Raw genomic sequence first — 144179 nt, 5'->3', positions numbered from 1 at the left:
CCCCCACACACACACAAACAAACAAACAAAGAAGCGCACACCATTACAACTATATGTCCCGGAATATCGGCTCAGAGATTATTAACTCCAACCTGTCTTATCAACGTACAAGCATGGAGCTACTAGCTCCATGGTACAAGGATCTTCACGGACATGAGGTCACTATCTTCAAATAAACATTCCTATATGGCAAGTATCACACTTACATCAAAATAATGCTCAGTTTTCCTCATTAAACAGTCAGCTTATGTAAACGTTTGACCTCTACCATAAAGGCTCATCAAGTAGACTCATTTAGCTCGTAGACTCATAAAGAATATACCCTCCACGTATCATGAAAGGATTCTAAAAATTGGGTTCAATTCACACTTCTTAAGAAGATATAAGTTTGGGTCAACACACAGCACATTTTAATGTCTCCATAGCGCCATAACTGCGTGTTTTGTACTGTGCACCACTGCGAATTTCCCCACTCGGTGAGTGGTGACTGAATTATCCATATGTTTTGTCGTATTGTATAATGTTTGTTCCTGAGGTAATTATCCTCGTCAAGCATCTGCTGATAATAATGGTCTTCTGCATTTCTATTTCAGATTTGCTGAATTTGATTCTTGAACCGCAAGTACGTAAATTCTTAAAGTTTTGATACGCATAAAAATGACACCTGCTTCAGTTTGTATTATCAAGAAAAGCAATGCTGTACATTTTAATCAATTATTTTCCGGTTTCAAAGCTTTTCTACTGTTACCTGATTTTTTTTTTTCGATCGACTTATATTATTGTGAAAAGGCAATGCAGAAATGAAATTAAATCAAATGAATAACAAACAACTCATATCCTGATTTAATCTATTATTTAGGCAACATGTCAGGAGGATCTGGAAAATAGAACCATGACATCATTCAATGTTGATCAACACGATTGAGAATTCATTGAGTTACAACAGGGTCTCAATTTCAGCCCATAATGTTTACAAAATGTTAATTTCTACCATCACCTGCTACTTTAAGTGTAAATTGATACTTTTGTTTGAATGACTATAACTCAGAAAATCCCCTGAATTTTCCTAGTATGTCTCAAAATGTCACCACCGTATAATTCTAGCCGGATACATTCACTTATGAAAACTAGAAGATATCATGCCATCACAAAGTAATTACAAAGTTATCGTCGTTTTATGAATTTAGCATAATTTATTAATTTAGCATAATTGTGATTGACAAATGGAAATACGGATAAGTTAGCTTAGAGATAACTCAAAGAAGAGAAGCTGTTCGGGTTGTGTCGTGCTGAGGTGATCGCTCATTTCGAGTCTGTGTACACAGGTATCAGCGTAGCCGACAATATCGGCACCTATAAACCGTCCCGAGTTTTTACGATTGATCTTAACGGTCGAAAGTTACGATCACAGCAACTCGTAAAAACGCGGCTTTAGTGCCGCCCACTGATAAACACAGCGAGACATAAACGTTCAAGGATCGATGCGTTTCGCCTTTTCCCGTTGATTAAGATGATTCCTACACCGTTTTGATGAGACTAGGGGTGGAAACACCCGCATTAACTCATTCAGTGCTTTAAACCCGGATTGGTCATTATATTTGTGAATAGCTTGGGGGGAAAAAAAGCTAAGGGTGGGAATGGGGCGGATTGAAGCAAAATATCATTCTCTCTCTCTCGCGTCCCCTCCCCCCCTCTCTCTCTCCCTTTCTCTCACCACAGTGTGAAATCATAGCCGACTACATGAACACATTTTGAACACACTGTGGGACACAGTGTTCATAAATTAATGTAGTGACTTCGACAAAGGTCTCCTCTACCCACATACTTGATACCATGAAACATAATTCATATGTACGTACTTAATCATTATTATACACGTAATCGTCTATTCTTTTAGGATTCTTATTTATATTTTCATGTGAAAATCGTTAGTTTTGTTAACATTTATTTTTTTTTTTACCAGTGGAGAAATAAAGCAAACTGAAAGTGAAACATCTACAGAGGGTACTTAAATGGAAGATTACTTTTCTTTTTAACTCCTTCTTCTTTGACAATAAATGAACAATGAGTAGGAAAATTCTGTAATAGAAACATACATCACCAAACCATAGAATCGTGAATTCTGGGGCCTGAGGGGTTAAGGTAAGCGAAGCATCAAGAAGACGTGGCCGATACGGGAAAATATTATTGATTTCGTTTCCTTCTCGCTCTTTGCTGCTAATGCATTTTTGTTACACCGAGGCGGGATATGAACTAAAGAGAGAAAGTCGCGAGAGAAATAGAGGGAGGGAGAACAAAATGCTTTCAACTGAGTTTGGCATCAAGGTAGATCTGTCATATTTTGAAGGAAAAAAAAGGAGGCTAAAGACAAGAACACCGATACGATTGCGCTCCTGAGAGAGAGCTTCCAAAAGGATAAAAATTGTCATGCTAGTAAAAGAGTGACCTGTAAAGCCTGTGTGTGCTATTTCTTATTTTAATCATGGAGCTACAGTGTCAAACAGGAACACACTCACACACAAATACACGCACACACAAACATTTTACACAGATACACACAAATTTCCCTGAATGGCCCATTCCTTGGTGAAAACCGCTTCCATGCATATCTTCAGATTGGTGATTTGTTGGCCCCACAGTGACCAACACAATCCTGGTTGTGTTCTAGTTACATTCAGACACTCCCTTTCATTGACTTACTGTACAGTATGTTCCAACAAAATTACAATCAGATTTTCGCATTGATAACTATCAATATGTTAAAACTGTCTAAATGCTATTTGAGGGTCTTAAAAAATGACATCTTAGCTTTATTTTGCAGAAAACCCCATTCATTTTGGTGAAGTGGTTACATAGAAATGAGGATTGTTGTAAAGCATGTCATTGGTCTGATTCTTCCAAGTTTAGCACTTGGATGCTGTTGGAACTGCATTATGTGTGAAGACAATGGACAGAACTTTGAGGGAAGGGATTCCTGACATGTTTTACAACATTCCTCATTTCTCTTTGACTACTGAAGCAAATCGGATGGTGTTTTCTGTAAGATGTGGGTAATAATTTATAGTATCATACCTGAAATTGCATTTGGATTGATTTTCTATTTTTTTAAAGTTATCATTGCAAAGGTTCCCGCTGTATTTTTTTGGTTACAGCTCGTTATTCCGAAGGTTCGTTATTCCGAAGGCTCTTTATTCCTAAGATTCGTTATTCCGAAGGTTCATTGTTTCGAATTTCATTTTCGGATTAACCGATATTCGGAATAACGAACCTTCGGAATAACGCCACAAATTTTCGGATTAACGAACCCTTTTTCATTTTCGGATTAACGAACCTCTAGGTATAGGGAATTTGCGTGTTTCGGATTAACTAACGACCCTTCGGAACAACGAACCTTCGGAATAGCGAACCTTCGGAATAACGAACAGCACCCATTTTTTTTTTTTTTTTTTTTTGGGGGGGGGGGGATGGGGGACGTACGGTAGTGCCTGTACCACCTTTATCGACACCTTGACAAGTGGCGTTTTCTTTCTAACCTTAATCTTAGCTGTAGTTCGTCACTGCCGTGACATGTTTTTTGGGGTTCTATTTTCTCGCCTCTGAATTCAGGTCTCGAGGAAAGAATGATAATAATATCAGATCAGGTCAGTTCTTGTGCACTAACCTTCGTTTGGTTTTTGAGAATTCCATTTTTTTGTCGTTCTTGCTGTTGCCCGACAAAAAGTCTAAAGCGGACAAAGTAGTGGACGGACGCTTTGAAGCGGAACATCACTCTATTTCTATCTCTTTCTTTCTCTATATCAGTCCGGCTGTCTCTCCCTCTCTCTCTCTCTCTCTCTCTCTCTCCCTCCCTCTATCACTTCTTTACGTCAGATCATTGTTCAATTCTGCACATTTGGGCTAACAACTTTTTTCCCTTCATGCTTTATTTGAATTCCTGGACAAACGCGATTTTACGATCCACGTCGAATGGAAAGAGCAAAAACTGAAGCTCTCACCTTGCCACTGAGTGTGTATGGCGTGTTCTTCTATAACTTACTCCTGAAGCTTTGGTTCGTCGATGTAGTACATCCTTCGATTTCTTTGATTGTTTGTTATATATGGCCTCCTGAGTTCAAGCCTCAAGTGAAGTGATCTATTAGATCAGATCTTTCGTATGAATCTTGATCCAGTTTTTGATTCTCCATCTTTCACCTTTCATCCTTTTTTCTCCTTCAATGTTTCCAATACAACCTTGTCTCTGCTTACGGGGCTACACTACTTTTTTTTTTTCTCTCATTCTTTTTTATTATTTTCATGACGATTTTTGCAAACCAAGGTGAGCACTTTAAGCTTTTATCATAAGGCTATGAGTTTTTACAATTGTACAGCAAAATTAGAATCCCGATATCAAAGCCTTTTTTTTTTAGAAATATGGCACTCCATTCCGATCTACTATATCTATGTCACACGTCAGGGATGTGTCCTAATTTCTTTCACCCGTGGAAGATCTTAATAATGTAAAAGGAGAAAACAACTTTGATGACAAATCACTTTGACTCTAACTCTAACTCTAACTCCAGAAAGACGTCTAATGTTAAACCCTGATCTCTTGAATATACGAGGCATCCATTTCTGGTCAGAGTTCTGGGCATAAATACTCAAGTTCGGAGGAAAATCGTCATCCTTGCTGAATGTGTTGTTAAGAGTTAGATATAGCATTAATCTCTTTAGAACCTTGCTTGGTCGTGTTGGTTGGAGCTGCAATTAGATCATAACTGTACCATCACGTCGGCTGATCCTATAGAAGTGAAGTGTAAAAGGTAAGACAAACAGTACCAGTGTTCACGTTTGATAAGACGTTTTTGGTGGTAATCAGAGGTGATCATCACTACAATGATTAAAACGTGATGATGTCTTTTTAGCATGATGATAACAGTGAAATTAGTAATGTAAATTGTATTTGCGGTAAATGACGGTAAAACGATGATGATGATGTGAAGAAGAAATGCCTGATGATAACTTTATATTATGATGACGATAGTAGTGGTGATGATGGTGGTGGTTATGACGGTTTCTCATCAGTGAATTATTGCCAACGATGATGTTCATCATGATGATGATGGTGATGGTGATGATGATGGTAATGATGGTGACGATGATGATGATGATGGTGGTGATGATGGTGAAAAAGATGATTTTGCATCAGTGAAATATAGGCAACGATGATATGGTGTTGACAATGATGATGGTGATGATGATGGTGGTGACAATGGTGATGGTTGGTGATGGTGATGATGATGATGATGATGATGATGATGATGGTGATGATGATGATGATGATGATGATAGTGATGATGATAATGATGGTGATGAAGATGATGATGGTGATGATGATGATGATGGTGATGAAAACAATGAAGACGAAGGCGGTGATGGTAGTATTTCTTTCAGTTCATGCATAATCATCACTTTGCTTTAGATCATCATATATTTATTTCCATTTTTACTTTTGTAAGTTAATATTGAAAGATACTCCTTTTTCTATCTAGATTATGGATTATTTGCTGTCATTCAATTATGGTATATCATGATTTTATCAGTGTAAGAGCAATTCAAGTGATAGTGATTATGACACAGTCGACTTTAGCCTAATCATTGTTATAATGTTGTGGATTCGCGATATCATATTCACGACATTAACAAGGCATCAGAATGTAAGAAAAGTTTTGATCCGCAAATGCCATAAATGAAAAAAAAAATCAATAGAAGTGGTTGTGTTTTTCACGTGTAAATTGCAATTAAGGAAGCAAACTGTTCTCTACATCCTTTGAATTGTGTTATATAACGACCTCTTTTGCGCTCATTATCTCTGTCTATCTCATTCCGGGTTTTTTTCAGTTTGCCTGGAATCATGACAGGTAATCTTATCAGCGCAGTCCTGGCCATTTCCATTTTCCCGATCACCATTTTGAGCACTGAAAATGTATCGACGGCGGCTGCAACCAATGAGATCGATCTTGGCATTGTGACGTACTTTCCACAGTTTACCTGCGAGAATGACGTCGACATGAGTGAAGTTACAGAACGTGCATGGGAGCTGACGACGACTTTCGACAGCGACATCGAATTCACGTCGGCGAGTAGATGGCGTTGGTCGACCCTGAGTTGGCCCTGGTGGACGCTGCTACGGTTGATGTCTGCTATCCTGGGAATCGTTGGCAATCTGTTGGTTGCCGTCGTCACCCTCAATCGTCGCAGGACGAGTCGATCAACCGATATCCTCGTAGGAAGTCTCGCCATTGCCGACCTCCTCACGTCCGTGTTCCTCATTCCAAGACCGGAGGCGACAAGGGTGCCGAACACACCCCTCGGACAGCTCTACTGCAAGCTGATATGGTCAGCGTTCTTCCGATGGACCGCCGTCAGCGCTTCGATCTACACACTTATGTTGATATCTTTTGACCGCTTTTTCGCCGTTTTCAGGCCTCTTCAGTACAACCGCGTCGTCAACCGCAGTCTCGTCTCGACCGTCTTGGTCGGCATCTGGTCCGCTGCCGTTCTCATACCGATCTCTGGGTTTTTCATGTTTCGTGTCGACCCGGGTTTGGAAAGGTGCGTTCTCGAGTTCCCGAGCCGGACGGGCCAGCTCGTCTTCGGTTACTTCGTGTTCGCCACCCGTCTCGTCATCCCAGCCGGCGTCATGTTGGTTACTCAGGTAGCCATCGCGTGGACACTTCATCGACAGTCCCTGCGCTTCAAGACGATGGCTCACAATAGTGACACTTCGTTTCACGTCGTGGCTCGCAATCGCGTTTTGAAGCTCATGGCCGTGGTCATCATTATCTACCTCGTGTGCTGGGGGCCGAACCAGATTTTCTTCTTCGGCCTCAACCTCGGCATCGTCTCCCCGACCTATTTCCTGAGTCCGCTCTACCGCGTTCTCACCGTGCTCGCCTTCTACAATTCGTGCGCGAATCCCGTCATCTACGCCGCCCGATTTCCTCAGTTCCGTGCGGCCATTGCGGAACTTTTCACCCGTGGCCCGCCGACGACATCTTCCATCTTCGAACAAGGCACGAGCGACGACTCGGTCAAGAAAAAGCGACCCAATGCCACTTCGTTCTCAAAGATGGACGAAAAGATTTTGACCGAAAAAGTCTGAATATTTGTTCATTGATTCACCATTTATCATGTGTGTGTATGTGCATGTGTGTGTGGCAAAACTTAATCCTTTGTGTGCTTTAATTGTGGTTCGGTACAAAAGACCCCATAGCATTGTAAACACTGTCCATGGCCATGGCACAGAACATGCAGAAAGGCTTAAATCATTGCAAATCATCCATGTGAAACAAGTGATATCAAAGGGTATGGTACTCAGTAGTTAGCTCTCTTATTATCACGGAAAGATAAAAAAGCACGTTGATAACTTTAATATGTTGAAATATTTAACCAAAACACACACAGATGAAGCCAGTTAGAGCGGAGTATGGAGCATTAGCGAAAAGAAACATACCAATACGTATAAAGATTTACACAAAAGGCGAAAAAAAAGAGAAATAGTCTAGTCTAGTCTTCATGGATACCGTCTTTTTGTAGATATATCATGACGTCATCAGAAGTAAGAAATTCATACAATATAACGCCTGGAAGTTAATCTGAATCATATCAGATGCGGTTCAGAAACGAGAGGAGCAAGACTAAAATAATTTGAAAATATGAATCTATCATCCTCGAGCATAATAATCCAAAACTTATATCGTCTTTGTTGTTCTTTTTTATGAATAATAATAATAATGATAATAATACTAAACCATTTTTATAAAGCGCAAATTGCATTTAAGTCTCTGAATTAGGGAAATTGTGCTCTTATGTATGTTCCCGTGAAAACTATACTGGAGAGCCTTATATGCAGTCTCTATTTGATTAGTCTTATGAGACCCTTGATTAGACCATTAGCTTTGACCGAGCTTCTCTTCCTTAAACTAGGTGACGTCACAATATCTGAGTTGTCCATGCGCAGTTCGTAATCACGCATCGAGGAGAAAACTTTCTCACTTTTTGTATCGGAAAGAATTTACTTGATTGGCATGTTTTGAGATCGCGACTTCAAGAACAAAACAACGTTGTAAATTCTAGGAAAACGTCGGCATTTTTACCCTTAGTCTCCGGTTAAATCTAATTAATTGATTAATTAATCAATAACTCAGTATAATTGGTAATGATTTTATGATCACTATAAACGTAGCAATTAATGAATGTCTAACAGAACATGTGCACGTAACAAAGTATTAGTATACACTGTATGGTTAGATTTATCTTTTACAGTTTAAAATCAGCCAGTCTACTTGTGTAGGATGATGATATTATCTTTGTACCAAGAGTTAGCAAGAAATGAGAAAGCATTATCTCTTGTGTTTTTGTATCACTAGACATTACAAATCTACAACAGAATGGTATTGTAACACCAAAGCTGAACAAATGAAATAGACTTACAGAATTGTGACCTTAGTAGATTGGTATAATTAAAGTCCTGGATGTATAAGATTAATGTGGACTCGTTTGAGTCCAAGAGGGGTATGTGTATCCGATGACTCCAAATTTAACGAGTGCGTCCAATTCTACCGAGTCATAAAGTGTGTCTTATGAGAAATAAGGGTAAACTGGCAACGTTATACTTACTTGCAATTCAATTTGATTTAATTCAATTCAATTCAATACAATTCAGTTCAATTCAATTCAATTCAATTCAATTCAATTCAATTCAATTCAATTCAATTCAATTCAATTTAATTCAATTCATTTCAATTCGATTCAATTCAATTCATTTATTTTCATTCTCATTTTTCTTCCAACAAAACATAACACAGAATAAATCAGGAATTATATCATAATCATATTACCCGTCATGGATCGGGTAACCTTAAGTTATTCACCACGTGCAAGAACAAAAAGAGATAGAAATAGAAAGAAATGAAACTGTATAAAAACAACAGAATGAAATGAAATAGAAATAGAAATAACTGAAGAAATCGCATACATTTACCGGAAATGTTTGTTTGTTGTTGGGTGTTTATTTTTTCAAAAGAATTTTGGTGCCAGGTAGTGTGTGTGTACACCCAAGAAAATTAAAGTTTTCTACTATTGTAGCAGAACAGACAGGACAAAGAAAGACTAAGCGTTGCTATGGAATGGACGAGGCTACGAGGTAAAATACACCTGACGCATGTTTCACATGTAGTTCACGCAGTTACAGAACAAGAGGTATAACGGACAAAAGAAACCGAAAACCGAAAAATGATGCAACTGACTGTGTTGTTGATGGTAGGGATATTGTGGAAAAATGAATCAGAACTCAGAAAAAAAAGACGAAGAATAGAGAGAGAGAGATTATACATAAAAATAGAAAAAGATAGAAAGACAGAAAGAGAGAAAAAGAGAAAAGTACACAAACACAAAACATGTGATTGTCGGTTCAGTCGTTTCAAATGATCGCGACAATAAGAAGTTATTGACTGACATGAAGATAGCCCTGAAGGGCAGAGAACGAGAAAGGGAGAGAAAGATCATGTAGAGGAATATTTGACTCTCATTATTTGACGTAGTACTAATACGGCGCCTCTTTCCGGAATGCAATCCTGGCGATATATTGTCATCAGAAAATAGCAAGAAGGGAGAGAGTGAGAGAGGGTAAGAGGTGCAGAAAATATTTCACTGTCGGATGAGCGTTTTCAAATTTGACGTGATGATAAGGTGCCGACTTACAGGAACGTAGATGTCATTTTAAGGGATACTGTGGCGATTACAGACGCCCTGATCGATGTCACCGGTAGTCCTGGCGATATATCGTAATCAGAAAGAGTTTAAGAAGATGGAATGAGGAGGATAGATAGATAGACAGAGGAAGAAAGATAGAGAGGGAGAGAAAAAAGGAAGGTGTCTGCAGAAAAATATCTGACTGTCGGATGAGTGATTTCAAATTCAACGTGAGAGCATGTCAGCGCCAGAAGCACAGCGAATGGTGTTCTCACTAGATCTAATACTATACGACGATGTGTGATTCACAATTTTAAAAGACCACAATCATGAATTCTTGATATAACCGTGATATAACTAAAGTTAGTGCGCGATCAACGAAATAAGTAAACCAAACAAAATCAATCAAGCAATACCTCAATCAAATAGAAATTATGACAAATATGACTATGAATATTAATATAAATGGATAACTAATAATCAAGTATGTCATTCCAAAAACATGATAACCATTACATAATAATTATATATATATATATATATATATATATATATATATATATATATATATATAGTTTTAATATGTATAACATATACATATATATATATATAAGCCTAATTATATTAATATATATAACAGAATATGTGAAATTGGGCATGGATTTTATAGAATGATACACAGGAAGCGGTATATCCACCGCAAACAGGTACAAACAGTCAAACTTCAAAACAAATAACTTTTTTTTTCCGGCATAATAAGATTATGCATGAAACCCCCTCAAAATATGAGTTATAGAAATCAGAAATGCTCATATGTTTATATACCATGATTTCCAGTATATATCTCTTCGCCGCCTGAACACATTTCACCGGCGAGTTCCACCACACACTCCGGTAATCCACGGAGAGCGATGGCCGACGACATACGAACCAATCAGCGGTAATGTTATCGTAAACACCTTTCGCTAATTGAAGATCCGGCAGCTTCACCGTCGATCAGTCATGATCACTCCAAATATACAGACAAAAGCTGCTGAAGTCCCTCTCGCCAGGGCGGAGTTACATTCCGGCGTCTCTATGCGTGTGTCTTCAGGATAACTTTTCCTCCACTTTTTTTTAAACAGGTAAACTGGAAGGCGAAAGAGAGAGAAAAAAAACTACCATGCACACACACACACACACACACACACACACACACACACACACACACACACACACTGGGACAGATAGACAGAAAAAGAGAGAGAAAGAGAAAGAAGAGAAACATATGGATAAAATCCAATGAAACAAGAAGAGAGCAAAGAAAGAAAAAGAGATGTGAGTATGTATATATTAGAAAAAAGGGACATTCCAGATGATTTATATATTTTCACATCATGTAGCACATAAATTAGATTTAGAATTAGATAAAAATAGATTTGTGAAATTTATTGTGCTCTTTGAACAGGTAAACAAATACTCTCAAAAACACAAAATATATTGGTACTTCACTGAACAAGGATGATAACATAGGAGGCTAACATATTAGGCCTACTTCATCGTAACATTGTAATTCCATTACAATACCACTTGCTTAACCATTTTTATCTGTGCAGAATTTATGCATGCTTTCTTGTTTTGTTCTGCTTCCTTGAGAACCTAATCCTGTATTCTTACATTAATTAAGCTGCTATGTCATCAACCTTGTTCACTTTGATTTGCTATGAATTTTGGAAACATTCTTATTCCTCACCCCAGTCACTATCTATTCTGAAACTCTCTACCCAGTACAACCAATTCATAGTTGTTCAAATGCAAAAGTCTGAAAATCATCCCGAAGTTTCCTTTGAATTTGTGCATGCGCGCGCGCGCCCGTGTGTGTGTATGTGTGTGTATGTATGTATGTATGTGTATGTATGTCTGTGTCTGTGTCTGTGTCTGTGTGTATGTTAGAGAGAGAGAGAGGGGGGGGGGGGAGGAGAGAAACAGACCCCAGCGACGAAAATAATGATAATGCTCCAGTTCAGAGACATTCGCAGTCGACAGCTGCAAGCATAGATAATTCAGAGACGTATAGATTGGTGATGTCGATACCAGCTGATGAATAAACATTGAGAAACAAGTAGACGCTTTCCCCCGAAAAAGATCAATTATTTAGTTAGTTATACAGAAAGACAACTGGATTACAATGTATATTCATGGACATCTTAATCTACTCATCCGTTAAGCATGTATAAAGGGATGATGAAAGCTGAAGAAAAATACGTTGGGGAAGCTTACTATAATCTGGGTCAATACAAAACGGAGGATGATGGAAAAACACATCACCACTGAATTCGTTTTGTCAAAAGAGACATTGCGATCATTGCACTTTAAGCTATCTATATAATCATAGTAACCAGAGCTGATTGAGTGTTATCCGACGGACAATATCCTAAAACTGCAAGCATTGCCGGTTATTATTCAGTCAGGGCCCGGAAGTCAGAATGGCAGGCTCAAAATACTTTTCGGCAGGATGTCAGAAAGGATGATGAGGCTGCTTAAGCAGATAGACGCATAGTGTGGTCTTACAGTAAGTATATTACTAATTACAAAAGAATGATAATAATAATAATAATAATAATAATGATAATAATAATAATAATAATGATAATAATAATAATAATAGTAAAAATGATAATAATAATAATGATAATAATGATAACAATAATAATAATAATTATTATTATTATTATTGTTATTATTATCATTATTATGATTATTGGTTTCATAATCATAATCAAGATAATGGCAACAATGATAATGATAGTAATAATAATGGTAGTGATATGATAATGATAATGATTTGTGTCACTGCTGTCTTTATTCTTATGATTTCATTATCATTATTATCATTATCATACAGAAAATAATTAAGCAAACACCCATTTCGTTACAATACTATATAATCATCAGGCTATCATAAAGGGGCAATAAAAAAAAACGTTCAGTTCAAACAAGAAGAAAAGAAAATTCGATTGCTATTTCTTTCGGGCTGTCTCGTCGTGGATGAAGACAAAAGAGTTTCGTCATCAGATATGAAACGTATACAGTTTATGAAGTCATTTTGATCAATCAGATAATCATGTCGCGTCAGTATTATGGACAAAATATCCCCACGGAAGGGGCCGGTAAGGGACGGGGCTATTGTTTCTTTTAATGCGTCATTTGTCGTTAAGATGGCGCTAGACACACGATATCATCTTTGCTAGACGAAATTAGAATCCGATTTGATAAGAATGAACCGAATCATGCACTCTGCTCCAGATACACCACGTCGTTAATATAAGCTATTCAGGGAATACAGTACAGACAGTGTCGATATGCAATCAATGGAAGGAAAAATAAAGAAAGGAAAAATCAACATAGGGATATCACATGGATTCTTATCCACATAGTTAATCAGCGCAACATAATCTTACGTAATCCACCAGAGACATGCCACTATAAATGTGTTTGGATTAAGATTCATGACGTTACGTTCCCTTGAAGAACAAGATTTAACTGTGCCGCCGCTATTATCAACATTCGTGGCGATAAAAAAGAGACCTTTTGAAGATTAAGAAGTCCTTTTTGTTGACACGAGGCTCTTTATGTTGTCAGCGCGCTAAGAGAAGCAGTTGTGGCAACCAGATTTTTCAGACTGCATCCCTCCATTTCATATCATTATTATTGGAAATATTATCCATATCCTAGGGATGTAAAAATGAATGACTTCCTAGGGTAACTATGTCTTTACAGTAATCAGTCTATGGCTAATTAATGTATATGTCAGTACGAAATCGATTTCGATTTGAAAAAAAAAATATATGATCAATTGAATTAAAGATTTTCCTCTGAGCATATGACTTCGCAGATCATTACGTTATGACCAATATTAGTATTTTCGGCAAGCCGGCTAAACTGATAGGAGAGAAAGAGAATACAGAAAACGCCCTCTTTTGGCATGCTGAAGTCCATCTTATTACAGCCCCACTCGCTCAGATATCCCACCGAAGAGGCCTCCCTTTAATGATATTTTCACTGTCATATAATTCTATAATTATTATTACTATATTTAGTCCTTTTTGCCATCATTGTTATAATCACTGTATTCATTATCATCATGATTCCATCGTTATCATTTCCATTACTTTTTAAATTATTTCTTATCATCATAAGATTATCATTAAATCATTATCATTCTTCATCGGTATCATTTCATCGCATTGCATTTCATTGCATTCGCGGGCTCTGCGGTACTTTTTAGAATCCCCTCGAACAGACATGCGGTGATATAACCTGCCAACATCATGTCAACACATTATTCATACTTGCCACACACATACCCTTTCCTGAAAACATGCGGAGCCTTATGTCTTCCTAATGTTTTTATTATCCGATTTTGATTTTTTTTAAAGATTTCATTTTCCTTATTTTACTGTAGTCATTCCAGTAACCTCTCCCTTGTCAAAAACGTTTTGGATATTACAAGCCAGCAGTTGGTTCAGCATTTCAAAAGAATGTCACCAACGATAAGGAGTGTTACATTTTTTTTCCCACTGTCAAACCACAAGTCTATGGTTATTCATCAGAAACTTTTGTATCTTTACTTTGACATTTCTCTTGGTTTTGTAGCTAATTACTGTTCATTAGAAACCATCACTGATTGCTGTCTAGCGGGGAATTCAATGCAAATTTTAGTCAAATCCTATTTTTATGGACAACTTTCTACTTACTTGGAACAAAGGTTGAACATGAACTGTTGTTTTATTTACACCGTGAATTTTCGTCAGAGATTACTGCCTTGGATTCGTAGGACATGACAGTCATCCACAAAACTCCAATTCAATTTCAGCATAATGATTATCTTCATCATCATCTTTGCGACGCATGATACTGCCCCATGCCCGATGTTTTAGTGGAATCTTGAAGATCCTAAAAGACAATAATCTTCCAAGTCATACCGTGTCACATGGCGACACGTAATATCACATTACATTTCCGCATCTGATATTGAGGATGTTGATTACTTCGCGACACGCCTCTTTAACCCGTTAATCAAGATTTGCGAAAGTGTCACCGCTGGAAAAAAAAAAATTATAAAAACTTTCGGACGTGCAGTTTATATCGTCTGGATTGATAGATTGTCTGTCACGAATGGAGATGTATTTTATGGCTCTTGCAGGCGCATCCAAGGGAAATATTTATTCAAACCGGAGAACCAGAGAGACTCAACAATACAGAAATGGAGCATAAAAACAGGAAAAAAAAACTTGGAAAGAGAAAGATAGGTTGAGGGACAAGAAGCTGAGCACCTGTATAAACCGAACGTTTTAACGGGTGAGTTTTATGCGCGCGAGATAAGGTTTACGGTGATATACGAGGCCGTTGGAAAGGCGCGAAAAATAACAAATCGTAACACGTGTGATCAGGCGATCCGATGAGGATTTATCGATTTGATACGAGACAGGCTCGACTTACACGAAGGCTGATGATCAGATGTGAACTTTAGATGACGTCACTATCTTACTCCCCAATTATGTAAGAGTCACTCATGGGTATCTTGAATTATAATATTTGTGCTTATTAATGTATGCGTTTCTCATATATCAATTTTCGGTTTTGGCTTGTTTTATTTCTCCACTTGTGCAAATGAAATCACAGCAACAAATAAACAACAACGTTCACATCAAAATATAAAAAAGAATACAATGTACTTACAGAATACCTAAAGAATTTCATGTTTATACAAAAACATATATCGGATTCTAGGGCACAAGTGGGAGAAACCAGGGAGGTGAGACACCTCCCTGGAGAGACCGTCATAACTATGCAGTTTGCATGACTGGTATTCTTTGTATTTTTCATTGTTTTTCGTTTATTTTTCTGTCTATATAATAATTGATATCCGTAAATATGTTCCTTTCGTTTGTCTTTTGTCTATCATTTGAAAATCTACCCAGTACACGGATATTTGGTCTAAACGTATTTACCTTTTTCAAATTTTAGTCAACTTGGATGTTAAAAGTATTGATATTGATAGTAAATAATGATAATAATGATAACAATAGCGTTAATAATAATAATAATAATGATAATAACAATAATAGCGCTAAAAGAGATAACGATGATAAGAATACTCATAATAATGACATAGATAATGATGACAAAATGATAATGATAACATGAATGATGAGATAGGTATTATCATCCGTGTACCAAAAAGTGTGCTTTGAGTGCAAAAAAAAAAAAAGATAAGCTTCGAAATCACGCAAAAGTGTTATCATGTCATCTTCTTCGCTATCCTCTTCCTCCTCTTAATATGTACTCGTAATCGTTCTCCTCCTCCACCACCTCCTCCTCCTCCTCCTCCTCCCCTCCTCCCTCTCTTCATCCTCCCCTTTTATCTTCCTTCCTCTCCTGTGTGGCACACATGAGTCAAGCCATGTATCTCTCAAAGACAAGTTGTGATGTATCTTCTCACCAAGTTTGTATTTTTGATCTGCCGCAAGTCGGAAGACAGATTTACATACCTCTTGTTTTGGTCACTCCCCATTTGGCTCGAGGTTGACAGATTTTCGTCGGGCCAAAGAAGGAGTGCTTTGCCTTAAAAGGCAAACACTATATCCCATGTTACAGTTGACGTCATCTATAAAAAAAATAACAAAATCAATCAAAACACACACACACACACACACACACACACACACACACACACACATACACACGCACGATTCTCTTAGTACACAATGCCTATGTAATAACCGTCTCCCACTAACTTGCCACACGTTTGATTTTTTTTTTGTCTGTACTTACACATTGTATACTTTTGACTTTTTTCTTCTTTTTTTGGCGTTCGTTTATAATGATTATTTCGTGTTTTTTCATTTGCATTCTCTTCATTGTATGATTTCTATGTTTTGTTATCACTTCACGGCCTTGCTGAAAAACAGCTTATAGCTGAAAGCAAGCTTTTTACCGTGGTTAAAAAAATAAACTCAACTCAACTCAAAGTGTTAATGCACTAGTATTCTTGACCCATTGATGTAGGTCACAGCGGCGTAATTTATGTAAATCAGATGAGATACGACTTAATTTAATGACCCCACAACTCTCGCAATGGTTTGGACATAAAATTTGAGAGTCAGTAATAGAAAACAGTGCTAAATCATTACAACTCCGGAATAATGCGGTAATTTGAGGCGAAGGATGTATCTTTATTACCTCTGGGTTTATCAAGAAAGACTTAGGATATCAATTCATGTGAACCATTGTTCCATTTGCTTATGTTAGTTACGTAAGCTTGCGCTGAAATGTTTATTTCTTTGCATAAAAACAACAATAACAGACCAAGATGATTATCATGACTTACTCTTAAATCGAAATATTATAAATTGACATGATACGAAGCAGATAAAATGTTTGCTAATTTTTAGGGAAACTATCGCATTGTTTAAATCAGACAAAAAAAAAGAAAACAAGAAAATCGAATATGCCTTCCATAAAACAAAACACGTCTTCTATAAAGGAAACAGAGAAAAAAATCGGAGGAAAAAGGTTATAGACAATGCCCTGGCGCTGGAAAACCGTCTTTGGCCGCAAAGTGTTAGATTACTGATCACTATAATGGCCGCGTTTTCCATCCAAAATCGAGTTTTCATTGATTTTAGCCTCCTGCAAAATTCACGCCTAAAACGACGGGACACCGGAGCCGAGGAGAAACGAGGTCGTTCCATTTATGGACGACGTTGGCTTTGGGCCAGCGCCCATCGACACCTCCGAACGGTCATCTCACACTGTAACCTCGCTTCCCAAGAGTGTTCCGTTGTCCTCGTCCGTAAATTTTTGCAGCCAAATAGGATCGCGGCGCGTCGGGTTTATCAGGCTGGCATCTTTCCCACCAAAAGCAGAAATGCGAACATTCTTGGTTCTTTTATGCAAGTACTCATAATTATGTATATCACAAAGTTACACATTATTTCTAAATGGTCGTAAAAAAGGCGTCGCATTACCCATACTGTGGGTAAAGATACGTTATGATTTAGAGCTAAATCATCATTCTGAAGGTCAAATTTGGAAATAAATTTACAACTGAATATAAAGATGATGAAATATGAGGAAACATAATATCATGATCAGTGCCATAAAAAAGATGATTGATATTTCATATCACTTGTTAAGAAGACATTTTACAGTTGACCTTTGTAGTTTGACCGGTTTATAAGAGCCCACGTTGTGTGAGAAATTGCATGTATACTGCACTGTATATGAATCGCAGAAGACTTGAGTACACGATTACAATTTCGTTTCTGCTTTTAACAAGACAGAAAACACAGCAAAAACAGCGACACATTTTTGCCATATTGCTAAAATAACTTGAGCACTTACAATTGCTTTTCTGAATTTCACACTTATTTTGATTGTCTGTTTACTAGCATTTTCGCAATCAAAGATTATATCTGAGTGTGTGGGAAGTTTATCTGTCTTGATTAACTATGATCGCTACATATAGGTTTCATTGTGACGCTGCTCATCTAGGGTCAGAACAATATAACATTCAATTCAATTCACTACTGCATGAGATATTATTAGATTCTGTCATTTCACAGCAGCGTTGGCTGGGCAGAGGACAAACAAACCCCTCAGGTGACGACGACTGTCTATAGCGGGCGCTCTGCAGACAATGTGTCTGGGGTGTCACTTAGGCGCGTCAGTTGCTGTAAGTCAGTTTTTGTTTTTATGTTTCCGCCCACCCTCCAGCGGTACTAGCGCCAAAGGAAGTAATTTCCCGACATCTCTCGCTTTCCCTGCGCTTATCAAGACGCCCTATTAATGTAGTCTTTCCTGACTATTTTTGCCTCTCCACTCTGTAATTACTTCCTGTCACTTATTGTACTTGTCCGATGGACTAGCCATCGTCAAAAGTGCCCTCTGTAATGACTGCAAGAGAAGCTAGCAAAAGGCCGTCACGGAAGACAGAGTGAAGACATTTCCAGCCAGGAGCAAGCCACGGTTGGAGGCTGAGGCTCAGATTTGCTATTTAACATTTGCTTGTTGAGAGCGGCTATCAGTGTCATGGACCTAATCTCTTCCCGACGTGGAGCATTATAATGATAATAATGATAATAATAATAATAGTAGTAGTAGTAATAATAATAATAATAATAATAATGATAATGATAATGATAAAAACAATGACAATAATGATAATGATAACAATAATAATGACAATAATTGTAATTATTATTATTATCATTATTATTATTATTATTATTATTATTATTATTATTATTATTATCATTATTATTATTATATAATGGGGGTGGGGTGAAGGGGAGGGGGAGGCAGGGACAAAGTGTGCATGATGGTCGAAATATTGTCAATATCTCGCCTAGTTTGCTCCCCAGCCCAACCTCCTTCAAAGTCTGTGAGAACATTGACTTCTGTAGTAGGTCCATGCATGGTGAGACGTAGTGCTAGTACTTCCTTCTCTTCCCACCTCCCTGGTGAGACCAAGAATTTTGAAAGTCCCTCCCTTGTAGGACGCCCCCTCTTGATCCTCCAATCTCCCTGCAATCCCACTCTTTCCCCATCCCACCTCATCCCCGCCCCTCTTTTTCCCAACCCCCTCCCCACCATTCCCGTCGTGTTTCCAAAGACTTGCATTGCAGGAAAACAAGATGAGCACCTGGAGAATCGAAATGTAGCAGCTCTCTTTCCGATCTTTATTCCAACTATAGAAAATGAACCAGATATATGGCAATCGCCGTCACGATGGAATGTGTGGGGATTGGACTGTGGTAGGAAGGTGGTTAACAGCTCTGATACCACAGCTGGGATATTTTCTCTCTTATCCCTTTGTGTGCTTTGATTGCAGTGTGACACAGGAAACCCTGCAGCGTTGTACACACTGTTCAATGTCTCTGACACAGAAAGGGTTAACCTCCATGACGATATGGAATATCTATCTCGGAAGGATACAACAATAAGCCACTTAGATAATGATAATATCATATCCTATGAGATTTGGGCCCCGTTTAACAAAAGATATAAACAATTTTGAATTTCCATACCACACAGGCTGCCATAGACTTACCATAGAAATCAACTTTATAATCAATTTTAACTCTTCATAAAACAGGGCCCTGGATATTGTTTACCTTAAAAAAAACCTAGCTGGGAGTCATTGAGTTCACCTGTTGAAATGAGTAAACTTACATCCACGCTTAGAATCCAGGTTGCATGCGAAACTTGTTGCCATGTCGGGCAACCTTTTCGCAGGTTGCCTTGTTTTCAGGAACAACTTTTTGTACTTCGAGATAAACATGTACTTTGAAGAGGTTCATATCCATGGGCAAATCTCGGTCTTACTGCGAGTGTCGAGCGTGAATGCAGAAAATAGTGTTGCTTCATCCTGAACAGTCCATGTCGTTTGGGAACACAGATGCTGTGATGCTACATAATCTATAGGGCGTATTTTGTCTTGACTTTCTATACGTGCACAGGTTATGACAGGAATCTACTGAATCAGTATCTTCGCACATGCCTCACATCACGACATGTTGGAACTTATAAATATTCTCATATTCATTTCAAATCTGTACAAGCGCGTAATTTCTACAGATTGCAATGAACTGTACGGCCGACGCCTTCGCACCGATACTGGTTGGCCTGAAACCCTCATTATTACGAAATGTAAACAAAAATGAGGAAAGAAAACGTGATCAGATGATTGCCCTAAAGTCGGCACTTGACAAGGCTTCAGCCCATTTTACCGAACTCTCATCAGATGCTCAGGAGAAACTAAAGGTAACTAACTTAGTAACGTAGGAATCAGAAAGACGACATGATTACTAACCAATGCTAACAGCAAAGTCTGTCAAACTCGATTTAGATATAAAAACGTGTGTGCCGATAATGAAACGGCTGAAATAATGTCAGTAGGGCCTCTCTGTTAACCGTTTTCTTTTCACGTGGAAAACAAAAAAAAAAGTTTTATCTGCCCTTCAAGGTGTCACAAGAGTTTCTATAGAGGTGCCTGTGATCATTATTACCCCTAGAAAAATCATTGATGTATAATCTAGGTGCAAAAGCCGGGGTGAAGACAGACATAATGATTCCGAATATTATAGGACACGCACACCAGACAAGATTCTCACAGTCTTTTGTTTTGTTGTTTAACAGTTTAGATATTAACCCACGAGGCCTACAAGTTCTATCAAAAGGTTCATTTAATCTTATTGCTTAACGTTGCCCTTTCATTTTTCTTTTTGCACAGCACGTGAAATAAATCGTACTTCAGTGCTCCAGCTTACACTGAGTTCGGTGAAATCAATTAATCAAATTTATATTACAGGACGCTACTATATTCCGTTCTGAAAACTCACGCTGTCTTTGACTTAGAACGACAGATGCGAAAGTTTGTGAAGTACAATCTGTTATCGTCAAATTGTCAATATTATTTTGCAACAGCGCACGTGTGTGTCCACAGCAACGGTTGGCAACATGCCCATCTATTTTAACCATGTCTTAGCACAGATCATGCAACTTGTAATTGTTGTTAGTAGTGAACACTTACTTGCATTAAATATACTGTTTACCATTGGGAGCAGTGATACAAGAAATGTTTGAGTAATGTGCATTAAAATGTGTGGGTCAGTTGTATCATGAAACATCCTACTTTTCAAAATTTCACAATAAAGCCTATACACCGAGATATCACTATCATTGCCGGCGGAACAGGGGGCCGGGGGCTCGGACCCACCCCCCCCCCCCCCCACTTGTTTTGGACCATACAAAGGAATACATAACGTGTCACCACTTGGTCCCCCCCCCCCCCCCCCCACCACTTTTTTTTTTTTTTTACCCCGGAAGTGCGTAAGTTGCACTAGAAAGAAACAAGCGCGGTAAGGCTTTGTTTTTACGGTGAAGACCTTTTTTTTGAGGGGGGGGGGGGTGGAGACGGTTTATTCTGAAAACAATTTCATTATAACTATTGTTCACATTTTGTTTATCTAGAAATGCTAAACATTTATTATACTGCTTAACATTTTTACTTTTTTCTATCCCTTCTCAAATTTTAGAATTATCTTGTAGTATTCAAACTGGGTTTTTATTTCATCTGAAAGTGTATAATCCCTTTAAGTAGATACACAGTACGAGATTAAATAGATACGCAGTACGAGAGTTTCGTACTTTCGTAAAAATACAAACAAACAAAAAATAAAGAAACAAACAAAAACAATGACGACGAAAACAACAACTACTACTACTTGGGATTGTTGGGTGGTACCCCTTTGCATCTTATTTTGTTCTGCATGGTGAATATCATAGGCCTACCGGTAATCATTGCACAGAACAAGTGACATATTATTTTGGCCAAGTAGCATTGCTATGAAGATTGAACCCAAAGTAACTGGACGAACTTTGACCCTTGTTATTAATCTCCTTGCGCAATCATCCAATGTGCAGGGATCTTGTCCGCACGTCTAAATTGAAAGGTCAATATTTGGCGTCAGTCAACCTGAACTTGACGTGAAGAGCTTACGCTTAACGGTAGAGGGCGCCCGACCAACTACTAGTAATACATCGGCAGAGTAGGACGTTCTGGTCAGCAGGTTGATGTCTGCAGCAGCAGACCCAAGTTTTAATGTTTCGCGGCATTCATGTCTACCTGCAACGAATGTCACTGCTTCTCTATAGGGGCGACACTAGGCAAAAAAAAAATAAGGGGAAAAAAAGCCCATGGGTCCGACACAAAGGACCGACACTGCGTTCTAAGCTCTGAATGACTTCGTGGGCTGTGTGACTCGTGGATGTGGGACTCGTGAGGTGCACAAATTTCATCATGGCTCTGTGATAGAAAGGGTAAAATGCCTAGACCTTATTTGCCTAGTGTAGAGTTCGTAGGGCTGTATGACTTGTGGGCTGTATGACTTGTGGGCTGTATGACTCGTGGACTGTATGACTCGTGGGCTGTATGACTCGTGGGTGTCGGACTCGTGACGTGCACCCATTTCATCATGGCTCTGTGATGGAAAGGATAAAGATACATGCCTGAGAGCAATCAGCAACAATAACAACAAACTAATTAACGAAGGATTTAGACCTACTTTTAATATGCTGGTCATGAGGAGAAAATCTGATCACAATGTGCCATCAGTACCTACATTTATTTCGTCAACATCCTAGCAGTTTAGGATGATTTGTCTGGCGTCTTTTATTGTCATGACCACTTGGGGGGATACATCAACGGTTATAGTGCACATTACCTCTCTGAACTGACACTACGTGTGTCATCAATTCACTATACTTATTATGTGATACAGAAAAAAAAACACGAAGACGCCAATCTTTGTACGTCAGTAATTTCTGCCTCCATTGTATACTATGCCTGATGGCCATTGTGCACAAACACGTACCCACAGATAAACAGACAGACACACATACATACAGACAAGACAGACAGGCAGACAGACAGACACACACACACACACACACGTAGATATGAAATGCACAATATACAGGTTTTTGCTCAACCCTTGACTGTAATTTTCCTTTATCTTTAACTGAGAAGCATCCCATCACATCTGGCATACTGGCATTCAATATTGATCGCACGAGCGTAACTAGCCTATAAAGGTAAGCAATTTGCCTGCCAAACACCGCTATACCTACACAGCATTTGTATTGTTTCAAACGTTATTTAATCTGAAACAATCAATACATCTTTGTATTTCCCTACTACTGAAATTCCCCCATTCCTCTTGTATAGAAATCAATATTTTTTTCTGATAAATCTAATTTCTGTATCTTCAAAAGTACATATTTAATCATCTCATGGACACAGGTGTAAAATAATCAAAATTGAATTTATGATGCGTGGAAAAATATATGTATAAAAGTATCACGATAAGTGGCTACTGCTATTAATCGCCTTTATTGAAATTACAAACGTAAACGTTTACTTTTTGATTTCCGGGCGACTTTTAATTAGTTTGCTAGTCAATATTATGAGAAGGAAACCCAAAAACTATAAATTGCGCGTCGAAGACCGCACAAAGCTTATTGCAAAGTTTTGTTTTGACGTCGCTCATTGTGGGTTTGAAGTTTCTTGAGGTGCGCTGATAAGTAAGTACTTCTTGACATGTTTATATGATTAAGTTTTGTATGTGACATAACGTGATTAGTGAGAGTAAAAATGTGAAACACTGAAATCGCTGTTCTTGAATTAGCAATTTAAATGTGAGACTGGTAAGACGATTGTTGAACGTTAACAACAATATTTAACACCTTTTGGTATTCTTTCCTTCCACGACTGTCGAGTTTCTATGGTGAGTGCAATATGTTGCACCTGTGGAGCATGGTTTATCGAGACGTTTGAAGTGATTGTACACAGGAATTGTTACAGTGAAACAGCGATGAATCTTTTTAAAGAGGAATTCCAGTGCTGTTGAAAGTTAGTCTACAAAAGAAGGAGTAAGACTTTCTTGCACAACAATTAAAATTTGATCAAAATCGGATAAACAAGTTATGAAATTGTCAAGTTTTGCTAATTTTTCATGAAATAATTCAGTGAGCAGTCAATATGAATATGCAAACAGTGAAATGATGATGTCATCCCCTAATTTGTCATATAGTTTGTACGCACAAATTCGAAATTTCCAGTTTTTCATTCAAACGCAATTACAACCCCAATCTAAAATCCTGATATATATATATATATATATATATATATATATATATGTATATATATATATATATATATATATATATATATATATATATAACACAGGCTTATTATAGCGCATATCACTACCATGGTGTCTCTATGCGCTTTAAAGGAGAGGGATGAAAGTAGAAAGAAGAAATGCAGTGTACAATATGTGTACCATAAATGCAGAACCAAACTCATTCATAATGAATGGAGTAAGAGAATCAAGCGTCTCACAGCTGCTTGATTACCTCTCTCCAACTCTTTGCTATTCCTTGCTGATATATCTAACAGATCATCATTCTGAAGTTATTTAACGAGGAATAAAATCATGTTTTACACTTTGATAACCATGTTTTACATTTTGATAACAGAAACATTTAATTTTCGTAATTTTAGTCAACGGAAAATAGTGAGGTGATGACATTATCACTCATTATCGCTTACTCATTTGCATATTCATATAAACTCTTCGAGAACTGTTCTGCAGAAATAAGCGAAACTTCACAATTTCATTTTTCCTAATTTTTTAATCCAATCTTGATCAAATTTTCACTGTTGTACTCGTAAGATTTTACTAATCCTTATTTGACTACACTATATACCTGAATTCCTCTTTAAACGCAATCACAATTGGTTGGTTTGAGCTTAAATCTGTCGTAGTACCTGCAGTTACGGTGACATGCAATTTTTGTGAAGTGCTTCTTCAAACTGGATACTGTAGTAAGTTTTCAGTGTGACTTTTGAAGTATAATAAATATAAATATCTTCATATTAGAATCAGACTTTCTATATACTTGATAAAAGTTGCAAAACACGGGGATTTCAAACAAAGATGTTTACCTTAAGGGCCTGTATGCGTGATGATCAACAACAAAGCTCAACGCTCTACTCATCATGATCATGTAATTTGTGACAGTAAACGAGGTAGTTTTGTTTTAAAACCTCAGTTGAATTGATTTGCTGAAAAGTGACATACATCAAACGAGAGGTTGAAATGTGAGCAAAATTAATATTAGCTGCAATCGGTGAATAAGCCAGTTCGAAATAAGCTCATGTACACATTGCTACAAAACCAATGCCCTTCTTTTTTTCTCAGTTGGTGAGACACTTCACTCGTTCCAGAGTGACATAATGCATAAGTTTGCCTTACGTAACAATTTATGGAATTTGTGTTCAATCAAAGAATGCGACTTGGTGTGATCAGAATACCCCGTCAGTTTTTATTGTCAAATACAAAGCTTGCTGTCAGGTGGATGTGCTAGCCAGCGTCATTTAAATAAGGATCACATGAATAATCATCACATCACAAATGCTTGTCTCAGTGAATTAAAAAAAAACCCAAAATGCCTGTTGGTATACAAATGACCCTTTTCTGCTCATGGAATTACGAACTGGTCTATTTGAAGTCGATTTTATGCCTTCCGCTGATGTCTCAAATTTGATGCACGCTACCTTGTGGTTACATTTCGTTAGGTACCAGGTTATTGACAAAGCGTCTCCTTTGTACAGTGTGTGCATAGGTATCTACAGATACAATAGATAAAATTGCGCGGTATCGGTAAAGAAAAAGTATATGAACCACGCAGGAATAAAACAGTTATAAAGTGATATGTTCGGGTGCATCCTTTCCAGCAAGCCTTCCTACTTTTTATCCCCATAAAATGTCGAAATTTCTGGCCTTTCTATACATGTGTTATATCACATTTCGTTTGCATGTAACAGGGACTCCTACGAACATGAGGACAAGTACATTGCTCTTGATTGCCCTAGTAGGGGCAGTGTGTCTGATATCCGTTGACCAGTCTTATGGCTACCGAACCTCCGTCAGTAGGTTGAAAACACTCGAGGGCAACCAAGATGCTCTGCGGATGAGGAGATCAGATGAGTCTGATGAAGATGACGCTACTGAAGCGCCAGATGAAGATGATGACAGCGATGATAGTGATAGACGAAAGAGATCAGATGAAGACGATGAAGATGATGATGATGACGATGATGATAGACGAAAGAGATCAGACGAATCTGAATCGGATGAATCTGATGACGATGATGCTACTGAAGCGCCAGATGAAGATGATGACAGCGACGATGACAGCGATGATAGTGATAGACGAAAGAGATCAGATGAAGACGATGAAGATGACAGTGATGACGATGATGATAGACGGAAGAGATCAGATGAATCTGAATCTGATGAAGATGACGATGATGCTACAGAAGCGCCAGATGAAGATGATGACAGCGACGATGACAGTGATGATAGTGATAGACGAAAGAGATCAGACGAAGACGATGAAGATGACAGTGATGACGATGATGATAGACGAAAGAGATCAGATGAATCTGAATCAGATGAATCTGATGACGATGATGCTACAGAAGCGCCAGATGAAGATGATGACAGCGACGATGACAGTAATGATAGTGATAGACGAAAGAGATCAGACGAAGACGATGAAGATGACAGTGATGACGATGATGATAGACGAAAGAGATCAGACGAATCTGAATCAGATGAATCTGATGAAGATGATGCTACTGAAGCGCCAGATGAAGATGACAGCGACGACAGCGATGATAGTGATAGACGAAAGAGATCAGACGAAGACGATGAAGATGACAGTGATGACGATGATGATAGACGAAAGAGATCAGACGAATCTGAATCAGATGAATCTGATGAAGATGATGCTACTGAAGCGCCGGATGAAGATGACAGCGACGACAGCGATGATAGTGATAGACGAAAGAGATCAGACGAATCTGAATCAGATGAATCTGATGACGATGATGCTACTGAAGCGCCAGATGAAGATGACAGCGACGACAGCGATGATAGTGATAGACGAAAGAGATCAGACGAAGACGATGAAGATGACAGTGATGACGATGATGATAGACGAAAGAGATCAGACGAATCTGAATCAGATGAATCTGATGAAGATGATGCTACTGAAGCGCCGGATGAAGATGACAGCGACGACAGCGATGATAGTGATAGACGAAAGAGATCAGACGAATCTGAATCAGATGAATCTGATGACGATGATGCTACTGAAGCGCCAGATGAAGATGACAGCGACGACAGCGATGATAGTGATAGACGAAAGAGATCAGACGAAGACGATGAAGATGACAGTGATGACGATGATGATAGACGAAAGAGATCAGACGAATCTGAATCAGATGAATCTGATGAAGATGATGCTACTGAAGCGCCGGATGAAGATGACAGCGACGACAGCGATGATAGTGACAGACGAAAGAGATCAGACGAAGACGATGAAGATGACAGTGATGACGATGATGATAGACGAAAGAGATCAGACGAATCTGAATCAGATGAATCTGATGACGATGATGCTACTGAAGCGCCAGATGAAGATGACAGCGACGACAGCGATGATAGTGATAGACGAAAGAGATCAGACGAAGACGAGGAAGATGACAGTGATGACGATGATGATAGACGAAAGAGATCAGATGAATCTGAATCTGATGAAGATGATGATGATGCTACTGAAGCGCCAGATGAAGATGACAGCGACGATGACAGCGATGATAGTGACAGACGAAAGAGATCAGATGAAGACGATGAAGACGAAGACGATGAAGACGATGAAGATTAATTTATTGTCAGGTTCATCATCACATAATGATGAAAGGATTAAAAAAGGATCTAAATCAAAATATGTTCACTTCCAGAAAAGTAATAATGAAGAGCTATAAGCGTATAATATGCTGTTCTCTAAATCTATATACAATAGATATTGTAGTTAGTGTAAATAGGCCTATCGTAGACAATATTTACACATGTGTTGTAATAAAATCAATGTTCATATGCTTTGACAATGCGATAAATGCTCAAAGGAAACATACTTTACTCTGTAAGATAGAAAGAGTGAGTCGGCAAGAGAAAGAGAAATACAGATAAGTCCGAGGAGTGAAAATTGGCGGTGACCTTCTTGGCGAAACCATCACGCATCTCTACAAATTCCCTAAAATTATAATGAATAAAAAATGATCATTTAACATTTGTTTCACATACTAAGAAATTACATTATTACACAATCCAACCTCATACCGCATGGACTGTGTGCGTGTCCTCTCCATCATTACTGTATGAGATATACGGTGTTGTTGTAAGATAACAATTATATTGCTGGTGCGTCTCATGACAATATGTGTGCGTGTATACTGAACTGAATGCTTTGCTCACAACATGCATATACACTGCGTAGTTCTCTGTACTGTAATAATATTCAGTTGTACCAAATGTACTTTCCAGGGGCGGATCCAGGAATTCCGTAAAGATGGGGCGCGTTTACAAAATTAAAGGGGGGGGGGGGGCGCACGCACCCCTCCCCCATTTTTTTCTTTTTATTTCTTTTGTTTCAACAAAAAATAAAGGGGGCGTGCGCCGGTTGCGGTCCTCCCTGGATCCGCCCCTGCTTTCTCCAGGGAAACCATTTTTTTTTTTTTTTTTTTTTTTTTTTTTTTTTAGCAGTTTAATTATTTTATCTATGTGATTTCTTTGTCGTTTAATTTGTCTCTTAATCAATATTGGGAAATAGACAGGGTTTCTGAGACACCGGTCGGAATCAGTACTCTTTAGTACATGTAGTGACATACAGCCCTGCGTGCATCATACATTTTGTACTAATTACACGTCACATTCAAATTGTCACTCACATGCACTGTTTCGTCAAAGATTTCACGCCGACTATCACTGAGTTTACATGTATTGGCTGCATTGTGTAAAACTACATTACTACATGTACCTTAATTAAAAAGAAATACAAAAAACGTTTTTCTCACTGAAATGAATTTAGACACCCTAGGTGCCTACTCGTTTCATGTTGAAGTCGCATTGATGAGATGGATTGTCCGTCTTGTTTGTTGGGCGTCATAGGAGTATACTGTACAAGCTTTTGTGTGAAGTGTTTGAGTTATGTATAATGTGTATATATGAATGCGTGTGTGTGTGTGGGGGGGGGGGTACTTCTTTTACCCCTTTTGAGCGTTTTTTTCCTTTTCTTTCTTTTGCACACGCAAGTCACACGCAGGCTTACGTATTCCTCTGACGCGAAACACCACGCATATATAGTACATGTTCTTTGTAAATTCATACGCATGTACGTGTACAGGTATTGATGTACATTATATACAGTATTACTGTATTATGTAAACAGAATTTGCGCAGAATTTTGCTCCCTGTGTTAAAATCAACCCATAACGAAATTCTCTCGATTGATTTTATATGTACATTGTACCGTTTACTACTGTCCTCACACACTCACACGCACACACACACAGCACACACACACATACATACCATGTGTACATGACATGTTTGTGCAAAAATGTTTTTCACAATGTACGTGTATAATCTGAGTGGTGTTTGGGAATTTGAGTGTTTAGATTGTTTCTCAAGTTACTTTTTTAATTTGAATAATTTTAACTGTACATGTATACAGTGTACACTGTATATTGTAAATGCTGAAAGAAATAAAGGAGAGTTTTATGCTCTCATTCAATCAATCACTTCCACACTTATTTTTTTTTCACAAGATATAAATATAACTGTATATTCTTCTTGCCGACGTGTAAAATATTTACTGCACCCTCATGCACCACATAATGTACAATGTTCTTATTAAACAAATGAAAAAAAAAGAAAGAAAGACAAGTACAGTAATTCAAATATTGTACACGTGAAGATTCTGAGCAAAAGCATTACTTTTTTCAGTTGTTTTATTGAACAGTGAAAAGTAGTCAACAACATAATTCCTTTCATGAATTCATCTTTCATTTACAGTTTGTTGTTACAGTTGCAGGGCTGAAAACATGATTATGTTACAGTTTGTGATAAAGAAAGCCGTTCTTTGTCCACAGGGAGAACAGAGGAAACATTTGTACATGTACTCTATGCTGGTCGCTTGGTTGGCTACCTGTAAGACAAGCATGGAATCTTGAGAACAAAATTGATACAGAACAGCAACAAATAAAATGGTAACATACAAGCAATGTCTTTGGCTTAATGAAAACTTGTATGAACAAACGTACATGCGTGTGGCATCGTCATCATGTACGGAATATTAGATTTGTTCTTACAAAATGAATTGCAAGTTGTGATACACTCCCCCCCCCCCCCCCCCCCCCCAATGACAAAGACAGGTTAATAGTGAGTTGGCCCGAGCAGAAAAAATGTCAGGCCGCTCAATTGCCCGATAAAGCATCAAACAACAAACCAATAAGTGTGTGATAGATACAGTCAACCTTGCCTAAGTTGAATCTACATGTATTTGGACTGAAAAAGATAGCTTTGAAGTACAGAAAATTCAACTTACAAGGTATTAAATCAAAAGAATATAAAGAGAAGAGGACTTGAAAAGACCTTTGACTTGGGCGATTATTAACTTAAACAAGGTTGACTGTATGTTGAAACATCTTGTGAAAGTCTTTTTATTTGTTCCAGACATTATTGCTTGATTCTGCTAATGAAGAAAGACAGTAACTCTAACATCAATAACATGGTCATATGCTTGTATAAAAACTTTTTTTTTGTTTTTTTTTTTGTTGGGGGGGGGGGGGCAGATCCCATGTAAAATGTAGGTGCATCTCTTAGCTGGAATTACATGCACATACATGTACAGTACATTCTCAGACATGATTAGAATTTCATCTGGCTTAAATGTGGAGGAAAAACAGTTTCAGTCAAAAAGGCACAAGAAACAAGAAAAAAAAATTTGATCACTGATGTTTGTGCTTCTAAAGATTTCTTATTCTTAATTCTTTATCTTGGTGATGGGCATCCACTCTGTAGAGCTCACTGATGAAGAAACCAGCTGGCATTCCCATCTTCACGTTGCTGTGAACTGAAAATGAAAATAAGCACATCAAATAATATAAGTGTGTACAATACATGAGAGAAAAGGGAAAAGGAAGTACATGTACATATCTGCACTTTAATATGCATTTGTAGCAAGCCTCCTTCTCAAATGATATTACATGTACAGCCATGTAGTGCCGTGTGGCATTATCAATTAATTGCTAAAAAAATTGATCATATTCACTGGTGGATGTCTACATAGAATATAAAAGCAAATGAAAGATATGTGATGTTTATTTTCTGTACACAATAAGATTATGTTTAGCACAGTCACTGTACAGGAATGACTAATGTTTGAGGTTGAGCATTTAAACGTAACAAAGTGCTCCGAAGTAGATACATTGTATCTGAAAGTACAGTACTCGGTACTGGTAACAACAACAGCTCAAACTCCAATGTCACTTTAGTGTATTGCGAAACAAGACATGTCAAACTAAGAGGGCTGTTTTCATAGTGTTTGCAGGTTATGGCAAATTCCTGTGAGCACTGCATCTTTTCATATCACCCACATAACATACATTGTACATGCAGTCACTGTCTCGGCCATTTACCTCATTGTTAACAAGAGGACATTGTCCACCGGTGACCCTGAGTGGTGCTCAGGCAGCCGCGGCTGGTGATGTTGAGAGAATCCTGAAAAGGAAATGCACTCAAAATGTCATTCACAGAGACAAAGAAAACCCTCTGACAAAACCATCAAAGACTGTTTGGTGTAGTCCATTGATACACTAGCGTATTTCCAGTTCAATCTGTCAGCTCACTATCGTACAACAAAAATTCGCAAGTATCCATGAGAATTGTATGTAATGATTGTTCAATGTTCATGAAAGGGATTTTATGTATAATCATATAATGCATTCTGGGTATTTACACAAATTTCAATTGAGCAGAGGCACAACACATGAATGTTTATACACAATATGCAAAACAAGGTCTTCATAGTAGATCATGATGATTATCAATGTTTTAAGTTTCTTTTTTTAAGTTTTTTTTCCCGATGTTTCACATGCTTTTTTGGTCAGCAGCTTGGCTGTTAGGCAAAACATGTACATTGTATAATGTAACACTTACAATAGATGGTTTCAACACTGCTAAGCCAAAATATACAGTACATAACATTTGTCCGTTACTTTGTGATGCATATTTATAGACACATGTACATAAACCAGAATATTTCCCCCTCTAAATGATTCTCTTGTTCTGTTTAATTTTTTTTTCAAACAACTTCCTTGTACAGTATATTGTGCATACTACGCTACGTAGGGTTCTGTGGGTGAAATCCTCTCATTGCAGTACCCTGCATCTTCATACATGTACAAGCAAATTTCTCCTGATACATGTATTAAAGATAAATTCCCACAATCTGGCATTCACACTGTCAGTTTACATTAGCAAATGACATGTCTTCAAACAAATATTATTATTAATATATCTGTGCACAATACAACTTTTATTTTTGTGGATTAGTGCATGCATGATACATGTAGCTCTTTGTCAGGACACATTTGAATCAGAACTTGCACAGACACACACCTTGACAAAAGTTGTTGGCAGGCAGGCAAGAAACTCATTAGATCTGCTGAGTCAAACTCTTCACTGTCGAATGCAGTCACACTGCTCTTCTTCACTTCTTCACACAAACAACAGTGGCGAACACACACTTTCCTATAGATGCACGCTATCACCATCAGAACGCTCGGCTTTGCTCTTTGACAACTGCCCGTTCTCCTCCCTTAGGTGTCTGTTTTCCTCAAGCAATTCCTCCATCTCCTGTTTCAACTCCTCCATCCTTCTGGTCTCCTCCAATTCTTTCACCCGGTCCATCAGCATGGTGCATCGCTCTTCCAGTTCTCGACGAGGAAGTCCAGTCAACTCGCTGCGAAGGACCTGCTCCTGCGCTGAGTAATCTGCCTCAAAGTTTTTCTGAGCAAAAGTCTCGTCAAAAAGTCCATGACTACTACAAGTGCTATCGCCAAAGTGATCGCCGGCTTCAGAGCCGATCTGCTGTTCATCGTGGAGGTAACTGCAACTAAAGACACCACCACCGCCCACAGGGGAGTTGACACTCCCGCCAGTACCGTAATCTGAAGTGTCCCCTTCACTCGCGCCACTCACCGAGATGTCGCAAGCTCTACGTGGCATTTCGCAACAACGTTCGGGCGACGTCGAAATACGCCCACTAAATTCACGCATTTCAGGGCCCTGTCCCATGTACGGTGAGTCAGAGGGTACGTATGTCACAGTACTACTTGCAGTGAAATTCAGGCAACCATCGGCGTTGTGAATGTTCTCGCTCGCTGGTCCGTATGCCAGAAATCTCTGGCTCAAAAGGTATGCATTGTCGTTCAGCGGCGCGCCAATTCTCACGTATCCCCCACGACGTGACCTTCCTGGCCTGACACGGCGGCGATGTTCTTTCCTTCGTACACGCTTGCGTTTCCCTCGACTCCTCAATCGTTTCCTCTTTGGTTCCATGTTGGCCGCCTCTTCGGGTCCTGAGTCAGAATTTGATGATACTGGAGGTTCCGTACCAAAAACGGGCTTCTCAACACCAAACGACATGATGTCGATGATCATTGAACCCATCGGCTATGCACACGCCCTGTATAAAGTCACGAACACTGTCGTTCGGGTTACCGAATATGGACCGCTAACCAGTGTTAGTGCTGCTGTGCTGAGTCACGTCAAGAGTTTGCCGGATTATCACAGCTCAGTATGGAGACGATTAGTACACACGTATAAATGGGACGACGAAATATTGGGGATGATAACGATTAAAAAACCGCCAAACAATTGTACAAAATGCGATGTTCACGACGTCGGAAATGCCTACCGGTTCAGTTTTCGCTTACACTGTTCACTGACAGATCAAGAAATACCAGTTGCTGAGGCGCGCGCGTTATTTATACCCGATAGCTAATACACGCAGTAATTGCTTGGTGGGCGCGGCGTTCTCACTTTACCCGTGTAGCTAGCCCACGTACGTGCGGTGTATGTGTATGCGCGTGTATGTCCAACACACGATTTTGCAACGATGCGACCGCACAAAACAAATGTAAACAAGACACAAAATCAGCTGACAAATGACGTCACATTAGAGACGTATTTAGCTGCTTTCACGTACGCGTGGACACTAAATAGTGATGACACATTCCTTGGATCAGCGAATTGTCTCCGGTCATCGTTGTTAGTCTGTGGTCAAGACGGAGAACGAACTTCAAGTCCAATCTTGTAATTTCTTGTCTTTCCTCTAAGGCTCGTGGCGTGGCGATGAGAATCCACATTATTGATTCGTACAGCGAGTATAATATGAGGTATAATATCCCTGGCCAGCTAGCCAGCGTCATTGCTGGACTCTCAACCACATTCTTCCGAGACTGGCAATCAAGACTAGGGAATGGGTCCCAATCAAAGAGCAGTTTAGAAGATAATTAGTTGTCTAAATTTAGCCATCTCGAGAATATACCCCCATACGAGAACGGACGAACTTGCAACGATGTGTATACTCGTAGTGAAGATACTCATCCAGTACCCGTGTATGCGGAATACTCAATTAGATCAACATGTATAATGTCGTCTGCATACCCGGCACGTGGGGATTTCTATTTATCCGTCATGAAATACGGGGCATACTAGTATTCTTTTTTCTTCGTGATGGTATTTCTAGACCATTGAGACCAATCAAACCATATTTCCGACTCTTTATTGATAGGACTATTACATAATTAATAGGGACTGATATCATAAACATGGCCTGTTAGTAGATTTTCTAATGTCCGGAAGATTGTTGCATCACTACGCTTTATTTTCAACTCATCTCAATTCAATTCAAATTCTATTTTCAATGCCACAAACAATCTCCTATTAAAAACAGTCATTACAAGAAGAGAATGTTGATACCAAATACTAGTATATGAATATACGTTTTGAAGGCGGAAAAGATAAACAAGTTAGTGAATAACCTACATTATTTTACCTGGACCCCTATGGATTGGCCAATAGATAAAACATTCATGTCGTGTTGGAGTCGCTGCATATAGGACCCCTCATCAGACGGGTTTTGTGTGTGTGTGTGTGTTTGTGTGTGTGCGTAGGGATTGTTCTTCGTTTATACGGAAATAGTGTCATGTTGGGTATTCGCGCTTGGGCGTCATGCACTTGACATTGCGAAATATAGACTTCTTGATTGATCAGGCATGCAAACGATTAACACTCAAATGAACAAAATGTTTAATCAGTACAATGACAGATGTGTGCTGTTCATTGAAGACAAGAGTGTGTCTTTTCGGGGGGGGGGGGGGAGGGGGGCAAGGGGGAGGGGTGTGAGCCTGCAGTTTTAAGACATTCCTTGCGTAACATTACTCTCTTAAAAAAAAATCGAGTGAAAATATTCACTCTTAAAAGAGTGAATTTAGAGTGAAATTGGAGTGAATTATGAGTGAAAATGTTCATTTTCACTCATTTTGGAGTGACCTCGAGGATCACTCGAAGATTTTGGAGTGATCCCTGAGGTCACTCCAAAACGAGTGAATATTTTCACTCGATTTTTTTTAGAGAGTTATAGAGAGAAGGATTTGATGTCAAGTTACAAGTCTTTACTGCACCATTGAACCAATGATACACCATCAGCTTTCAGACTGAGCAAGAAGGTGTTGGACTGAGTCTACATTATTTGTTAAAGGACAAGTTCACCTTCATAAACATAAGGATTGAGAGAATGTAGCAATATTAGTAGAACACATCATTGAAAGTTTGAGGAAAATCAGACAATCCGTTCAAAAGTTATGAATTTTTGAAGTTTTTGTGCAGTACCCGCTGGATGAGAAGACTACTGCAGTGTATGAATAACTTAGATGTCACATGCGTACAACAATATAAGGAAAATATAAAGAGAATTTCACAAAATTCCATCTTTTGAAAAAAAGTACAAATTCCCCTGACTCGTTACCGATAAATGTTATGGGTAATATTATTCCCCCTGCCTTTAGAAAGAGGCAAGTCAATTGCTCTTTTATTATGCGAAAAAAGTGAGAATATGTTGAATTTTCTTTTATATTTTCTTTATACTGTTGTACGCATATATGACTCACAAGCTGTAGTAGTCTCCTCATCCAGCGGTTCCAACACAAAAATTTAAAAAATTCATAACTTTTGCATCGATTGTCCAATTTTCCTCAAACTTTCACTAATGTGTTCTACTAATATTGTGGCATTTTCTCAATCCTTATGTTTATGAAAGTGAACTTGTCCTTTAAAGACTGAAATCAAACGAACGGACGGGTATTGATATCAATACAATATACGATAGGCCTATGATACAATTCAACACACTTAATGCAACATAATAACCCGGCAGCAACATGACAACAAAACACAACAGTGTAAGTGTACATGTATTACTCTGTGGGAGAATGGTATGAGGTAACGACATCATTATACGTCACCGTGATCCATCAATATTCGTGGTTTCGAATATGCTGTTTCGCAGAATCGTATAAAACCTTAACATTCTGAAAATAAATATGATATATGCGATTTTGATGATCCTTCTTCCATTTTGTTTCTTTGAGTATACGATATGTATGATTATTTTTCTGAAGTCAATCACGATACGTTTTGAGTTTTTAAAGCCGGATCTTGATTTAGATATTTTTTTCAGCTTTCCACCTTTTTTTTTTCTTTGTGAGATAATGAGAAACCTCTTATTAAGTATAACACACATAATTCCAAGAGGAGTTCAAATTCATTTGATGAAAAATTAGTGGCTGAGATATCCCCCCCCCCCCCCAAAAGAGGTCCTATAATGGGACCCATCATCTTTTGTCCGGACCACTTTGTTTCACTTTGTTTTTGGATATCACAGCCATTTCAAAACCAATTTTCATGAAATAAACTTGGAATTCCTCTTTGAATAATATACGCTTTTTAATATTTCGTTTCTAATTATCTAATCTCGCAAAAGTTAAAATCTGAATCCCAATCTCCGAGTCAACCAATACCATCCCTTTAAGTAATATGATCGTTAGATATAATTCTTTACAGATAAACTGCATTCATTATAACAGAACAAGTAATATCTCTGTAAAATATTATCAAAACTATCACATTTCAGTATAATAAATGGTTTGATCATTTCCTTTGTTTTTCAGCGGATTCAATCTCAAATATCTCAAGTTGATAAGAATGTATATTATACATGGTTTTGCATTTAAACTCTTACCACGTATAGAGTTACTGTAAACTGAATAACATCAGATCCCGGCCATCCCTTGAGGGCCAATTTAAACTACCGCATCGAACTCTTACAATAGAGCCATCCATCCGTCTGAATGATTTGTATAGCGCATCAGGGTACATGGGCATGCAGGGGATAATACATGCATGCTCAAAGTGATTTCCTCATTCTTTGCTCTTTGTTCTCTGTCTGTCTGTCTGTCTGTCAGTGTCTGTCTATCCCTCTCTATATCTCTCTATCTGTCTGTCTCTCTGTCTGTTTTCCCGGAGGAAGAGTGGTGCTATGCAGGGAGCCTCGAAGATTTCATTACAGCTTTCACGACTATGATGAACGGTTAAAGGTATATATTTACCTGGGAGCATATAATTTCAAAAAATGTTCGAGATATCATATGCATTTGATGCATAGTGTAATTCAGCTGTATCACAAAACATCTAACCATGTAAAAATTTTGCAGTAAAGCCTGAAATATAAGGAGATATCACTCTTTTTCACAATAAACCATAACTGTAGACGGTTTAATTCAGAAACATTTTATTATCATAACTATATTGTTGACATTATATATTTAGCAATAAATTATTTGACATTACTTATACTGATTCAAACATTGGTTGTTTCTATCCCTAATTCACAACTGATTTAGAATTATATTTCGAAGCCCTAATGCTGGGTTTTTGTTTCATCTGCAAATGGTAAATAATTGTTAGCTCCTTCCTCATGATTCTCATTATTGTTATAATTCTAAATGGAGAAGGCGATATGTGCACCATTACTGTGCCGTTTATAAATTTAATGTGTCAAGAGGGGTAGTGATAATACACTTAAAACACATGGGCGATTGCGATCAGGTATTTATAAATCAATATCATGATGGATATAGATTTTTACACAGCGGCATGCATGATGAATGGCGTGGGTTTGACAAGCCTTCCTTGGTGTATCGTGATGGGATATAACGTATGTTACAATCTATTTTAATCCCATGTGTGAGAGTAAAGACAAAGAGTCCCATAAGGCCTATACCGCTAATCTTCTTGACGTAGTTAGCAAATCCCCTAATCTCATTAATCTCCCCGTAGAGCTTTAAAAAATGCTATATGGGCGAGGGCACCACTAAGATTACACTGTAAAAACATCGGTGTTAGATTTAACACCATGGGTGTTAAATCTAACACCGATCAAACTTCAATAGAGGACCACACCCACAGGTGTTAAAAATGCACTGTGATGGTGTTGAAAAGTGTTCACCTGACACTTCGTGGTGTTAATTTGACACTGTACCTGGTGTTATTTTGACACTGTACTGGTGTTAATTCAAAAAATGACACCACATGGTGTTGATTTGATATTTGTTGGTGTTAATATCAATGGTTTAACACCCGTCCAGCTTCAATAAGAGACCACACCAGCTGGTGTTACTTTGGTGTAAATTTATTTTCACATTTTTTCAAAAATCTAGTATTTTAATGTAAAATTCTTGATCGTCTTGTTTAAATAAAAAATCAACAAGAAGTGCAGTTACTAAGAAACTCTTCCAAAAACAGTTTAAAATTTGGAAATGACACCCGGAGGTGTTAATTTAACACCATAAATGAGCACCAAAAATTTAACACCAGCTCGGTGTTCACTATTTAACACCAGCTCGGTGTTTACTATTTAACACCGGACTTTTTGCAGTGTAACCCCAAATACGACTGCCTTGATATCCTATAGTAACTATAAAGCTGTGTTAATAGTACATTAAGGTATATCATGAACATAATACAAGATTAGTGTATGAATATGGTTATGTATAATCATGATTGCCTGTAGGCCCCCTATAATTGCATCAATGTATATGTATACAAGTGTAATTTATTCATTTTGAAATTGTGTACACTATGTGTCACTTAGTTTACTTACATGATAACTGTATTATGGTTTTATATTTTAATTGAAGTATATGCTTGATCGTTATTATATATGACTATTAATGTTTTGTTATTACAAAATGGAAATGAAGAAAATTCTGCAATTCAGCCATCTGGCTGCCAATGAATTTTCAGTAAACCATAACTACTACTACTACTCCAACAATCTCAAACAAAGAAAGTACCATTCATTTTTAAGACGCAAATTGTTGAAGAAACGGTACTTCATCGATATCATGATGATTATGTAATCAAAACAATGTTCGATGTCACAAACCACAATATGTATAAATAGAAACGTTATTTGTTTGAATACCCATATTTTCAATCTGTTTTTATCAAACACCATAAGATATTATTAAAAGCATGTACATAATGTCAGGACTGGACAAGTACAATGCTGTAAAAGAGAAATATCGTCCTCAAAAACAATAACGCGTATATTGATGTTTAAGAGAAATTATAAGAAAATGTTGATGTTAATTTTATTTTCTGCAAACTCAAGTTCACGGAAATTCGTGTGAATTACGGTGCAAGTGTGCATTTAAAGCATTCTGATTCCGCTTGTCATGTTCACTGCATTTTTTTTTTCACTGCAGTATTTATATGGTTTTGTGGTTCGGTTTACTGGGGAGGTGGTACCACCAGGGAGGTGGTCCACCTCTCTGGTACCACGGAGGTTCTGTCAGGGAGGTGGTAGAGCCCTGCAACCCATTACTAGTAAGTCGTAAAGGGCAGGTGATAGATTTCTGTCCAGTCGTTTGTAGTGAATAGACGTACATGACGGTTCGTGTGGAGGTACAATAAGTATGAATGCTATAACAAACGACTGAGATAGGTCCATTCTGACAATTTACATCGGCCCATGATTTCGCTACGTAGCACACTCGCATAGAAAGAGTCTTTTATGGTGAGCTGAAGTGGATTGTCCAGTGGTACTGATGGTCCTATGTGTATTCCGTCGGCTTCACCGTAAAGGAAACTGAGATTTGCATTATATTTCCAACATCGTGAGATTTTCGCTATGGCAGCGGCAGGAGGGAAGCCTGGCGTTGCTACTGCTGTCAATGCAGGCTACGGCTCACAAATTGAAGGGAAAAAGACATCTTACTGGAAGAAGAATTCGAGTAAAGTTCCCGGAAGGTAAGCAAACTGTAGTGTAGACGTAGTGTAGGCAGAAGGCGCAGGTTCCCATTCATTGCATTTCACGGGATTGCAGTCGTGCAGTGAATGTTATTGGTTGGCTATCACGGCTATGAATGTTGATATTCGATAAGCTGGTCACTGACTTGTTCACTGTCACTGCTCACTAGTGTCAGCCTACTAAAAATCGTTTGGCTGTTAACGCATGTCTATTACCGATAGACATGTCCTGATATCAAGATATCTACATTTATCGACAAAAATGCACTGGGACAAAGCTAATTACACGCAGCCGCTGTCGCGAAGTGACAGCGGCTGCACGTCTACCCTCTTGTAGACGTCATTTTCAGCGGTGGGTGTACGTTTCCTTCATGAATATCTCTATTTATTGTAGAAAACTAAAATATAAGGAATCCCCATAGTCTATGATATTCATTCAATAATCGGTAGATCTCTACGCGATTTTTAAAAAAATTATGTCAAAAACCCACCGAAATCCGTGATTAAAATCAGGTCTGTAAGTGTAAGCTTCCGTATTGCTGCACTCCTCATCTTCTGCGTGTTATTTGAATGGCAATCACTCTCGTATACTACAACGTAGCGAGTCGGAAAAGTTCATATGACCTAGTCGGGGCAGAAGTGATGACCTTGTCGGAGCGAAGTGACGCAGCAAAGGTCAGATCATGAGAGCAGCACACGTGGAAAAACATGTACGTAGCACTCTAGCAGACGACAAGCTTTACGTAACACACAAAACGCACGGGCGTACTTAAAATGTTACCACGGTGCTTCCGGTTGAGTGTTCGTGGTAGTTCGTTGATTTTGTGAATCATCGCACTATCTACTCCGAAAAATTAAACAATAAGGTCTGGATACCAACAAAACACCAAATTCAACTCAACCATCAGCAAAATACGATGTAGGTGAGTGGTAAAAATCATCTTACTGTTAAAATCAAACAAAATAAAAGACATTTTATGTGATTTTGCCGTCAAAAGCGACAATCGTTTACAACGTTTAAACACTAGTATATGTCAGACTGCTGTGCGAAGCACAGCGGTCTGGTCAGGCTAGGACAAAGCCTAACATTAACGCAGTAATTTAACGGTGTTAACAATCATTAAACAGCTAACAACAGTTTCGTCTATAATTTAAATTCATTAAAATGTGCAATTGCTATTGTATTATTCCAACACATTACTGTAGGTAGACGTCTACAAGCACTGAATATGGAATTGGAAATAATCATCTAATAAAAAAGTTTAATGGAATGTAGACTGGACAGCTGTATCGCGTCGTATGGATCTCACAACACGTTTTCAGTCCCTCTGGCTGGACCTCCGCTCTGGCTGTAGTGTAGACATTCTACAGCTTGACTAAATTATAAGATCAGTCTGTATCTTGTCGTCGGGGATATGTTCCGCGGAGACTATGTCTGACCTAACGGAATCCCCTCCCGAGAGCCGTAAATGTCAAAAAATGATAAATATTAAAAGGCTCCTCCAGACAGACAGACATTTCTGTCTAGCGTACAGTGTATAGCCTATAGGCATGACAAATGTACCACTCAGAGTTTATTGCTAGACATTCACCACTAAATTTTGCTTTATCACAGATATTTGTCTGTAACAGGCCTCGAATTAACCGACGGCCACCGACGGCCATGGCCGTCGGTGCCCCTCTCGTTGGCCGCAATGCCTTTTGTTTTTTGATCAAAGTTACGGCCAAAAGAAATGTGCCCTTTTTCTTGGGGCCGTGGTGCCCTTTTAGAATGAAAGTTATTATCTATGACGTATGATATGCCCTTTCTCAAAGTCTCTTTAATAAGCTTGAACAACTTTCCTGATCTCAAATATCATACCTTCACTGTTCACTCGCGTCCCGATATATCTGATTCAAACTCAAAGTATCTTTCCGAGATACGAGACGATGTGTACGTACATGTACGCCCGACCGGCTTTTACCGTCCCGACTGCCTCCACTTCCGCAGCGCAGCGGCCGCGAGTATATGTACTAGCTAGGCAGCGCATATTCAGATAGAGTAGTAAAGAGTGAACTCCAAGTTCACCAAGAAAAAAGAAAAATCCCACGATGCCAAGGTGTGCCAGACTGGGGAATGGGGAGGGGTGGAGAGAGAGAGAGAGACCAATCAACAGAAGAAACCGCGCGTACTGGCGCATTCTTGGAGGTCATGAACTGTCTGTCACAGACTAATCATAGCAATCTACACGCGCACGCAAATTCCTTTGCCTTGTGGTTTTGCCAGCCAGCTGTCAGAATGTGCTTTGAAGTTTCACGGCAGCCTGACTGACTTAAGTGCCCTGGCCTCTTGGAAAAAGTGCCCTTTTCTAAATGGCCTTGCCCCTCCAAAATCCTATTTCGAGGCCTGCTGTAAGCTTAAAGGTTGACACTACACTGCTACAGTCTTGTTGGCATTAACCATGGTCTGTGTCATGACAGCATTGACTGCACCGTCATCGGTTGGTTAACACATGCCATGTGTGTACGTTGTCACTTGTGGCAACCGTAACCCCATACTGTGTACACTACACTGTAGTGGAAAGACAGTTTGCAGAAATAGCAATGACACATTTACATGATTTGGCCATCTTTTCAAACTGCAAGTAGTAAATTTGCTGGCTGGATGTAAATATGTACTCATCAGACAGTGCATTTATTTATTTGTTTGTTTATTTTTTAACTCGCTGCATGGCAAGCAACTCATGACATGACTGCTTACATGTAAGGCTACAAATGTTTTATGACCTGTCAGGGTGCTACATAACTTTTTTTTTTTTTTTTTTTTTCCAAGCAAGCAGATTTCAAATTTGTTGCAGAACACTTGCCCAAACATGAATTTTAGTCATTTTTACATGCCCAAAAAGAAAGTCAAGAAATATTAAAGAAAATGATATAGAAAATCACTTGTAAGTCAAGAGCTTAATAAAAAACATTAGGCCTAATCATTTGAACAAACAGCAGATACATTGATTTGCATGCTTTTAAACACATTGGAATAACAAACTTAGTTTGATCAAGTGTTGGTTTTGCATTGCATTGGGACTTCTTCATATGTACATTTTTAAGTGTTGGAAAGTTGCTGAAATGAAATTAAAGTTGTTGCATCACTAAGCAGTCATTATATGTGCTTCTGTATGGTTGACTTCGTTGGTTTGTGGGAGGGGGGGAAGAACAGAAAAAAAACACATTTGCTTGCCCAATTTGGGCAAGCATTTTTCCTCATTGTTCTAAAACACTTGCCCAACTTTGATTTCACTTGCCCCGGGCTATCGGGCAAGTATTTATGTCACACCTTGCCTATGCATGCAAGTTTAGGAAGTGGACTTGGGAAATCAGGTGCCTATTGAGATGATATGAGTGCAGCAAAAGAGCAAAATAATTCTTTCATGATAGAATTATCCAGAGTGATAGCACATGTACATTACTGCGACTTTCGGATCCTTTTGTTGTGGCAGGTCACAAATAAGTGCATGATTGTTGGAATACCTTGCTTTTTACCACATAGTACAAAACAGACCAAAGTGATGCAAAAGAAGGAGAAACTTGAGATGATTTAGGAAATTATTTTTTTTTTAAAGATAAATCCATATTAATCATTTATTTTTGATGTAGTGTTAAAGTTTTGAAAGTAGTCATCTGCCTGTGACAGGCCATGACTGTGATACTCTCTCGATTGTTGCCATGACAGCATAAAGCCAGTCCATTCCAAGTCTCCTCAAGTGGACGTCATACAGCAGCAACCAAAGGGGCGCCACTCCCCCAGCAAGTCCAAACACAAGAAGGACTCCTTTGCTGACTTTGACGACAGTACTTCGGATGCCTGGGAAGTGAATGATGACGAACTCATGTTTTTGACCACGAGAAAACTGTCGCTCGAAGCGCAAATGTCTTCAATGGGACAGGCGCCAGCGCAGGACTCGAGAGGTCAGAGGTCGAGATTGTCGTCGGACAGTAGGGCTTCACAGGAACGCTCAGAGGAAAGCGACGCCACAGTTACAAAGGGAGAAGCGCTGAAGATAAACGTGCCTTCATCACAAAACACTCAAGGTATGAAAATAGTTGTAATTTTTACTGCCTTGGAAGCTTTAAGTGTAATAAACAAATCAGTCATTGAGAGTAGCTTAGTGATGGTATCTTCCTAAACAGTAGTAAGTACCTTTCTGTTAGACTTACGAATGATTTTCACTTTGCTATCAAAGATGTGCTTTCCCACAATAGGTGAAGTGATGAATTGTTAAAATTATGGTCATATCTCTTCAAACATGGCTATGTACCATATTGTATGTACACCTATGTGATTGTAAAAAGTCCAGGGTTATTTTACTTACCAACTGTATTTCTTTAACAAATGTCAAGTTCTATGCAGTCAGTAGTCAAGGGATCCATTTATCCTTGCTCTCCAACGTTGCATTTTGTTCAGTGAGTCTATGTGTGTGTGTGTGTGTGTGTGTGTAGGTAGGTTAATGCTTGATTCTACCAATGTAGTTGACAACATAAAAAAAGTTTCTTGATGTTCTTCTGTAAAATGAAGGCACACTACAGGCATGATATGACATTTTGCTTGAGTATATATTGTGTTTTTACTTCACAGAGCCACATTCACCAGGCAGGCCAGAGTTAATAGCTGCAGAACGATCATCCCAACAATTCTCCACGGCAGCGCAGCACACGAGCGGATCGCATCTTGACACCCTCGAGGCTCCGCGGCCGTCCACCCCCATCCGCGTCTCCACAGAAGCGGTGCCAACAGACAGGCAGGATGAAAAGACTGCCAAGTTCTGGGCTGTCCTGTCAGCACCAAACATGGAAATGGGTAACTGCCCTTAAAGTGTTATGATTGATTTTGAAATTGAACTCTTTGATATGTTAACGGCTGATTTACTGTGCTATAAGCCGTATTGCAAACAAGGATACATTACTAATAATCAAATATGACCTGTCATTAAGAAAACCTGCTGAAGTGGTTGGACACTCACAGAAACTTTTGTGATTTTGATAATATCAGTATCATGTAGACTTTCAAAGCTTTCCAATGATATAAAATTTGGCGAACTTCCATTTCCAATAGCCTATCACAGTAATGAAAAAATAGCAAGGTACATTTCTCTTTTTATTTTCTATATTTTTTTTTAATGAAATAGAGATGAAATCAGTTAGATGTTGTCCAGCTTGCTGGAGGCATTTAAGCTCGCATTTATAAAGGGAGACATTGTAGCGAGCTACATAGAAACTTGATACATTTTCAGTACGAAAATGTTGTGAGACATTGAACTTCAGACAGGATGTAGTCTAGCCAGATCACCCTTTTACAGTTTTCTTAACAACATGTTCTCTATCAGGTAATACGTGGAAAAAATCACAATATGTAGAAATGTTACATGGCTCTCTTTTGCAATTCTCACCAAGTTCAATACAGTTTCATCTTTGAATGCAATGCGAAGTCAGGAACTTTTGATGCAAAAAAATGATCTTCTATATTGCTTTAGACATTATATTTAGGATGCTTTAGTCATCATGACATGTAAAGCTCTGTACAATTCACATTCTGTATACGCCATATATTTAGCAAGTCTAAATTTTTGCGAATCGGGACTTCCCGATGATTTCGCCAGTGGGTAAATATGCAAGCGTGGGGTACAGTACTAAACAGAGAAATGTATAGATTTGTACGTGCACGTCACATTCATCTCGGGATCAGAGTCAATATTTTTGTGTGTTTTTAAATTCACGAATAGCATCTGACTCGCAAAATTCAAAAAAATAAAAACCTTGCAAAATATTTGGCGTATACAGCAAGATGCCGTATAAGATGACATATATTTGTGGTACCTTTCTAAAAATCATGATGCTGTTTTAGGTCGTTTTATCGAACATCGCTGTGCATCTGTTTTTGCTGTACATACCTTTAAGTACATGGAGTGATTCCCCCTATGGTGGGCAGAGTAAAAACATTGTGACTGACATCTTAAAGGAATAACCAATTATGAATGCTGTGAAACACTAGTGTGCTGTCTGTATTTCCGCAGAGACGTTAAGAAAACACAGCTGGGCTGGTATACCGAAGACAGTACGTCCAACAGCCTGGAAGGTCCTATCAGTAAGTACTGTTGGAGACATTGCTTAACATTGTGGGAGCTCAATTGTAAAAATTGTCCAACTTTGCCAACTGAGCTATCTAATGATGTTTATGTGGAGCTCTTAATCATGCAGAAATGTTGACAGTTATGATGTCACTATCAAGAAATATATGATTAAAGGAGGATTAACCTCAGAGAAAAAAAAATCACTATGTTTCTAGGGCTTTAATTTGATATGAGCATGGAGTCATTATCTGCTTCTGAGGTCACATCTGCACTATCTGGTGGTTGTGAGCAGTGGTGATACTCATGGTACTGTTAAACCATAAAGCTACTACCTCCATGGTTAAATTGAACCAGAATTCTCGGTATCGCCAATGCGCAGAAAACTTCTGTGCACGCTGAAGAGCTCTGTCACAGATGCACTGTGGGATTCCTTGGTGCCCTTGTTCGCTTCCGGTTGTCTCACGCGAGTCGCAGTTCCCATACAATGCAATGGAGTTCTTTGTCTGCTTTTTCGTTGTTAGCCCTTTTTTTCTTGGCTATAATTCAGCTTAAAAGAGTTGAAAGTGTCTAAGCTTTACTGATTTGCAGTCACTAGAGTCATGGTTCACTGCTGCAAGGCTTCAATGTGCTGGTCACATGATGGAAAGTGAAGAAATCTTCAAAAAAAAATACCTCTGGATAAAAACAGAGCGTGATTTGAGTGCATGTGCAGCCAAAACCGGGGCAAGTTTGTCCCATGAGCTATCCCATAATGCATCTAAAACGCTGCTCTGCGCACGGCACCTACGTATTAGCGATAATGAGAATTGTTATGAAAGCTAGGGACTAGTGCCTTCTTGTAAATCCCTTTGAAACGTCACCCCTACAGATGTGCCTGTAGCCTTTTGTCAAGGCCCTCTCGCTGTATGGTGAAGAGAGCCCAGCTGAGTGGGGTTGCGCGAGGGCCTTTTGAGATCTGCTTCGCATCCTTTTGTTAGCCCTTTGAATTACCGACTTTTGCTCCCCGATTTCGGGAGCAAAAGTTGACCAATCAGCGTGTGCGTCTGCTTGAACCCGATTTGAATGGAGCGAATGCACGCCGCTGACCTCACGGAACTCTACACACAGAGTGCGTAGAGTTCTGTGGCAGACCTCTGCGGGTGGTCAGTGATGCATGCGAACAGGCATGACAACACACCAAGACTGAGGATTCGGGGAGCGCGCCATTCCATTGGTTGACCGCAACCGGTAAAATGTGTATTCAGAAGGGTTCACGTGTCATGAATAATAATGTGTGAAGCAGATCTGAAAAGGCCCTCGCGCTGGCGCGCTCGGCTGGGCTCGCTTCACTCGCCCATTACAGCGAGAGGGCCTTGACAAAAGGCTAATGTGCCAGTTGATTCAAGTATTAAGTTTGAGCAGGAGCAAAGCAGGAGACGGAAAGGTGTGGAGCTTCAGTGTGCCAGATGTTTAATGAAGTGTCAGAAAAGAAAACATATACATGTGGGCCAGAGAGTGGACATGCCTTACAACCTACAGTTGTAAATAAATAAGCACTTTGATTACAGGTACTTCTTTTGTTTATCATCCTTGACTGGCAATGCATCAAGCAATACAGTAAAGCAGCCACAGTACTGGTGGAAGTAGAAGCCCTATGATTGCATTGTTTATTTTTGTCATCATTTTTGTTTTATTTGTGGCCTACTTCTATGTTATGCTGTGTGTCTTTATCTCCTCCTTTCTCTACAGGGGTACCTACCAGCCAATATAGAGCGTAGACAATCCACGTTAGATAGAAAACGCGAAGAGTACTTTGGCTTTGTAGATCAGTACTACGAGACCAGGCATGATGCCCAACACAAAAATATGTTCCACCAGGTATTTTGATGTTCATCATTTTGTTGTTGGTTGTTGTTGTTGTCGTTGAAGCATGTGTTCAATTCTCTCCCATGCCTGTTGCCAATTTGCAGGAAGAATGAAGAGAGACGCTGTGATTTTACATTAGCTACACATTATTGGTGTTTGTACTAACTACTGTTGTTTAAGAGGTTTATAAACAAAAAAGAAAGATACAAATGCTGAGTTAAGTTGTAGTATTGAAGCTTTTTTGATGGACCTTTATTGAATTTATTCTAGATATTTGTAAGATAAGTGTCAACCGTAATCAATATTGCCAATGCAGATATCAATCACTAAGTAGTAATGATATTGTGAAGTGACAGTAAATTTTGGGGATGCATCACAAGTGTGTTTGCCAATTCTTCTCTAACCCTTTCTGTGCTAGGGACTTTGGAAAGTGTGTACAATGCAATGTAGTTTTCTTTGCCATTTGGTACTCAAAGGGTTAAAAGTGTATTTTATTAAGATTTGAATGTATCATTTTCCTTTCTTTCAGATTCATATTGACATTCCAAGGACCAACCCCTTAATACCATTGTTTCAAGAACCAGTTGTTCAAGTGGTGAGTTCATTATCAAATGTATAGCCATACATTCATAAAATCATGTAATTGTACAAATGAAAGACACCAGCACTGACAAAAATGAAAACTGAAAGATTTTGTGTAAACAAGTATGTCTGCAATAGGGCACATCCAGTAAAAACACTGATTTACATATTATTTCCTTTTTATGCATTTGTGTATTTATTTGTTTATTCATTCATTCATTTCTCTTTTTTTTTTTGGAGGGGGAAGGGTACTATTGTACTTCTTTTTTCTTTTTTTTTGCTATTTGAAATGTAGATGTGAGCAAGGCATAGGTCTTGAGTACAATGTTTCTAGTGATAAAGTCACTCTGAATCTACACTGTACATGCCCTGTTAATATTTTGAAAAGTTTTGAAAGTTTGAAGTGATTGAAATAAGCATTCGCAGTCGCTGCAGTTTCTATACTGCATGTGATGTGCTCGTCTGTATCTGGATGGGGGTGGGGCAAAGAAAAAGAAAAACAATAAAGCAGCCACACACAGTTTTCTAGGCAGTGTGAAAGTTTGCAGGACCTAGCTTTCATTCGAACACTTATTCCAGGTCATACAGTAAATGCTGTGTACGGTCATAAATTGTTGGCATAAAATCTTAAACTCAAAGTCCTTTTGAATATGCCGTATCTGTGTATGGTAGCTTCATGCATTGCTTTTGGTAATGCATTATGTTACCATTTCTATTCTTGATGACATTTCTGCATCAACACAAATCTTGGGGACTGATTAGATTATCATATACCTGGAAATGAGAATCGTAAAATGAGAGTTAGTTATGAGAAAATGAGTCTTGAAATGCTGTCATTGTGAAACAATGTACCACGGTGTATTGTGTTACATGGTTGATAATCACCAACCATGGACAGAATTTGAATCATTCTCTAGAGGTGAAGACTGAATTCAGCTCTTTTCTTGACTATTCAGATATTTGAGAGGATACTCTACATATGGGCCCTGAAGCATCCCGCCAGCGGATACGTCCAGGGCATCAACGACCTTGTCACGCCCTTCTTTGTGGTATTCTTGTCAGAGCACATTGGTGAGTATCAAAAAGCACCCCAAATATTGCCACATGTCTCCAGATGTTACAATGCATTGTGGGAACATGACGATAGCATAAATGCTCTGCTATGAAATGTCTAACACTGTCATTTCTCGAGTATGAATGCAACAGCTGCTTTTCTATTTTTGGCACTCACATTGCAAGCTGGTAGATTTGTGTTGAAACCGCATTGCCAGCTATTCAGAAAGAATGTTGTTGCAGGCTCTCTGCACACAAAGCTGTTATGTTTGTAGCCTAACCTGGAGTTGCATATAAAGGGGATACAGCCTGACTTTGTAGTATGTCTACTGTTGTATGAGGGTGGCAGAAGCCTAACCACAAATACAAAATTGCACAACCCATGCAGGTACAGTGGACTCCCGTTATAATGAAGTCCTTGGGACCGGCAGTTTTCTTTCATTATATCGAAATTTTGTTATAACCGAACAAATACACAATGAAAGACATAGGGCGGATAACGTTCCGGCCTGAATTTTTACTTTGTTGTAACCGGAATTTCATTATAACCGTGTTTGTCATAACGGGAGTGTACTGTACTCAGTACTGCAGTAATGCACAGCCAGTGTTTCACCATGCTACTAGCAGTCATGCTCTGAAGATGCGACCCAAAGGTGAACCTTGGCAGACCATCATTCATTAGCAACAGCTGCATTCCAGTTTAATTCCTCTGCTCAATACTGTATACGCATATATTTAGCGAGTCCAATTTTGCACAAATCAGGACTTCCCCAAAATTTTGTGAGTGGTAAAATTTTACGATCATGGAGTGCAGTAATGAACAGAGAAATGCACATTGCATTCACATTGGGATCAGAGGTAATATTTTTAACATGATAAATTCGTGATTAGCAACCTTGTTTGTAAAGGTGTACGAGGAAGCAGTTATTAAGGTCCTGTTTACCTTTGGGAGCAGTGATTTAAAAAATGTTCAAGATATCACTTTTGATGATATGTGTAGGTCAGTTGTATCACAAAACATCCTACCATATAGAATTTTTGCAATGAAGCCTAAAATATCAGGAGATATCACTTTTTTTCTCATTAAACCATAACTGTAGGTAGTTTAGTCTGGAAACATTTTTATTATAACTATTGTTCACCTTTTGTACTGTATATTTAACAATGCTTAACGTCGATTAAACTAGTTCACATTTTTACATTGGTTGTTTGTATCCCTAACTCACATTTTAGAACTATTTTGAAGCACCAATTCTGGGTTTTTGTTTCATCTGCAAATGGTAAATTATGCCTTAAAAGCCTTACAATTGTGGCGAGTGGTTTGTGCGGCACGGAGACGAACGCAACATGCTGGCTCAATGGGTCAGCAAACAACACTTTAGACTACAAATCTCCTGACCCAAAATGGCTGCCCGAGCCACGAGAGCGTGCGAATGGACTCACACTCTCAGTGTGCATGCGCATGAAGAGAGGCCAAAAGAGCCACACGTCTTCTGGCCTCTCTCCTCCAATCACCGCAGCTCGCGGTCACAATGTTTATGTATAATGCGTACACACACACGCACACACACACACATGTCTCAGTGGCAGCATTGTCCCACATGTTTATGGATATAGCACCGAGTCTGGCATTGCGCAATTGCATGCACAAACTTCGATCATTCGGGAGATTACGAAATAACGCACCATTAGGGGTGACGATCGTCCGACTTTAAGACACACAAAGAGGGAATGAAGTTTGAATGTGTTGGTAAACTGCTCTATTGCTCAACATCCACCAGGTGGCCAAGACATCGAGACGGTGGAGAAGTACAAGGGCATCAACAGCCTGCCGAAGGAGACCCTGCGGGAGATCGAGGCAGACAGCTTCTGGTGTATGAGCAAGCTGCTGGACGGCATCCAAGACAACTACACCTTTGCACAGCCAGGCATTCAGCTGAAGGTGGCCCAACTCAAGGAGCTTATACAGAGGATAAATAGTGAGTACTGTGTCCGAATGAAATGGCACATATGCAATATAGTGACCAAAAGCAACAAAAATAATGATCCATTGTGGGTTTTGCAGTTGTGTGCTTCAAGTTGGCAATCAGACTTGATGAAAAAAAAAAAAGATAACTTAATCAGTGTGAAATAGAGTGTTTCTTGTTTTTCTCCATCTGGAATACTGCCCAACGTTCTGCACTGAACTAACTGATCAGGGGTCCATTTAATGAAGTCATCACATAAAAGTCCGTTAATACATTAAAGGGTGTGTACAGTTCTGGTCGAGGTGAAGATTTAGCTTTTAACGTTTTGTGAGATACTTAGAAACCACTCTATGAGATGTCAAAGAGCATGCGGTTCTAAAGGGTATCAAAAGTTTATTCGATGAAAATCGGTTTTGAAATGGCTGAGATATCCAAAAACAAGGTGAAACAAAGAGATACTAATAAAGTTGGGGCATGTCGCCTTTTATTATTAGCACTTTTTTGGATATCTCTGCCATTTGAAAACCAATTTTCATCAAATAAACGTTGAATCCTTCTTAAAAGTACATGTTCTTTCATATTTCATAAGAGGCTTTTCATTATCTCACTTAGGAATGTTCTAAACATGAATCCCTACCTCAACCAGTACTGTACAGTCCCTTTAATCTCAGAATGGCCAAAGTCACTCATGTATAGCTATGTGAGACTTTCAGAGAGAAGTAAAATTCATTTCATGAAGTCTCTCATAAGTGTGTCTTATGAACGAAAAGTCTCTCATCAGACTTTCATGAAGCAAACCCCAGGTGCCTTAATGCATGCATTGTGGGTATGTGGGTTGGACCACTTTGCTGGGTAATACATCCTGCTCTTTGTCATAAATGAATTAAGGGGAATCTTTGACGTGCATGGGTTGTGACTTTCTCACACGCGGGACCTCCATTTAATATCCTTTCCATAGGTACAGAGTGTATTGCCTCTTACTAGAGGAAACAACATACAAACACACAACATTGCTCAGCAAGACTCACTGGTCTTTGGACTCGAGCTTCGAACCCTAGTCAATTGATTCCAAGGCAGAAATGCTACCAACTGAGGCACCTCTCTGCCCATCTCAAGCAGCAGGCATTACTTAAACATTCTTTTTTTTTCAATAGTCTGAAATATCTCCTGGTCAAGTTTGTATGTTTTGTTTGTTCATCGATATAATGCTTTCTTTTGGTCTCTGCATCATATGTGGACCCCTCCCTGATGGACCCCGCCCTGTAGCACCCCTGCACAAGCATCTGATGGACAACCAGCTAGATTACCTCCAGTTTGCCTTCAGGTGGATGAACAACCTACTGATGAGGGAGTTCCCCCTCTCCTGCACAGTCCGCCTCTGGGACACGTACATGGTGAGTATTGGGGTCTTGCCTCAAGAAACGAACTCTGATCTATGCTCTGGTTGTTGGGATACAGATAGGTAGATAGAAGGATAGATATTTGAATGTCTGCACAAATGGATAGATGAAAGGGGTATATGAATAGACACACAAACGGATAGATGACAGGGGTATATGAATAGGTGCACAAACGGATAGATAACGAGGGTATATATGAATAGATGCACAAATGGATAGATGACAGGGGTATATGAATAGATGCACAAACGGATAGATGTTAGGGGTATATGAATAGATGCACAAACGGATAGATGACAGGGGTATATGAATAGATGCACAAACGGATAGATGTTAGGGGTATATGAATAGATGCACAAACGGATAGATGACAGGGGTATATGAATAGATGCACAAACGGATAGATGACAGGGGTATATGAATAGATGCACAAACGGATAGATGTTAGGGGTATATGAATAGATGCACAAACGGATAGATGACAGGGGTATATGAATAGATGCACAAACGGATAGATGACAGGGGTATATGAATAGATGCACAAACGGATAGATGACAGGGGTATATGAATAGATGCACAAACGGATAGATGTTAGGGGTATATGAATAGATGCACAAACGGATAGATGACAGGGGTATATGAATAGATGCACAAACGGATAGATGACAGGGGTATATGAATAGATGCACAAACGGATAGATGTTAGGGGTATATGAATAGATGCACAAACGGATAGATGACAGGGGTATATGAATAGATGCACAAACGGATAGATGACAGGGGTATATGAATAGATGCACAAACGGATAGATGTTAGGGGTATATGAATAGATGCACAAACGGATAGATGACAGGGGTATATGAATAGATGCACAAACGGATAGATGACAGGGGTATATGAATAGATGCACAAACGGATAGATGACAGGGGTATATGAATAGATGCACAAACGGATAGATGACAGGGGTATATGAATAGATGCACAAACGGATAGATGACAGGGGTACATGAATAGATGCACAAACAGATAGATGAAAGCAGTAGAGATATAGATGACTAGCCATAAGCTGTTGCTCCAAAATTTTGTGCCTTCTTGGGTTTTGAAGGATATGAATGTGCTCAGGATTGAATGAAGTGGATGGATATATGGATGGATGAATGAATGAGTGAATGAATGACATAGTTGAGTAAGAAGAATGAAAAAAAAAAAAGAGTAGACATAACAAAGGAACATAATTTGGGTACGAAACCATGTCAATTTACTGAAAAAAAAAATCTTGGCCAAATGGAAAAAAGAAATGGAGGGGCATTTTATAACAGAACACATTTATAGATGAGTGCATAGATATACCCAAAAAGGTGAATGACTTAACTTATGTCAACATCATCATAGAATATGTCACCATCATAATAGGATATATTCCTCAAAAAGTGTCTACAAAGCATGTACTACTTATATATGGGATGAATTGATTGCAATCATTTAATCTTTTGTTATTTAAATGAATCCTTCTGAAGGATGGAAGTACAAAGTTTATACAAAAATCAGTCACATTTATCAACTTTCTTCAAATACACAAATCATCATGGTTGTAATGATTTCTCATAACAGAGTGAACCAGAAGGCTTTGCAGTGTTCCATCTCTATGTGTGTGCTGCTCTTCTAGTCATGTTTGCTGGGAAGATCATGAGGGAGAGAGACTTTCAAGTAAGTCATCTGTCTGGGTCATGTGACCTCACTTTAATTGCCATGATTTGTTTTGTTCTTGTTATTCCTTTTCGTTCTTATTGCATTTTCAACTACGAGCAAGATTAATTGGCTTAAAGACCTAAAGACCCGTAGAGTGGGGGTTCATGGGTGGTTCAATTCATTCGCTGCCAATTGGGGTACTTACGAAAACTGCAAATGGCACCATTCAACGAACACATGCATTGAAGCATATGCTCATTGGTAACAGTCTACTCCAGTCGACATTCTGGCACTATATGTGTACTTACATAGAGATCAGTGATAAAGCTGTACTTAATTTGTTTTACACTGATTTTCGAGTATATCCAAACTTGGCCAGCCTTCCCATTCCATGAACCCCCACCTACAGGGTCTGCAAGGGTGAACACTTGCTCATAGATATGGGATTTTTAAAAAAAAAAATAGGAGAGAAAAAGATTAAGTTGTGATTGAAAATCTAACCTACCGACCATATTCAAATTTAAACAGGTTGGAACAGTATGGTGTTAAGTACTCAATCTTGAGATGTTCTTCGGGATCTAAAGATGGTGCAAGAAAAACAGCATTTTTTTTTTTTTCATGCTGGGTGAATGATTCAAGATCCAGTTGTACTTGTTAGACAATGAAGTTGCTGCTAGAGAATCTATACATCTTCTCGATACTTGTTTCCACAATCGTGACAGCTTTTGTTATTTTTAAGACTGCAATGATGTCAACAAGCTGAAGAACTTATTCTTCCATTCTCTGTCTAGCATCTCGGAAGAATTCTCCCATCCTGACAAACTGATAACTGGATGGTTTTGAATATTACCCAAGTGTTTGCATGTGCAGTTTTTTTCCACAGTCAAGTTTCATGCAGCAGGTTTATTATTCTTCCTCTTGTTTTCCTATGATTGCTGCTGCTACTCAGGGCACCATGCTGTTTCTCCAGAACTTGCCAACCAACAACTGGGGGAACAAGGACATCAGTCTCCTGGTGGCGGAGGCCTTCAAACTCAAGTACATGTTTGCCGACGCCCCGCGGCATCTCAACCAGCAGACGAAGCGGTGAGAGCGTCGCCCCATGCCATCCCCGTCCTTGCCACCAGAGTGTTCTGCACCGCACACGGGCGTTAATGAGCGTAAACGCACAACGGGCTCGTGGATAATCGGGAGCTCCTTTCTTTGCGACCGACCAGCGGTGATCGATGGCGTCATCTTGGCTCCCCCTACCAGCCTGCCAAATGCTGCCAAAAATAACCCAACCAAGATTCTCATGGGAATCAGTTGATTTTTACTCTCCACACTATTTTCGAGGAGGAAAAGTAATGATGAGATATGGATTTATTTGAAATTTCCTTTGATGGTACTTGAAGTAAACCAACATCCCTGTCAATTATGTATATCTTTCTAACATTAGGCGGTGTTGCGCTGCATTTTTTCAAAATAGCACAATAACTTGGATTGCTGGGACTGACCACAGAATATGATTCTTAAAGGGAGTGCTAGCCTGCACTGAAATATCATGCTGATTCGGAATGTGTTTATTTGGTACTACATGTGCATACCCCTGGTCTCACTTATGATACCCAGTATCCTTCACATAACAAGATATGTCCTCTTACACCCTGTTGTTTCCCTTGTTAGGGGTACAAATTTTACTCAAAGATGACAAATTTGATTTCTCTTGAACTCCAATGCACAACAAATCTCTTGTCCATGGTAGCTCTTGGAAAATTTGATGTTAATACTGTCAATTTATGACAGTTTTGCGGAAGTAATTTGACAGTTGTGCAGACAAAATGTGCAGGCTGGCCGTGCATGCGAGAAGTGCTGCACATGTAGGAAGTGCTGCACATGTGAAAAGCGTGTGCATGAATTATTGTGCGATTACATTGTGTGGGTGTTTCATTGCCAAAAATTGAACAAAATATGGCATTCATATGAAAAAATATTGCCCATGCATATGATTCGGATTGCATTTGGGATCTTGCCTTTTTGCGCAATTTTTGGTGCCAGCCTGATAAAAATGACACAAATATTGTTATCGCTTGATATTGGGCAGTGTCACACCACCCACTACCAGCAACCCAAGCCCACGCAGCACTCCTCCCAAACAGGCCTGGCTATTTATTATATTCAAATTCATGAATAGTTTTCCTTGGAGTAACTAGTAATAAGCAATTTCATCCATCTCTCTGTATGCAATACATTTCAATACCTGTCATCCAATTCTTGTGTATTTGTTGTTGCACTGTTAGGCAAGCTTCTGGCAAGCCTTCTGGTTGTCTGGAAAAAACCTTTCTTCTTTTTTTTCTTCTTTTTTTATAAGCCATTTATAAACCTGAATATGTAGATAAACTAATCTAATGCTGAAATTACAGATCCACAAACAAATAATTGACTAGTTTACTGACATACTCTGCAAGTTTAATGCATTCCCTCATGATAATCATTTCCCTCCGACAATCAGAAAGCTTGTCTGGAGCGCCGTTTCTTAACAAAGCCTCTCAAACTAGAGTTACTGCGAGAACGTCCAGATACTGTCCAGGTAATCTTTTTTTTTTACCCTGCCTGCCCCTGCAAAATGTTGCTCAGACATTGTCGCGGTAACTTTTGCATTTTGCTTTTGTAATTTCCTGGTATTTTATTGTTCGAGATGAGGAATTTTGTTCTCCGGACGTTGTCGCTATGTTGCTGTAGTAAGGTCTGTTAAAACAGGGCTTGTATGATACATGCAAAGTTTGAAGTATTAAAAGTGTTGAGTATGCACAGCTAGATGGAAAATGCTTGTTACTACTTGTAGGTCCCTATCAGTAAACTATCCATGAAGTTGAGTACACTTGTCAAATGGCCTGAAAAAGTATTGGATAGTAACTGTTTCCAATATGCTGGTTTACTAGTGTATTCAAATGTAGATATATTTTTCTCAAAACCACCTACATGTAGTAAAGAGCTATAAAAGTCACTTGTTCCTACTTAACACATAACAATACATGGGTTCAAGGTACATGCACTAATTTAAGTCAAGTAAGGCTTTGGCAACCTTTCTGGTCATCAGAAACAACTTCTGTTTTAAACGACTGTGTGATATTTGAATTATGTTACTGAATTGATCTATTACCAATAAGAAGAAGTGATCTCCCTAAAATTTACCCAAAGTTTGTCTGTGGATAAAAGACTGCAAAATTTTTGGCAAAAAAAATACTGGCAATTTTCTTCTTTTTTTTTATCCAAGAAAGAACTTGTGAAAAATGATGATGCAATTGGAAAACACTGTACTCTAAAACAAGGAATGTTTGCGTGCATTTTAATTTCGCAAATCTAAGATTCGAAATTCAAGATTCGCGAAATTAAAATGCACGCGAAAGTTCTTGTCTACACTATAGGCATTGAATGTTAGAGGCAACTCGCGAATATTTCATGCCGCGATAAAGGCTGTCGGCTCCAATTCCCGAAAATTTCATGCCGCGAAAATTTTGTGTTTTGCAGTAATTTCTTTGCTTCCAGTCACTTTGCGAGATTGAAATCGTAGGCTTCAATTTTTTTAGCATCTAACTGTTACAATCTCATCAAAGAATGGTCAGCAAAGTCAGCTAATTCACTGGCATGTTCTGATATTGTTACTGTGACTCAGATTGTCTGGTTTTGCCTTTGTCTAAATCAAACCGCTGACTACATAACAAAACCCTGCTTGAATTTTGTGTGAGATGAATATCATCTGTTCTGCCTGAATGTGTAATGACAGTCAAATCCGTGTAAGTCAACTACGCATAAAGTTGAACAATTAGCTAAGTCAGTGAATTTGAGAAGTCCGAATTTACATTCATAGCCTAATGGGTGTATTCCTCTGTACACGCAGAAGGCAAATACTGCTTTAAGTCAATGCGATTTCCTCTGTCGCATCAAGATCAACTTTATATGTGGAGATGACCGTATATTTCTTCCTGACGATGACGTAAAATGCATCTCCTGCTTAAGAAATTTTTCTTGTATTGAGTTGATTGGTCCTGCTGGACAGATGTGATCAGTGATATTAGTGAAAAGGAGTACAGTAAATTGCTGTCACAAGATCTTGGAGGACATATCGTACAGGTATTGCCTGTTTAGAGGTGTAATATAACTCTTGATGTCTCGAGGGGAGTTCTATTTTACTTAAGAGATCAAATTTTTTGGAAGTGTACAGTAGTGAGGAAAAACATTGTCTCAAGGGGAAAATTTAACTCCCAAGGGACTACCAAGTGTTATTACAATCGGATACAAGGCAATATAATTATATTATACTATATGGTCTACATAAGTACACATCATTTTATTCTAGCTCCCGTGGCGTCCAGGCAATTTTTTTGAATACTACCTGAGGTGACGCCACTGCATGCAACATAACAATTTTGATTCTCACTGCATTTGTCACATGATTGCATTATGAGCAATCACCGACCAGTATTTATGTAGACCATTTATTATAATCAGATGTTCATCCATATCGTTCTTGTGAGAGAAGTAATTAATTGTGAACACCAAATTTGATACCAAGTTTATGAACATTTAACTTGGATCTCCAAGAGGTTTCCTGACATGCTGGCAGCACCTTTCAGCCTGTGTGGTGCAAAGAAACTAATGTTTCAGTTGTTTCTTCGTGACATGTTTACTTGACAATTGTACTCTTTGTTATTCTGTCCTTCCATCATTGCTCTCACCACAGTAATGAGGCACATGTGGCCGGATAGACGGTGTATGTTCTTGCCTCTGCCCCAAAGGATATGTGCGTGTTTAGCAGGCGGCGCAATTTCTGCATGTTTTCCTTGTGTTTGACACAAATATGTGTATCTTGTGTGACTGTGTTGTGCATGGCGGTGCTTGCCACAGGCCTTGTCGTGCATCCTTGGACAGAATTACAGAGTAAAGGTCCTGCAGTTTGTTTGTCCTTGTCAATGATCTTTAGACTCTGAAACCTGACTCTGAATGAACAAAACGTCAAACTGTTCCTTCAAATTAAAAGGATGGTGTAGTTTTGATTGAGATGGGAAGTCAGGTTTTAACTTTTTGCGAGATAATTGTGTGTATGAAATATTATAGAGCATGCAATTCTAAGAGAAATTAAAGGTTTATTTGATGAGAATCAATTTTAAGATGGCTGAGATGTGAAAAAAGTAAAACAAAGTGGTCCTAATAAAAGGTGACTCCCACTTTTTATTTGGACCTCTTTCTTTGGGGATATCTCAGCCATTTCAAAACTAATTTTCATCAAATAAACTTTCAGTTCCTTTTAGAATTGTGTGCTCTGTAATATTTCATATAAGTGGTTTCTAATTGTCTCACAAAAAGTTAAAACCTGAACCCCATCTCAACCAAAACTATACCATCCCTTTAAGGTTTCGAGAGCTGTTCAGTATCCCTGAATTGAACGCTCATACTGTACATTTGGTGGTATGCTTCTATACTGAGTGACCAATATAATTTTCATGAGGGAAGCACTTCTGTATTTATGATTTCATAATCGTCTGGCAAGTAGCATAGGCAGCAGTGAATAAAATAGAAGCAGAGACACAAATGGCAACATGCACTCAATAAAAAGGAATGTGAGGGGGCTGTCCTTTTCGAAAGGACGTCTAAGATCCTCATTTCTGTCATAGCTCTGTATGTCTTAGCCTTACATCCATGCAATCTTCAAATTAGACAGTGTGCACAGACTGCAATGTGGTCATAAAACTCATGGTTGCAAGTACAGTGCACTCCCGTTACAACGAACACGGTTATAATGAAATTTCGTTATAACGAAGTAAAACTTCTGGTCCCAAAATTATCGCCATTAAAGTCTATGTTACAAAATTCGCATATAACGAACACGGTTATAACGAAATTTTCGTTATAACGAAGTCTTTTCCGAACACCACTGACAAAGAAAAACAAAAGAAATGTGCTCCGTTATAAAGAACTGAGGATCGCCTTCAAAAATACGTAGCGGAACAAGCATTTATAGCTGCGTCACTGCATGGGCGAATGCGTCACATCACTGTGTGTTCGCTTGGTGTGTCTCGCGCAGTTTCGAGGGGAACTTGCGTTATTGTTATTCAATAATCTGAAATTGAATAACTATTTGTTTTATTTTCAGTGTATGACGAGTATTCAACAAACAGAATATCATATATGCTTGGCTTCCTTGTTTCCGTTATATATTGTATTTGTTCGGTTATAACGAAATTTCGTTATAACGAAAGAAAACTGCCGGTCCCGAGCATTTCGTTGTAACGGGAGTGCACTGTATGACATAACTTTGATGGATGCAACAGAATGAGGGAGCTTTGAAGTTTAAAGGCTGGTGCACAAGGCTAATCCTTATACAAAGAACCGGTGGTGGTAGTAGTGTAACTACACATGCAAATAAGATCTATATAGACATTTTTAAAGAAATTTCTGAAGTTCTTCGTTCATGCAATATACTTTGAGATAATGGTGCACGTGGGTTTCTGTTTGTGGCATCAAAAGAGTTAGATGGGAAGATAGAAAGAGACACAGGGAGAGAAAGACAGAGAGAATGGGAAAAAGAGAGGAAGAGATTGAGAGTGAGAGAGAGTTAAGTCCATCAAAAATCAGACTTGATAAAGGCTGTTTGGTTTGAGCCAGAATGTTATGTTTTATTGATTTTTCTTTTTCTAATTTTCTGTGCAGTTACAGTGAGTGCTTACCATATCCTTATTACCCCCCCCAAAAAAAAAAAAAAAGAAAAGAAAAGAAGGGGTATGATATTCTTCCAAGCGATTGCACTGGCACAATAAAAGTCAGCTCAGAAGGGCAACCTATAACTCGCTTATCACCTTATGAATAGCTCCATGGCACACTTGTTTATCCCACTGTATTGAACTCACTGCAATTCAATTAATCCTCTCACCTTCTCTCCGTGCCATATACACATTGCATTTACTATCCTGTAATGGTACAGTTGTATGTATGCTACAATCTTTGATGACTGTTCTTTTTTCTCTTTTTTTTTGAGGCTGTGAAAAAATGTGCATCCATTGGCAGATGAAAGGCTTTATCCACAGCTAAGGTAGATTGCTTTGCCAATACACCAAAGACAAGGTCACTTCCATGGTATTCATCCCAGAAAGCATGTGGTTGGTCGGTTGGTTGGATGGTTGGATGGTTGGTTGGTTGGTTGATGGATAGAGGGGATATCTGTAATTAACTCCAGCATGGCATAAACATTAAATGATTCATCTCTGGGCTCAAGGATTTTGTTTTGTTAGTGAGTCCCCGCTGAATATTGAATCATGATATTATAAAATTACACCTCATTATGATCACCTGTCATTTATAAAAGACGGGTGAAAAATCTGTGATCATTGATGTCGACATATTGAGGTGTGTGTTGCCCCAATCTTCACCAAGTCACGGCTCAACCAAATTTGCAATCTTTTTCTGGCTGTCATCTCATGATGGAATACACTGTATTACAATCAGGAAAAATGGAGGAGGATATCAGCTTTGATATGGAGCTCTTGATTGCATAGAGTTCATGAAGAATAGCCAAAAGTTTTTCTCCACACCACGATTCATTTCTTCCTCACCAAATCTTTGAGTCAGATGCGACCTGTGCCGAAGTTCCACAGGGGCATGCAACGTAGACAATTTGATGAAATAAGAATACTGCTGTGCCATGTGATTCTACTTATACATTGACACCTATTTCTCTTAAGTTTCAACTGTGTCTTGTAGAGCAAGCTGTAAAAGAGTCACTCTTAGATCCATATGGAACTAGTCCAAGTGTACTCGCATATCGGGTTCTATGGAGTGTATGTCCAAAGACAAAGTCTAGTGGTCATCATTGGGCTAACTGATGACCACTTGATTTGCACAAATCTGTGTGTATACAGCCATGTGGAGCTTCATCCCCCCCCCCCCTTTCTTTTCTTTTTCTTTCAGCACAAAACAGTGAATCATAAGATAGCAAGGTAACATCCCTGTCAGGATGGGTCTGACCCATTTTTGGACCATCGATTCCAAGATCATCGCATTACTTCATCATCTTTCTTTTGTCCTGCAGAGTGAACCATAACTATAGTACTTATTGCAGGGCATATTTGAGTTTTAAGGGGATCAGTTTCTCTTCTCAGAGAAGCAGTGGTTTGGTGCCTGATATATCACCATTGAGTTTGTCTTTGTTATCTTTTTTTTAAAAGAAAATTTGAGTGATGTGTGTGTGAATATATACATACTCACATACCTTATATCTATATATGAACGCTTATAATATATATATGAAGAGAGAGAAAGAAAGAAAGAAACAAGGGGGAGATAGGAAGGGATGTGTGTGTGTGTGTGTGTGTGTGTGTGTGTGAAAGAAGGAGAAATGGGAGAGAGAGAGAAAGAATATGAGTATAAAGAGTATGTGTGTAAGTTTAAGTATGTTTGTATGCATTGGGCGTTACAAAAGAATTCTTCCTACAAACAAAAGCCAATCTGACCCAATATCCCAGCACATAAACATTGATATCTTTATTACCAAAGTTGTGCTATTTTACAGGTTTCTATAGAGATCATTTATCTGTATCATCAGCATCATCTGGAAATAAAAAGAGAGATAAACGATATTTTTGTCCAAAAAATGATATAACATCAGTACATATATCGATTTAGCATACTTCAGGACGAGAAATGTTTTGTATGTAGATGTTTCAGTGGTAAGTTTGTGTCAAATAGTGTATATAAGAAATTGTACATTGTCTATATGTTTTCCTTTTATCTTCATTGTCAAAGATGAATAAGATTTTTGCCTACAATTCTTATCATGGAAATCCTACAACAATACTTAAAGATTAGAAATACAACATTTCTTTTATGTGTGTGTCTGTCTGTGTTTATACATTGAAATATTTGTGTTACCCCATCTTGGTTATATGAAACTGAATTGTGAATTCACTGAATGTTATGAATCAGGCATGTTATGATTTCATCTCTCTCTCTCTCTCTAAATGCTGGTGTAGCACTCTGTAACTGTGACTACAGAAAAAAGATGAAAAATGAAATTAATAAAGGTCTCTTTTAAAAAGAAGGTTGTGTTTGCTCGATTCAGTGTAGTCATCTAGCTGTGAAAGTGTTCTTTCCACTGATCCAATTACTGTAGCCTTGTCAAACTCACTTTTCAGCAATTGCTAAATTTGACATATATTGAAAGAGTGAATCCCTTTACAAAACATTATATGTATAATATATGTGATAAAAACCTAAAATGGCATTAGACTGAAAACGCTGTATCCTGGCGAGGAAAGCGCATGATTTAGAAACAAGACACCAAACAGGTTAGTCATCGCATTCTTCATCAGCGACCAGGATGCGATGTGATGTTAGATTAAAATCGGTTTCTGAAGCAGACATACACACAAGGGTATACGTCTGCTCCTGGTCGGAGGGATTTCAAAACTAACCTGCTTGTGATGGAATGCGTCTAGTCTGGTAGTTGCTGCCACAGTGCATGGTAACTGCGCAGTGTGCCTGTGCGCGTTAGGCGTAGCAACGACGCATCCATTGACTGGTTCCCTCCATGAAGAGCCAAAGATGAAAGGATGAATTCAGTGTTTAAAAACATGACAAAAATGAATCCCTGATAGCTTTTCAATGGACTTACATTGCCAACATCATGCTCCGATTTACTATCACGAAGATAAACGGTTCAGAGACCCACCTCATCTTGTCTTTCACTGACGCAACCTCACACCTCCGGCCCCCATAGAGACATCCCAGCCAGTAGTTGTGCCTTGTCCGTGATGGAATACTGTATCAGACTTTCCTGATAGTCAACGGTCTTTCTCGTAGTCAATCAGACTTTTCCTGATAGTCAATCAGACTTTACCTGATAGTCAACCAGCCTTTCCTGGTAGTCACTGATCAAAAATGAACAGAAGTCAATGTGATAAAAACCTAAAATGGCATTAGACTGAAAACGCTTTATCCTGGCGAGGAAAGCGCATGATTTAGAAACAAGACACTAAACAGGTTAGTCATCGCATTCTTCATCAGCGACCAGGATGCAATGTGATGTTAGATTAAAATCGTTTCTGAAGCAGACATACACACAAGGGTATACGTCTGCTCCTGGTCGGACGGATTTCAAAACTAACCTGCTTGTGATGGAATACGTCTAGTCTAGTAGTTGCTGCCACAGTGCATGGTATATATATATATATATATATATATCTGATATATATATATATATATATATATATATATATATATATATATATATATATATATATATATATATATATACTTCTTCATAACACTGACCTGTACGACTCGGGTATTATAAAATGACACTCAAGTTCAGATTCAAATCTTAAAGAAAATATTTACTTGCTGATTTATCTACAATTTTAATGTCAGATGTTGTTACATGCTAGACATGAATTCCATTCAGTAATACAATTTGGATGATACAATACTGGACATTATTTAGTATATTGCCATTAAAAAAAAAAAATCATATTTGTGGGTAAATTGTGACCAGGCATGAGCAGATGAATACACTTGTGAATAACAAGATCAGGAGAATAAAGTAAGTCAATGTGAGAGCTTTGGTTCTTTTCTTTTTAATTACCAGATGTGATATATTCCCATAGAGCACTAGCAACATAATTTTGTAGCAATAGCTTAATCCTTTCATTTATGCCATTCTTTTGCGATGAAATGAGATAAGGGGTCATTTCATGAAGCATTTTGTCCGACAAAGTAGTCAGACAAACTTGCTCTCCGCCAATCAGATGCAAGGATTTAACTTGTAACAGTTTGTCAGAAAAATATCTGACCTTAATGCTTCATGAAATGCCTCCCAGGAAGCCAACACTTATAATTCCTTGCATATGTTTCATCTTTGTGATGGGGCCAGTTTAGCAAATGCCCACCTGAGTGAAAGTAATCTTAGATATTGAAATTAACTGAGAGATATTATATAGGGGGGAAAAATTTCATGACTTTGATTATACTAAGAATGTGAACAATCCTCAGTATATACAATGTAGTTATACATTAATGCAATGGAGAAATCATGAACAGCAGAGATTTGCAAGGAGAAATCCCCTTTGCATTCCCCTACACCAGGGAGGTGGAACCCCTCCCTGCCTTAAGTGATGATGAATACGCTTTCACATTTTGATGTACACATTACAATGTATATATATTACAATTCATGCACCCTTTTCGCAGTTCATTCAGAACATTAAAATACATCACTCTGTGTATTCTACCAGCTAAACCATTATTTGGATGCATTGTTTTAACTGTACATGTTTGTATCTCCACTGTAAAAGTGCCCCCTGAAAAAAAAAAAAGTTAAATGTTTTATTTATCTTGTGTCGGCTTCTTTGTGTATCAGTGTACTACGAGATACAATAGGCCTACTTGTAATTTCGGCGAATTAAAAAAACACAACAACACCCAAAACTTCTGTATTTTTCCAATACCAATATGGAGTGCCTATGGAATATTAGCAACTCACTTCAGTATTAGTATATTGGTGTGTGTTTTTTCCAAATTGTTGAATGATTATGATCATGCATTTATCAAAAATAAAGATGAACTCATCGGTAGCGTGTTTATGTGTTGGTGTGACGTCATGCAAACAATTTTCTTCGTCGAGCGGATGCGGAAATGAGCTTACATGACATCGTACCGTCTGTGTGTGGATGCGATATGAGTTCACAGACAATCGGAACGCGTGTGTTTACGTGGGGATACCGTACGTACAGTTTACAATTTTGTGTGCGATCATCACGATCGAAGACGGAACGCGACGCGCGACGACTGTGTACTGATAAATACGACGACGACCGAGTGATTGACTTTTGTGTGCTCCGCGATCCTGAATCATTGATGTCAAGCAAGCTATCATCTCAAGACTGAAGAACAACGATCTGTGTTGTGTTGTAAGTTTTATGTTATGTTTCATCGTTCATGTGATTACAATTTGTGATAATTAGGGTGCATTTTTAGCGGAAGCTTGAGAATGAGTGAGCGTTGTCTGCGTTTCTGTTGTTAAACGGGGTTCACAAATCTCTGTCACAGTAGCAGCGACGAAGCGCTGCGTTCACTGGTTTCCCATACCAGCTGCATGCACACCGCTTAGCCATAGCCATAGGCTAGGAGCGAGCAAGCGAGATCGCGAGAGGGCCTGATGGCTGAGCGATGCATAGGGCAGGGGCTTTCTACCACTGTACCAGACCCACGGTACCAGACCACAGTCGATACGTTCATCAGTATTATTGTACGAAGAAAATTGTTGTAGATTTGCATTCAAGTTTTGCTCCAAACCTTAGGCACACAGCATGATCCTGGAATAGACTCTAGAATCTGGTCAGAGAGGGTATGCTGATTCAAGACTCAAGAGGAACATGTAACATTAGTGTGTTACATGTCCCTCCGGCAGAGTCTCGGAGTCGGACTCTGGACTTTGTCAAATGAATTTAGACATTTTTTTCTACAACAATATCAACATTGGAATTTGGACTCAGGAGTTTCAGCCAGTGCAGAATCTGACCTCAATGTCATTACCATAACAGAAAACACTAACAGGGCTGTATGTTGTCTGTACAAACCCGTAGATAATAGATTTCTAAATGTGTCCTAACTAGACGTTTGTCTATCATTTAGTAGAGCACAACTTTGTCTCAAATATCAATACAGAAAATCTGTGAAATTGTGAAATTGGCCCCACCGCAGTTTGCATGTACCCGTGCCGTGGGTTAATTAGCAAGCAAGGTTAGGTTAGGGTTGTTATTATGGTTAAATTAGTCAAGGGACATTGGGAAGCCCTTCTGTGAATTCCGATAATAAAAGGGAAAAAGAAAAAGAATGAAGGACAAAAGATGCTATGCCGTGGAAATCGGCCCCGCCGCTGTATCAGTCATGCGTAAATGCCATTTAATGGGGCCACATTCACGGGTAAGAAAGCCCCACCACCGATGCTTATATACCGCTGAACGCCACACAGTGGGGCTGAATTCACAAGTATAACCAAGGAGCTTCCTTCGTATAATAGGAGAGCCACCATAGTGTTAGTACATATAGTGAGTTACCCGCACCTCGTCAGGGGCCCTATAGTAATATCGTCACCCTGCTTAAAATTGCTACAAGCGCACTGAACAAAAATGTACGCTTGTGACTATGTTTAGTTCGTATGAAACGTTGCAGCGTTACCATGCAACCGAGCAAATCGAGGTGAAAACTGAACACTTTTTTTTTAAAATCTGAAATTAATATATTAATTAGGAATACATGTTATCAGTATCATCACGGCCACCCGCACACATCTTTTACGTGCTCTGTCTATGGGAGGGCGGGATGGCGAGGTGCGGGCCCGTTCCTTAGCGCACAACTATTCCGCATCATCCGTGTTTGAGGACGATAGCAGCAAATTTCTGATATCAATCATTGAACTTGTAGCTCCATTGGAATCTCCATCATTTTTCCTTTATGTGATTGGGATTTCATAGAATTTCAGTGACGTGGTATGATTTAAGCATGCATAAACATTAACTATGATGAGATGCGGGCCACTCAAGCATACAAGCAGGCAGTGGTGGGGCCTACTGTATTTCACGAATATGCCAAAAAAATCTATCTATCCGAAGGATTTTTATCACTTCAGGGTGCTACATAACTTATTGTTACCACTTAATGCCCTTCTAGAAACCTCACCAATAATTCATCGCCTTGCAGACCTTGCCAACAAGAATGGGAGAGCTGAGATGAACCTCCCTGATTTGACGTAGACAAGCTGCTTGACCAAGGCAAGCAAAAATACAAACTTGGGATATCTGGAGCTATCAGGTGTTCAAAGACTACACCGTAGCTTGGGGGGAAACCAAGTCTGTGTAGAATGCTGAATGACGTTTAAAAGTCGCGATGTCCAAGTGAAACTTTTTATCTAGTGAAACATTTGATCCCCAGAAAGACACATGATGCGCAATTTATACTCCTGTAATTTGGACATCATCAAGTTCAGGGTCATCAAAGGTCGTGCTCATATCTATTTGTATGTGTGATAGGGATGAGTGACAAAGAATATACATGTAACATTTCTGTGGCGGATCCAGAGGGGGGGGGGGCACTAGGGATGCAACCCCCCCCCCCTTATTTTGTGGAGTCAAAACTTGCTGTTCCTTATCTTACAGGAATGCAAGTTACCAAACATATCAAAGAATTAGATATTAAAAAATGATATACTTTGATATGTTTGGTAACTTGCATATTTGTTGGTTGACTTTTACTTTCATTTTGTTGCCTCTTCTTGGTACACCAAGTTAAGGCTTGCTGCTTGCTCAGCCCCCCCCCCCCTCACTCATGCTGTTGCTATTTTACTCTTCCTTCTTCATCCCTCTGTTGTTCCTTATCTTGTTTGATGTTACCTCCCTATTCATCCTTATCATTCACAGAGGGCCCCCATGGTCCTCGGGATCATCACTGACCCTCCTCTGCCTTTTGTCTGTCCACTCTCCTGCTTAAATCCCCCTCCACTCTCTGTTGGGCTACCTGCCCATGGCTTCCAACCCTCCCCTTTTGTTTCTTTGTTCTGAGTCCCTAGCCCTCCCTTGACTGTTCTTGTGATGTGTAGTCCTTTACACTAGATAGTGATTGCTTTCCCTGCCTGTTTGTCATTTTGTCTCTGACGAAATTTCTGCTACTGTACACCTGTAGGATCAAAAGCTCACACCCCTTTTGACTCCATTTTACTCCATTGGCTCGCCACTATTGGATAAGCAGTTTTCAGCAGCTTTTTTTGCTACCCCTTTATTTTTTTTTGTTAAAGGAAATAAGAAGAAAAAAAAATAGAGGGGGATGCGTGCACCCCACTTTAATTTTGTAAAGGCACCCCCCCCCCCCCCTCCTTTACGGAATTCCTGGATCTGCCCCTGAATTTGTTACTTGAAAAGTGGAAACTATTTTGAAAACATGAGAGCCAACATTTGTTTTGTTTTGTTTTCTGTCAATCATTCTGCTTGTTTGTCACATCCCATCCCAACATTGCCCAAAACTTACAGCATTGTACCAAAGTTGCCGGCAAAGGCTGAAGGATAAAAAGATGAAGGCATCGGATGTCCTATATATGTTACTCTCTTCTGTTCTGTTTCTGTCTTCATGTCGTGAGATCACAAAAAAATATGAGCTTTTTAATCCCCAAGTTGCCTTTTGCCCCCCCCCCCCCCCATACATAGCAAACAAGAACTACAACAGCAACATCAATAACAGCAAACTACCACCACCGCCACAATCACAACAATAACAACAACAAAAACAACAACAACAGAGGCGTGCATAATCCAGTGATAGGTGGGTACGCGTAGTCAAATTCAGACTTACCAAAGTGAGAAGACTGTACATAAAATGTACATTCTATACTGTTTTACTATCTATTGAGAAATTTCGTTTTGCTGGTTTTAACAAAGAAAAATAATTATGAAGAAATGTATGAAGAAATGTAAAAAAAAAAAAATCCGACCATAATGTACTGTGCGACACTGTATTTACATGTACATAGGCTCACAGATTAGCACATGATAATTTACAGTGTACTTGTACAATACGAGATATATTTGTATGTAATTGGTGTATAGGGCGCATGAAGTAAACAAGCAGAGATTATTACATTCCCTTTGTTGCTTATCACCCTTTAAGTCCCTCTAATGACATTCTATTGGATGTTCTTGGAATATGTTTTTCAATAAATTGGTAGATCTGACAATCATCTGATTTTGTCTGCCCCTGCATGAATTTAATGCACTTTGGAATGTTTTTCTTCGAAGAGTATGCATCATTAATGAATTTTCTTATCAATAATTTGCACTGAGCTACAGAAAAGAAATTTTCATAATTGGATATTGAGCTTATAACCACTCTTCCACCATAGATCATTGTCTATCGTACATTATATAAGCAATGACTGGAGCCCATACGTTTATGATGTACAAAGTGTACATGTACAGTTATAATACAGTGTTATTAATACAGTGCATACGTATGTAGTGTATACAGTGTATACATTGGGCATTTAGTGTATGTACAGTGTACCACAGTACATATCATAAAATGCAATTCCAGAAAATTAGATCAACCTGATTTCATGCATCAGAGATTCTGAATCTGCTGGTAAATTTGTTGTTATTGAGGGGTTAGCGTATGTGTGTTACACCATGAGCTGCTTCCACTATCTTGTAGTAAGTAGAATAACACCGCTTAGGAAGGATGACCTAGAAAAGAAGTTATTTGGTTCCCTTATTAATGAGAAAAAAACAAACAAATGATGCTAGAAGAGCAAGAAGCCATGAATTTTATAGTTGCTGGTACAACAGAAGACGATTTCATAGAGATCATCAGCAGTGATCCATGAACACATCATGCGAAACCCGAGTGAATTCTCAGTGTGGAGTACCACTGGAAGTATATTTGAAGATAATAACAGTATGGAAAATTTACGTTCTGTATGTGACCCTGCATCACAAAACCAACAAAAAGTCGCCAGACATGGGCAGATTCGGAAAGAGCAGACTTTAAGCTTTAAAATGATGTATAATTCAATTCAAATGGACTCCCCTAACCTTCCTATATTCTGGAAAGAAAGCACACACTCTGGAAAAGTGTGAACAGAGAAAAAAAGCTTTGAAATACAGGGTCTATTCAAGCGCTTAAAGTATGGTGAACGACAAAGAAAGGATGATATTCATAAAAAAGGTACTGTATACGCCGAATATTTCGCAAGGTTTTTATTTTTGCGAATTTCGCGAGTCAGCCACTATTTGCGAAATTAAAAACACGCGAAAATATTGACTCTAATGCTGATATGAATGTGACGTACGCATACATTTCTCCGTTCAGTACAGGACTCCACGATCGCGAATCTAACCACTTGCGAAATTGTTATGAAGTCCCGATTCGCGAAAATTTAGACTCGCAAAATATATGGCGTATACAGTAATTTATACATTTCTGGAAAGCTTAAAGGACAAGTTCACCTTCATAGACATGTGGGTTGAGTGAATGCAGCAATATTAGTAGAACACATCAGTGAGAGTTTGAGCAAAATCGGACAATCCGTTAAAAAGTTATGAATTTTTGAAGTTTCTCCTCAGTCGCGGCTGGATGAAAAGACTACTAAAGCTTGTGATGTCACATGAGTACAACGATATAAAGAAAGAATAAAGAAAATTCAACATATTTCCATTTTTCTTGCATAACAAAAGAACACTCGACTTCTCTCTTTCAGAAGGAAGGAGGAATAATATTACCCTTAACATACGTCAGTAGTTAGTCGAAGAAATGTGCACTTTATTCAAAAAGTAAAGTTTTGTGAAATTCTCTTTTTATTTTCCTTATAGAGTTGTACGCATGTGACATCATACACTGTAGTAGTCTTCTCTTCCAGCAGTGACTGTGCGGATACTTAAAATATTCGTAACTTTTGAACGGATTGTCCAATTTTCCTCAAACTTTCACTGATGTGTTCTACTAATATTGCTGCATTCTCTTAATTCTTATGTTTATGAAGGTGGACTTGTCCTTTAAGTCTCTAGGAATATGAATAATTAACTTTCAGAAGGTAAAAACGTCTCCAGAATGATGGAGAGATGGTGTTTTGAGACTCTTTTTAGACCACCTGAACCCGATTTGACGGCGAAATTTTGGTGACCAAGATTATGATGTCACGAAATGTGCGCTGTGCTATGCACTCCATCCACACAGTGGGCTCCATCACCATACTTTAATCTTTCACCAAGCCGCGCTAGCGTTGCGATGAAAGGGACAAAACACAGGATGTCAACCACTGGAGCAACAACAAAGAAGGGATTATCAGATTAAGCTGAAATTGAGCATGTTCTATCAACACATTCTGTCCATGATTAATCCCAACTTACAAAGCAGTAGCATTATCCTTTCAAAAGTTATTAGACTTGAAAGTGAAGAGTGTACAAAGGATTTCAAGAAATGAAAAGGGGTCTCTTATGTAAACCTGATCATTCTATGCTCTTCCCCAAAAAGGGGTTGTAGAAAAACTGCAGAAAACACACTTTCCCATTTGTGTTATAATCCCAAACTTTAAAAAAAAGGTAGAAGAAAGGTAGCTTTTTCAGAAAATATCCAAACCTCAAGATTGACATAGTGGACCCATTTCACATGTTTAGAGTCCTCACATAAAATCAAGGAGTGCGACATTTTGTTTGTTTTGTGGTGCACAGTCACTTACTTATAGTGTTTTGAGACAAATATATATAGCGCTTTTAGGCAAAGCTAGGTCTTCATTTTTATGTGTCTGCAGCGCAGTAGAGAGCCTGAAGCATTCATGTGTTTGGGTTAAGTCTGTCCATCCATCTGTCCTCAGACCATCCAGGTGACCATCCACCCTCATGTTCCTCGTGGTATTATTGTGACTTTAAAGAGGAAAAAGATATGCAATGTATTTTCGTGATACCTGGCCCAGGTTTATGACATGAGGTGTAGATGTGCTGAGTGGACCTGTATTTATTCATTCATTTTGAAGAGAGGGGGCTTCAGAGTTCTTAAATATGGAGAAAGGATCTCGTGCTGCAGAGAAGTATTTATGTTATGACTGTGATATCTCCCAAATAAGTGAACTCCTATGTAGACCCACACATCCCAATCTTTGTACCCAAGTACAATGATGTGCACATATTACACCATCACAGTGGGGGGAGGGGGTGCATTTTTCCGTATATATAGACTATGCATTGAATATTTTAAATGAGTATTTCCTTGGCATTTGTATCACTGTCATTTGTCATACTATGATGTGAGGCAATAAAGGCGGTATGATAAATGTGTCATTTTGTGAACATACAGCTTTTGAGGCATGAATGTGCAATTATTATGTGTTTGATATCGATGCTGACAAAGGATGGGTGATTGCTCTGGAATGAAATAACGGTCTGCATGTTCATATAAAATTTCCTCCCATATTTCTCTATGTATTTGGACTGTGATGATTTGTAGTTGGCACAGCATCAAATGTTAAATTTGACCAACTCTTGCACTATGAATGCACTTGTAATTTCAGTATACAAGATTTCTATTCCTCTACTGGTGTAAAACTATAAATAGCTTTGTATTTCTGCCAGGACTCCATGTATGAAACAAGCGTCTGGTACTAAAATGCAGTTGAACAATTCATTACATTATCAGCTCAATGTGCAAGATGCTGTATTGCTGGAGGCACTGTGTATGAGTAATGCAAGGAAATGGAATCATGTATATGCTTATTATTATGAATAATTTTGTTCTCTTGTTGAATTTCTTGCTCCTGGAATTTAACAGGACCCTCTTTGTTATATCAATCCTATTGCCTTCACAGGTCTTGTGTATGAGAGGATAGGACTACATACTCTGTTGCAAAGATACTGACTGGTGTTGGTATAGATAACCAGCTGCAACTTCAGCCCGTGGGGACGATGGCAGAGGCGATCGACGATTACGATGACGATAACTATGACTCCGAAGAAGACGAGGATGATGACGACGACATGTACAACGACTACTACGACGACCCGATCTTGGCGGATGATCCAGTCTTCTGCGAGGAGAGGGAACCCGACCCCGAGGCCTTCGACTACACATGCGTGGACGTGGCGGGGGCCAAGGCCATGCTGAAGAATGAGGTGGACCTGGCCAGCGAAAATCTCAAGGTACGTGTATGGTCAGATGAATTCTCACCCCATTGGTCATTTTGGGCCCATTTTATTTGCTTGCCTACAATGTATTTGTATGCTCTTCGTAAGAGTTGAAATATCTTTCCATGTTGCGTATGTATCTCAGTTTGTCATATGCTGTTTTATTCAAACCTTAGCTCATCCAGTGTGAAGATATTCATTTGTGGTATTATGGGAGTGTTTACTCACTTTTATGGCCAGGAGAAAGAGCCCCCATAAATTTGCTTGTCAATGAGGTTTTCGTATCTAGACATTTACGATGAGTTGTATAGGTATCATTAAACTAGCACCACATTCCACAGTATGTGAACATCTCGGGAGGCATTGCCTACTTTCCTTGTTGTGATAGTCCACAAGTATGTGGAAGAGGAGAGTATATTTTATCAGCACAGCTCTGAATTGTTGTAAGGCTTAAAGACCCTACTGTGTTGTGGCATGAGTGATCCAATAACATGGTATTGTATTCATTTTCATCCTGATTGAAAAAGAGAAATCATTTACAAGCATTGCAGAGTGTCACATACCTTACTGCAATGTTTGGATTTGACTCCATGGTCTGGGCTAGTTTTGATATTATTGTTTGCATACTTAGTCTCTTCTCAGTCCTACTTCTTATGTATGTGTCCAAAATTGTATCTGCTGTAATATCAACAAATCATCCATAACAGATTTTACATGCATTCTTCTCAAATTATATTCTAACTATTGGAACCATTCTTGCTCTTTGGGGGATTGTGTACATTAGCCCCACAGTATGCTGTGTTGGTATCGCCATAAAGGAGTAAAAATAACTCTTCATGGAAGGTAAATTTTGCATTGAATGCTTACACTTACTCACTTACACTCACATGTACACTGAGACAGATACACAGATGTGAAATAACATATCAAATCACAAGAGGTAATACACTGATGGCGTATCAACTAAAAATGATTTTACTAGTATTCGATCTGGCATTATATTATGTCATAAAAGTGCAAAGAACGTACAATGTACAATGTATGCTGTTTATAACATTGTACATCATGGGAATACAACTTTTGTATGCTAATCTCTGAAATTAACAATTATTTTGCAAATAGAGTGCAAAATACTGATTGTAAATCCCAATGCAACTCTTATCAAAGTGCATACATATGCAGTACCCTGTGCACTTGTCACACATCACAATGCATTTTATTTGCTGATTTTTGAATGGGTGATACAGACTGATTTTCAGATAATGCTTTGTGCAGTTAACAGTAATGTTTTTTTAGACTATTTGTTGTACAGTATCTTGAAACAGTTGGCTGTAGCTCTGTATTCATGTCATCGATGAGGCATTCATTGTATTGCACTCTTATTCAAATGGCAATAGTCCAGTGCTTTTGTGTTCAAGGAAATGCAGAGAGAAATGTGAAGGATTTTTTTTTTTTTTTTTTTTTTAAGGGGATGGGAGGGGGGTTGAGTTGAATATTGACTTCACAACACTCAAAGTGGTTTGTACATAAAATTGTGATTTTTTTTTAAGCTCCTATTTTTGAACGATAATTTACACCCACATCCCCTTCCTCCCTGAATGCTATTATCATCAGGTTTTCACGAGACATTGGATAGGTGAAATTCGTATTTTCATTTAAGGTGATGATAGAATGCTTCTCATCCAATTTGTGCACTTTTAAGTAATATCACTGTTTTTGGAAAACATTAAACTTATTGTTGATAGTAAAGTGCTCCATAAGCTGTATTGAAATGCAGATTGTGAGAATAGAACTTGTATTTGCTCGAGATAGTTGAATTTTGTGTTCATCATATTATTATCCAAAGGGATACGAATTCAATGATTTTTTTTTTCTTGGGGTGGGAAGGTATAACTTGCAAAATTATACCATAAGCATGATTTGTAATCATCCCGCATTCATTCATGGCTGTATAATACAGTCCAGCTATTGTTCTGTTTTGATAGTGATGACCATTGTCACTGACAATTTCAATCTTTGAAGGGGTTGGTACTCTTTGCATGCAAATTATTTTCGGTATATGAAGCCCATAATGTGTTTTCAATTTTACAACTGGAAAGTGACTATGTGGTACATGTGAAGGCAGAGGCTTTCCAAGTAACACATGATTAGTGGATGTGCTGTGCCAGACTCGGTGTGACATGATTTTCAGCAACCACAAATGAGTGTTTCTTTCAAGTGCCTCTATTGCACCCAGGAAGTGATGTATGCGGTCGCCATGCCGGTGTCTATATGCAACATCCTGTCTTCTATACGGAATATCTCATATATGCCCAAGCTACTCGTGTTCATTTATTTCAAACATACTAGTGCAGTTATGGCCAAGAATGAAGTAAACCATAAAATTTCAAAGAAGATACATACATGTATTATATATTTGTCAAAGAGCACTTGAAAAGGGCACATGCAAATTATCAATAATCCTTGAAGTAGAGCAAATTTGCAGATTGATTTCTCCCAGGTTAAACATTGTAAAATGACATTCATTGTTTGTAATACTGTATACTCTATATATTTCGCGGGGGTTTTATTTTTGCGAATTTCGCGAGTCGGGAGCTATTCGCGAAATTAACAACACGCGAAAATATTACCTTCCAAAATGAATCCCTTGCCTTGATGATACGAACATTTCAGTACTACTGTACCATGTCACGGCTTACCGACCATACTGGCTAAGCTTGTTTACGCACGTCCACGTCTACTAATACGAACACTGTAGAGAGCCAATCCATTATCGCAAGGGGACCACCCGTCAGAAATCTAGCGCGATGTTGAATTCTAACTTACTAGTTCGCAGAGTTTGGTAAGTTTTTTTCATGCAGTGTATAACTAGTATCATTCTTATTTGCTAGTAAGTTGAAAATTCACACTTTCTTTGCCACTTCATATTTTCTCTGGTTCCCCAATCGCGAATTTAGCCACTCGCGAAAATGTGTGACAGCGGCAATTCGCGAAAATTTATGTACGCGAAAATTATAGCGTATACAGTACTGACAAATGTGAAACATTTTTTTGATTGTAAATCTTTCTTGTATTTTAGTATGCTAACTTAATATACATAAGTACATTGTATAGCCTTGTTCAGGCATTTGAAGTTTTCTCAAGTGAACATTTTATTTTGATAATAATTATAATAATGATACAATGCAGCTGATGTCTCTTGCAACTTTTCCACTGGATACAAAGCTCTTTGATATGTCATACATGGGTCAGGCATTGGAGTAAAAAATGTACCAGCGACAGTGCAAGTTATTCATCAGAGCACATATAACACTGTTCATGTACGAATTGTACATGTATAGCACAGGAGACAAGTGTCCATAGTGTATTCAAGTTTATCAAGCACGTTATAGATGTGCTCATGCCGTATTCATTTACTCTCTTCCCGATTTGTACAGTGTATTACCTGTACACTGTATAATGTACATGTCCTTAGGGTGGCATGTGTCATCTGTTATGACGTGTGGGATGAGCAAACACCAATCATCATAGTACAGATCAATGTATATTATACCCTTGGATTTTGACAATACAAGTGTAGACTGTGCACACAGTTGGGCTGTTGTACAATGTGGGTTAACAGTTCTTGGTGTGTGTGTGTGGACACATGTACTGTGCAAGGGGGGGGGGGTACTTGTGTTTATGGCTCTAATTACCATAGCCTTCTGTGAAGGTTACGGGTCATTACATTAGGTAGTAAGATAAGTTATAATCACAGTTGTGAACCTACACCGTACGAGGGGTTGTATGTGTAGTGCATATTGTGAAGTGCTGTTGGTGATCATGATAGCTTTCATCGCACAGAGATATGTGTTAGGCCTTGTTATTTGTTGATGAGTGGTCAGTATTTGCATTGGGAAAAAAAAAATCTTATCTGTTCATGGCCTTTCATGGGCTCTGAGGTTGGCCACTAGACACAAACTACATAAAGCTTTGAGCTAATGGGCAAATATCACAGAAGCCCAATGTATTTTTTTTTTTTCTAGACTGTCCTACATGTGTATATTTGTAGTGTATAATGCAGAATATTTTCTAGCTAGTCTGTAGTTACACTGTGCAACCAATACTCATGTTGTAATTCCCCTCTATCTGAAGTACATGATGTACATGTACACTGTATGTAGGACAATTTCATGTGAAAAAATATCCTTCTGGCATTTTAGTATATTAAGTACATGTACATGTACATGTACATGTACTAATGATCATCAAGAACTTATTTTGCTATCTAAAATTGATCTTAATTGGAGTTTTGGCCAGATGATATGTATAGTCTGTAGCAATTTAGTGGCTGGCCATGAAGTCAGAAGATTGAAAACAAATCAATGAATATTCATCAGACCATTGTAGCCTAAGTACAATGTAAAACTCAACAGGTGACTTTGACCAAGAAGTAGGCCCTACATGAATCAAAAGCCATATGTTTTCTTGATTTTTGGTAGACCCTCCCCTATTTTTTTCATTATTCTGTTTGTTTATTTTCGTATTTGCTTGATGAACTTGCCGTATTCTTAGTATCCATTAATTCACATAATCTGTAATATTTTGTGGGGCATCTTGTACCAGTACAATAGCTACCGGAGGCAATTATTCATGTAAAGAAAACAATCATAAAAAGTAATCATTAGCATGCCTGTCTGTACACAGTAGGAGGCTAATTGATTTTCGTAATACAATTTATTGTACCAGCATTAGCATCATGTAGCCCAAGGGATACATGAGGAGGTGACTTGTACTATAAATGTATGATATCCCATAGAGATTACATTGTACATATTGGTCATTGTACATACAGCTGTACACTGTAGTAAAAAAGCCATTGCAAGGAGTTAATTGCACATGCTCAATCATGCAAAGATACGTGAAGATACCAAGTTACATTAAACAATGCAAAGTTATTATTAATCTTTTTTAATGGGGGGGGGGGGGGGTTGGTTGGCAAGCAGGGAAAAGATTGGTGGTGGTGGGGGGGGGGGGGGAATATGAGCCTGAAGATGAAACTGGAGTGTCACAAAACTTGTCTTCAAACATACAGTAAGATGGCTTTGCTGCCATGCCAATGACTCAATGTACAAGTTCTCATACCAAAGTGGAAAAAAAAAATCACTTAGCTAGAGCTTAACAAACAAGTACATGTATTTGTTTCGTTTGCTCCTGCTTGTTCTAGAACAGTATAATTTCCTTATCAAATCACTCGTTATTTCCTTTCCTTCCTCTCATTGCAGGTTCAGCCGAGGGTAGCCAGAGCCCTGCTGATGGCACACCAGTGGGACCTCGGAGAAGTGCAGAAAAGGTATGCTTGCTGCCTTCGTCATAGCCTTTGCCAAGACCCTGCCACTGTAGGGATTGTAAAAGGAGCAAGCAGATGGTCCTTAATGCAAGACTAGTCAAGCCACCATTGGGAGCCAAAGGCCCAGCAAGGGGGCCTTTGAGGATTGTCTGAATTTTTAGACTAACACCTTTCAATTACCAAATTTTGCTATGAGTTTTGATCGAAGAAAAAAATCATGACGAATCAGCAGATTGAGCCCTGTCCGAAGAAGCCCATGCAAACAAGTCTTTGCACTGACGGCAGATTAATAAATCAAGTAATTTCATTGGTCGAAAGGACTGAACTGAATTATCCAGTGATTAAATTATTGGTTCAAACAGAGCGCGAATGTTGCTTTCTCCTGCCATGCATAGTAATCACAATCACTCTTCTCAAAAAGCCCCTGTTTTGATGCACTCGCTCTCTTGCATGAGGGCCTTAAAAAGGCTACACAGTGTATCTTTGTCACTGAAATTTTGCCCACATTATGTTACAGGCATGCATACACACTAATCATGTCTTCCTCAGACTGAAGTTCAAACTAGCAGGCCATTTTGCTGTTCAAAAAAATAGCCCAATATTACAAATGCGTGTCTTCATCAGCTTGAAAACAGCCCACTTTAATAGGAAATTAGCCCGAAGTCGATGCAGGCGTACTCTGTATCATTACTCGGCTCACTCATATGTAGAATTCTGTTGTCTCAGTGCGCAGTACAGTTTGCATAATGGGATCCAGAAAATTTCGGGCTGATGGAGACACAACCAAAATAGCGCACTAATTCACAAATTGGTGCACTTTTTCACAAACTACATGTAGACGATAGATTTTAGAGAAAATTTCCCCGATCAAATTAGCACACTATTTGCATCTTCATTGCACAAATAGCAGGTTGAATTTACATTGGGCTAATTTCCTAACCACAAAATAATGCACTATTTTGAAACTTCAGTCTGATGAAGACTGGCCTATTGTGGTGCTTACCCTTTCACCGGGTCATACCTGCCAAGCTAAAGGACACAGGTATTATTATTATTGTTATTGCTTTGTTTGTTCCTGCCCAATTTCATGGTCACTTTCATGGTCCCTGGTCAGCTGGCAGAAAGCCAAAACCAAAACCTAAACAAACAACCACAACATCAACATAACAAGTGCGTGGCCCTACATCTGCATGGGTAGGTGTGGATGAATTAGACCCAAACAAAGTTTGTTCCTAGTCCTTTGAATTCTGTATGATAAAAGCAAAAACTAAATGCACTTTGCATGATGGACACATTTCACTTTTAATTCTAGTAGAAAGAGCTATTTTTAGCCAAAATGTTATGTACAGCAGACAAGAATTTCTAGAAATCAACCAACACAGATATGTGAATGGGGAAAAAGAGGAATGTTACACATGTCATATCTGTGTGTGTGCATATCTATAAGTTAGTAGTGAGCATACATGTAGTAGTATTACACTTCCTATATCTTTGTGTGTGCATATCGACAGGCTGTTACTCTCATTTAGTAGTAAGCAACTGACCTTACAGGAAGGCTGGTAGTGTTTCAGATTTGTTCTTTGCTATTGAAATGTCTTTGTCAGCACCCGTGTGAGTGAGACTATCATGGCTGTGTAAGTATTTCATCCACGGGTTCTCTTTATCTTTTTGTGTTTTCAAACTGTCAGAACGGATCAAGATATTGCCAATATTTTGGTGGAGACGGGAATACTTCCGCGGGCGGACAAAAGCTTCCTGGCACCAACGTCACAGGTAACGTTGCCAATTTGATGCCATGATAGAACTGGACAAGCACATAATTTGTGTCTGTCCTATGAAATATTTCTCTGATAACCTGTGACCAGTACAGGGTAGAAATAGGTTGCAGCTACCTGGTGTGTAAACTTTATCACCTGTTACTTCACAGGTTCACTGGTTTTCAAACAACAAAATTGTACACTATGGGAAAAAAATAATTTTTTAGAGGAGGAAATGAAAATGCATAATTAGAAGCAAATGCTATCAGATATTTTTTGCTCTGTGAAACATTAATGCCATTTGGCATTCTGTTTGTTTGTTTGTTTGTTAAAAGGGGTTCCTTGCATCAGTGAATTTGCGTCTACAATGGCTCTTATTTTTTGTGCCATACTGTGTATGTACAAGTACATGTAGATTTTTTTTTTCAAAAGCATTGATGATGATTTATTTGTTTGTCTGTCGATATGTTTGTTTGTTTTTGTTTTCACAGGGCAGAGTGATATCACTGTTGGGTGACAAGTCCTCATATTTCCAAAATGTCAAATGTTCAGAAGATCAATAAACAAACAAACAAACAAACATTGCAGTCAAGGCATTATAACAGATGTGATTGTTTTCCCTTTGACACGCCATGGTGGCTTCATCTTTGGGATAAGACAGCTAGAATTTGGACAGGACATCACGTTTTAAATGATTATCTGACAATTGAGCAAAAAGGTTATTTACTCCAAAATATGAGATACAAGGTCTTGTCACCCCACCGACGATGCCTGGCTTGCAGCACTGCGATATTGTATTGATGTTGTATTGTTTATACAGCATACTGGGTACCAGCATCTCCTACTCAAGTATCAAAGACTTTTGAAAAAATAGCTGATATCAAGCATTAAATAAACATATATTTTTCTCCATACCAGCAAAGGTGTGGAAATTAGAAATGAAATAAACAAGCAGTATGTGGTTGTTAGTCTCGATAGAGACCCTCCCAGCTTTGTAGAGGATGTGACATCAGCGCTGCATTTCTTAATCGTTGCTGTCAAAAAGTTGTCACTGTGGTGGAATGTAGTCTATGCGCTGCACAGATCACCTTTGCAAAGTGAACATCTCATGTAATATATGGTTTCTGTGCTTCTTTTTCAAATAGAAATGTTTACAAATGTTCAAATTCTGTGCATACAATTATCAGCAAAAAGTGAGAATGATGATGATGATGATCATCATCATCATTATTATTACTATTATTATCATCATATTTACAATTCATCTCTTGTTTCTGGTAGGACATTGTGTTGCCTGCACAAACCATCTGCCCAGTTTGTACCCTGGTCAAGACCAAGGATGAGCTGCGGGCCCTGTCTTGTGGTCACTTCTTCTGCAGCGACTGCTGGATCACGCACCTCCACTTCCGCATCACCGACGGGGTCTCCACAGGTACGGAGGGCACTGGACTTTGGACAGTAGGTTCAATACTATGCCAATCAGCACTCAAAGCTCACAAAAGAGTTAACTACTACCCCTGGCGCCCTTGATGAGAGAACAGAGACCCCGTTTACAGTGAGCGAAGAGGCCGGGCTCGGCCGTGGCCGAGCCCGGCCTTCATTTCAGTGTAAATGCGCAAAAGACCAAATGCGGGGCCAAAATTGGCCGCGCATTTGGCCACGCTCTTGAGGTGGTCTCAGCCGAGCCCGGCCTTTTCTCAGTGTAAACGCAAATTGGGCCAAATGCAGTATCAAATTTAGTCTGGCTTCCAGAACCTCTGTCCGTACTATTTCGCTATTCAGGATATTGACGCCCTCAACTTCGAAAACTGGTATAGTTTAAGGTGGTCTTGTCCTGCAAAGGACTTTTCCTTTGGCAAAGACGGCAACTTTGTCACCGCCGCGGAGTCCAGTTGGCAAAGGGTCTGGAAACCAGACTATACCAAATTGCGTTTGTTTACAAGCAGAGCGCCACTTCGACAAAATATTGAAAAATTGATTTAAAAGCCCGGACCGAGCCCGACAGTGTAAACGGACAAAATTGCGGGGCTCGGCCCCGCAATTGAGGCCAGGCTCGGCCCAGCCCCGCAATGTAAACGGGGTCCAATTTGAATTCACAACATTCTGTGAGTTCGGCTAAGATTGCTTTCTCTCACCAAGAGTGCCCATGGTAATAGTTTCAACTCTTTATGTGCTTTGAGTGCTGATTGGCATAGTTTTGAGCAGACTATCCGAAGTCCCTTGCATAGAAAGGTTTAAAAACATATAAGGCAGGTGGGAAAAGCTACAATTAAGAATATGGAGTTCTTGATCCCATATGCAATTCTTGATCTCATGTTTGAGAAATGAAATAGGAGGAAGAACATTTGAGTGCTAAGTACCAGTGAACCAAATTTGTTAATATGTCAAGTGGCTAAGCATTTGCAATTTCATGAACACAACAGCTTTTTAATGAATTGGCATGACACTGAATGACATTTTTTTTTTTGCCTTTTCTGCCCTATTAAAAAACACTCAGAGATTGCAAATTCCATTCAAGACCATAAGGTCACAAATGCCACAAAACTGTGCAGGCATCATTGAAAAGAACAGTCCTAGATCTGATGCACGATACCGATCACCACCAAAACTTATCACCCATTCCTGTTAACACAACAGACCTATCCTGAAAATTTCCTCAAATTCTGTTCTTAAATTGTTCTGAAATGGGGGCGCTGTGGCATAGTGAATAAGACTCCCGACTCCCAATCGGAGGACCCGAGTTCAAATCCCGCCCAGTGCTTACGTCCTTGGACATGATGTTTTTACCCACAATGTCCATGACCCAGGTGTATAAATGGGTACCTGGCAATGCTAGGGTAATAATAATAGCAGGGCCCTCTGGTAGAGCAGTGGTAACACTGAAGAGGCTACCCTGGGTAAATAAGACCTCATTATTATTATTATTATTATTAGATTATCCTGCCATATTGGTAACGGGCAAACAAACAAACAAATAACAGTAGCCACATCACATATGTGGCCTTTTGCCAATATTTTTTGTTTTTTCATTTTGGGTGTAATGGTCAACTTGAATGTGTATAGCCTCAAGCCATTCATTATTCAAGGCAACATTGTACTTCAATATTGCAGGCAGGTCAAATACTGAATATCGTTTGCCTCAATATGACGAGAATAACGAAAGCCAAGATCGAAGTGTTCAGTATTTTTCTGAGTAAACAAAGGACTTAAAGGGAAGTTGGGATATTTAACGCTCTCTGTTTTTCCCCTCTCGCAGAAATCCGCTGCATGGCCAACGAGTGTCACATGAGGACTCCAGAGGATTTTGTCTTGTCGCTGCTGAAATCTGACGCCATGAAGCGCAAATTTGAGCAGTTTGCTTTCAGGGATTACATCAAGGTACCTTAGATATAGGTCCTCATGTACTGTCATTCTTTACTAAGTTTCACCCCAAGGGGTGCCAGAGTGTTCAAGCCCTTGTTGATACTTTCAGAGTGGAAACTTTTGCACAATATGTCTTTTTCCTGCCAGGCCAATAACATGGAAAGTGGTTGTTGTATCATTTTTGTGGATGAGGAAATTTAGCACTAAATAGTAAAATCTTATAGAATTTGCATAGTCATGTTTTTATATTTGAGATAGTCCAGTCAATTGTGAATCAGCGAAAATTTTCGTTCAGCAAAATACTTCATGTTTACATTGTATATCTTAATGAATTCTTTTATTAATTATCATTATCATTATTATTTTTTTACTTATTGTCATGAGTTCACATGTGTCAGTGCAAATGTGGAGGTTATGCATTCAGCAAGATTTTTTTTCCCACCAAAAGAAGAAACAGTAACCAGTTGTCAGAAGAGATAACTTGCATTACATGGCTAAGTTAAAAAGCAAGAACTTTCCATTTTAGGCATGTAATATCCTAGTATTTCTCTTCTAGGTGTTACTTCATTCACAGGAAAGTGCTTTGGGCACATACGTTTTTCAAACCTCAGATTACTGCAGTGCTATTTACAATGTTGACATCCCTTAGCACGTATCACAGCCAGTGTGTGTTGGCATGACATTGGAATAATAAATATCTTTCTATCTTTCTTTTTCTTTTTCTTTTGTTTCTTGGAACTTGTCACCACCAGAGCCACTGGAAGTTCAGGTTTTGCCCGGGGGCTGACTGTGACATGGTGGTCCACGCAAAGGAAGTGAAGAGCAAACGAGTTGACTGCCCCCATTGCAGGGCAGTATGGTGGTAAGGCTGATTCCATGATCTCTCCCATATGGTGTCATTTTAGTATGCATTTGAAACACAGAAGAAACTTGTTTGTCATCTCTAGGGTGACAAAACCTTGTTTCTCAAATGTTGGTGGAAAACGTTTTTCTTTGGATTAATTGTCAGATAATCAGTGAAGTGATGTCCTGTCTAAATCCTAGCTGTCTTACTCCAAAAATGAAGCCAGCACGGCTTGTCAAAGGAAAGATGATCACATTTGTTATAGTGCTTTGGTTTACCATGTTTTTTTTCCCTCTCCTGAACAGTTGACATTTTTGAGACACAAAGTTTTGTCATCCAAACAGTGTTGTGTGGGGCCCTTGTTGGAGGTCCTATCCAGTTTTCAGTTGTCCCCAGGAGACAAAGTTTTCTCCTGTTGTATACAGGATCCAGACCTGCCGAGTGTCCCTGATTCTGCTAGAGGTTTTGCAAGCAAATAGATTATCTTTTGTGCTTGACAAGAGAATAGAAGAGCCTCCTTGATGTAAAAACTTATTATACCAACTTGATGTGCATACAGGTTCCATGACATTTGCTCCTCTGACAATTGCTCCCATGAAATATCTGCACACCAAGCCAAACATAAGTTATACTCACAAACGTAACCCTAATCCTAATTCTAATCTTCACATCACACTAAACCTAAAACCCTATCACAACCCTAACCATAGTCTTTGGAGAAAATAAGACCGGAGCAACTGTCACAGGAGAAAATGTTTTGTCACCATGCCTACAACGAAGTATCTGCCTGATTGCTCTTCGGAATCTCCCTGACTTTGATATGTGAACGTTTCCAATCTTTGGAGTTTCCGCTGAAATGATGGTGCATACTTTGTGTTGACCCATGCAAATTACCCCACATGAAATGAATTAAGTCCCACTGCCAAATGGCAAATGCTAAGACTGCCCAATCTCCAGTCTCCAATCTGGAATACATGAGGATATAAATGTGAAAGTCAGGATACGGATCCCTCTTCGTATATATTCCTGGATTTAGTCACCGTTCTGAGAAAGTAATCAGGAACAGTGGCAGTATTTCACCCAAAATTAAAGTCCTTATTGAGTGGGTGGTCATCCTGCTTGTGCGATAAAAATAGCACATGAGAGACTGTTGGTGCACTTGAGCGAAGTTCCTGCCAAAGCAGGCTGAGGACTGTTTGATGTTATTTTGCAGTGCGAGGTGAAAGTTGATACGTGTAAACTATGCCACTCTCTAGTGGCAGTGAGAACAGAAAGGTGGTAGACGAATATTACATGTCGCTCTATATCTGCCTATCAGACACCAGCCACTGGCCAGTAACCTTCAGAGGGAAACGTGTGATATATATAGAAGTCTTATTATAAAGTCAGTCAGAATATGATTAGTTAACCATTATAGTCCCACTATATGCATACCTTTTTAACCCTGCATGTTGCCATCAATCAGGAGAGTTCATCAAAGACTTACCCGACATGGCAACAGATAATATGTTGAAACTGTTGCCAAGTATTGACATGTATTTGATGGGGAAAAAGTAGTAGCTTGTTACTAGGATTTCAGGGAGAGGAATGCATAGATTTGAATGAATTGGTAAACTTGTGTATTAGCTGGGTAGTTTCAATTAGTTAGATGGTATTTATACTTTAAACAATTATATCCTGTATATAATTATTGTTATAGGTGTTACCGTAGGTACTGGTATTGATGATGTGCAGGTACTTTTTAAAGTATGTGGATATGTACACATCTATATACATGTATGAATATCCAGTGTATATCTGTATTTTCATTATCAAAGCAAGCAAAATTCCATTCTGCCTGATGTTAAGACAGACAGAGGTTGGATTCATCTATACTCGTCTTCTTCTTACCTTTGCTCTCACCAGCTTCAAGTGCAGTGAGTGCTACCATGCTCCAGCGGGATGTGAAACCATCAAGAAGTGGCTGACGAAGTGCGCCGATGACTCAGAGACGGCCAATTACATCAGTGCCCACACCAAAGATGTGAGTTACAGTAGAGATGGGATTTCATATACAATGTAACTTCAGATTAGGAGGATTCAAGTGTTACTGTATAAGCTGTTATTTTCGCGAGGATTTAGTTTTCGCGAATTTCGCGAATCACAGTTGGATCGCGAATTTAACAACACGCGAAAATGTCTCCGTGCGCCCTGTTAATAGTGCATTAACATAAGCGTCAGCGTCAATTCGCGAAAATGTCTATGGCCTTGTCATTCGCAAAAATATCTGTACGCGAAAATAACAGCGTATACAGTATTATGGCATTTTGCACCCAACAGATACCATATCACAATGAGCATTTCTATAAATGTATTTTAGGGAGTGTGATTACTGTAAGGTTTCTATGCTCTTGATGAAAGTATAATTTTACATGCAAACAAATTGACTTATTAAAACATAATAGTGATCGGGTGGTTATCAGACTTGATTTGATTAATCCAGTCGGCTGGAGTTAAGGAAGAACGTATGGGTCTGCCAGTTGACATCTGCTTCCTTTTTGGATTAGTACTCTCTATTAACATTTTTGTCTCTCAAATGCAATACGAGGACTTGTTTATCTCATTGTAAGTGCTTGGAAACTGTACTTGGCAGTGTCTCTTTACATTCAGGGCTAAACATGTGATTGTGCAGATGTGCACCCCATGAACTTCAAATGCTAATAAGTTTTAAAAAGTGTGTGTGTGCTGATATGCCCTTGTGTTTGTACAAAGCATGATGTATAATTTTCTTAACCCGTTGAGGACGAGTCCAAAGTATACTCGGGCAAGTGTCTATGGGAAATGCGTGTTGTAGCAAAATCAATCAACCCGTCCTCAATGGGTTAATACAATAAAGGGTGTCAAGCTTGTTCTAAACATACCCTCAAAGCAGTAGAGCTCATTCTTTGACACTTTATCTGTTCTGAGTGAAAGTAGAGGTGCTTTTGTACAATGCGAATGCTGTGTGCAATCTTTCTGTGACTGACATTGCTAACAGTGCCCTCTTTGTCCAGGTTTCAGTAGTGGTATTCTGTCTCTGAGAAAAAAAATGTGAAAGCTCAAGACTGTAGTCTGTCAAACATTTCACTTTTCCCTTCAAAAAACAGGCAAATAAAACCTTGTGATGTCTTTCCGTCACGGGAAGGGCGAAATGTGTAAGGGACAATAAACTGCAATGATCCTCAATCTGAAAAATTAACAAAAATTATATGTCATCCATCATACTGACTATATGTGACCGTGCATCACAAAACGAACAAAAAGTTGCACCCCTTGATTTTATGTGAGGCCTCAAAAAAGGTGAAATGGGTCAACCGAGTCAATATTGAGTTTTTTATATTTTCTGAAAGATCTATCCTTCTTCTACTTTATTCTTTAGTTTGGGATCATAATATTGATGAGAAAGTGTGTTTTCGGCAGTTTTTCTACAACCCTTTTATGGGGAAGAATAGAAAGATCGGGTATGTCTTAGAGTCCCCTTTTCACTTCTTGAAATGCTTTACACACTCTTCACTTTCAAGTCTAATTGCTTTTGAAAGGATAACTCTACTGCTTTGAAAGTTGGCATTAATCATGGACAGAATGTGTTATACAACTTGCTTAATTTCAGCTTAATTTGATAATCTCTTTATTGTTGTTGCTCCAGTGGTTTACATCCTGTGTTTTGTCCCTTTCATTGCACAGGTAGCACAGCTTGGTAAGGATTAAGTGCTTGAATAAACCCTGTACTTCAGAGCCTCTTTTCTCAATTTACACTTTTCCAGAGTATGTGCTTTCTTTCTAGTATTTAGATAGGTTAGGAGAGTCCATTTGAATTGAGTTATACATCATTATAAAGCTTCCAGAGTCTACTCTTTAAGAATCTGCCCTTAACTAACATTCCATGTCTGGCGACCTTTTGTTGCTTTTGTGATGCAGGGTCAAATATTATACTGTGATCACATCAGCTGTGTAATCAGAGTCTGAAGTAAACTAGACCAAGTTATTGCTTCTGGAATGCTGATGTGGTTTACATTCTTTTTCAAAAGAAAAGTGTCACAGTTGTACTTGATATCCTATGAAATGAATACCAAGGTATTCAAACCATAAACATTGCCATGCATGCATTCTCTCCTTGCTATTAATATCTCCTGTTTTTCCTTGGTGTCTCCTCTTTCTCCTTTTCAGTGTCCTAAGTGCAACATATGTATAGAAAAGAATGGTGGATGCAATCATATGGTAAGCTGAAACAAAAAGAAAATAAAAAGTTGAAAAAACAATAAAAAACAAGGGAAATTAACATTGCTTGTGCTTTTTTTTTTTGCAAGAATATTGTTTGATGTGTCTTGTGGAATTCTGACACAAGAATTTAGCAATCCTTCAGTCTTTTTAATGGAGTTAAGGTGAAAATATGATTTCATGCATAGATTTGCATAATTGATTTACTAAAAATAGAAAATCAATATTTTTCTATTGTATGACCATGTAATCTTGAAGTTGATATCCGGCTCTATGTTCCAGCAATATTTTGCGGTGATCACGCCATTGACGGCCGAGATCTGAAGAGTGGGGGGGGGGGGGGGGGGGGGGGGGGGTCAAATTGACCACCCCCTCCCCCATGCTTAGTCCAATTCTGAATCTAATGAAGCCCATTAATTGCTTCTGTGTTTGGTGGTTCTGTGACAAGTGTGATGAATTCTTAGGGAGATTTACCCCCAACAAATATTTGGATTCAGTGAATGTAGAAATAGAACCAAGACATCAGTGAAGTGTGAAGAAAATTAGACAAAGTCATTGCTGCATTCACTGACTTTACGTAAATAAACTTAAAGTTGGGGAAAGTTTGTTGCTTGTTTGTTGTTGTTATTTTGTACCTGTTGATTGAGTATATGCATATTATATGTTCAACTGAAGTTTGTCTGTGGCATTTAATACTGTTGTGATTGTTGCTTATTTTCCTTTCATATCTGTTTCTAATCCCAAAGCAATGCTCAAGATGTAAACATGATTTCTGCTGGATGTGCCTTGGTGGTGAGCATCAAAACAATCTTGATTTGATTTGATTGATTGTTTTTGGATGGTTAAAGGAATGTAATGTTTCAGGTCATGAATCATTGCTGCATATCAAGGAACACATTGACAATGAGCACTAAGTCCACAGAGCCTTATGCAGATTGTATGCAGTACATTGTAGAACTCGTCATCTTCAATAGTTGCTTGCTACAACAACCATATTCTCAGAAATTTCTGAGTTGGATGTATATATTTGATCCTTAATAGTAGAAGAATAGAGTGACCATTCATGTTGAAACACTTGTCCAAGATTAATATGCCTGCCACTTCTCATGACCTGAATGCACAAATACAGGATAAACAGCTTCATCTCAAGTGAATATGGCCACATTGCTGGAATAAAATAGATTTTTAACTTTGCATAAAACTTTATACTCTGCAGTTTAAAAAAGCAGTCTGGACCTCATGATATTTTGTTATTGAATGAAACTTCAACCAAAGATAACAAGAGAGGTGGCAGTAATGAAGTTAGATTTGTAGGTGTATAGAATTTCCTTTGCGAACTCTGAATGTTAAACATTCAGATTGTGGACAGCTGCAGGCAATCAGATCAGAATGGTTTCAGTTATTTTCAGTAGGGGATTTTGGTGGCAAGAGCTTTCATAATATCTGGTGTGTCATCATGTTACCCGTATAAAGTCGGAGACTATGAAAGAAAGAAAAATGCATGTAAAGCTTACTTTGGCAATGTAACTTTCACAGTTTTCTAACTTTTGATTATTAAAAAAAAAAATATCATCCCTGTATTGTGAATACGGCAAATTATATATCAATTTAAAGCGTATCATCTAACGAATTCATATTTGCTTTAAACCAAAAAAAAATTATTTTCCAGACATTGTATGGCTTTCATGAAGATGCATCACATATGATCAATGCAGAAGGAACACTCATGATAATGCAATCAGGAACTTCCTGAAAATCCATGATGCCTGTAACTAGGGAAAATACATACAATGATATAAGACTCTTGTTTCAGTTGATAAACTTTTATGTTTGTGTGATGTAAGAGCTTCATGTAATATTCTAGCATGTCATTTTATAACTTGTGTAAAACAAAGTACCTTATGAATAAATTATGCATGCTGTTGAATGCGAAAACTTGAGCCAAGCGTAACCAGTTGCATTTGCCTTTTACACTCTGTGTCACAGACTGGAAGTCGCACGGGAGTGAGTTCTACGAGTGCAGTCGGTACAAAGAGAATCCCAACATTGCCAACGAGTCGGCCAACGTGAAGGCTCGGGAAGCCCTCAAGAAATACCTCTTCTACTTTGAGAGAGTGAGTATACCGTGATGGAAAGAGAGGATAACATGCTTCTCCTCCAAGGCTTCATATGCATTACATTCCAGACGTGGCATCAAAAGTGGCCTGAGCTGTCAATCCTATCAGAATCTTCCGTTAGAATTCTGAAGATTCTGCCAGGATCAAAAGCTCAGGCCCCCTTTTGATTCCATTTTACTCCACTGGCTCACTACTATTGGATGATCAGTTTTAAGCAGCTTTTTTAATCATTTTTTAAAATATTTTTTTAGCAGTTCTCACGTGTGAACCTGATGTGGATCATGTGATGCACAAAGTGAATGTTATGGTTTTGACTTTACAGTAGACATTGATGAGCAGGCTGCGCTGAAGAAAGAGTTTCATACATCGATATCAATTTCATATCGCATGCTGAGCATGATGCGGTATGTGATGGATTGTTCTTACTCTGTTTGTGCCATGTCTGTATGCTTGATACATTCAACACCATGACATGTCACATTTAACACAAGATTATAAGACACTCATTGGCATGTATAAAAAACTGATGGATGAATAATGATAGAGAGGCATTGTATTATGCGTGAGACACCACTCCTTAAACCTTTATTTGCTGGTGTACATGTATATTGCAACACTGTGTGTCGCAAAGTAGCAATACTGAGCAAAATCTGGAATAGATAATTTTTTTAAATCAAATTAGTGAACTTCACTCTCAAACTAATGTTGGGATTGTAAATGCACTCAGATGATATACCTGATAAACTCAATAACCATCGTGGAGTGTCACCCTTAACCCGTTGAGGACGGACTGATTTTACTCTAACATGCATTTCCCATAGACACCTGCCTGAGTATTCTCAGGACCCTTCTTCAACGGGTTAAGCTCCTTACAGTTGTAAGTGGATGAGATGTCCCAGCAGTTGAGAACTGTTCATTCTGTCTTGTTGCCCCTGGATGGCCAGAGAGAGAGAGAGAGAGATCCTTGGTTTTAAAGTCCACTTTTGCTCACTCGCCTTAAGAGTGTTAACAGCACACAGGTATTAACAGTCACTTTTGATTAAAGTGTACATGTATACTTCTTGAAGCCACGATGTACTGTAAAACGAGGAATGTTCACGTGCATTTTAATTTCCCGAGAGCAAAGATTCGCAAAATTAAAATGCACGTGAACGTTCTTGTCTACACTATACGCATTGAATGCTAGAGGCAACTCACGAAAATTTCATGCCATGATATTGTGTTTTACAATATACGATTCCTTTGCTGAAGAACTTGCACTGTACCTTGCAGGACAGGAAGCTTGAGCCTTAAGTGTCCAGGCACTTCCCTTAACCGGTCAAGCTTTTTCATCGGCATTCAGCAATCCGTCCAAACTTGACCTACTTGTAAATTAGCAACCCTACTCATGTGTAGCAGTGTGCCTCAGTCCAACAGGAAGGCCATGGTGATACAATAGGGATTAGGGGCACTGGGTAAATCACTATTCATTGACAATTAAGTTTCCAGACATGTACATGTATGTCAATTAGCTAAGAAAACACTCCAGCATGCATGCTAATTAAGCTGTGCATATCGTGAGCAAGTCTACTGGACGAACTGTTCCTTGAAGTTGTATTATGGAGGGCATTATATAAGAAGGAGATAATACTCAACATGAAAATAACATCTGATAAAGAAGATAGCATAAAAAAGAATTGCAGATCAGATCTGCCATGTTTAGCCAACTGGAATGTCGCAGAATTTATGGTGTGTTTTAATCCTCTGATGCAGACAGAGAATGTACTGTGTGATTCCATTCTGGCTTGGTAATGGTATACAGTACTCTGTGCCATACCTCTGCAGTATATCTATTATATCTTTCGTACAAATTTCACTGTTCGTACAAATTCTGGAGTTCGTAGAGATTCATAGATGGGGCACAGATTCTTATACGGTCTTCTTCCGAATTTCGTACGAACGCTGTTTAATTCGTTAAAACAACTTACAATGTAAGACCTTTTAGAGAAGCGAAAAGATTTTCATTTATACAATCGCCCTAGAATTTTATGTTTTTCGTAAGAATGCCTTGAGTTATTCTTTGGTCAGACTTACGGCCATCTTACAATTTCTTTTTGTTGTAAGATGGTCGTACGTGCAACTCACGGCACTCTCAAGTCATTCGTAAGTAGAATTTTCGATTTTTATGCCTCCGCAACGAAGTGGCCGGAGGCATTATGTTTTCGGGTCGTTCGTCCGTCCGTCCGTCCGTCCATACGTCCGTCCGTCCCGTTTTGTTTTTGTCGGTATCTCAAGAACCGTGTGGTGGTTTTACATCAAATTTGGTATGAGGGTATATCCTTGGGGGATAATACTTTGTGTGGATTTTAGGGTCACGGGGTCAAAGGTCAAAGGTCACAGGTTATTTTGTGAAAAAAAGGTTGAAAATTCATGTTTTTCTCCATATCTCGCAAATGGTTCAAGGTATCTTCATGGAACTTAGTATATATGCTTGTTCCAATGGGCAGTGATTATCTAGGGAAGTTGGGGGTCATGGGTCAAAGGTCAGGGGTCAAAAGTCAAGGTCAACTCCTCAAAATATCACTACTTTCCTTATATTTATGCAATGCCTGAAGGTTTTTTTTTTAAAAACTTGATGTATACATGTATTACCCAATATATATTCTGTGAGAAGTTTCTTGCCAAAAGGTCAAAGGTCAAGTGAAAGTGCTGAATTGCACTTTTTCCTCCATATCTCAAAAGTAACTCAAGGTATCATCATGAAACTTACATATTTATGCATGTTCAACCTAACAGTGATTCTCTTTGGAACTGTGAGGTCAAAAGGCCAGGTTAAGATAATGCTATTTTGCCATTTGATACTGAAATTATACTTTTTCTCAATACCTTGAAAATTACTCAATGGGCAATTCCGCGGTTAGTAACGTTACATTTGAACAAATTTAGATATTTGTTTTTACTACTAAATTACCATTTATTCATTTCAAGTCAAAATTATGACAAAAACATGTTCATCTTTCCCAGGTTTATGATACAGAAAAAAAATGGATACAATCCACGAAATATTAGAATTGCTATGGCAACTTAAAAGGCTGGTTAGTAACGTTACGAAAAAAGGACATGACAAAAAAATCAATGTCTTGTAACAAAAAGTGTGCAAAAATTAAAGTTACTTCAAACAAAGTGTTGCATTAATTTCAATTATCGCATCATGACAAATGTTCACACAAATTTTTTTAGCAGTTCGACCAATAATTTCTTAGCTAGACCCCCAAAAGCATGGTTAGTAATGTTACGGTTAGTAACGTTACATTTGTCCGGAGTAATTCCGCAGGTCATTTCACCCTTTTGTAATTGACAAAATGTCACATGACTTCTGGAGTACTTAAATGTATTCATCTGTTACCCTTTAGCAAAACTTTGAGGAAAAAATGTCAAAGGAACCCACTGTAATTTGCATTCAAGTGAATTTCAGCGTCCTCAGTCCCACATGTACATTTTCAATGATGGTTTTAGATCTCGCAAAATCAATAAACATGAAAAATAAAATCTACTGAATTTGAAAGACCTTAATGATTGGTGAACATCCATGGCATTAGTGGAAACATAAATTAAAGAGTATGATAAAGAGGCACATTTCTTTTATCCATGTCATGGACACCTAACTGCGGAATTGCCCCAATGCATAAACTTATAAAAGGGTCAAAAGTCAAGTAAAAATCATCAGTTCCCCAAATACCTGCACTCTGACATTTTAATCATTCATCCAATTGAACCTAGTTCTTGGAAAGTGAACATTCAGCACATTTGTGTCAAACCTGTCATTTTAATATTTTGCCAATTGTGTGAAACTGTCATCACACATTGTCAAGACATTGTACTATAGACCTATTAGGAGAACCATGCATTATGGCGGAGGCATATCAGTCGCCGTAGCGATATATCTAGTTTTTATGGTATATTTTGTCGGGTTGTTAAAAAAGATGCTGCTGTGTCCTGTCGAAAATTCTGTAACAATTGAAAATTGTACTATACTTTCAGATGGCAGTAGTGCCAAGTAGACTACAAACTGCAGCTGCATCTGCAAGTAGAGGAGGAGGTTGTTGCTCCAACTCTCCCCCTCTCGCTCCTTCCCCATCATCTCCCTCCTTTCTTTTCTTGACCTTCCCCGTTTTCCCTGTGATTGCCTTCCCTTTTGGTCCCATATTTAACAGACTGAGATGCTTTCTGGTCGAACACTTATAGAACAGAGTGAGGATTTGAACTTCGCGCATATGGCTTTATACCCCCTAAAACTCAACAGTTGCACAAATTGTGTACCTACGCCTTACAAACTCGGAGATTTGCTTGTAAGAATGTCATACAAATTTCCTTTCGTAAGGCATTCTTACGAAAGACGTAAGAGCCCTCTATCAACGACTTTAGGTGTTCTTACAATCATCGTAAGAATTTAAGGCTTCTAGAATTGTCTCTCAACCCTACAAAATCTTGCATAGTTTGTACGATGTTCGTACGGCCGCCTTACGAAGAGAGGGTTTCGTTCGAAGTTGGAAAAAATCTTGGACAAGACCATCGACCAGGCTAGGAACGGTCTGCGAACGGTCTACGAACGCTGGTTCCGTACGGCCTTCTTAAGAAGATCTTACGAAATTGTCTAAAAATCGTTCGTACGGCGTTCGTAGCAGTTCGTAAAGGCATTTGAGACCGAGCCTTTAAAGGCTGACTTTTTTATGGTCATTACATGTTCTGCATATTTTGTTATATTTTGAGGGTAGCGAGCTTTATAGGGAATGTACAAAAATGTAGCGCGGCTTGATGGAATAGTTTCCAAACAAAGTCACAATCCTTTTTTGCCTTTGTATTGAACAAAAAAAAAAAAAAAAAATTGCTGACTGAATTAACCATGACGCAATGAGATGGATTTAGCAGATACAGTTTGTATCATGAGATACAGGCAGGAATAGAAAACAGTCTCAAGAGAGAAAATGAGAGGAAGAGAAATAGAAGATGCTCCATTTGGCTTGTTAACCAATTTAGAAAACATTCGATGTGGATTAATGAGTATTTGTATTCATTTTGAAACTGAGTTGCAGTGACGTCAGAGACTTGCATCACTTTGTTACTGTGCAGCAAGATGTTTTCACTCTCTGTATCATTTCATTTCTTCTTTTTATTTTTTGTTTTTGGGTAAACTGAAACAGTATGCGTTTGCTCTCGATTCCAGTTGTTAAAAAAGAATTACCACTTTTGTACTTCAACCTGTATATTAATAGAACACATTTGATGTAAGAAAACAAAGAAAGAATTTCATCTTCAATATGAATTAGGTAAATTGATGTGGCTCTTTTGTAATCAGCATTTGTGGTCGTAAATTGTCAACACATTTAGTGTTTCCTTTCAGTAGCCTGACACGTGATGCATCTAAATGAGACAGACAGGCGTTGCTTGTGGCATGCTTTGTCTCTGGTTGTGTGCCAGAGGTTTGACCCAAAAAAATGTTCACGAAGGCGCGATGAAAGAATAAATGTGGTTTCCTTGCATCTTCTGTTGCTGGAGCACGGCAGAAATTAGCAGCAATGAGGATCGTGGTAATGTTTGGCTTCTTTCAGTAATTTTTTTTTTTCTTTCAGTAATTTGCTAGGGGAAGTGATACTGTCTGTGTGGTTAGCCTGGGTCTCCCCGGGGTAGACGTCGAAGGGGATGCGATCAACCGCGTTGACGCAAATTGGCCCTCGCTGGTTAGCCATGAAAAAAGAATAGGGCGTGGTGATGTCAAGGTTGTCGTTGGCGTTGCCAAGTTTGGTTTTCCCTAGTTTCAATGCGCTCTCTCGCCATCTTCTCTCGAGGTCATCAGGGTCAAATCGGACTGAAATGTAAAAGATGAAAATGACTTCTCCACATGCTTTCTGTGGTCAGCATGAAAGCAGTAATGTGAAACAGTTATCAGTTCTACCAAAAATAGACAAGTTGCGTTCTATGAATATTTGCTGATGACAGGTCAGTTCCTTGCCAACAAATCATAATCTCCTTGCAACACAAAGTTGTCTTGAGTTTTTAATTTGTCTAGCTTGTCTCAAGATTTTATGTAACACTGCATCGGACGATGCTCCAATCAGTCATATTTTACAGATATGTAATGTTCTTCCTCTCCAATCACTCAGCCTTTCTCTTCTATATGGGTTTAACCACTTGAAGTGTCACAAAGGTCATTCTTTGCGGCGAACATATGTTAGCATTTCTGTCACGGGTTTGATGCGTGGCATGGGACGATGACGTGTCGTGACGTGACTTTCAATCTGTCATTTCGGATATGTTCACATTCAAGAACCACATGGCAATCTGGGGGTCCTCACATGAAATTATCAGTTGATTATTTAAAACGAAAATGAGCAGTTGGTATCCCTCGTTGGATAATTAGAATAGAAATTGTTTGACTTTAATTAACTGCTAAAGTTAGCAATGTGAAGCTGCCAAGATTTTCTGGTTCCGAAGGAAGCTCTCTGAAGAAGAAGAAAAAAAAAAAGATTATTCATGTCCAAATTAAAGAATCTGAAAGGATCCCTTTTGCTTATTGCAGTGCATATATAAGACACAAGTATCTCTCTAAAAGCTCTTTGAAATCTCCCTGATTTTAGTGTGTGGATGTTGGCAGTTGTGATAATGGAACATCCTTTTGTAACAGGGTAATTTTTTTTTTTTTTTTTTTTTTGTTCATCCTGGTAGCAGGCTTCAGGTGACATTTATTCTGTCCAGGCATGGGAAAAAAAACAAAAAAAACTTGTCATTGGGAAGGAATGCTCTCAGTGGTGCTTACAAGGTGCAAAGGTGTGAATGGTGCATTACCCTGTGAAGAATTAGTGGATTTAAAGGACATGATAAGTGAAATGCATGTGCAGCTGAAGATATGACTCTGTATTTGTTTAAGGACTTGAAAAGTCAAGAGGGTTGGTGGTATTTTAAAACAGTGCTTTATTTTTTTCCATTTTTTGTACCTTTCTGTAGATTTGTTTAAATGTTGTCTTTCTTTGCATACCACTTCTCCCTTCACTTCATATGCAGTAAATGAAGAATTGCAATAGCTCTTTGGTTGAAGCTGTGAGTTGTGGTTCCAAAAGACACGATAAATCTTTTATGAGTGAACAAGCTTCTTTGCTTTTAATAATTGATATCAATTGTCACTTCAGTTAAAGTTATGTCATTATCATAAAAATGTGACCTTTCTAATGTTGACCTTCACAACAAAATTAAGGAGCACCTGTGGTAATTGTGCATTTTACACATAATAAAGATTTTATTCAGAAATTAATAAATAAAATTAAAACCTAGGATAAGAGTAATTATCAGAAGAAAATAGTTCCTGTTTGTTTCGAAATAGACATTTTCTTGTTAATGTCTTGTGAGAATCTAACATCACGCTGCAGATGACGTACAACTTGGCTGTGATTATGAAATTTTAGTGTATGTAATTCTATTGTGGTCTTGAAACCAAGTAGCACGTGTCATGTCACTTGACAGAAAATTTCATTGACATAGGAATTGGGCAGAAAAAAAAAGAATGTTCTGTTCTTTGTGGTGCCGCGATAGCATCACCAAGGGTAATTCCATCTGTCCGTTTTAGGGACTATCCAGGGGTCTCTTTACGACAGCCGGCGATGAGGCAGAGGAATACGGTCTCGGAGCGAACAAGATGCAGGCCCAGATAGCGCGGCAGCCGAGACGCGATGCCAAAAAACCTCCCCCCAACAAAACAAATGGGAAATAACTTCAGGTCGGAAAGGGGCACAGGTGTTCAGATCGCGCCAGGGCTATTTTCATCGGCGGGGAGGCTACCGAGGGGATGCGATAAGAAGGAGGAGTGAAAATTTGAATTGGAGATTGCATCCTCTCTGGTCCCAGGAGCAGTCTAAATATAGCATGACAGTCTCTTGGTAACGCACTCCTTGGCCGTTCTAGGCTCTTCTGCCACCGTGTGTGAAAGTGCCTGAGTTTGAGCCCCCCCCCCCCCCCCCCCCCAAAAGCTCGTGACTGAATCAATTTCAAATCAGTACTATGTATTACTTCCAGGGTAGCAGTACAAAGAGGTGTTGTAGATTGTAGCATGTGGAGCTATTAACCAGATATATAACCAGATGGTCTCCAAAGTGATTGGTGACTGTTTGTTGTATTTTCCCTCATCACTCTTAATGTGCACCTATGATTGAAGTCTTTCAGCCCCATCATTGTCAACACTGAGACATAATGACTTGTTTCAAAGTGCAGTATGTATAAAAGTCAGCATTGTATTATTGGTTTCCTCTGAATACAGTATATCAGTGACAAATGCACTGTACATGTTTAGAAAATATATCGTCGCTGGGGTGACGAGACCTTGTATCTGAAATTTTGGTGAAAATGACTTTTTTGGATTAATGGCCAAATAATGGGTTAAGTGATGTCCTGGCCAAATCCAAACTATCTTACTCCAAAAATAAAGACACCATGGCATGCCAAAGGAAAGGCTATCCCATTCGCTATAGTGCTGTGGCTGCCATGTTTTTTGGCTCTCCTGAACATGTGACATTTTGCAGATACGAGGTCTTGTCGCCCCAGCGACGATATGTTTGTTCAACAAATGATAAATTGAAATGTTGAAATCTATTTGAACAACTTGCCCATATTTCTGTCCAGCTGTATAATGTATTTCTTTTCTCCCTCTGAAATCACAGATTATTATGTAGAATATCCACATTATTTTCAACTCTAGCTTTGACGTTATGTTGTATAAAACACAAACCATGTAGTTTGCGGTCAAAGTCAGTGCAAGTATAGAGGTACATGTACCTCACAATGTCTATTTGTTGACAACATGTAGACAGATGTCATGATGGGCAAGTCAAATTGGAGCTTATGGTGCAGACTCAAAATGTGTCTTGTATGGATAATGAAAGTGAAAGAGAGGAGAAAAAGGAGAATTCAAAGGAAAAAAAAGAAGAGAAATGATGAAGGAAAAGTAAAAGTGAACAAATGTCACATTTGTCACATAGCTATGATGTGTATGTATAATAGTTGTATTGTTCACTGGATCCTTCCAAAGTGAAATGGCTCATGTACAATTGTGACTTTTGGCAATGTTGTGTCTTCATCCTTGCTGTACATACAGCATTTAGTGTTCCATGTGTTGACAGAGTAAGATTGCTCGCCTTCCACAGGCTATGACAAACTGAAACAATGTGATTTTTTACCCTAAATCATAGGGGACTACTAGCCACAAGCAACAAAGGAAGACTCATGCAATGTGAAACTTTGATATGACACTTTTTTCTTTCTTTTCATCCCTGTCTCTTTTGTCCTGTCTTCTACCCATTTTTCCTTCTCCCATTTCCTCCACCCTCTCCATCTCTTCCCTCTCTCCATCTTCCCTCTCCCCTCTCCTATCTTCCTTTCTTCTCATCTTGCTCCTTCCTGCCTTTCCTCTTTCCCTCTTTCTCTCTTCCTCTCTCTATTGTTTCCTCTCTTTCCTACTGCAATTGCCTCCTTCCTTCTTACCTTTCCTCCCTCTCAATCCTCTACTTCTCTCCCTCCTTCCCACTCCTCTTCCCTGCCTCTTTCTCTTCCTCCTTCCCTCCTGCATTCCCTCTCTCCTTCTCCTTCCTTCTCTATCCTTTCCTTCTCTTTCTCCTTCCCTTCCTTCCCTCCCTCTCCTTCTCTTTCCATTCCTTCTCTTTCTCCTTTCTACCATCCCTCCTCCCTCCCTCTTCCCCCTTTATCCTTCTCTATCCTCTCATCTTTCTTCTTTCCTACCTTCCTTGCATCTTGCTCCTTCTCTGTCTGACCTCTCCTTTCTTCTCTATCCTCTCTTATCCTTGCTACTTTCCTTCCCTCCCTCTTCCCCTCTTCTTCCCTCTCTATCCTCTCATCTCCTTCCTTACCTCCTACCTTCTCTCCCTCCCTGTCTCCCGCTCCTTCTGTTTGACCTCTCCTTTCTTCTCTACCCTCTTTTATCCTTCCTACCATCCCTCTCTCTTTTCTACTCTTCCTCCTTCCCTTTCTTTCTCTCTCTGTCCTCTCCATCCCTCCATCCCTCCATCCTCTTTCTCATTGCAGTGGGAGAACCATTCAAAGAGTCTTCGTCTGGAGGCACAGACCCTCAGGAAGATCAACGAGAGGATAGAGGATAAAGTGATGAACAATATGGGCACATGGATAGACTGGCAATACCTCCTAGATGCTGCTGCACTGCTGGCAAAGGTGAATACACCGATCTTACTAATGTATTCAAATTTATGCATACTGTAAAGAGTGGCTATTTTTTGCTCAAGTAATTTTTTGCACTCTGCTGAGTTAGATGAATTTCAAATGTTTTAATTCCCTGGAATCAAGACATTACAATGTACAAAGCGGTACATATAACAGGCACAAATATTTGCATGCTTTTATATTCACTCTGGTTTCTGGTCGCGCAAAATGCATGAAAATTTATGCACCTTGAAAATTTCTACTTTTACTGTACATATATATCAAAGTCTGCTCCCAGGGATTTCCCCTGTAGCTGTAGGTAATGCATGCAGACCGATTCCAAATATTGAAATATATTCAGTAGGAGTTGGTGAAGTACTGATGAGCTCATTACTGTAGTTCTTCAGGGAAAAGATATACTGCTTCCCCTTCCCATATATCTCCTGTTCTCATTCTATGCTCACATTTACCTACATTTGCTCATACTAACCCATCGAGTATGGGAGCTTTTTTTTCACTTGAGAAATTATCTTGTCTTCATTATTTTGGCAACTCTGAATTTTACTGTGTGTCTCATCTTTGGATTAAATCTGATAGATCTGAACAAAATCAGAAAAATTACCAATTGTAGAGGTGAATATCAACTTTAATCCTTTCAAATGTGTTGCAAATTTAGGAATTAATTGTAAATTTAGCAATTTTAGAAGGTTGTCATAATCCTCCATATTTACCAAGTTATGATAAATGACATTAAAAAAAGGAATCAAGTAAATCAGGAAATTTTATTCCACTGTATGAAATGCAATGAATTGTAAAAATCATCCTAAAAAGCAATAAAGCACCAAATCACAAGAATGTGATTTCTGGGATTGTATAGGTTTTAATGCTCTCTTGCTACCCTTTCAAAACCATCTTAAATTCACTGTAGCTTTAGTCTGCCATATCTCCATCTACCCTTGATATGTTTTCCATGTTACATCTGTGCCTCCTTTCTGCATGGCAGTGCCGCTATACTCTTCAGTACACATACCCCTACGCCTACTTCATGGACAGCGGGCCACGCAAGAAGCTGTTTGAGTACCAGCAGGCTCAGCTGGAGGCGGAGATTGAGGATCTCTCCTGGAAAGTGGAGAGGGCGGAAACGTATGACAGAGGGGTGAGTACATTAACAAGGGATAGGGTAAAGGGGATGGAGCAGGGGTAGAGCAGGTGTAGAGCAGGGGTGGAAGAGAGGCGGAGGAGAGAGGTGGAGGAGGGGTGGAAGAGGGGCAAAAGAGGGGTGGAGGAGTTGGAAGAGGGGTGGAGGAGAGTTGGAAGAGGAGTGGAAGAAGGGAGGAAGAGAGGCTGAGGACTGTTGGAAGAGGGGTTGAGGAGGGGTAGAGCAGGGGTGGAGGAAGGGTGGAAGATGGGTGGAGGAGGTGTAGAAGAGAGTCAGAGGAGGGGTGGAGGGAGGGATGGAGGAGGAGCTTAAGGAAAGGGTGTGCACGAGATGGGACTTGCACGGATCTGAATGATTTTATGTCACAGGAGAATTTATCCCAAGGAGTGAGTTTATTGGAATCATAACTGTTGTATAGCTGTACAGTAGATCTGTAGTCATATGAAAGAAGCAAAAACAAAAAGCAAAACAGACAAAATGACACAAACCATGGTTATTAGATTGTAATTCTATCATGCAGCAGGGTTTTCCTTCTGACTGGTCTAGGTAACAATTGGTTAGATACATAATTATGATGTCTCTGTCATAATGCTACTTACTTCTCTCCACGCAAAATAAAAGAAAACTGAAAATTTTCAAAGAATTGCAAGAAATGATGATGTTTCTTTGCCTTTCGTGGAATTAGAAAGCATAATGTCCTAGTGATGTCGCTAGTAGATAAAAAGCAGAATGATTTTGTTTAGAGCATAGTGTCCTAGTGATGTCTCTAGTAGATAAAAAGGAGAATTATTTTGTTTAGAGCATTGTGTCCTAGTGATGTCTCTAGTAGATAGAAAGGAGAATATTTTGTTTATAAAGTTGGAAATCAGGGAATTCCTCTGTAAGGGATGTATGAATGCCCCTTTGAGTTTGGCAGCACTGTTGGTAACATGTCATGCCTATGCATTATACCTGGTGGTGCTCATTTTGTTGATTACCCTTGCACTTCACTCTTGCCGTAACCATCCAAACTCAAATCTGTCATGTTGCTAATCCCCTGGGACTTCAATTCTAACAGCAACAACTGCCGAGATGAAGCTATACCAGAAAGAAATTAGTGAAACGGGTGTGGTTTATCCATCCCTCTTTCTCTGTTTCTCTCTCATCTCTCAAAGTATATTCACAAAAGACTCTCCCATGCTACTGTTCTGTAAGTTATAATGTGAGAAATGGAGATTCCATGGCTAGTCATTTCAGAGGAATTTTTGAAACCACTTTCACTGTCCTAATTATGAAACTCAGATGTTGTGAAACATCAAGATACAATCATGTTTGCATCTATCAACCTTGCCCCTCCCCACTATTATTCTGTATTTTCATGTGATAATCTAACCACTAGTAGAATGTTACGACCTTTTATCCTTGTGAGTCACCTAGCCAAGCTCCTTTCTGTTGATTTTGATCCCCCTTGTTGCAGTGTGCAGTAGGAACTAGGGTTATATTGGATGCGCGACCTTCATTTCTTAATCATCCTTGTGCCACATTGCTTACCCGTCGTGTCGTTGGGAACCGAAAGGTGAACTCATAGCTCCCGAACTTTTATTCACTGTCATCAACCTCAGATGAATCTTGAATACACATGATGATTCATAGCCCCCTTCCCCCTCCCCCCCCCCCCCCCAGCACAGTACAGAAATGAAATCGAAAGGGGAATTTTGGCTATATTTATTTACCCTGACTTGAAATAGAATGAGTCACATGATGCTTAGCACAGGTTGACGTATGGATAGTAATTAATTACCGGTGAACTTTCAGTGCGATCTTTGATGGGGGGGGGGGGGGGGAAGCAAACAAATCTGGATGTTTTTCCTGTTTTACAGTGGTACATAATTGTACATGGATTACATACAAAATCTGTATAAAGAAATCAAGAGAAAATAAGAGTGGGTAATCATCTGATGATGCTCACCTCTTTTGCACCTGTGTAGTGATACTGCTTCATGGATATAAGGCATGAATGGGACATACACGACTCTGTATTAAACAGATATTCCCTACTCACTGTGCTTTTGTTTTGTCATTTTAATTTTCTGGGAGTGTGGACGTGTGCAGAGCTGATAAAATGGCTGTCCTCCTCTGGTGGTAATTGCTGTATGTGGCAAACATGTCTCATCGGTTTTGCCTTTCTCTATGACTGAAGTCAAGGATACTGTGACCATTTCCAGAGGCTGATGTCCTGCTTTCTCCGTCGTGCGGGGACGGACACTGTAAGGGGTCACTGCAAGCCAAGGTTGATTGATTGACATCTGTCTCTGACCCTTCACTGAGAAGATCTGACCATGAAGCTGTCTTTAAAGCAGCTCCCCCATTTGCAATACATCACTATCAAAATTTCACCCAAATGCACTCCTCATTTATCAAACATTAAATTTAAAATACATGACAGATTATACAGCTTGAATTCAGTGAGCTGAGTGAAAATATTTTCACTCTTACCTTCCGTGTAACACTCAGTTAAGACCAATACCACAACTGACATTAAAGGACAAGTTCACCTTCATAAACATAAGGATTGAGAGAATGTAGCAATATTAGTAGAACACATCATTGAAAGTTTGAGGAAAATCAGACAATCCGTTCAAAAGTTATGAATTTTTGAAGTTTTTGTGCAGTACCCCGCTGGATGAGAAGACTACTGCAGTGTATGAATAACTTAGATGTCACATGCGTACAACAATATAAGGAAAATATAAAGAGAATTTCACAAAATTCCATCTTTTGAAAAAAGTACACATTCCCCTGACTCGTTACCGACAAATGTTATGGGTAATATTATTCCCCCTGCCTTTAGAAAGAGGCAAGTCAAGTGCTCTTTTATTATGCGAAAAAAGTGAAAATATGTTGAATTTTCTTTTACATTTTCTTTATACTGTTGTACGCATATGACTCACAAGCTGTAGTAGTCTCCTCATCCAGCGGTTCCAACACAAAAATTTAAAAAATTCATAACTTCTGCATCGATTGTCTAATTTTCCTCAAACTTTCACTGATGTGTTCTACTAATATTGTTGCATTTTCTCAATCCTTATGTTTATGAAGGTGAACTTGTCCTTTAAAATCATCTGATCATAGCAATAAATTTAAGGTACTGAATGAGCACCATCTGAGATAATATCACTGACATGTACACTGTCATCTCTTCAATCATGATCAAACTTGGCTCATATTTTCTCTGAATTTGTGCTTCTGTTTTTCATCTCATTAGTGATTGCTTATCTCTCCTTCGATGTATTCCCTTGATCAGAATCTGATCGCATTTTTGTTGCAATCATTTAATGCTCTTTTTATCCTATCAATATATATTTAAGTGGCAGGATGCAGTTGCAGATGCAGAACAACAAAAACTTTAACCTTGACGTTGTGCCCCAATCTTCCCAATACTGATCCAGAAACTTCCTCGGCAATATCAGTCACATGATTTGATGAATGACGCCATTGGAGAGCCTCCCCCCCCCCCCCCCCCCAACCTCCTAATTTAAGCATGTCTATTGGCACTCGAATGCAGCCCTGAATATTGTCAACAGGTAAATGAGAAGGACTGTGAGGGAAATATGTCGGGAAAATGTCACTCATAATTCATAGCCTTCAAAAGTTCAGGGCAGGATGTGTGTACTTTACTGTGTGTGGATGACAGCCATATCTTGGGAAGGAATGTATGCCTTTTCAAAAGGAAACGAGTGCATGTAAATGATGGCTTATCTACGAAATGGCTTTGTTTCAACCATATTGTTCATGCATCACACTGTACTTGTGTGAGGACTCAGATATATTTAGCTATGTGAAGGTAGAAATGTATCTGAAATGCAGTGACTTTTTATAAAAAAATGTTGTTACACGGTAATGGTCTGGCAGTCAAGGAAGGTGATGAAAATTGATAATATTACATGAAATATGTGTGCATTCCATTGAACATAGTATTCATAAGGTAATTTGAGTGTTTTCAAGTGGTTGCCAAATGAGTTCTAAAGATTAAACTGTCCATTCTTTAATGATGCGAAGTACATTTCAAGATTATCAAGTGTGAATTGCTGCTTATTTCACTTTTAATTGAAAGTAGAATTAGAAATGAAGGAAGGTGTATGCCTCTGGCGTGCGAGCATTACTTTGGCTGTCTAATTTCGATTTCCTGATGTTTGTCGCGGAGTGCTTTGGCCGTTGCGGAACATGGTTTTGAGAGCAAAACATCTCCCTGCAATAGGGAAGTTGTTCATCTGGAAAGGTTGTGTTACCTGCTGGTCAGAGTTAACGAGTGCTAGTGACGACAGCAGCTCCTGTATTGATTTAAGATTTGTGTGGCACATGAGTGTATTTACATTGCTTCGGTTTGCAATGAATAATCCAGTATTTCATCAAAGTGGGATGAAGTCATGTAAATATTTCAAAGGGCATCTTAGGATAATCTTTTGGATCAACTTTGAAGAGTAATAGGTATTGCTGAAAGCATCATCAGTTACATTGCTGATATCCAATTTGACCTAATCTTTGGATGAGTAGTTTGAGTTTTTTGGGGGGTGGGGAGGGGTTGTAGAGGGGGAATACACTGTAGATGTGTGCTTGTGATTATTTTAATAGTATCAAGCAAAATGAAGAGAAATCAAGAATGCCATTCAAAATTCTTTGAGTTCATGAAGGGGGAAGATGAAGGTTGATGATGTGGGAAGGAGTGTTGTACTTAACAATGGTTACCTGTCATTGTATTAATTTAAAAGAAATATGAGTGAAGTCTATTGTTATGCAAGGTAGCATTGCTACAAGAAACTAAACCCCTTTTGAGGTTGGTGTCTCCCAATGGTTCAATCGATTGGACCATAGGAAAGAATCAGTTTGAATGGAGTAGCCTAAAGAATTAACACGTTTTGTCCTTTGTGTCAATGAAATTTATAACTATTTTTTTTTTTTTGGGGGGGGGGGGGACGGGGAGGGGAGGAGGCAAATATGTGGGAGGAGTTCCGTTTTGATAGCATAATAAATGCTCCTACTCCTTGAAATTTTGCATGCAAATTATCGCACGTATTTGTGTATGTGTGTCTGTGTGTCAATATGAAGTGAAAGCCCAGTTTCAGTCATACTGTACATTGAATAATTTCCTCTTTATTCGGCGCTCGATTGTAGATATAGACTTAAAGTGACATTTAACGCTCGATTGTAGATATAGACTTAAAGTGACATTTAACAGGCATTATGGACCGCCTTGGGATTAATGATGTACAAAGTAACAAGGACGTCTTGGTTTCCCATCCTGTCCTTATCACTGCCTTCCCATTTGTGTTTTGTGTATTTTTTTCCCCAGCCGTCCAAAGTCGGTCCAACTCCTCTTTTTTTTTTTCTTCTTCTTTTTTTTTTTTCTACTCGCTGGCCTGTGATAGCAATCAGTATAAACAAGATCAGCGCGATTGTGAGTCTGCTGACATCTCGGCTGTTGATCGCGGGATGCAGCGGCTCATGGAGAGATCGTAGATCAGAATGAGGAGGAGGAGGAGAGAGAGAGAGAGAGAGAGAAAAGTCAGAGAAATATATGTCTTAAATGTATCCAGTTTCACCTGCTATTTTTCTTCGGAAAACCCCGAGCACCCTTCACTGGGGACTGTGGTGATTCATGCCCACTCCTTCACCCGGGACTTACCAAAGCACAGAATTCACCTCCCCCCACCCCCCTTCCCAGTGAATGTATAAGGCCGGTTGCTAGGCAACGGGCTGTGTGTTTAGAGCACAACATCATGAACTAACCGTCATGTGCAGCACCACCCATGTGCTCTGCATAAAATCAAAACGGGATGCCTCTCTCCCTCCCTCTCCCAATTTCTGTCTCTCTCCTTCTCTCTTTCCCCCTCCTTCTTTTTCTACTCTTCTCCTCTGCTCTCTTTCTGTCTTTCTCTTCGCTCGGCAGCGTGTCACGATGGATAAATCATTAAGTTAATTCAGGCATTACTGTGCCGCCATTGCCGGGGGTAATCTCCGCTTTTCAAGTCCTCCTCGTAATTTCAAGTTGGACTGCACAGTACAGCTAGGTTAATTTACCCTCAAATATTTTGATCAGTAATTTTTGATTATGTAAATGATGTGTATCTTCCCTTTGCAATTTTTTTAAATTTTTTTTTTCGCTTTTGCTATTTTCTGGAATTGTCTTCACTACTCAAATGCAGCAATAGCATGGAGGCAGGTTGTGAACAGAAAACCAAAAGATACCATGAATCTCTTGTTATGCAATACACTCTCAAGAGTCTTGAACTAGATTTGTTTGGTTCCTTGTTTATCAGAAGAGCATCTTTCTTTAAGTCGTCATGTATCACACTCTTGCATTACCCTATTTAGCTCATCTGAGCCAAAGGTTCAAGTGAGCCATTGCGATCATTCATCTTTTGTCACGTGTCGTCTATCATCTGTTAACTTTATTTTAAATTTTCTTCTTCGTGAAAACCCCATGACAAATTTTCACCAAACTTGACAGGTAGCATCCCTTAGGGGGACAGGATCTCAATTGTTCACGTGGGCACTGTGCCTCCCCCCCCCCCCCCCCCCCCCCCCCCCCGGAAAATTAAAATCTTCTTTTCTAGAACCAAAAGTGATAAAGCTAAGATAGTATTGATTTTATTCATGGCAAATCCTAGGATATTCCCCCCCCCCCCTTGGGGGGGGGGGGTCCATCTTAGGGCCCAAATTTCACATCTTCATGGAGTACTAGAGTGATAGAATACATATTTGTATGAATGGGCTCTATGTTCCACTTAGGGATTCTCAGGGGCACAATGCCTGTGTGTGTGTGTGTGTGTGTGTGTGTGTGGTTTTGTTGTTGTTGTTGTGTTTGTTTTTTTTGGGGGGGAGACAAAATATCCAAATCAAGGAATCTTACAAATCTTCTCCTGAACCTATTGAAGTTAGTGTCAGGAGTAAGTATCAAGTTTGTCCATGGCAGGTTGAGAGAAAGCTTGCAATAGCAGTTTCCATGCTTCTACCTTTGAGAAAAATTAAACTTTGGTAAATAAGCAGATTTAACATTATTGCACAGTATGCCCAATATGAAGGCTGTGTAATGCTTCACCCTGAGAGCTGATGCAATCAGTATGGTACACTATTACAAGGGCTAGGCAAGGTGGTCCGCAGTTGAGAACATTGGTGTTAGGGTCGTGTCAGCAACCATTGTCAATCCTAGGCCAGTATTTTTCCACAGCCAACGATCCAATTATGATAATGCATAATTAGTTGCACCTGATATCGGCACATTCCCGTAGCTTTTGTATTTTCCAGGATTCTGCTGATTGTACGGGAATCACCTCCATCATATTTTGACCCATGTGCGTGGGGCAGGTAGAGATAAACTGTGGTTTGGTGAATCACTGCATGGCTTTTGGCTGAATCTCCTCCGCATGATTGATCAAATCTCGTGATAAAAGGAATGTCCTGAAAGGGGGACCCCATACCCCTTCTTCAACATGATCTTACAAATCCCCACGTAGGCAAATATGATATTGTGCTTTGAGAAACATAAAGAGAACTCTTCCCCTGCGGTGAGAAACATTTGAGCTGATGCGGCGAGAATGGTGAGGAAGGAGTTTAATCGAGATCGCTGTTCCCCGATCAACCGATTCTGTAGCGATGGAGCAGAGAGGACAACCTCACCCCGCCCTTGGTATCCATCCCCCTCGGCCTAGTCTTCCTCTGTGGTTGATCTGAGCATTTGTGGTGTACACCTGTCAACTTCACGCGATGTCGACCTCATAATCCAGAGATTAGGTCAGTTTTGAGCTGGTCTACAGATAATTATCATCTTGGTTTTGCTTTGTTGGAACAGATTAAATGCAGGGGGGCCTGAATCTCAGAGATACATAATGTCATCCATTGTATCTCACAGAGATATCAGCAGCAGATGACAGTCAAATCATTTTTTTTTAAAGGGGGGGGGGCACTCCAAAAAGAATGCACTAGCAAATTTAATAGCAACTAAAAGAGAGAAAAATCCTGCATTAGCTCTTTACAAACAGGTGCTTGATAGAAAACTTAAAAGTGTTACCTGTGGCCTAACCCAGGGAACTAATGTACAGTGCGGTTAGAGCGGTACGGGTAAGAGTGTCCAAGGTTAAAGCTGATGCCTTGATAAGAAGTATGGCGACAAGAAGTCCCAGAGACCAGCTCTTATCTGGATTTCATATTCCCAAACTTCCCCTCTGAGGTTGAGGCAGTTAATTGCACCCGTCATGGGCATACTGGTATTAACCCTGAATAACTTCCAAATTTAATTGATCTGGATATCTGGCATGGGTTGTTGTTGTTGTTTTTTTTTACATTTTCTTTTTTTTCCTACTTTTTTTTTTCAGCTTTGGTGCCTCATACAATTGTAGGTAGGAATTAATCTGTTTGTCCAAGTTATGGTATCCGCTCAGTGCTGATTAGAGATTGATTATTGCAGGATGCTGTCCTGTTTACGGTAGAAACCAATAGACCAGAGGTAGGTTGGGGTAGGTTGGGGTTGGGGGATGGCTACCCAGGACCCTGTAAGGATCTGCAGTTGGCTCTACAGACATGAATTTGAAAATTTGAGTGGTGTATAACGGATCATGACATTAATTTTGAGCAATATGGCTGTAATGTGTGTTTTTCAAGTAATGTGTGTTTTTCGAGTAATGTTCTGCAGTTCATATATTAATCTTTTTTTTTATTCATTTCTTCATCACATATTATGCAGAGTTTTCTTTTCAAAATGTTTGCTCTTTCAAAATTTGAACTTTACTGTATTCTAATAGATCAGATGGTGATACAAAAGTCTGATTTATTTCATGAAATTGCTTTTAAGCAGCTCAAAATTCTACCACTTTTTTACAGTATGGATAGTTCAGACTGTTTTGGTTTATTCTAGTATTTTCATATTATCTTTTTGTATGTCACACTTTAGGTTAGCACAAGAAATTTACATAAAGTAGATGAAAAGTGTCATAAAAAACTTGGTAATAATGTTTCTGTTATTGCAGGCATTTATTTTTTTCTTGTGAACATCTTCCTAATGGTAGAGAATATCTGTTGACTTTCTTAGAAATGAGAGTGAACACGTATACGAGTTACGTTCAGACAGTGATTCTTAACCTCGAGGATAAGCTTACTTCAAGGATAACTTCTACGGGGCACCAAGTGTTGCTCATTCTATTTTGTTAGGAAATTGCCATTTCGTCACAAATCAGTCATTTTGTCACGAAATCGGTCATTTTGTAATGAAATGGCCATGTTGTCGGTGAAATGACTGATTTCTTAATGAAATTGACCGTGCAACACTTGGTGCCCCATAGAGATTATACTCAAAGTTAGCCTATCATGGAGGGGTAAGGATCCTGTCTGAATGTAACTACTGTTTACCCTGACAAGAATGTGCTGATCTTGATAGCCTTTAAACATTGAATACCCCTTGAACATGAATGGGAAGTATCCAGGGTACTCAAGTCTAAAGGGCTTTTTACACTTGCAAAATTTTGCTTAGTCCCGTACCAACGGTGGGGCTAAGGAGGGGGGGGGGGGGCCTTAGCCCCACCGTTGGTACTGGACTTTCCTTAGCCCACTTTCTGTTTACACTTGTTTTTGCTAAAGTGGGCTAGCCCCACAGATAATCCCGTACTATCTGGCCCTGCAAAAAAGCAGAGTTAGCACTGCAATTGCGGTGCTAACCCCGCAATTGCGGTGCCAAGCAAGCGAGTGTAAACAGAATGAAGAAATAATCCTGGGCTAAGTGACGGAGACAAAGCCAGAACCCCACATAGTGCTGGACTAATTATACAAGTGTAAAAGGGTCAGTTTTCTCTTTAGCCCAGGACAAGATCTTAGTACGGGATTTATTGCCAAGTGTAAAAAGCTGAAAAAATTGGTACGGGATTAACGATAGTCCTGGGTCAGAGAAAGTATGGGGTTAAGAAACACAAGTGTGAAAAGTGCTTAAGTTATGGCCGTGTGCAGTTGTGACATTATGGCGGTCTTCTGTTAGCACGCAGTGTGCAAGCACTGTGGCCATGGATGTGACATTGCAACAAGCTGTTTATGTAATGTACTCAAATTCTACTGCTCTGTTCACAAAAGATTGCCTTAACAACCACAAAATTAGCCCTACCAAACAACGACTGCTGAATGTTAACTTGATTCCTGCCTGAGAAACATAATAGGTCGTTTTTGTAATGTATTCAAATTTATGGATGTTTCATTCCCGGAAACAATAGCTGTGTTCAGACGAGGGCAGTTTTGGTCGGAGTAACTTTGGAGGAAGAGTTGGAGGAAGCTTGGTCGGAGTAACTTTGGAGGAAAGGTTGGAGTAGTGCCTGTCTGAACAAGGTCATGGTAACTTCCTCCGGTCGGAGGAACTTACCACGACTTCTTCCTCCGACCAAGGTACTCCTGAGTTTTTCAGGAGTATCTCGCTACCACGACTAGCCGGTCGGAGTAAATTACCCGTGCAGACAAGCCCTCGGAGTATCGATGAACTTACATACCTTACGACCTAGGTAAAACTTCCGGGGTCAAATCGCAATGTTGACATTTTGCCAGTACACGTGCGCGTGTAGTGCAATTCTCACCTAGTCGATCGCGACGAAGTTGCTAGCACTCGAAACTTCCATCAACAAGAATGGAGAAGACAAATGCCGCTGGTAAAAGACAATCGTATAGTCGACGCTACCACTTCCGGAAGTTACACTGACCCTCCACGGTGATCCCCTCGAAGACCGTGGTAAATTGGTCGGAGTTTCTTCCCACGACCGTCGTGTGGACACAGGGTCGTGGTAAGATAAGTATAAATTTTAATTTTAATTGCTGCGCCATAAAATTTTACTTCGACTAGAAATACGTCTGAACATGGCTACAGAGATGAGCTATCCATTAACCTGTACTTCTTTAATGAAATTCAATTGCTGGAAACCAGTTTTCATATGTGACTTGTTGCTATGTCCGACAAGCCTCAGACAAGCTTTCAGGCTGTCAAGAACATCCTCTGTTTAAAAGGTATGTATAAAATCTGAATATGTAACGAACGCAGCCTATTGGAGGGAGCAGGTGACTAAAATGGTTTGTTACCTGGCTGTAGGACAAGAAAACATACATGAATCGCGATACATTGCAGAAATGGCCTGTTGTATGATAAGGCAAGGGAAACATGCAAAGAAATAACAATTTAGATCAGGGGGGTGTTTCATCAACGTTTGTCAGCACTGACAATTTCAGCAAAATTCTTGGTTTTGATTGGCTGAGATGCTGTGGTCACTGACTGTTACTATGGTGATTCAAGTTGTCAGCGCTGACAAAAGTTGATGAAACACCCCCCAGAAGGTTGTTTAACTCTATCAGCACCAACAGGTACAATGTACTTGTATGTATTCAAAGCCAATTACACTTTGGTATGATGGGGCCAGGAGGGTTAGTGCAGCTGATAGTCTATGATGGCAGACCCTATTTTGTCGTCGGTGAGTGAGATTTTCACCGGTACTGTCAAAGCATGCATGAGCACAGGATAACGTTGGCGTGCGCTTATTTTCTGCATTGTGTGGGCATTTGATGCAAATCTAATATTCCGCCGAAAACAGATGCTGGCCCGATAAGGTCCGATAAAGATCGCTTCTTGCGGGATTCTAGGATGTGTGGCCCATTTGGCATCATGTTGTGAAGAGGTTGTTTGTAACCGCATGCCCGCGTGTTCGCAGTCTAGCATTTTGATATTTTTGTATTACAAATGAAGGAAGGTTAACAAACTATATGTTTTGTACTTGTTAAAGGTGATAAGTCCAAAATGCACCCATTGTAGATATCATCCTCAGACAGTTGGAACATCTTGAAGATGTCTTGTGGCTGTGGTGATGGCAGATTGCATGTCAAATTCAGTCTTTCTGTAGAAAACGATTATTCTAAAAGACAAAGCTGTGGACGGAATAGATTATAATCTTCTGCAAGTACCTGTGTATTTAATCTTGCATTGGAAAACTTTTGAACTGTTGTGTAGGATTAGGTTCAGACCTAGCTGCTTCTATTGGCGCTTTAATCCTGCACTTTTGATAACCGGTTTCCCCCTTCTGCTTTTCAACATTGCTCTTAAAATAAATGGTCCGGTCTCATGAAAACCACATATCCACTTGGGGGAATTTTCAATTTCTTTTTTTTTAAAGAATTTTTCATGATTTCAGGAGATTGCAAATTTCTTGCGAGAGTGACTGTTAAGGAAGGGAGTCCCCCCAGCAGCTTGACCTGGGCTTTGCAGTAAAATGACTTGGCAAGGAAATCACTGATTTTTAGCAGCAGGATCTCGAAACTCACGTACCTTGGAGAGGGAGAAAGGGGGCGGGGGGTGGGGCAGGGAGAAGAAGATGAGTCAAATTCAGACAACATTCTTAAAATGTAACGACTGGTGCTTCAATATATTAAGTGGCTTCACGCCTCCACCCCGACCCCCTCTTCCTCCTCATTAAAGCCGTGAGAAACTGAATCGACGCGGTGAAGTGAAGAAGAAGTTCCCGTGCACGGTCTTCCAGAGTGCCAGAGCCTGGTGAGGGTGCGTCTTACGTGATATCTCATCAAAGTTGTTCAGGGTCTCACATGGGGAATTAACTGCTGCAAGCCAAAACTGTGATACTTGTAAACCCATCGAGTACAGACTGATTTTGCTACAACATGCATTTCTCATAGACACCAGGCCCGAGTATTCTCAAGACTAGTCATCAACAGGTTAATATTCTATACACACCCTGCAAGCGCAGGCAATTTGAAGCTCTCTGTGATGCGAGTATTAGTAGCGACTATAAAGTTGTGTTACCGTCAGTCGAGGGTCCATAGATGTTGTTACTCTTCGTTCTAAACAAATAACAAATTTGGAAAGAAAATGGATTCAAGGTAATGAATCTTGAATACTGAAATACACACACAAACACACATGTACACACAAACACCTGCATCCCATACATAGACAGACACACAACACACCCCCACACATAAGGGTCGCCTGGGTATTTTAGTGATTGCAATGGAGAGAAGCTGTTACGTTTGGTCGAGGGGCTCAAGGGTTCAACGAGAAATCTCTCACCATTTTATTAAGTTAAATTGAAGACATACATGTAGTGGAGGAGCAGATCTGTAAAAGATAGAGTAACAAAAAAAAAAGAGAAGAAGCTGTGGCAAGCTCTATCTCAATATTCCATTGTTTAGCTCATTCATGCTAATCATCAGGGTCATGTGGCTGATGTCTGTGCATGGTTCACCGTATGTCCACACAGTGACCAGTTATATAATCGACTGAATGACCAATATTATTCTACCCTATATGCCCTCAGACATGTAGCCATATCTTGCCAAGCTTCAACAGCTATGAACATTTGGCCGATGTACCCAATCTTAGCAATGCTGTACAGTCCAACAGAAGGTAATTCAATAGGGGTTTAGGTATAGGGGAATTAAGTAATAACTACACTTTGGCATTCCATCTCCAGACATTCATGCCAATTGGGGGAGTAAAGTTGCCCTAGCAGATGCATTAATTTGCAAATGAAACACAGTAAGGAGTATCATTTGAGCAAAGAGCATAGAGACGTGCCATTAACCTAATGCTGTAACTCTGGAGGCTTTTTTGAAATGTTCAAAGAACCTCAATTTAGCTGACTACTGTACACCATATATTTTGAGGGGTTTTCATTTTGGTGAATTAGGCAAGTCTGGTGCTATTTGTGAATTCATTAACTCTGATCCCGACATGAATGCGAAGCGCATGCATAGTACATGTACGGGTACGCAATCCACAGTATATGAGCAAGGAGGTATGACATACCTCCTTGATATGAGCAAGGTACGTGATACTACTGTACTCCACAATCGCGAATTTAACTGCTCGCAAAAATTGTTAGGAAGTCCCGATTCATTAAAAAATTGGACTTGCTATTATATGGCCTATACAGTATCTGACTTTAAAATGATCGTAACATCATGATTGTTATTGTTTTCCTGTGCTGTTCTGTTTTATTCTACTGCACTTGCTCCAAGTTGCTTCTCTGGAAGGGCACTTGTCCTTTCAGTGACATCGCACACACCAGTCAGCATGTATTAACATGTAATCTGCACAGATTTATGTGACATCGATGCCAGGGCATAGTGTCAATGTCACATGATTCAAGCTTTGTGCCTGGAAATATGACATCATCATTTCTCATTGCACAACAATACAGAAACTACATGTAACATCTTCATACAGCAGCTGTATTTGGATGAGAATTTTTAATCCTCCCCCCCCCCCCCCCACACACACACCCACTCACACACCAAAACAAAAGAAAAAAGAGCAAGCTGGCTAGAGGGCTTATACTTTGGGAAAATTAAGAAACCATGGCTTGTATGTAGTTGGCATATTTCTGTGTCCAGGATGACATGACATGAAATATCAGTTAATTCTGAGATATAATGTGCAAAGTGGGTGGTGGCTAAGGAAAATTTATTTCTGGCTTAGCCACAGTAAGTTTTTGTTTGTTTGTTTGTGTTTTTTTAAGCATGTCCAAGGTGATCAACATGTATGATATTTTGCTTTGTAATGGCTGAGCAAAAAACTGCCAGTTTTTCATTCTTTTTTTAAAGATTCTGTCTCATCCTATCACCTTCAAAACCACCTGTTGCACTCTTGCCCCCCTCCCCCATCCTCCCCTCCTCCTCCTCTCACCGTTCCCTGCTTCCATCATATCACCCATTCAGCAATGAGCAGGAAATTTGAAGGGGCCGCCTCCTGCTAGATTGTCTGCTAGCCGCATGTCTTCGGGACTTCTCTCTCCTGATGTTTGATCAAAATCTTGTCAGCTTCAACCAGATCAGTCCCATTTTTTTTCCACTATGCAAAGTCATCTCCTACTGTGAAAGCTAACTGTGATGGAATGCTCATAGGAATCAGAGAGTAATGCCCAAAATTGTGTTTCCCTTTGCGAGCAAAAGATGCTCTTCCTTTCATTTGTTTTTTCTGCAGTGTTGATGTAGTAACAAAATAGTCTCTAAGTGAGCTAAAAGATTAGGATTTGGTATTAAGAGCTTTTCATTATATTGAATACTATACACCTACAATGTACATGCGGTATATTACAGGGTCTTAAGAATTTGCGAAGATATTTGCCTCCCATATTACACATGCGCTGTAGGTTAAATGCCTCCATAATTGGAAAATGCTATTAAACCTTTCTTCTAATAAGAGATGATGGTTATTTTTATTTCTGCCACGGTAGTTGAAAGATGTCACATTTCTAAATTCTGCAACATATTACACTAGAATATAATTCAAGATGTCTTTTAGAGATGTATCTTATTCTATAATCAGGTGGTTGCTATTTGACCAGACCCCTCAACCCCACCCCCCCCCCCCACCCCCCATCCAGCCACATGCATGCACAAAGTTTGGAACTTTGAAGGCTATTAATCACTTTCAGCGATGCAGAGAATTCAATAAGGTTAAACCCAAACAAAAGAGGAAATGATGACTGTTGATATTGTGAATCCAACAAAGCTTTATGGGATGAGTGTAAAACTATATCGGTAAGTGTGTGGTTTTAAATGGAAAGGAACCACGAGACCATTCTAATTTTAGAAGTAATGACCCTTGTTTACCAAACATGGAGGGCTCTTTAATTAAAATTAATGATTAATTGTCACTGGATATGATGACTCATGAGGTTGTAATGACATGATGCATTTTGTGTTACTGCAACATGCACAGAATTGTAAATTTACAGTCCCTTTTGTCTCAAAGCCTATCTGAAATGCCTGAAAAAACCTGAAGAAAATATAGAATACAAAAAAGTCAGAATTTTCAGGAATAGTTTGATATCCTACTTTGAATGAAGATGGTTTGGTTTGACTTGATGCTTCTTTAAACCAAAATGTAGTCAAATTTAAATGAAGACGTAGCTGTATGTAAAGCTGGCAAGATGCTCTGTTGAACAAAAATGTAGTGGGATTTATAGAATGCATTAAAGATGCAGCTGTTTTTACAGTTGGCAAGAGCCAGTGAGAAAGGGGGTGGACAAGCAGAAATTGATGAGGAAAATCCAGGGCCTTTTTATGGCAGGATGATTCAATTGTCAAAAAAGTTGTCGTATCTTTACGAGACGGCTTAATCATTCATGTGTGAGTATTAGAAGTGAGTGTGAGAAGGGGTCATCCGACAATTTATAAGAACCTGCCATGTGGGGTGGAGGGGGAGGGACGTTATAAAAGGATCATATTCATAGGAAGATGCGTCATAGTATGAATCTGAGTTTATTTGAAGAATCTGTCCATGTTGCTACTCATCATGTTATATTTTTTCCTTTTCTTTTGTGATACTTCTTCAGTGGACCACAGATGCAAAGAAATCAATGGTTCAGGGGTAAAGGTACTCTTGAGGCCATAGACTCCTAGTACAGGCTGTAACCTGTTTTATTTCATTCTTTTTGTATAGTCTTCACCTACAACACTTCATGATATGTGCTTGATATTCAGTTTGGGAGAAAGTTTGAAGTATTACTAGGAAAGAATAAATACTCCCATGAAGTTTGGTATACTGCATTCATAATCTAGGAAACACTCACAAATAAAAGCACGAAATTGTTTACAATATTGTTCTCCTTTGCCACAGACACAAGATGCTATTTCTTGAATTTCCAAGTTTAGCAATGTATTCAAATTAATGGGTTTTTTTTTTTGCCTTAAAGTTGCTATTAAAATTGACAGAATATTTCATATCTATTTAATTCATATTTTCCTACCAAGATGCACAACAACACTGGATAACTAGTTTGGATACATTTGTTGTTGCTAGTTTGGGTCGTCCTGTTGTCCATGTTCAGACAAACGAAGTGATTTAACAAAGTGATATTGTGGTAATACCTGGTGAATTATGGTGATGTGTACAGGTGTTTCAATTTTAAAGGTTTTACTCAAATGCTCCACAAGAACCCTCTTGGTTACGATTCACACTGTATGTTACCTCCTTCCAAGGGGGTTAATATGCCCTGCATGTATCTATCCAGCCAGTGCAGACTGGGCAGTGACTTGACTTTGCATGGCTGCTTTGTTGCCATGGAGACGGCTCATGACCACCCTCCGGCTCTCTGCAGACTTTTCCGGTAAAGGGTTCCCCCCCCCCCCCACTTCTCTTTCCCCCCTGTTCTATCCCCCCTTAAAAGTAGCTCCAGACCCTTAATAGTACCCTGCACACACCTACATGTAGTTGGCATGTAATCTTTTCTTCCTTCCAGCTCTCACCGTCTCATTCCCCCCCCCCCCCCCCCCTTGTAGATGTCTTTCTGTATCTTTCATTATCTTGGGAGAAATCCAGCCATATCAGCTGCCCACATGCTGGTTAAATATAGTTAAAAGACTTTCTGGCTTCCTCAGGCTCATCGTAAACTTATTCAAGGACTACGCATCTATAGTTTCCCTTGTATTATATATTTTTAATTCTATAGATGTGGTGAGAATCTAGTGATGATGGTTTAAATAGGTTTGCAAGAATTGTGACTCGAATCGTGGGTGCACATGAGCCCCTGCGCGCCTGTGTACACTTTTTTGGACAGTTCCTGGACACGATACAAAATTTTCATCTTATCTTCATCAGCCAGATCCATATGAGTCATCCATCGACACCTACAGATGCATTCAGATCTTGAAGTGTACAAATTTGACGGAAATGGACTAATTTCAGGAGTCTTGGTTTAATGTTGCATTATAAATGTGGTTTGAATACAGTTTAATTGATGCCATACATGTAAACAATATTCAGCAGTGTGAGCTTGTGATTCGTAGTGAACAGGGCACCTCTATACATGCATACTGTTTAAAGGGTCATATTATGTTGGAAGAGCAAAACATTTTCAGCATCAGATATTACACAGTTGACTTTCTATGTACTGTACTTCTAGTGTGATCTACATGTATCTATAAAGTAGGTATGCCCATTTTGAGTACCTTGTTGATGTTTATGTGTTTTGTTTTGTTTTGCTTTTTTTGTTAGATTTTTTCCCTTGCAATTTAACTTTTAATAGCAAAATCTTTAGTAGGGTTTTAGGTTTAGTTTGATGTAGGGATGAGGATTACGGTTAGGGTTACATATGTGGGTAGAATTTATGTTTGGCTTATCATGCAGATATTTCATGGGGAGCAAATGTTGCAGGAACAAATGTCATGAAACCAATTTCACCACACAGGCTCATTGATTATAATTTATGAAGGTAGACAGCATGCGTATGACACATCCTGTGATAGTAATGTGGAGATACAGTACCTGAATGATCTACAGACACTGAATATCATATACCCATTGTAATGTGCAGAGGCCGAGGTCCTTGAGCAACATGTAGCCCCAGACCAAGGCATCAGCATCAGTGAAGGCTAGCAATCGGTGCTCTACTTTTGTAAGATTTTTGATTTACAAAGAGAAGAGACCGGTTGCCATGGATATGAGATCAGCACGCAGCGTTACGTATGTCAAAAAATAGAAAACGAAAATAAAAAGACCGACATGGTCTGCTTCTTTCAGCGAAGGACACGGCGGCCTTTTATCCCCCCTTCTCTTCCTAATATTTTGTAGTATATTATTAAAGAACGACACTCTCGGCTCCAGTCCCTTCCTGCTGCAGTCGCTTATCGCTGCGAGATAGAAGGCTAAAGCGGCCTGTTCTCAATTACCACGTGCTACCCAACAAGGCTGATCTGGACCTCAGATTGTGTAGGGGACAATTGCCATCTGGAATTAGTTTAAGGGAGAACTGGTGCCAGTCGATTGGGAAACCACAACAACAGCAACAACAACGAAATAAAGAAGTGGAATGAGTGAGAGAGAAAAAAAAAAATAGATGCCGGGAGAGAAAGGGGAGAGATGGAGACCAAAGAGGAAATATACTAGGCAGGCATCAGAAACGGTCATGGGACACTGTACTTTCTACAATCTTTTTCCCTAATTGTAAATTCCTTCCTGGGATGAACTTCGTGGGTACTTATCCCATTTCAATTTCATTTTTCATCTATAAAAAAAAAATGAGAGTCATGGATCGGAACTGATCTCCAACGATGTGATATTTTCCTCTCCTCTGTACTTTTTGACCCTTCATAACATTTGATTTCGTATAGGAGTTACACATGATACTATATACTGTATCAGTCTTTCCCTAAAGTGTGGGGAAAGACAGCTAATTTGAATGGAAGCATCATTGGAGGAGATATGTGTAGAGATAATTTGTTATGATAGATATTGAAGTGGAACTTACAAAGTACTTGTAGCTTTGACACAAGTGTAATCAGTAACTGTATAAGCCATGTATTTTGCAAGGTTTTTACTTTCATGAATTGCTCTTAAAATTGGGGGCTATTTGTGAATCTAACAACATACAAAAACATATCCGATATGATTGCGATGTGCATGCATATTCTCCATTCAGTACTGTAATCCTTGATGGTGAATTTAACCGCTCGCAAAATTGTTGAGAAGTCCTGATTGGCGAAAGATTAGACTCACTAGATATATGGCGTATACGGTATTTGACCAGAATGATGCCCCAGAGAAATCATGTTACTTTTCAAATGATGGCTTTGCCCTTTTATGAAGGCTGTTCCATGTAGCATTATCAATTGTTGCTGGATAATGGATAGACCTGCTTGTCACAGTTGAGAAAACTACATGGAGACAATTGCTGTTATATTGAAGTACTCGGGGCTGGCAGTTTTCTTTTGTTATATCAAAATTTTGTTATAATTGAAGGGAATTTTGCACCATAGACTTCGATGATGACAAATTTTGGACCTTAGATTTTACTTTGTTGTGAGGAAATTTCTTCTTGATTCTGTTTATTGTATCGGGATCATCCTGTACTTTTCTATACCTTGCTTGTAAAGTAGAAGCAAAGCTTCCCTCTGGAACATACCAAACAATGCTATTTTATATTCCTAAGAATATTTTTCTCTCTTTCCATGCGACCCATAGGATCTCGAGAATCAGATGGATGTTGGAGAAAAGAGACGCCAGACACTCTTGAAGGACTTCCATACTCTGTGAATGGGATGGGAAGACAGCGTCGCAAGAAGTCGGTTGCCACGACGATCCACGTGCCGGAGGGGGATCTCTCAACACCGGATGTGGAGCGTGAAAAGTCCATGGAATGATTCGAAATCCACAATCAGATGTTGATCATCTGACTCAACTACATCCCCTGATTTCTCATATGACAAACAAGAAGAGCTTTCTCTTAACTCTGATGTGTGGCAAAACGATGCAGAAAAGTATCTGTTTGATTATTGTTTTTTTCCATGGTTCTGTTTGATAGACAAAATCTGAAAACTTTCAGTTTTGCTGACATGATTCATCCATGTTTGATAAGAAATATTTATCATTTTTTACATGTGTGTGTCTCTGTTTTTGGTGCTACGTGTAAAAGGGAATACATACTTTAGTGCCGATGAGGTGACCCCATACCGTGTATTCCTCTCTCTCTCGGCTTCTGATTAAAACAGGCACCATCTGTACTCTTTCCTCCTATCTTTGATAAGTAATGTGTGAATTACGGAGGCTTGAATGTAGGGAGAGCAATACCTTCATCTACCATACAGGAGGGTGAGGAATGTGTCGACCATGTGACTATCTCTCCCCCAAGACAGGAAAACTCTAGGCTTGTTCATATTGCAGGCAGGCAGGGTGTGTTCACACTGAGACTTTGAGGCGTATGAAAAAAGCTTGTGTCTCTGTTATTCATTATAGGCAGCAGGATACAAAAACATAGTTCCGGTTTATGATGCTGTAACACAGATATCGTACCTGTCAACCATTCTGATATTGTAGGAACATACCTTATATCCAGAAAAGGAATGAGCTTTATTTATGTCCTGTATTTGTAAACATTTGCTAAAAGTAATGCATCGTAGAGTGATGAAACTTTCCAATTTTTGCAAATTGTGCTCCAAATTCTCATCATTTCTGTGTTTTAGGTTGGCAGGCCTGTCGTGTGGTCGGTTAATAGAGGGATATATGTGCAGTTTTCTTGAACCCGTTCTAGGGTATATTGTAACCATGGATGAAACAGTAGTCTACCCTGGATTACCCTCAATTGGACATGCTTGTGTGGAAAAAAAAAAGAAAAGAGCAGTTTACATAATGAATCAAAGAGCTTGTTTGTTTAATGCATGGGTAGTCACACAGAATGATGCACTGTAATACCACACACTCACACGTGCACAGTATAAGCACATTTTTACTTTGCCATTATAATATGACTCTTCCAGAGCTGCGCAGGGGCCTTCTGTAGATACCCGCCTCCTTGTCCTTCTCACTTTGGGTAGCAGCCATACTGATTTACACGGTCAATCGTAATCATGGACAATAATGAATGTCTCTGATCCCCCCCCCCCCCCCAGTATGATAGTATGAATGACCAACTTCATGGAATGATCCACAAACAATGCACAAATTGATGGGAAAATGAGACATGCAAAGCAGTGTCCCTCAAAGTAGTGTACAATGTGCATGATGCAGGTCCTAGTCCCACACCTTGTGTTTTAATGTGGTATTCTTGGTTTTAGTCTTTTATTTCAAAGTAACCATCACAATGATCATCTATTTGACTATAGCTATACTTGCACAAGTATGAAGGCTGTCTCTTTTCTATTGTTACAACGGCCATACACTGTAGAGCTCAACTTTTGTAAATGGATGAGTTTTCTTTGTTTTCAAGGTGTCAACTTGCCCAGAGACAGATTAAAAGCCTATTCTATCATCAAAAATTTTCTTCTGAAAAAAAAAAAAAATGGCTGGCCAAACAGTTTATTCAGAAAGCTATTTAAGTGATGCAAGATCAGTCTCTGATTTGGTCAAAGTTTGGGAGAGTTTTTTCTTTTTTTTTTCTTGTGCTGCCTGCTTTATATGGTATGATTTTTCTCTCCAATGTGCTTGATGGTAAATGCTCATCTGAACATTCTGAAGGCATTGTTGTGAGGAGTTTGACCATGTTTGCATTGAAGAGATACACTGTGTGTTGATCATCATGTGGCATATGCTGCCAAAGTTTTTGTTTCGTAAACAAGCGCTGCAGGAAAGGTCCATGTGGAATCATGTGATTGAAGGGACACCTTTGATTGGTTGATGTCTTGTGGATCATTGTCATGTGATATGTCAGAGTGAGGACAAAGACTAGTAAGGACGCATATATTTAATCAAAAAAAAAAGTGAAAAGTGAAAAAAAAAAAGACGGTATGACTATTGCAACTGCTAGAAACATAGAAGCATGTGCATGTCTTTGATTTATGTTTCAGAGTGGTTAAGGATATTCTTAACAGCTTTCGATGAACAGATTTACTTGAAGCATTTTTTCCTACGTCCATGCAGTATGGGAGGTACCTGTATCCTTACAGTAACCATGGAGACCTGTGTGTGTGTGCATACTTTGTGTATTTTGGATAAAGAGACCTTATTTTTGTTCACAGTTACAAGTAAAAGTATCAAAAGTATATGCGCATATTTAATTTTTGTACAGCTACTTTTTTTGCCTCAACTCAACATGTGTGTTGACATGCCGCCAAATCATGAATGTATGTGATATAAATGTTCTCTTGGTGGGCATGGCTTTCTGATAATATCTGCAATGTAAGCCTGCAAAATAGTGTAGACTTCTTGGATGAATTTGTGGTCCCCTTGTATTATCCAAAGGGATGATGGGGGTTTAGCTGTGGGAAGGGGAGTTTATGAAGTTTAAGTGGCATCTCTTTACTTTCCTCAGGTCATTACTTCTTCATCTGCATTGAACTTTCTGAGTTATCTCGCTGTATAGTGTTGACTAATGATCCAGGTCATGTCAGATATTGGAAGACAATTGATATTTGTGTGGAAGGTGGAGAAGTGATGTGTCAGAAGTTATCATTTATCTGCATAATCTTTGCTGGAAAGAAAAAAAAAAGACTATAATTTCTGTCTGTACAGAACAATGGCTCTTGTTACACTGCTACAAGATACTGACTGGTATGTGCATGCTACATCGGCCAAGTTTCGGTTGTGTGCTTGTCTGTCTTAGCGGCATATTCACATGTCATAACATTCATCCCTGTCAGGCAATAGTGTCTCTTTGGAGCATGGGGGGAGATGCTGTTAGCCGGCTGACTTCTGGTACAGTTCTCATGGTGATGTTTTGTATTAATGGTGGAGTTGTTCCTGCCCTACCCCTTTAACCCGTTTGGGACAGGCTGATTTTGCTGCAACACACAATTCCCATAGACATTCGCCCGAGTATACTCGGGACTCATCCTCAATGGGTTAAAAGGAAGGCAGGGTTTGTAGGTAATCAAATCTTTAGCTCTTAATTCTTGGCTCTTCTTCATCTTTCTTTTTAATGTACCCCTCTGAGGGGACCTGACATTTAAAGGTAAAACATAGTTCTCATAGGCCTGCAGAAACTGTTGAAGTTTACTCTAGAATGGAGACATGTGTAAGAAATGTGTGGAATAACACTGATAACATGATTTCAGTTGGGTAATGATGAAAATGTGAAATATTACCCAAAGAGGTACGTTGCGATACCAGAGCATTCCCAGTCATGGTTACTATGTGATGTTTTAGAGTGGATTACATCAATTACTATATATCATTCCATTGCAACTTGTTAACTGCATGTGATTCCATACTACTTCTAGGACACAATTTGGTCATCACATACTAGTAACGTTCTACCTTCTCACTAATGAAGGGGGAGGGGCTTCCGGAATGAAAGTCCGATACTCCGACTTTTATGATTTCATACTTCTGCTCTCAAAATACTCCAAAATAACTGATTGTCCTGTCAAATCACATCATCCAGACAAGTTTCTTGGTAGACCCTTTCGATGTTTTGCAAGCATATTCCAAATGGTAAATGATGCGTTTTGAGCCTTTTTGAGAACTATGTTTTACCTCTAATGCCCAAAGTTATTCATGCCTCCCGCAAAGAGACCCCAATGCGATGTAAACAGTAAAGCTGTACAATGCATTGTGTGAAGCAGAGGCGTCACCATATCACAGTGTTAAGTGCAAGATTTATGTGTGTACCAGTATGCAACTTCATTTGTATAAGTGATCTGTGCGACAATATACATATCTAGAAGTCCAAACATGAATTGAATTCTTATGCTGTTGCTGATGAATGATTGCAGAAAATTTTCTGTGTATTCAGGGAAATATTATGTGTATGCGAAGAAATTATCCATCTCCATATGACTGTGTACAGCGATGCATTGGGAATACTCGTATAAGCATACAAGATACTGTATATTTTAAGTCCATGTTTACACAGAGTCTGCCCTTATACCGTAATGGTGGTAGTATATGTAATGGCTCAAATGCCATATTGTGCATTTGTCATGAATTGTTCCATCATATAAGGCTGGATTGGTTATTTTGTTATACATATTTTTTTGAATGTCAGTAAGTATATTTGTGCAAATAACTTCCAGAAATTGAATGTTGTTTTTTTTGTGTTTTTTTTTTTCATTCTAGGCAGGATTTTTTACTTGCACAACCTCACACACACACACACACACACCCACACATGCCGATTATGTTCCATTATTTGTTGTTTTTGTTGTTTGGCTTCCACTCTGTATCTCTGTCTAGATACACAGGGCATTCACACGCAAAAAAATTATACTAGAACAGTATAGTTATACCAAAACGGTATAGCTATACAATGAATTTATACGTCTGAACGCTGACTAACGAAACGACGTATAACGAAACGACGTATAACGAAACGACGTATAGCGAAACGATAGTCAGAGCATCGTTTTGAACTAGAATTCGAACTAGAATTCGATAACGAATCAGCATTCCGTGTGCGTCTGAACGTATGGCGACCATAGAACGGTATAACTGGGCGGGGTTTAAGGGAGTGCACACGAAAGGTGACCCCACAGCTGTCACTCATGACTATAACAGCAAGTGCAGTGGGAAACTGCACATCTATACGACGTTTCCCAGAACGGTCGAAATTAGTGTCTGAATGGTCTGTCGGCTATACGACGATTCTTTATACGTCGTTTCGTTATCGAGTTTTGGTATAAAATGACACGCGTCTGAATAGGGGGACAGTCATTGCTTTACGGCATCTTCATCTGCATAAGAGAGAATGTCTTCAGTGGGTTTTGTATTCTTCAGTGCCACACGAGCAAATATTGTCTGTGTAGAGGATGTAAGTTTTTTGTTTTTAATTTTTGATTAGAGCATGCTAAACAACTGTACAAACCCTGAATCCAATGGGACATATATGATAAGAATCTGCTTAGAGTAAAGACATCAAGTTTTCTGTTCTTTTAATCTCTCCTTTTCCTCCCCCTCGCTCTCTCTTCTTTTTTGCTCTCTTTTTTTTTGGGGGGGGGGGTGGGGTGGAGGGGGGGGTTGGGGAGAGGGAGATTCTTCTGCCAATGCTTACTGTGCCAGCATTATGTATAGTGAAAATACAGTGCAGAAACCCCCACAAGGCAATCTGATAGTGAGATGGCATATGAGTGAAAGTCATGTACAAAAACACTGCTTCTGTCATGGTAGGGGCGCGGGATGACATGTGAACAGTAGCCCAAGGTGATGACAGGTTATACACTTAACCCTCTCAGTGCCAGGGACTTTGGACAGTGTGTACAATGCTATGGGGTTTTCTGTGCTAATCACCACTCAAAGCTCACAAAGGGTTAACCTCACATCAAGGCTTACCAAAACATTATTGGACACAGTAAGGAGGTAGTTGATCCTTGACTTCAAGGGAATGAGGAACTCGCCATAAAAGAAACCCCAACAGTGTAAGAACTGTAATTTGTTGACCAGAGGTTATCCACTTAATCTCTCAGACGGGCTTAAAGATATCTAGCAGCCACTATCTTTTAGCTGGAGATTAAATCTCTGTTCTGTTTCATCTAGTGTGTTCTAATGATAGGATGATCAACAATCTCCGTGGACTGAATGAATACTTCTGCTGAAGTAGACCAGAAAAACTTAACAACCTGTCCCCATCTTCTTATACTGTCAGAGCTACAGACTAGATCGTGCATTTACCAGAGGACAAAAACGGAAGACGAGTATATTTCTTGGACAGTCATCCCAGTACGAGTATACCTCAAGTAGAGAATTAGCCTTGATGATATCCCAAGAGGGTATTTTCCAGGGGGAATTGTCAGTCACTGGGTAGTTGTCAGAAGGTTAGCTGTTGAAGGGTAGTTGTCCAAGGGTTACTTGTTTCAGGAAGTGCACGTTAATCCAGGAACTGTCCCTCTAGGTTCCTCCTTTTTTTTTTTTCATATTTTTCTCTCATGTTTTTCTTTTTCTTTTTCTTTTGCCTATGACAAGTAACTGCTTCACTCTACGGTTCTTTCCGCTCAGATCTTAGCCTTTACTCAAGGCGCTGTCGCGACCTACTCCTTACTGCACGCGAAATTTGCCCTTTGAGCGCATGAGTGCGTGTAGCCGTGATATGACGGTCGCTCAAATCCCAGCACAATCAGTGCCCGGTAATTCATAAATTTCGTAAAGACTGCCAAAAGATGGTCTGGATTGTTGACTTGCCTGCGCGAAATCAGAAGACGCACAATCTACCTGAATAGATAATCATGAAACTAACCAATGTTTCAAAGGGCTGTGGGTTCATCAGCAATGCATCGCGGGACAATTTTTTGCTGAACTGCATCATATCTCATAATTTCTTTTCGACATCAGCCCTCTCCCGCATCAGCCTCACCATCAATTTTCGGGTAATCTTTCAGGGCTGGGAAAAAAAACTCACATTATGTCTTCGGACGAGTATAGAAAAAAAATAAAGCATAGACAACATGATTATCGTGTACGATGGATGACTTACAACCTTTTATGCTTGCTGGGTTCTGGCATTGTATATAGGTATACAAATAGAGTACAGGGATTATTTTGTACATAGAACAAATACAGTTTCTATATCGATGTATTTCTTTGTATCATGGAAACTTTGGCCTTCTATCGGCCTTCATTATCAATAAAGTTTGGAAGAAATCTAATCTTGTGTGGTGTTTTCAGTGATTATCTTGAAGCATTTCTGTGATCTAATGTTGGGTTTCAAGTATGTTGATAGCACGACGAGGGTAGAGTCATTGCATGAGTGCGCTCTTGTAACCGTCTCGACTCTCAGGTTCCATTACCTTTTCTATTTCCAGTGGAATACGCATGTACACCATGAACAAAAAGAATTTTTTGTCTCCAACTCCCAACCCATACCTGTTCCCTTAATCCTGATCCAGTTACACAATTACCAACAAAAGCAAGAACAAGACGAGGCAAAACCCTCTGCAGTTTACGCTTAAACTTTGTCACGCACGCACATATACATACACACACACGCACATACACACATTTATATTATAATACCACCTCTCACACGTACTTATTCGCAGGGAAATACCGCCACAAAGAGCTCAGAACTACTGTTTCAAATAATCTGGTAGTCCCCCCCCCCCCCCCCACACACACACACACTCTCTCACAATTGCATATAGGGATTACTGCGGAATATCCAACCTTATGGTACGTTCCCACTCGGCCGAGTTGTAGTCTCGAGTGATGGCGAGCGAGCACGAGATTTAACTCGCGTAAACTCGCGTGTAACATGTCCAAAAATTTGCAACTCGTTGCAACTCGTGCTAAACTCGTAATACACTCGCATTACTCGTAACAAGCTCGAGGTGAACTCGTATAACTGGCTATTTATTTAAGCATTCATAAATTAGAAGGAGGCGAGTAATAACGAGTTGTATAGTTTGCGTCTCGAGCTTGTTACGAGTAATGCGAGTGTACTAGGAAGTTAGGACGAGTTGCAGCGAGTTGAACGAGTTGGTAAAATTTTTGAACATGTGAGGACTTGCTCGCGACTTCAAGCAGAGTGGTTGTGGCGAGGTACGCCGAGCCGAGTCGCGCGTTATTCCGAGTTACATGAAGAGCTTGACGCGAGTTATTGCGAGTGCGACGCAACTCTCCACAACTCACCATAACCATGACAACTCGCCACTACAACTCCGCTGTGTTCGACAGATTGATTTCGTATGCATTTGATAGGTGTAATTCACGAAAAATTAGCAATCTATGGGCATTGGTGTATAAAACGGGCATTCAAAAACAATCGAACTACTTATTTTTTTGTGTAATACATATAACCTTTTCATAGAATAGAAGAATTAGACCGAGCTACGTTACTGTCAGTCGTACGAAGAAATATCAAAACATAATTTATATCGTAATCAGAATACTTCTGGGAAAGTTTAGTGTCCAAGACGATACAACATTTTCTTAGTGAATAACATATTTCGTTCTTTTTTTTGTTATATTCAACACTAGTCTGTTATTAACCAACCATAATTGTTCTATTTTCTCAATTCCTCATTAAATGAATTAATCATTTGACTGCATGAAAACCTACTACAGTACCAAATTACTTTCAGCATTTTGCAATACACAGAATGTCTCTGTACACTATGTCTTCGTGGCCGTATGTACAATAGTGTACACACAACGCCACGTCAAGATAACTTAAACTGATCTCTACGAGTGCCGTGTATATACGATTAATTAGGATTTCTCGGCAGTTCAAGACATAGCTACAGTTGTGCAAGTGCGCGTCACTGATTGGATGGTTCTTAGTAGAGTTGTAGACATGTTTGAGATCCTATAACCGACCAATAAGCTGCTGGTATTCTAAAGAATGGATATGATGGTATACTATAGCAGTTAAGTGGGAAGAACGTTGCGGAAGATGAGTATTATAGTCCCACATTTATTCTGAGCAAAAACGTGAAACATGGTTCTCTTCACGAGATGAGATTATGTGGCGCCTTATGGAACCAAACAACTGAAACATCGGAAAAGGAAGTAAAGAATGGCACACATGGGCGACATCTCAGCCACAGTATTCTGACCACTGCGGTCCGCGGACTTGCCAATGTATTTCAGAGATGCCCATACGTGTATAGCCAAATCGCTTAAAGAGGAAATCCAGTCCAAATATAAGTTAGTTTGATCAGTAAAAAAAAGAGTAAAATCTTATGAGTTCAACGGTAAAAGTTTGACTGAAATCGGAGTGAAAAATAAGGAAGTTATGACATTTTGAAGGTTTGTTTATTTCTGCAAAAGCAGTTCTTGTACAGTGGATATGAATATGCAAATGAGTGAGCTAACCCATGTCATACCCTCACAATTTTCCATTGATTGTGTATACCCCCCCCCCCCAAAAAAAAAAAGAAATGACGAAAATTCAATGTTTCTGTAATTGAAGTCTCAAACATGATGTTATTCCTGGTTGAATAACTTCAGAATAGTGATCAGTTAGATATACGAGGATTGGAGCCTCGGGCATAATTGCGTTTGAATGAAAAACTGGAAATTTCAAAATTCTATGTACAAACTATATGGTAAGTTGTGAGGGTATGACATGCTCACTTTGTCATTTGCATATTCATATTGACTGTACAGGAACTGTTTCCCCCCAAAATAGCGAAGCTTCAAAATGCCAAAATTCCTTATTTTTCATCCGATTTCGATCAAAATTATACAGTTAAACTCGTAATATTTTACTCTTTCTTATCAGACTAACATATATTTGGGCGGGATTTTTTCCTTTAAAGGGTCAGAAGGTCAAAAAGTTACAGTACATCTTCTGCCGATATACTCGTATCTTATTTACTGCCTTACTTATTTCCCCATTTCTCTGACAAAGGGCCATGAAGGGCTGTGGATTCTTAATTCGTGGAATTGCTGGTAAACTGCAAATGAAAAGTAATGTCTTCCGCTTGCACTCACTGATTGCAGTAAATGAGATAAATAACGGAAAGGTCTTAATTCCGCCAATGTCAATGGGTCATTAGCAGCACACCAGGCATGCCAGAGATTACCAGCACTCACTGATTGCAGAAAATAACACTGATTTTTTGATGTTAACTGTACCTGCTTCATTTTTCTCGCTTTCTCCTTTTTTTTTTCGTTTTGTTCTTGTGTTTAATGCTATTTTTACTTTGATTTGTTCTCATTTTTTAAAATAAATTTGTTCAAGTTAATACTTCAAGGGTGACCGTACGATGTGGCTATACATAGACGGGTGCCGGAAACGAGAATCTGGCTGTTTCCCAGCTACGCAGACGATTGCAGACCCCTGCCAAGAAAAGGGCGCGAGTTTTGCCATCCGCCGATTCTGATCAGATGCTGATAGTCATTATTGAAAGTGAAGAATGAAATGCTGAGGAGTTTGGACTTCAGAAATGAAAAAAAAATGCTGATAGGGATGTTTAAATTGATTTCTTTTATTTTCCTATACACCATCTCATTTTGTTTCGGCATTTCCTCCTCTACTCCACACGAGAACAAAGATTATATATCTTTAAAGATATAAATTTGATTCGTACGGAAGGAGCCAAACTTGAGTATAATCATGCCCCATTATGTATTTTTGTGTGTATTTTTATTGTACTCGTAAAATGATGGTGAATAAATTGAATTGCAATGAATTGAATTGAAATTCAAAAGAGCATGTCATCTATTGAGAAACTATGACATCAGTCAAACACTTTTCACTTATCCATCGAATGAATAAGAGACAAATACAAAAATATAACAACAGGTTACCCCCGCTGGGGTAATTATAATTTTATCCTAAGAAACAGACTAACAAACTAATCTGGCCGTGGACTCTTTGCGATTTTAACGGGGAAAGGCTTTGGCGAAACATGAATGCGAAAAATAACGCGTAAAATGCAAACACCGTCACACACACACACACAACACATATATACACACAAGAAGAAACAGAGAAACAAAAAGATCAATACTTATAGATGTACATTTTCACCAAATTTACGCTCTGAACGCGAGGCAGAGCCTCCTGTCGAAAGCCTACTGATTCTTCATCGCAAGCTTACGGTGGGAGTGTTTCACCTCACCGTTGCTTCGCCAAGCAGTATACGCTTTTCTATTTTCTCTTTCTCTTTTTTTTTCTTTCTTTGTTGTTGTTGCTGAAGATGATCATCAGAGACTTCCACATGGAAGTCGGTGATGTTTTTCTTAATCCCCGTGTCTCCCTCATTCATGTCCCTGTTAACGACTCCTGTCGTCAACTCTCTACGGTGTTTTCCAAATGATAGCACCTTTCGTTACAGTCTTCCCTCTGCACGAGCATCATTGCTATGTGGGTCGAAACAATATTTGCTCTCGGAACTCGAAGATAACGCGACGCTGAGCGTGAACGATAGGTACACCCGTCACGTCACAGCAGCAGGGACCACTGTGTGACCAGCCAATGACATGGTTAGAAAAAAATCAAACTTACAACGTGATTGGGTTCCACGTGATATTATGGTCTTATTTACCCAGGGTAGCTTCTTCAGCTCGAGTACATGTCCTCCATGGCAGAGGGCAATAAGGTCATTGTTGTTACGCCAGTGCAATGTAGGGTCCTTTACCCATTCTGTACTTGTGGGTCAAGAGGGGTAAAAATGGGTACAGCATGTTGTTCAAGAAGGGCGTATATGTATCGATGAGTTGAATCTCGGATCTCCTGATTAATTTAGTGTCCAATGTCCTGTCCACTAGTACTTCGGTGCTCTCATACACAACCCTCTCCACTTCTTTAGGACTGGCCGTAGGAGGTCGAAAGGAGTTGTCACTCTCAGTCTGTCTGGCAGTCCTCCAGGTTTGATAAAGTACATTTAAAGAGAGAAAGTCTTTGACAGCATATTGAAGGATTAAGCGATAACGCGTTATGTAACGTAAAGGTGACATAATCTCCTGATTTAATTTTCATACTGCGACTGTGACCGATAACTGCATTTCATGAAATCATCAGCATGAAATTTAGAAATTTGACATTTTCCTTATTCCGTAGACTGTTAAGAAACGTTCATCATTCTATTAATTCAACTCTGCTCTCTGTTTTCTAAAGTAACAGAAGCATCTGGCAGTTTCCTTTTAGGAGTAACATGAGAGGTCACTTTCTTAATTTCCAAACCGAAGTTGGAAACAAGAAAACTTACATCGGAGTGAAAAAAAAATAAACCGACCCAGAAAAGGAGGCAGGGGAGCTAGGAATGACTGTTTCTTTAAGAGATACATTGTAAAACTTTAAAAAAATATATATAATTTAATCTTATTCTTTCGTTCTTCCTTGCACTGAATTTGCAAGAATCATCCATCGATTTTGAAGTGCAATTGACATTATGTTTCAGTCTCGTCACCGCAAGATTTCTAAAGGAGCGGAGTTACAAAACGAGAAGAAATTTTATGAACAACACTGTTGATTACAAACGCTGGAAGGAAAATAGAAACAGGGGTTGGATTTGTTTTGGGAAAAAAAAAGTTACACTGACCTCGTTCTGTCTGATTAAATTTTATTTGGCAAATGGTAGCCGATCGGTAATCGGTCACTCTTCGAGAAGATGCCTTCGTTGCTGCGATCTCACACGTTCGTGTCGCCGAACAACTTTCGAGTGAGGGGCGAGAGAGAGGGTTGAACGAACTGATGGTCACAGGTGGCGACGGGGTGCGGGGCTTTTCGGGAGCTCGAACGAGGGGGAAAAGGAAAAGGGCAGTCGTGATTTTTGCGACAGCGCATGACATGCGATTTCCTGGCAGAAATAAGCAGGCGATTCGCTGATGCCCCTGTAAATACGCATGTGTACACCGCCGTGTGTGTGTGTGTGTGTGTGTGTGTGTGAGTGTTTTATGTGTATGGTTTGAAGAGAGTGTCCTTCCTCACTGGGGTCATCAGGACGAACGTTCCTCGCCACCATCTTCTCTCACCGAAGTCGTCAGAAAATCGGCATTCCGAAACGAATGCCTTCGGGGTGGCATTTCCGCATCCGGGCAACGACCGAGATCAGACGTCTTCATAGTGACCCCTACATAGTCATACTTTTTTTTTAATGCAAAAAAAGGGTATCTGGAATATCGCATGTGTTCATTACACCACTGCCAATGGAATTACCTACAAAATGGCTGACAAATGAAATGCATTGAAATTATCATTTTTTTTAAATTTGCGTATCGATGTTGAGAGAAGAACTTGAGAAATAGCGCCCGCATCATTGTACATTATACAATCTTGTACATTTTCTTGTTGCTATTAAAAGGAAATGTGTGTGTGTGTGTGTGTGTATAGATGTGTAAGGATTAATCGTTATTTCTAATTCGACCTTTTTTACAACTGCAAATTTTGTAATGAGCCTTTTTTATGTTTCACGTGAGACCATAATACCTTAGTCATGTTAGAGCCTTTAAGTATAGTGAGAAGAAAAAAGTTTCCTATGGGTAGAAATGCACATTCTTTTATCAATCGAAAAATAGATAAATAGATACAAATCGTATATAGATACATATCATTGATTTTAAAAAGTTCGATATGCAAACATCCCAGTAAAGCTTCATGAGTGAGCTACTAAAGTGAATGCTCTATCAAGTATCAAGTACACTTTACCTTCAGTACAAGTCAGTACAAGACAGTTATAGAAAATATTTGCCTTGTACATGTGTAACAATCACGAATGTAGGGAGGAGCTATTTTGAAATGAAGGAACAAATTGACACGTGACTTCTTTTTTCCATAAACCCCGACTAAAGCATCAATCAAAAACAAACAAACACACAAACAAACAAACAAACAAACAAATGTCTTTCTCACTTGTTTGACTTCAAGATAGTTTAAGGACAGGATTGTATGCTATTCCAAGTTACTTTGTTGAGAGAAATTAGCCTCTCGATATTTCAGTCCTTATGTATATACCACAATACTTACAAACCTCTAATTCCGCAGCATGATACACTATATATATATATATATATATATATATATATATATATATATATATATATATATATATGTATATATATATATATATATATATATATATATATATATATATATATATATATGTTATGTACACCAATGAGTCGGCGCCTGTCTTGAATTTCTATAAAGACGGTGGACACCACACGCTTGTAATAGTCAAGGTGAGGGCTTGCTCGGAGAGCTTCCGTGGCGGAAAAAGCGCGCTGCTAAAAATGGCGCCATAATAATTGATACAATCTGTCAGGACGGAGGAAGGCTTCTAGGAGGAGCAGAGCCCGTCAACAACGAGACACATTTTCGCCATCAACCTGCAACGGTGCGTGTCCAACATTGTCCAAGCGATGACGAGCAGTATTGCTCATAGCAACGGACGTTTGCAAAGGCATAATAGCCGAAACTATACTCTGACGGTTGAGGTAAACATGACTTTTCTGAGAACAGTTAATATCGAAAGGAATAGAAGGGCATTATCAAAATGGGGGTGACTCCAGCCCCCGCGGAAAAAGAAATGTCAAAGTGGTATGGACACAAAGAGAACGCATCATAATCTGAATCTGACAAGAAATCTTTGAATTGCGTCAAAATGAGCAACTGTGTGTTGTTTATCATTTTAAGAAAAGAGTTACCATCAAAGAGATTAGAAAGAAAGTATACTTCTTTCGACTACAGAGGCGGAATTGTACTCAGAGAAGCGGTGTCAGCTTGACGGCATTCCTGACATCAATCCAACTAATAGATATTGAGAAGGGCCCTGGGCAAAGTCGTGGGATGCTTCCCTACAGACTTCAAAGTTTGCTTCCTACCGCAGTTGGGTCTTTTACCAACAAAATGGTTAACAGTCCCAAGAGAATGAATGAAAAAAAGAACACTCAACGTGTTTACGTTTATCATGTCAATATATCACATTGAAAGGTGTTTTAATTTATTACAAAGAAAATGCCATCAACACGATATTGATTTTTTTTTCTTTCGTTTATTTCGGCTGACTGTTGTCATCAAACAGTTGTATATTGTTGATGACTTCCGGAGATTTCTGTGTGTGTGTGTGTGTGTGTGTGTGTGTGTGTGTGTGTGTGTGTGTGTGTGTGTGTGTGTGTAATATCCAGTCACTTTTCCCTGATGTGATGATGATATTCCTTGATAATATGTTTCCTTGAGTTGATTGGAAAGGCACAAGAGCAATAATGATAATTCTTGACGGCTTTTTTCCCGCCCGACACCGCAGGAAAGCACATACATCAAGGGACGCCTGAGTTTTAAAACACCTTTGTATTACTTTTTCTTTATTATTGTAGTTTTCTTTAAAATTCCGAATGAAATGATAATAATAATATTTCATGTGCAATCATTTTCAGTGAATTGTATTACAAAACGTTGGCGCCACATACCATAGAATAAGCACATACCGTTTTTGAGATGCAGAAATTTTTTTTTGTTTAAAAAAATTCTGCTATAGATAGATTTCTATTCAAAAATAAACAAGTGGAGAATATAGACTTGTGTGTATGCAAAATGTTGTATAGGGATTTGTGATTTGTTGAATTGGTGTCATATGACATTCATTATTTTCTTTGCAAAGTTATAGGTCAGTCTATACTCTATCAATACTGAACAAACTGTACATTCTAAGCCATGGGCCAATGAGAATTATTTAGACATCAAATGCATGTAAATGCTAGCCCTCCTTCATCAACTTACATGTATAATGTACTATGATGTGTAATACTCGAGATTATGTACTATTTATCTTATATAATACGTGCCGATGTGCGTGTGTATGTGTGTGAGTGTATAATAAAATGCATGTAATTGTGCGTATAAACGCGTGTACACCCTTCCTGACACGCCATCGAGGCACATAGAAACCGCCCCCCTTTGGAGACACAAACAACAGCACCTGGAATCCTCGCTAATCAGAAATCTCCTACAAGGGGTAATAAACTCTAGATCGACCACTATCGGGGGATCGAGGATGAATAGAGGAGGAGGAGGAGGGGTATAGAGGACGTGTTAGCTCCCTCGGATGATACCACGAGATTCCTGGGTCTCCAACGTATCCTTCCCCTGTGAAGTTGATAAACATAGATGACTTGATAAAAGTCATACTAAAAATAAGGAGCGATATTAAAGAGAGACACAGTCCCGACCATGCTCAAGTTGATTGCCATGTGCAGAGTGGAATAAACGGCCATGACAAGAAAACTTCTATTTAGACCCCCCCCCCCAAAAAAAAATGAAAATGATTAAACACCAATGCTCCAATCTTTACGGAGTTTTCTGTTTTACATAACGCTGCATGAATTCAAGGAGAAGAAATTATATCCTCAACTCCACTTCTTTGTAATGATTTAGCAATAGTAGCCTTCGTAAGAGGGACTTTTGGTTGCTGAAGAATATTGTCTAGGATTGATAATTTGACAGTCATGTAATAATTATTGTCCTACTGCGATCGACAGTGAATATTTCCATAGAACATCGCCAAGTTCCGAATTCCATAACTTCCTTTTGATGACACTCTCACCTACCTGTAGCGATGACTATACTCCTGATATATTCCAAAACACGAAACGGCGCAACCAATACAGCGGCACTTTGAATGGGAAGATTGCTCTCAGCGATCTCCGTGACCCCAGGGATCCATACTTTTCACCTTCACGACTATATAATAAGGTTTCCCCCTTGAATTGTTTTCAAATAACTCTTGTCAAGCAGTCACCACTTGGCGTGTAATTTTCTCAACGTTTCGGTCAACACTATTACGAAACTAAATCCAAAGAAGAGTTAGAGTCTGTATGGGTGAGCACTGAAAAAGTTGGGTTGAATCACTTCCAAAATGTCTGAAGGAAAATCTTTAAAATGTGATTATAGTAAACTCTGTTTATTTGAACCTAAAAAAAAAATTAAATCTAAATATGTATGTGGGCTGACGGAAGAACAGGAATGTTTTAGTAGAGCACAGCAGCTAAGATTGAGAAAAATTGGACAATCCGTTCAAAAGTTATGAATTTTTAAGGTTTCAATATACCACCATCACTGGATGAGAAGACTGTGACACCTTGTGACGTCACGTGTGGACAACGATATCAAGAAGAAGTAAGGAAAATTCTAAGTACTTTCACTATTCTGGAATAATGAAAGAGCACATGACTTACCTCTTTCAAAAAGTAGGGGGGATATCATTACCCTTTGCATATGCCAGTACCAAGTCGAGAGAATTATGTACTTTTCATTAAAAGCTCGAAATGACGTGGAATTCTTCAATGACTTTTACTGAATATAATTATTAGTGACCAAATGATGGGATTGTAGTACATCATAGTGCACAAGTCTACGTATAGTTGCACATTATTTTGACTTCCATTTTGAATGAATATAGCCCTACATTGCTATAATCATCTTAATTGATATTGCATGCATTTACCATCTTCTTGAGGACACACTATCTATCAAGTGCATTTTTACTTGAAGATATGAGCACAGATGTTTAAGGATAAAAGTCATCCCTATCGCTACGTGGAATCTGGCCCGAGGTAGTGCATAGCATGTCGTCTGCATCAAATGCGGCATTAAGGAGTAATTTGGCGGGAAATGGGCTCATAACTTGGCAGCGCGCCTAGTCAATATCCCTTGAGAAGATGGGCGTGTCCGAAAACTACCGTGTAAACGTCCATGTTGAGAAGTCAACATATTGGCGTAGTGCTTTCAGGCCCCAGGCCAAATTTGACCAAAATACACCTGTGCATTGCCGGAGAAATGTCCACTCAAAGCCTGAGAATCAAGATTGAAGAAAGTTCGACCATCATACACCGATAACTTTGGATACATTAGTTTAGTTCGTTGTCGCAATGTTTCACTGTTGCCAGATGGATCAAAATTCATGCACAAACATTTATTGAGAAAACAGCCACATATATTTTCTCCTTGAGGAGAAATCGACAAAATTTCCTAAAATATACTCCACTCGATAACGGTATCCAATGGAAACCAGTTCAAATATAGCACCGTAGTAAGAGAACTTTTGTCCAGTTTGGTGAGGATAATCATATCGTGTGATCTGTTTAAGACTATAGCTTGATTTTATATTAGTATTGCCGGGGGCAAATTATTTTTCAATAAAGCCCGATTAATTCTCATTTTCCCCATAAGAACAACAATGTAACGTTACTGACGGGAGAAAGAAATGAAATTTCACTAACTTTCTACGCATGCGTAGAAACTGTAGTTGATATGCCAACGTCTAATGTAAACAACTTGAAATAAGTGTTATTATCCACAGGTACTGAATAAACCAAAGTATACCCATTTTCAAAAGTAGGCCTACATCCAGTCATAATGCTTAATATAGTGCTATTAAGCGTACTCTATGAGCCTGATTTGACCATCACGATCAAATAAAAAAACGTAGGAACGATGCAAAGCAAAAGTATGTGAATGAACGGGTGAATGCTGCATTTGGCGAGAAAGTTGACAGCGCTATTTTGTTGTCTTCTTGACTTATTATTAGTGTACAGTATGTTGAATGTAAGCACTCCTTCAAAAATAGTTCCAGAATCTTCTGATCCGACGTCCTGAATCTTCACGTAAGTCTGTAAGTCATGAACCAAAACAAAACAAAGTAAAACAAAGCAAAGCAAAAAAAGAACAATAAAAAGGAAACGATATCAAATTGCAGTAGCGTCGATACGGCGTTGAATGACTATGAGTTTAATAAGAAAGCCTGTACTTTTTGACATTTGATGGCACAAATTACTTATTTCTTGTATATAGACGAATCAAGAGGCGCTGTTTTGCACAAAACGGGGATTCCAGAGAGGCAACGGAAGAGGCAGAAGACGAAAAAAGGGCAAGGTCGAGAGACTAACTCTTCATCGGTTTGGCGAAAAGTTCGCAAAGGTGCAATCATGTCACGGACAGTGAGTAGGGACGCAATCTAATGTCTTGCTCATCTATAGGATCTGCTCTCACGTTGTACTAATCGCAAGAATAATATCTCGTACGAGCAGCTGCGATTTAAAACAGTCAACAGATGCAGAGTCCACCTTGGCTCGCAAATTAATGGAGTACAAACTAAACGGTGCAGCGTCCACACCGGTGCTAATTTGCCGTGTCCGATTGGAAGTATAGCATGGTCACCTCTGCATGGTTTAAATATCGTGTCGATCAAGGACATAGAGCAACGGGTAGTAATGACGAAGGCATTTTAACAGTGAACGCGGACAGTAACACCATTGATTCTAATGAAAACAGAGGAGCAAAGACGAGTCTTCCTGCCCGAGCAAAACAAAAACATAAACAAGATTGGAGTAACTCGTATATACCCAAATTAACGTAAAGAAAGCTACATAAAAAGCCAAAACACACACACACACACACACACACACACACACACACACACACACAACAGCAAACAAGGAGTTTGTATTATTTCATATTTATACAGTTTGTAATTCTAGTTGGGAACCCTTTTTTTGTAAAAAGAATATGTGTGACGCAAGTTTACTATTAACGATTAGCATTCACATGCCATACGCTTCTTGAATATTTTGTGATAATCCTTGTATAGGAATACCTCAAAACCGATGCAGATCACACAAGCGATGATTTATCCCTTTTCAGCGTAGTGAAACCAGACTTTTATCTATTTTGGCAAAGAACATAATCGACACCACGTTTGTGTGTTTGCTTATTTCTTTGTCTGTTTCTTTATATACGAACTTTGTAATGATGTCACCATATCCATGGCAGCGTCCCTCGTCACAATGAAAATAAAACGAAGAAGGAAATGCGTTATAAAAAAATGTCTCGCGAGAAATGACAATATTGATGACATCTGCTAAAACCCAACCGCGGCGACATTTTGGTGGATTAAGAATTAAAGTTTCTGTATCTCGATGAGAACATTGTTCGGTCGCAATCAAAGCAGAACCACATCATGGCGATAGCACTTAATAAAATAATTGTCATCACAATAATAGACCATGATAGAACTTTCGATGAGAACAATGACACAATCGGAGATGCTGATTACAATTTATAAGCGTCATAAAAGTGACTACACTGTAAAAACATCGGTGTTAGATTTAACACCATGGGTGTTAAATCTAACACCGATCAAACTTCAATAGAGGACCACACCCACAGGTGGTGAAAATGTATTGTGACGGCGTTAAAAAATGTTCGCCTGGCACTTCGTGGTGTTAATTTGACACTGTGGCTGGTGTTATTTTTGACACTGCGCTAGAGTTAATTCAATAATGACACCGCATGGTGTTGATTTGATATTGGTGGTGTTAATTTCAATGGTATAACACCCATCCAGCTTCAATAGGGGACCACACCAACTGGTGTTACTGTGGTGTAAATGTGTTTACACATTTTTTCA

At 39.1% G+C, this 144179-nt stretch overlaps 3 protein-coding genes across 3 annotated transcripts; 2 read left to right on the top strand and 1 right to left on the bottom strand.

Moving 5' to 3' along the window:
- Positions 1 to 31071: 31071 nt before the first annotated feature.
- Positions 31072 to 34214, bottom strand: LOC139742965 (uncharacterized). The gene is made up of 3 exons (XM_071653473.1): positions 32874 to 34214; positions 31892 to 31973; positions 31072 to 31326 (listed from the first exon to the last, which is right to left on the bottom strand). Exon 1 carries the CDS (start codon positions 33924 to 33926, stop codon positions 33006 to 33008), a length of 921 nt encoding a protein of 306 aa, XP_071509574.1. The 5' UTR covers positions 33927 to 34214; the 3' UTR covers positions 31072 to 31326; positions 31892 to 31973; positions 32874 to 33005.
- A 6235-nt stretch (positions 34215 to 40449) lies between these two features.
- LOC139742964 (TBC1 domain family member 22B-like) lies at positions 40450 to 56767 on the top strand. Its single transcript, XM_071653472.1, has 11 exons — positions 40450 to 40631; positions 44341 to 44699; positions 45244 to 45465; positions 46679 to 46749; positions 48464 to 48592; positions 49110 to 49175; positions 50119 to 50233; positions 51997 to 52194; positions 53449 to 53576; positions 55197 to 55292; positions 56224 to 56767. Exons 1-11 carry the CDS (start codon positions 40513 to 40515, stop codon positions 56362 to 56364), a joined length of 1644 nt encoding a protein of 547 aa, XP_071509573.1. The 5' UTR covers positions 40450 to 40512; the 3' UTR covers positions 56365 to 56767.
- A 17951-nt stretch (positions 56768 to 74718) lies between these two features.
- Positions 74719 to 125611, top strand: LOC139742963 (E3 ubiquitin-protein ligase ARIH2-like). Its single transcript, XM_071653471.1, has 13 exons — positions 74719 to 74977; positions 80227 to 80294; positions 81980 to 82064; positions 83330 to 83480; positions 85305 to 85426; positions 86164 to 86273; positions 88161 to 88278; positions 90441 to 90491; positions 91238 to 91283; positions 92478 to 92605; positions 102671 to 102814; positions 103806 to 103958; positions 123931 to 125611. Exons 1-13 carry the CDS (start codon positions 74744 to 74746, stop codon positions 124000 to 124002), a joined length of 1482 nt encoding a protein of 493 aa, XP_071509572.1. The 5' UTR covers positions 74719 to 74743; the 3' UTR covers positions 124003 to 125611.
- The last annotated feature ends 18568 nt before the right edge of the window (positions 125612 to 144179 follow it).

Source organism: Diadema antillarum, unplaced genomic scaffold (genome assembly GCF_040938485.1).
Source record: "Diadema antillarum isolate AM-2024a unplaced genomic scaffold, OU_Dant_1.0 seq00001039_RagTag, whole genome shotgun sequence".
Classification (NCBI taxonomy): domain Eukaryota; kingdom Metazoa; phylum Echinodermata; class Echinoidea; order Diadematoida; family Diadematidae; genus Diadema; species Diadema antillarum.
The sequence above is the reverse complement of the archived record's forward strand: the minus strand, read 5'-3'. Positions and strand labels throughout refer to the sequence as shown.

Bases quoted from the DNA above. Each gene is read 5' to 3' on its own strand.
- LOC139742963 (XM_071653471.1), top strand. From the start codon at position 74,744: ATGGCAGAGGCGATCGACGATTACGATGACGATAACTATGACTCCGAA. The intron at 88,279-90,440 runs GTGAGTTACAGT...TCTCCTTTTCAG, and splicing joins TCAGTGCCCACACCAAAGAT to TGTCCTAAGTGCAACATATG. The intron at 91,284-92,477 runs GTGAGCATCAAA...TCTGTGTCACAG, and splicing joins CTGCTGGATGTGCCTTGGTG to ACTGGAAGTCGCACGGGAGT.
- LOC139742964 (XM_071653472.1), top strand. From the start codon at position 40,513: ATGGCAGCGGCAGGAGGGAAGCCTGGCGTTGCTACTGCTGTCAATGCA. The intron at 45,466-46,678 runs GTAACTGCCCTT...GTATTTCCGCAG, and splicing joins AGCACCAAACATGGAAATGG to AGACGTTAAGAAAACACAGC. The intron at 55,293-56,223 runs GTAAGTCATCTG...GCTGCTACTCAG, and splicing joins TGAGGGAGAGAGACTTTCAA to GGCACCATGCTGTTTCTCCA.
- LOC139742965 (XM_071653473.1), bottom strand. From the start codon at position 33,926: ATGGGTTCAATGATCATCGACATCATGTCGTTTGGTGTTGAGAAGCCC.